At 32.4% G+C, this 143,247-nt stretch overlaps 2 protein-coding genes across 2 annotated transcripts; one reads left to right on the top strand and one right to left on the bottom strand.

The window, feature by feature from the left end:
- Positions 1-27,370: 27,370 nt before the first annotated feature.
- LOC136989662 (putative leucine-rich repeat-containing protein DDB_G0290503) lies at positions 27,371-130,815 on the bottom strand. The gene is made up of 22 exons (XM_067287885.1): positions 130,774-130,815; positions 127,892-127,984; positions 124,812-124,881; positions 122,400-122,590; positions 116,431-116,601; positions 111,456-111,783; positions 108,697-108,795; positions 103,360-103,429; positions 93,716-93,761; positions 93,268-93,338; positions 86,478-86,594; positions 85,407-85,500; positions 81,330-82,343; positions 70,878-70,965; positions 65,576-65,634; positions 61,151-61,244; positions 49,777-50,123; positions 49,274-49,365; positions 45,959-46,093; positions 41,692-41,770; positions 32,631-32,696; positions 27,371-27,767 (listed from the first exon to the last, which is right to left on the bottom strand). The coding sequence occupies exons 2-22, from the start codon at positions 127,940-127,942 to the stop codon at positions 27,708-27,710; spliced, it is 3,342 nt and encodes a 1,113-aa protein (XP_067143986.1). The 5' UTR covers positions 127,943-127,984; positions 130,774-130,815; the 3' UTR covers positions 27,371-27,707.
- Positions 130,816-132,051: 1,236 nt separating this feature from the next.
- LOC136989660 (uncharacterized) lies at positions 132,052-133,887 on the top strand. Its single transcript, XM_067287884.1, has one exon. It carries the CDS (start codon positions 132,052-132,054, stop codon positions 133,885-133,887), a length of 1,836 nt encoding a protein of 611 aa, XP_067143985.1.
- Positions 133,888-143,247: the final 9,360 nt, after the last annotated feature.

The following is a 143,247-nucleotide window of genomic DNA, read 5'->3' as shown; positions in this document are numbered from 1 at the left end:
ATATATATAAAAGCTGGCTTGAATGTGTCCATCGTTAGTATTTTTATATAAATTTTTTAAAATATATTAGCTTATTTTAAAAAATTTATGATTGTATATATCATAAATATACGATTAATTATAGTAATACGAATTTTTTTTCTTTTTAAAGACAAATGATAATACAGCAAATTATGTTTAATTTTTTTTCAGTATGTGGTATGAAATTCGCGACATTTCAATCTCTTTTGAACAGTTTATTTCATACGTTTGATTAGAAATTCTTTAAAATGTATAATATAAATTAACAGAATAAAATTTCTAAATATAATTTCTCTGTTCAAAATTATATTTAAATAAGTTAATAAGGCATTACTAATTTACCATAAATGAAAATTTATGAAATAACCCATCTTGATTTAATTACATGAAATACTACGTTTATTTGAGAAAATTAACAAGAATATTTAGTGTAAATCGTGCAAATCTTATTTAATTTACATCTGTATCCATAATCTTAATTCACGTTACAGTCAAAATTTAATCAATAAATATTAACATATTTAAAGTAAAACGAATATGAATTCATCAATCTGTAACGCGGTCCTAGATTGCCAATATGAAAGCGCATGTTTATAAGTAATAAGATAAAAGTGAATCATCACACGTATCATTAACTTAAGGAGAGGAAGGGCCTCTTATATGTTATAGCCTAGGGCCACAAGTATAAGTATACCAATTACTGTATTCAGGGCTGGCCCTGAATACAGTAGTCGTACCGAGTAAGGAGAGACTTAATGAATACAAAATAACATTATGTTATGAAGGCTTACAATATACTATTTAATTTTTTAATTCTTTCCAAATGAGAGTTAAACTCCAAAACCCTCGCGAGCACAGATTTCTCTCTATAGATGATTTGAAACGAAAAAAAAAATCTCGTATTTACATCAAATACACTATTCTTATTTGCAACACCATAAAAATCCGAACAGAGACAAAATTATCACATAACTATCAACAGAAAGAACTATGAAAAGATTTGAACGTTAACATTTTACGTTGCATGAAGGAATTGTGCTCTTAATTCCTCTCCGCGTTGTATACCGTTTTTTGCATATCTATCGTAGATCACTTAGGCTCATAATAAAAGCGTTCGGACGACGAGAACCAGATGAATCTAAATTACTGTCTATGAAAGTTTTTGAGCATATTCTGACTGGGATTTGGATCCCCAGGCGCTAGTGCAACGTCTTTTTCGTCTTGATCACCCGCCTGTCTTATAAGAGAATTAAAAAGAAAAAGAAAATACTGTAATGATAAAATTAGTAAAGTATAAAGATCAAAATGAAGTCTTCCAGAAATAAAATTTACAGTTTCGATTTTACATAAATAAATCAAGCTTTAAAATTAGTTTCGGTTCCACAGGGTAGCGATATAGAAAAGTGTCAAGCTTTCTCTTAAAGGGTCCTATTTAAGATGCGATCGCGCATAATGAGAGAATTTCTAGCTCTATACTTCCTGGATAGCAATTTTTAATTCATATACAGAAAATACGAGTCTTAAATAGTAAAAACAAAAGTGTTTTTGTTATTTAGAAGCATATTATTTTAATCTGCAACCTGATATTATTTAATTGAATAAAAATAGTTTTCCGTGTATAGTTTCAGACATATAAGAATTAAAATATGACATTTTAAGAAATCCTTTTAGAATAAATTCGTCTTTATATTGAAAAATATTATTAAAATGGTTTTTATTATAATTTTCAGAATATTTTAGTGATATAAATTCTAATACATCGAAAATAACCTATTTGGTATATTAAGAATTATAATACAATTTTAAAAATTCATGCAACGAGCTGATCAACTTTCTCTGAAAAAACTGTGTGGCACTATATTTTACAAAATTTTATTAAAAATACTTTTTATATTATTAATTTAATTATTATAAAATGACAAAAAGCTTTAATTTTGAAGGTAGAGATGATTTTTGTAAATAAAAACAATTCTAAATAGTAATAATGAGTTAAATCATTAAGTTCGATTCCTCTCGAGATATGACAAATGAATGCTTACCCCTTGTATTTAAAAACATAAATATTTTATCTGGATCGTTTGAATCGTTCTTGTATATTGTCAGGAATAATGATGAATAGCAATGGGAAAAGCAAAGCTTTTGAATTAAATTCCAGATTGAAAGTCCAAAATCACACGAGAGCACGATATAAGTTTTAATTCATTCCCACGTAAAAACAGATGATTATTCGGAAATCAGAATTCGGAGAAAGTCATAAGTGTAGTCGACGGAGAGTGGATTCGACTGTTAAGAATCGACAAACAAAGGGTTCCCGATTGTCCAGCTTTACGTGAATAAATTATGTTGTAAATTTTACAAGATTTTTCCTTAAAATTTAAAATATGGACAATTTTTGCGGGAGAATGTGTGCATTTACGTTCATTTGATGTTTTACTTATGATTAAACAAAATAAAATTAGAATTGTATTAACAAATCTAACTTTCTTTATTTTGTTCTTTAAAGTCACACCTCGTCCTATATGCGAGGTCGTCTCATATTCGAGTAAATACAGTAATTAATTGTTTTTAAGATATAAAAAATATCTTGAAAATAATTTAAATATTTAAATTATCTTTGAATTACGTAGAAATTTTCACAAATAAAAAAAATTTATTAAAGTTTGTTGGAAACTACTTACAACAAAACTGCCTTTGAATTGAGTTGAAAATTTAAAGAAAAAAAATGAACTTACATCAAAACCTCTAACTTAGAAGGTAATTTTTGTTATTTAAATAAAACAAAATACAAAATATTATTGTAAATTTTTATAATAAGATTTTAAAAAGCAAACATGGTCAATACTCCGATTACTCAATTTAATTCTTATTTTACTAAAGAAAAGTCCTGCTACAAAAAATGCCCTTTTCGATTCAACTGTTGTGTGTGGAATCGTCTTTAATGCATTCAAGAGGAAGACAGATGTTATGTGTTCTTTCACCTGTAGCCTGGAAGATTTCTAGTTCGTTTTCGAGATGCATCACAGTACTTCTTTTGCCGTCTAGTATTCTTGATTTGTCTATCTCGGCTGCTTTAATAGTGGCATCAAGCTTACAGTCCGATAATTTGACAGTTCATTTGACTTTAATAATCAGGTTTGTGAAGAAAAACTTCATACTTGCATACTTCGTACCCGTTTGTATCCTTGCCCAATTTGCACAACCTGGCAAAATGCAGTTATTGAAGCTACTGGGCATGGTTAAAAATTAAGACAGAATAAGCACAATAATTCCAGATATTACAGGTTCTGACGAGTAAAGAAATTCGGAGTCCTGCCACAAATAGGCTACATATTGATTATTGACCATCTGCGACATGCCATAACGAGCAAAAATTTAAAAAACTAATAAGCAGGCTTAAAATTAATAAATACAAATGTATTCTGACAGTTTATGAGTTAATTATACTTTCTATTTGCAAAATTTACTCAATTTTAACACAAAATAAGAAAAAAAGTGAACTTTTAAGAAATTAGTGGGATTTCCCAGGATGAGAAGAATTTGCCGAATTAAAAAAACAGCCAGGATCCCGGGATCCCGTTAGAGAAACACTAACACAAACCTTTGCAAAATTTCAGAAAAAGGCACAGGAGCTTCAAAGTAGGCGAATAAAATGTGCCCACCCCACACACAAACATACAGAAAAAATCCTCGATTTTTTGTTTTGACTCAAAGAAGCTGAAAACGTTTTGAATATCAAGATAATTAAATATTTGGTAGCATTAACAAGCAGAATTCAGAGATAAATTTAAATGGGGTATCAGTTTTCACTAATTATAATAATATAAACTTTATTTTAAAATAAAATACAGTATATCACGACAGTTATCAGTAGTCTCTAAAATAGAAAAGCATGTTTTTAGTCTTTCAAGAAAGTTATTTTTATAACATATAAAATGATTTATTTACCTAATCTGAAATTAAAAACAAAAAAAAAAGTTGAGATGATATAAATGCCAAGAAACATTTGATAAATGGAAACAAATTAATTTCTCTTAAAAGATGTTGATTATTTTAGAATTACAAATGTTATTTATTACAAAACTGAAAAGTCGAAGAATTTATGATGATGAATCATCTCGAAAAGATTATGTTCTTGTTTTTCTATTTTAAAATTTATCGTCGTAATGACGGATTGAGTAAACAAACACGAAACAACTAAAACAAATATCAATTAATTTATTGCTAAATCAAATTTGTGTAGCTATATATATATATATATATATATATATATTATATATATATATATATATATTTGAAACTTTAAAATGTTATTAATATAAATATTGTGGTTAAGTACACTTTAAATTAATAAGACAAATTTCTAATTTATATAATTAATTCAAACAATTTAATGGCCAAAATTTTACAATGTTATTTATAAAACTATGCTTCTATATATAGGGTGATCCACAAGTCGTTTTACCGATTAAAAATTAATTATTGTTTGTTTTGATAATCCGAAACCGTGTCGTAATTCTTCTTTGTTGCTTAAACACTATGTAGTGTATGTTACAGAAACAGAAACGGCGGACTTCATCCTACGAAGAGGAAATGCGTACGACCCAACATCGAGACATCAACTGAACTAAAAAGATGAAAAAATGCCAAGTGTACGAATTTATTACATTACATAGTGTTTAAGCAAATATATTTTTTGTTAAGTATTTGTATTTTTTTTTTAATTTTATGTAATGAAGTATAGAAAATAAAACTTTTTAAAATTAACAAGTATGAAAAAAAGGTCGCGTAAATGACCCCTGTTTTTCACTTCACAAGCACGAGAGCTTTCATGGAATATTAACATAATTATCTGGCGCTGGAATTTCTTCTGTGCTGACTTTGAAGTGCTGGATAGTTGGGGATTTATTGACATGCAACCGGTTCTTCATCTAACCCACTGTTTCCCAAAGTGGTTCCTATGGACCACCAAAGGGGTCCTTGAAACTGCTGATGGAGTCCGTGGCAAATTAAAATTAATTTGGGGGTGCGTGGACAACATCAGGAGGTCCACAAAAGATTTAATAAAAAGTAAAATGATTATGACCCATTTTCATCATTAAGAAAGTTAAAAATAAATAGTGATATATAAATTGATAGTCATTATTAAACTATACCATACCATAAAGAATAGATACATAAATAATAAATTTTATATTTTTGTAATGTAATTTATAACCCAACTAGAAATAAATTATACATTTTTTTGTTTACATTATATTATACCCATTTTTCAAAAATGGGCAAGCTTTAGCTACAAGCACACATGATAACATGAACACCCCAGGACATCTTCAATTAAACTTGAATTTATGACTATTTACAAAAATATAAAATTTTCGAGTCATTCTACTTCCTGTTTCACTCCACCACAGAAGTAACAGTGTATTGGCTTGAATAAACTTCAGTAGAACAAATGGTAAGTTATAAAAAAATTTCACACAGTTAAAATTGATCGCTGATCGATTGATTGAAGATGTCCTGGGGTGTTCATGTTATCATGTGTGCTTGTATGCAAATGAACTTCAGGATTACCCAAAACCGCCACCAGAGAGCCTGAACAAGTAATATATTGTGCTAAAGAGCAAGGTAGTTGTAATTGAAAGTTGTAATCATTGTTTTAATTTTAAAGGACGCCGAATCCTCAAATAAAAGGTCGGCGTTTCGATCAATTTTAACTGTGTGAAATTTTTTTATAACTTACCATTTGTTCTACTGAAGTTTATTCAAGCCAATACACTGTTACTTCTGTGGTGGAGTGAAACAGGAAGTAGAATGACTCGAAAATTTTATATTTTTGTAAATAGTCATAAATTCAAGTTTAAGCTTCAGCTAGTAATTTCATCAATAAATATTACTTTAAATATCAAAATGTTTTATTTATATTTTATTTTTGCATCGCCATTAACGATTCAATACATCAACGTTAATCTGTAATTTTGCTATTACATAGTTGTGTAGAGTTATTTCGCTTGGAAGTTCAAGGTCAGGTTTTTGTATGAGAAAGGGTCCATGGACATAATAAGTTTGGGAACCATTGATCTAACCCGAAATAAAAAGTCTGGTGCTGTTACATTGAGTGAGCACATGTATACTCTCTGCATATTTTTTTACTCTTTCTGCTCTGTGAGCACTAAGAGGCCTTGTTTAGCAAGCCCGTTATGGGTTCGGCCAGGCTCATAATGGGCGGCCGGTGGTGAGGGAAGGGGCCCGACACATCCGGACAAACCACTCCCCGAAAAATCCTTGGGGATTTATCGACCAGTCCGGACCCGGTGCGTACGGCTACGTGCTATCCGCATTAAAACAACGAAATTCTGTTTTTGGTAATAAAATTCAAGGAATTTTATGCTTTGCTTTGTCGTGAATTTTTCCTTAATAACTTTTCAAAATCTGAAACAAAACTTGAAAAATATTATAATAGCAAAAAAGTTATTACATTTTTAAATTGTAAAGTTACTTATGAGACTTATTTAAGTCATTTTGTCGTTATATAGTCTGAATGTTCAGTGTGGTATGTGTACCTCTGATGTTATTAGTAGTACGCCGAATACGTTCATATGGACATACAGTACGTACTGTACAACGGCGTACTTCACGTTTAAGTTTAATTCATATAAGACACAACAGTATTTTACATTTTAAAAATACTCTATTTTCTTTTCTATTAGAATACAGTCTTTTAATGTGCTCTCCTATTTTGGATGGCTTCACAGCATCGTTAGTAATTACAGTAGAGCGTCGATAAGTGGAATGGCCGGAAAGTGGAACGATTTTCAGTCGGACTGTGTCGTGCTGAATCGAATGTTTTTGATACTAAATTTACTTCTAAAGTATAATTTTCATGTTTTTTATATTCTTTAATATATTTATTTTGTTTGTACAAAATGCAGAAATAATTTTTAACGTTAGGCTTAAAATCGACGAAAATTCAACACGAAGCGACACGCAACGGAGAAAAATTTGAACATCGGACAGGTTAATGTATTTTTTCGTACAAAGTCGGAAACTGGAACAAATCATTAACTGGAAGGACCCCAGTCCCCAATTGGTTCCACTTATCGACGCTCTACTGTATTATTATTTTTTTTTTTCCACAGATGAGACATAGAGGCATTATATTACTTCCTGGCTTAAGAATAAACCCATATCCTTGGGAATACTGCTGGCACTTTCTTTTTGAAACTAACATGTTTGTTAAATTCCCCAAAAGCAAATAAAAATAATGAATCAATCACATCTGACAAATAAATATTATTTATGTCAATATATAAACTTAAAAGATTATTCGCACAAATTAATATATTTTTATAAACTGTATCTACCATAAATCAAATATAAAACTAATGTTTGTTTAAATTTTCGCCTTACTCGTTGCACTCTAAATTTACACTAGAACTCTTCACCGAAACAAAAGAGATAGCATGTGATGGTAATGTGAACAATGGATGGCCTAAAGGACCCGTATAACATTGTAAAACTTGCTAGCTGCGCAATAACACTCAACGAGGCTTCTGAACAATACGAAAGTGTTAAATGAATGTAGTTAAGCAAAAGATTTTAAAATTAAATATAATAATACAATATAAATCTTATTTAATCGATCCCAAGTTGACCACAATTAGTTCATCAACCCCCGAAAGACCCCGTTCCGATTAAATATGGAAGATTCACATAAACAGAGACAGACGAAGTCAAAGGAATACAGAAATTTCATTTTTTATGAATGTATTTATTTTATAAAGTTCTTTAAAAATTGAAAGAAGAAATAAATGTTTGCTTTAAAGATCTCGAAAACTCGGATTTGCCACCGTGGATTGTTGAGCCATTTAAATGTAGCATAACCGGAATAGATATTTGAGCAGGTTTCTTTTAGAAAATGGTATTAGTCCACTTTTGGGGAAAAATTAGTTACTGATAGTTTTAGTGAGGCATAGATGTCCTCTTTTTATATTTATAATAACAAAGTTATTGGTATACAATATCATCATAAATTAGTGAAAAGAATATACATTTGATATACACTACTGACTAAAAAATCCAAACACTTATGATACTTACTTTTTCTCTGTTAATTCCGTCTCCTTTCTCTTTGTTCATATGGCTGTTGATTCTTATTTGTCTTTACTTATTCGCCGTTGTCTTTCTCCGTGTTGCTATACTTAGTAGCTTCTTCATTCGGAAACTAGATCATTCACGTTTGATTCGGCTTCGGCGTATTCCATCTCGTCCATTCCCTCTGGTATATCAATACAAAAAGGCTTTTCTACAAAACGTGGCGGTGAACTGCTTTGAGATATTTTATTTATATTTTTAAACGAAAAAATTGAAGGAATAAGAAATTAAAGCAACCATTTTCAGTTTATTTACCTTCACGCAACTCGCGTGATGAAAAAATTAAAGCTGATCGGCTAACGATTTACAAGTGTTAAACTATAGAAATAACTTACACGCGAAAACATTTTCAATGATATTAATCCAATTAATGCAAGGATTTTGATAATTTGATTGAATGGAAGAAGGGGCGGCCCGAGCTAGGCAGTTACTTATAGCAAAAAAAATTTAGAGGCGCCACAGCCGGCATCAGTTATTTTAATTAGACATACTACAGATGTATAAATACACATAAAGATCTGTCGCTTATCAATGTGTAGATTATTCAATGTACAAGGAGTTTAGTAGTAAAAGAGGGCGCCAGAAACTGTTGAGCCTGCCCTGAATGGCGGAGTTGCATTTCTTATGGATACTATAGAGCAGGAATGGCAAACCTATGGCACTCGTGCCCAAAGTGGCACGTAAAGAAAAATCATCTGGCACGTAATGTATCGTGATTTCTGTCTTTTTCGATCATCCTTTCTGTTTATCACCTGATCATCTTTTTTTCAATCAGATTTTTTACATTTATTCGAATTAAAGCGTATTCGTTTAAATTATTTAAATATCATTATTCGAAGTCTAATACATTGCCACGCATTAACATCTTTAAAGCTAAGTATGCTTACAATAAGGCACGCGGACTCAAAAAGGTTCGCCATCCCTGCTATAGAGTACGAGCAGAAATGGTTCACTGCAAATAGCAAAAATGAACTATACATTATTCGAAAAAATAGCATGTACTGTACAATCATGTAAGATTTACGAAACACTTATCCCGAAAATGGATGGTTAAATCTTCAGTAAAAATCATAAACGTGCGCGTTTTACTTTTCTGGCTGTTATGTATAGGTAACAATGGAAAGTATTGAAATCGTGTCATATTTGACCTTCAGAGCTTTTTTTTTTACAAATATTCACGTTTTGAGACCTTTTAAACCCTCCAAAGGGCAAATCATTCTGTGTGTAGGCGTCTATTTCGTTCAATATCTCGGGGAAAAGATTAAGAAACGAAATTTGGCACGATAGATTGTGTATAAGGGATATTGATGCTAAATATTTGTGAAAGGTCGTGGAGGAGATATAGAGGATGGTCACGTGTCATATCTCGTAGGGTCGGACTTAATGATTTTACTTGTCAGCATTTAATTTTTTTCCATAAAACTCATCTTAACTCTTAAAATTAAGAGTTTTATCATAATTAGAAGTTTTTATAACAAAATCTCATAACAGATGGCGCCACAATTTCATTTATTTATTATGATTAATATTTTTCGATTTATGTTGGCCAAGTCTGTAGTAAGATGAGCGCTGTACTAATGCGCTTGTCTAACGCGCATTTCACAGAGCGCGTTAGTAGTCGGTTTTATTTCGGACGGGCATAAGTCGATATGAATCTCGTAGATTGTCACGCACTGCTTTTTATTGCGTACAGGTATTTAAAAAAAGACGACGTAAGCAATATTGGGCAAGTCCTTTTGTCTTTATAAAGTTCAAACGAAGTTTCTCACAGTTCTGATCCCTCACTAATTTGTACGATCATTTTACTTATATCAATGCGCATTTTTTAAAATACCGTACATCCTTTGGCAGGAACGACGATGACCTGGTACTTCCTTGAAATAATGATACCATATCCGTCTGACCGCTCCCATGTTTTTGCAATCCCTTGACGTCCGTCAATAGCGATGGACGTAAAATCACGCTCGTGACATTAGCCTCAAAATCTCATAACAGCCGTGAATATTACGCAATTCATTGCTAATTTTAATGATGTATTATCGGATAACTTTAATTTGATGCACTTGAATCCGACGCGTATATATCGTGGTTTCATCATCATTTAAGAGGTAAAGCATGCACGTGCATACAGATCAGACACTTAATCACGAATTTAACTATCAATGCCACAATAAATTTATTCAAATTTTGCATAATACATTACATAAAATTTTGATAGATCCAGTGTTTTCCACTAAACCAGCTCATTAACTCTTTCAAATGAAACAGGTGTAGTCACTGGCTTGCTTATCCAGCCACATTAAACCAGGCAACGCACCAAAGATTCATAGAACTTAATAAGTCGGCCAGCACACCTGCTGAGTTCGATTAGTTTGACATGAGGGACGACATTGATATATATGAAATTTTTTTTCACTCCTAAAATCGAACAGTTACTTTATATAGGGTGTTTGCTGGAACTGACAGTTCGGTTTGAGATGGAAATTATTGGTTTTACTATAATGTATGTAAATATATTGTTACATATATCTATTGGTTTTACTTATTTCAAAATCTGAATCTGTAATAATTACAATTTTGCACCAAATTAAACACGTTTTACAAAATTTAGTTTGTGAATTATTCGTGCAGAAAAATTAAATGTATTTTCCCAGTAAATTAATGTTTTAAAGCAAATTAAAAACATTTCCAAAAATTTTCATATTCTACATTTGATAGAAATCTGTTCAGATTCCATGTAGGATGAGATCAGTGATGCCTTATTATTTTCAAGACATTTTATTACTTAAGTGTGATCTGAAGAAATACAATAAAATAGAATGTGGCAGATAATTAAAAAGTAAAAATTAACCTTAGTAGTTAAAAACATTTACTTTACTTTTCAAATAAATTTTTATTTAGCATATTATTCAAAACAACAAAAGAAAAAAATAAAAAAAATTCAACTTTAATATAAATCAAGTTTATTTTTCACAGAAAAGTAATTATTCTACAGTGAATTACATTCTGTAAATGACTTCCTTCCTCCATCCTTGTATAATTAATCTAACTGAAAAGAAAATTGATAGATAATTAGAATAAAAACACACGCAAACTGATAAATACATATTTAAATAGAATCAAAAGTGTAATTCTAAAATTAGAACTAAACTGAATAATTTAGTATTTGTAACAACGCAATTGCAATTAAATTAAATATGCATATAATTTAATAGGTACAGTAAAAGACATTTCACTTATTACAATTTTAATATTAAATTGAAATTATTATTATTATTACTAAACTTTGATTGGAAATAAAATTGAAATTTTATTTTCAATAAGAAAGTAATAATCCTTGTATTAAGATTATAATAATATAGTTTTAATTGCTTAACTAATTTTAAAGTTAATATCGATGAATTGCTAAGAAAAAATTAAATATAAAAAGCAATTATAACTGAAATAATGTTTCAAATGAAAATTTAATATATAATTAAAAATGAAATATATTAATAAAATTATTAATATATTTCATTTTTACTGAATTGTATAACAGATTTATATATATAAATCAAGTCATTTCATATCTAAGCATGTAAATTTTTACATTAAAAATTACCTCATAAATAACCTAAACGTGCAATTTATTTAAATCACAACTATTAAAAAAACAATGACTATATATAGCATATAATGGAAATGTTTAGCATTTCAACTATTTACAATCAATAGAACTATAAAAAGCAATTGGTGGAATCATCCTATCTAATAAATGACTTCCAGTTATCCAACTATTTTAAGACAAATTGTTCTAAATATTTGGCAACGATAGATATATATTAGAAATATTTTCAATTTTATCCAGAAAATTTCAAGCTAATAAATTAATCTTTTTTAATTTATTTTAGCAATATAAATTGATACTAATTCTATACTATTCAGGCTTTATACAGTATAATTAGATTCAAATTGCCAGTTATCAAATTTTAATTTTCATCATAGAGAATTTAAAGTCAAAACTGGCTTAAAACAATTTTGAAATTTCTTTAAAACAAGTTTAATATTTCAACTCTAAATCTAATGTCTTCAATCTTTTATGTAACTATAACAGTGCTGAATAATGCATAAATTTTTGTACTAGAGAGAATTTGAGCAATAGTGTTCTCAACATGTAGGTCCAGAAATATTAGTGAAGGTCCTGAGTTTTCAGAAGGAAGTATATTAAAGAATGCTTCTCATAATATTTACCTTTATTGAAAACAGCCACTAAAGTTTAAATTTAATATACAGTATAAAATCCTTTAAATTAAAAATTTTTAATGTATAATTTTTTTTTCTTGAAAAACTTCTAAATTCTTTACAAGTTAAACTGCTCAATCTATACCAACTTCCAAAGATTAAAAAAATTAAGACAAAATCATCACCAAGAAATTTTATTAAAACATTAAAAGACATCTTCCGTATGCAATTTGCCTTTTTATGTATCACAAATTAATGCAGGGAGATACAGTGCGAGAAATGCCGATTAATTTCTAAAATTCCATAGCTAACTTAAACTAACAATAATAATAATAATAAATTTTTTATTAAACACTTATGTAAAAAATATTCTAAGAATTTTAAAGATAATAATAGTTAGTTATGGAAAGAGAATAATTATAAAATGTAACACAGGGGCCAATGTAGCAATTCACACATAAATGGAAAAATACTGTTCATTCTCAAGACAGACATGTGATTTTTACACATTTAGTATAAAAGTTGTTTTTGGTGAGAAAAGAACAGTATTGGATCACTTGATGCATCCTTTTACCAGTTCAAGGGTTGTAAGAAACAGATTTCATTTATTTTCTCCTTCATCAAATATTTCAGAAAGCAGATTACAAATGTTAATCCATGCATTTCTTATAATTTTTTACTTTGGTCATGAAATTCTATAGCCCATCATAAACTAGTTGGAAGTGATGTTGACTAAAATTAGCCTGACGATCATATGTTCAACCACTGACTCAACATCATATCCTTCAATGGAAAAAGTAGGCAGTTCCTACAACTCGTATATCAAAGATGGATTTTTTGGGCAACAATTGGAAGATGCTCATGTGTATTTGAAAGTTTATGAGAAAGGAATCATCAATCAGTTTTGATGATTGATGATCAGAAGAAAAAATCAGTTTTGAAAGGAATAAAAATAATTTGGACTACATTTTGAGGAATTCTGCTTCACTTTTTATAAAACCTATCCGGCAACCTGTGAGGTTCTCACCAGACATGTGTACCTGCAGTTTATTTATATTATCATCTACTACATAAAGCTGAAAAAATGAGCAGTCTCTTTCTTTGTGTCACAGTATGCCAAAAACGGCCACTAGGCACCCCTAGCTATTATTTAAATTAACAATATAAATTATTTTATATTTTTACAGTATAATATTCAGTATATTATTTTTATTTGTAATTTAGCATGCCCCGATACCTGCATAGGGCCTTTTGACTTGTTATTAATAATCACCAATTAACAAAAATAGCATTCTGTATATGTAGCTGTATTCCCTTTGCTTACTAAATTACATCAGTTACATGGCATTGCACATTGTACAGAAATATGTAAATCTCAGATAATTTGAAAAAGTTGCAATTATTTTGTCCCTTAAATTTCAAACTAATGAGGATATCCTGTAGCTATATTCTTGATATTTGGCACTACTATTAAGCATTAAATATTTTAACATTTTTTTTTTCTTTTAAAACAAACGGAACTGTTAGAGTAAGATTCATAATGACGACTAACAGGGCCAAGCTCATTCTTGCTACAACCCCAACAAAACACATCAGATGGTTGGAGCCTGTGCACATTTTTAAACCCAGTTTTACATCATGTGCATAAATTTTAAAGAGAAAATGGTTTTTCAATGGCCAAGCAAGAGTTAATTGACAACACGGTTTAGCCATTTGTTGAGTCCTGGTAGGGCAACTCTTTGAGCAGGCACAATGCTGTTTTAATAATTTTTCAAATTCTGATTCAAATTTTATTCCAAAAGCCATTAAGAAGAGCCATCGAGGAACTGTTACAAAACCTGATGAAAAACTTGGAAGGAGTTAAAAAGAAATTTGTTTTTGTTTGTTTCTTTATCTACACACCATAATCGGTTCAGAGTAAGCGATTAACTAGATCCTGGTGTGGTGAGTGGTTGTTTAGAACTGAAACATCTCAATCTCTCACAGAATTTAAATCTAATATATTCTGTGACAGATTACCTACTATCCAGGCCCTTAAGATAGCTTTAATAAGGCTCTCTTGGATACAACAGGAAGAGACACAATAAATTGACATTAACTATGTAAATTTCAGTTATATAAATCAATTAAAGCTCTTTTATTCATTATTTTTTTTACATTTGTATTTTAAAAAACTTCCATGTGTTTTAGTTTACAAAAGTACTAAATAAATAAATGCCACCTTTAACTATCCAGCAAATTGTTTAATAAATAAGAATAAAAACATTTTAAACCGTTTTTAACAGCCTTCTTTAGTTAACAAAAGAATACTAAAAATAGAACGCAAAGAATTAAATATGAAAAACATGAACTGCGCCTGTGTAAATACAATTAAGATGCGCATCAAGATTAACCATAAATAAATTAAATAATATATACTAAAAATAATATTAAAAAATAACAAAAGAAATAAATAAATATATAATAACAAATAGATAATAATAAAATCATGGCCGCAAAGAAATAACATTGGATAACTGTATGTTATTAATGTATGTTACTATAAAACGATTTCCATACAGTTGACAACATATCTGCATCTCTGTGATTAATGCATCCTGTTCTCAATTGCGCTTTATATATTTCTAATTTCTCGAGGTGCCCGATCGTTTGCTTTTTGGTGGTAGCTCTGATAATGGAAACCTGATCCCATAATACGTTAATTTCTTGTTGTTTGGCGAAAGATGCTAAAACTGTAGTGTCCGTGTTTCTACTAACGGAATATTTGTGTTCTTTTATCCTTTGCTCTAAACTTTGCCTAGTCGCTCCTACATAAACCAGATCTGATCCAAAACGATAGTCCTTTAATGGTATAGATAAATTCCTATACCATTAAAGGACTATCGTTTTGGATCAGATCTGGTTTATGTAGGAGCGACTAGGCAAAGTTTAGAGCAAAGGATAAAAGAACACAAATATTCCGTTAGTAGAAACACGGACACTACGGTTTTAGCATCTTTCGCCAAACAACAAGAAATTAACATATTATGGGATCAGGTTTCCATTATCAGAGCTACCACCAAAAAGCAAACGATCGGGCACCTCGAGAAATTAGAAATATATAAAGCGCAATTGAGAACAGGATGCATTAATCACAGAGATGCAGATATGTTGTCAACTGCATGGAAATCGTTTTATAGTAACATACGTTAATAACATATAGTTATCCAATGCTATTTCTTTGCGGCCATGTTTTTTATTATCTATTTGTTATATATGTTACCAGCAAAACCCGATTTTATGCCAAACTAGTTTAGAATTATTATTCAAGTATATTAATGGTTAAATATATTAATAATTAAAATGAAATTAAAAGGCAATCAATTAGATGAACAATATTTATTCAAACATAGTCTACTTAATTATAAAAAACGGGGTTAATGTTACCTTAGATATCGAAGGTGGCAGCTCATCTCCAATTCCAGCAATCAGAAGACAGGGAACAGTGGGGATGCATGTTCTAACCTAACCTATTCTAATAAATTACCATAATTATTAGCAACCAAATTATTAGAATAGGTTAGGTTAGGTTAGAACATGCGTCCCCACTGTTCCGTCTTCTGATTGCTGGAATTGGAGATGAGCCGCCATCTTTGATACCTAGGGTAACATTAACCAAAAACGGTATTAATTAGAAGTGACACAACACTTGTACAAAACTATAAAATAAATATAAGCTAATCAGTACTTATCAGTTTGTATTTTTTAAAATTAAGCCATGCACGTTTAAAGTTAATTAACTTTCGAAAATATTTTCAAAAATTCAAACGAAATAATAAAAATAACTTTTAAAATCAAACAAAAATTTAAAATAGACTTATCTGTGTTTATGATGAACTTAAATTAACCATTAATATACTTGAATAATAATTGTAAACTAGTCTGGCCTGACACGCTTACGCCAAACTAGTTTGGCCTAGGCAAAACTAGTTTGGCATAAAATCGGGTTTTGCCAGTAACATATATATATTTATTTCTTTTGTTACATTTTTTAATATTATTTTTACTATATATTATCTAATTTATTTATGGCTAATCTTGATGCGCATCTTAATTGTATTTACACAGGCGCAGTTCATGTTTTTCGTATTTAATTCTGTGTGTTCTATTTTTAGTATTCTTTTGTTAACTGAAGAAGGCTGTTAAAAACGGTTGAAAACGTTTTTATTCTTATTTATTAAACAATTTGCTGGATAGTTAAAGGTGGCATTTAGTTATTTAGTATATTATCTCCAGTAAGATTTAGTAGTATTATGTTTACAAAAGTGTCAATAACCAAACAATCAGTAAATCAACATAACAAAGGCTACCCGATTCAACATTCAATGTGAATGAGGCTAGATGTCTAAGTTTTTAACACTCATTGTGGAGTGGAAAATATTGAAATATCATCCAAAATGCTAAATTAGACCTTTCTTTTTGTTCTCGGGTTCTTCGGCTTAAGTCTAGTCAGTCCAATAGTTAATCTGCCACTGAATATATTACATTTCCATAAACAATTAAAAGTGAAATATAATTGCTTTCTTAGAGCTTAAACAGCTTTCATATTTATGTTCTTCCTAAGAACATTACAGTAAAAAGATGGTTAGCTATACAACAGAACAGATTAAAAATATGAAGTGTCTAAAAGATTACAACAATCAATCCTAAATTTTACATTTAGAATTGAATTGATAAACCAATTATAAAAGGAAATGTTAAGGTTTCTATAACTGAAATTACTTTTATTTGGAAATGCTAATTTCAAAAAATTAGAAGCAATTTCTAATTTCAGTTTAAAAAATCTTATATTTTATCATTGGTTTTAATTTAGGATTGATTATTGTTATATTTTCTTTTTACAAAAACTTTTTGTATTTTTAAATTATTCCATTGTCTAGCCAATTACATTCTTGAAATTGTGGCATCACTTGTTTAAAAGAACCAGAATGCAAATATTAAAATTTCTAAATTATATTATTATTGCTTTCTAGAAATGTATCGTAAGATAATTCATAATATTCTAATTTCGATATGAAATCTATTCCAGTGATAAATTAATATAACATTTAAAATTACTAATATGGTTAATGCTTACTTTTTTAAAGCCAATATCAGCAGCATATTGCCTGAAACATCTTCTGCAGATGTTAAGCCCATATTTACGAATTAAACCGTGATGATTTGCACAGACACGACTGAAAAAGAAGATAAAATTATTTTAAAGTAATAGTTCTGGTGATTTGAATGATTATTTTCAAATCAAATTGTTAATTACAAGTATACTAAAATATATTAAAATTATTAATACATGTGTCAGTGCATATAGGAGAGTACTGCTACTAATTAGTTACTAAAAAAAACCAAAATAATAATGGATTCCTTCACTCAAACACCTGCACCCATTAACAACACTAGTGTTAGTCAATATTAGTAGTCAGCTAATATTTTCTTTTTTCATTTTCTTATATATATGAACATATATAATTATATTATCAGCATTGATAAATTTCAACATACAGAGTTAAAAGTTGCAAATAGGAAACTTTAAAATTATAATTATTTGCAATAAACAACACAATTCAAAAATAAAACCAATCAAAAGCAATTAAAAAATAATCAGAATAAGTTTTTTTATGACAAAAATAAATGTGTACATACATACAAAATTGCAGTACAATCTTGGTAATCCAACATGAGATCAATAGTGTTAGATTACAATGATTGCTGGATTATTAGAAGAAGAATTCAAAGGTGGTTTTCATTTTAGAAAGAAAACATTTATTTGCATGATATTAGTAATTGTATTAATAAAAAAAAAGCAAAAGACTATAACACATGATTGATCTCTTTTTTTATAGTCTTTTAAAGTTCCCAAATTAATCATCAATCTTTTTCAAATGTCTTCTGCTGTTTTATCATCCAAGTGCACTGCCATTGCCAGTAATCAAACCACACTGCTATGTTGATGGATTCCCACTAAATTTAGTGGAAAATTTCAGGAAATTGATTTTTATATTTAAGCAGTTGTGTTATAAAATAGTACACTTTTTGAGCAGCACAATGAGCCAAATTATCTTTAATATTGTACCCAATTTAAAGCTTGATATGCCATATTTAGTAGAAAGTCATTCAAATACAGTGTGCACTGAAGTTTGAATTAGCAACAGTGCCAGTAATACCCAAGAAATACTAGTACAGTAGAGCACCCAATTGATTCATTTATCCAAATCAATTGGGGACTGGGGTTGTTCAGATAACTGATTTTACGGATAACCGATTATGTACGAAAAATATATTAACCTATCTGACGTTGAAATTTTTCTCCGTTGCGTGTCGCTTCGCGTTGAATTTTCGTCGATTTTAAGCCAAACAAAAATTTTTATAATAATAATTGAGGCTATCGTATCGTTAAAAATTATTTCTTTATTTTGTACAGACAAAATAAATATATTGAAAAATTAAATACACTATACTAATAATGTATTTTTTCATACTTTTCGGTTATCCGAACAACCCCAGTCCCCAATTAAGTCAGATAATCAATGCTCTACTGTATATCCATATGCATAAATAAAACCATTGTTTCATATAACTGTTTTATTCAGACATCCAATAAGACAGAAACATGAGTGCAAATCTCAGAATGAATTTCACTTTAACTATGTTGAAAATTTAAAAAAACATCTACTGTCTATCCAGGGGTTGCGACAAAATTTTACACAAGATGGGGGTCAGAAATGAAAATAGTTTGAGCACCACTGGTCTATACTATAAATCCCAACTGCCTCATTCAGTTTCATTTAAACCATAATATATTTCTCACTAAGTAAAGTGAATTTGAAGAAAGGATTAATTAACATGTAGACTGCCAACAAGTTAAAACTTGTAGGTGATTGCTTCTTCAATTAATAGCAATATTTTTATTTTAGTAAATGAAAATAGCAAATTCACCAATACCTTATTTGCCAAGAAAACCACATCTATGTTAAGTAAAGACTGTTGTTAATTAAAATTTCTGCCACGTATAAAAAGGGATTGGTGCAATTAATTTCACACATTAATCAAATCCCACATTAAGGCCGCGACTCCACTAGCCATAAAAGGGCCGTAAAACCCCTCACCGTAAAAGCTTTTAATCACGTGACCATGATATTTTACGACCTGCTCAGGCGTAAAATATCATGGTCACGTGATTAAAAGCTTTTACGGGTAAGGGGTTTTACGGCCCTTTTACGGCTAGTGGAGTCGCGGCCTAAGCAAGGGATTTGATTAATGTGCCTGTATTTCTTTGTCATGAAAAATATATATTTTTAAAATTTTAATTATTTAAAATGTAAGTACCAAAATGCAAACAGAATGTTGAAAGCATTTGAAAAAAAATAAGCAAAGAACATAAGTGTAAGCATATGTTTTGTCATATTTGTTCCATAAAATATTTAAAAAATGCCAAAAAATTTTTTTATAAATAAAAATCTCTGTTTCTGTAAGTTTGTAGTAATTAAGTTATCTACTATAATTAGTTTGAAGTGGTAAAGTTTTCCTTAACGTATTAAATTTACGACGAACAGACATTCCGTATACGCGTATTATGAACCTATTTGAATAAAAACTGCTGTAATTTATTTTAGATATGCTTCATTCTTGAAATTTATATTTGATAAAGAATTATCTATTACTAATAAATCAATTTCAACGTGAAATGCTTCGAAGAAAATTTGCTTTATAACATTTTGAAATTCGAGTTAATTTTTAATTAATATCTACAGTATTTTATAAAGCAATCGAATACCACTTATATACGACAAATAAAATATATAAATTGAAAAACTACGTTAAAATGTAAAAGCTTTTTAAATGATTGACCACGTGGACATTAGGCTTAAGGTTAAAAAATATCTCAATCATAAAACTAAATTATTACCAATATCTTGATCCTGGACCAAACTTTCTAGGATGAGAAAACCAAATATTCTGATGTCCCATGTTTAGATATAAGCTTTTAGTCAACGGAGTTTAAAAAAATTGACAATATAATCAGCAAAATGCTAGATATCACAATGAAAACCTTCTAACCTCCTCGGTTTCATAGAAAATAAGTGTTGCCAGCTTTACAGGAAAAGTAGTAATTTTTTGAAAAAGTAGCCAATTTTATCAGAAAGTAGCCCAATATAGATATTTATTTACAAATTGTCAAGAAATACAGATAATATGTTAATTACGGGTGTAGCTTACTTATTTTTTATTTATAAGATGTATTTCTTTGTTCTTTTTACCGCTGTTTCTTAACCTGAGGTGCGAAAAGCATTTCGAATTGTTTAAATATTGTATCATGAATTTTATTATCATTACGATTTAACATTGACCAACGAACTGATCCTAATTAACATTTAAAATAAACTTATGTAAAATTATAAATCTCTCGACCAGATTCTCATATTGTATATAATCAGGTGACCAGATTTTAACTTTGGCAAAGCGGGACAAAATTCACGGGGAGGGGGAGGGGTTGTCTTGTTAAAAAAAATTGTTCTAGAGCAACAAAATTTTATCATAACAAAACGCATAAATTGTATTGTATTTTTTAAAAAATTGTAACGTATGTAAAATTTACAAATATAATATATATATATATATATACAGGTATACCTCGAGTTACGTCGTTCTCGATTATACGTCGTTTGTCAAAAAAGTACATGGAAAAATAAAAATTAAGTTTAAGTCATTTTATTCGACTTTACATCCGTCCGCCACAAATATTGAAATCGTAATATCACTAGGAAAGCGTTAAAAGCACATAAAATCATATTAAAATATGTACATTTACTGTAAATGTTAATATAATCATCATAAATCCTAGAGAACAAAACATGAAAACATCTGTGTTTCTGTGTTATCGTCTTATTTAGCGGTTTTTAAGTGCTCATTATTGGCGTTTTCCACCGTAAATTCGACTTACGTCGCCTCTCCTGGAACCAATTATCGACGTAAGGCCAGGGCCGGATTTACCAATCCAGGGGCCCTGGGCACAAATTCGGTGGGGGTCCTCCCTTTAAGAGTAGGCAAATTTGATGATTTAGAAAGTTTACACAAAATACTGTACTTTCAATTAGATTTGAACTAGGAAGTTGTAAATTTCATTTAAAAAATAAGGTTATTGTAAACATACATATATTTTATAGCGTAAAACTAATTATTTTAATTTAACTGAAAAATACCTATGTGAAATTTTTTCCCGAAATTTTCCATGTTTCATAGGTTTTTTCCCCCGGGTTTGGTTTTCTCTGCCTGTTGCCCTCATGATTAGGCCACACTAGGCTGTCGCGGTAATAGAAAAAAATTATGTTTAAACATAATTTTTTTTTAGTTTTGTGGGGCCCTGGGCACAGGCCCCAAATGCCCTTATGTAAATTATATTTTACACATAATATTGCTTTTATAGTCTCAACACTTAATTGCGATTTGTGGGATGTCCACACTTTATTCACGATAGAAGAAACGCGTTCAGTTGTGACATTTATTCCTGGTAAGGACAGTGCGCATTCCACAATTTTTAATGCGTTATTGTATAGAACATAGTTTGTTTCAAAATGATGAAATATTTCTAGCCATTTGTTCTCTGTTGAGATTTTTGGTGATTCCAAACATTTAACCTTTTCCTTATCAATATATTGCTATCTGGAAAATGTTAATTTATGTGATCGAATGATTTTTGCACATCTTCCCAGTAGCGTAGCGTAGTGGGGCGGCAGGGGCGGCCCGCCCCGGGCGGCACTTTTAGGGGGCGGCAAAATTTCACAATAAATAATAATAATACAATACACCTGTACAATACACAATATGATGACTGTTCTTGCCGAAAAGTTCTTTAGAATTACTGTATATTTTAGTCTTTTAAATTGAGATACCTAAATAAAGGGGCGGCAAAATTTTCCTCCGCCCCGGGCGGCTGACACCCATGCTACGCCACTGCATCTTTCCAATTAAGTTCTTGTTTTAACATGACCCAATGAAAATGTTCAATACCATTGTAATGTCCCAGCAAAGAATGCCTATTGTCCACACACACAACCCTCAGGGTCACATTCCTCTTTTTTGTTCTAAAAGGATTGGTCCAGTGGCGTAGCGTGGGTGTCAGCCGCCCCCTTATTTAGGTATTATTATTATTTATTGTGAAATTTTGTCGCTCCCTTAAAGCGCCGCCCCTGCCACCCCACTACGCTACGCCACTGGATTGGTCACAACCTCCCAAGTAGGAAGGGTTGGGAAGGAAACTTCTACAAGGGACAGAATATATATCTAATATGGCGTAGAGCCACAATACAAAACGATCTTTACCAAATCTTAAACATAAGACGCAAGTTTGACACATAATTGACAAAAATTTAATCCTTTCAAAAAGTCGGGACTTTTTTAAAACGCCGCGGAACGCGGGACAAATTGTTAAAAATCGGGACTGTCCCGCCAGAAGCGGGACGTCTGGTCACTTTAGTATATAATCGTATTTATATATTAATATATCAAAATAAAAAATGTCTGTATAATCTGAATTTTGTGTAATATTTCATCGAAATGTGAAATATTTCGTACGAAATTAGTAAGGGCGCGTTTTTTTATGCAGCGAAAGTGTAGCGAAATGACGTCACGAGCAGCGTTGGCCATTTAGAAACGGGTTTCAGAGGAATAGCTGTAAAGCGCTTCTCGAGCGCTGCATAAAAAAACGCGTCCTAATTATCATTATGCAATATACAATTCGCTTGTGCCAACGATAGATCTGACACCTAGCGGTATTAGCGCGAACTACATAATGGCGGCTGCTATGGGTTTAAAGTACTGTAGTTTGTTAGGGTAAACACTTTCTATTCTATCTAGTATAGGCCATCATCAGGTTTAATATTATAAATGTTTCAAAATGCAACGTACCGTTTTCGAATATTTTGCATATTTAAAATTCAAAAAAATAATTTAACTTTAAAGTAAATTGAAAGAAGTGTGTATATTAAATAAATAAACAAACAAATAAAACATAGAAAACAAAGCTAAGTAGAAAGAAATGATTTAAAGGTTTTTAAGTGCCATTCTTTTCTCTATTATACATTTCCACACTGTTGGAAGCGCATTAGCATCCATAGCATTTAGGTGACGGTTTTTCATTTTACTTTTATAAATTTCCACCTTTTCCATCTCCAACGCAATGGATGGAGAGTGCACCGTTTAAATGACTTTAGCCTCTTCCCATTTTACAATCGTTCCTTCAGTCTGTGCCATAATTGATAATATTGTGTTGTTGTGTCGTTTGTCAACGTTGTATCAAATGCTCTTTTTCTTATAAAAACCGAGAATGATCTATAAAAGAGCACCTAATATCTGTAGCTTGCTACGGAACGATAAAGACAGCGTAAAAAAGGAAGGTAAAGCTGGGGTATATAAAATTCCATTTGAAAATCAACAGTTAGAAATCAAAAAAGATTATGTGGATATGACTAGAAGAAACCTGGCAGTACGTCTGCGAGAACATACATACAATTTTGACAAAGGACACAACACTATTAGCAATTATGGCACAGACTGAAGGAGCGATTGTAAAATGGGAAGAGGCTAATATACACACTTCTTTCAATTTATTTTGAAGTTAAATCACTTTTTTGAATTTTAAATATGCAAAATATTCGAAAACGGTACGTTCCATTTTGAAACATTTATAATATTAAACCTGACGATGGCCTATATTAGATAGAGTGAAAACATTTGTATAAAAGAATTTTAAGCTCAGCAAAATTAGCTGTGGTGAAACTGAAGTGAATTGTTTGCTGAGAAAGAGCTGGATAGATGTGAAGTTATCAGTTTTGGTATTTCCTCTCCTTCTGTAAGACATCTTTTTCAATCAGCACATATTCTAAAATGTCACAAAGTGCAATCATCGTGACTTAAACAACTACGAAATCAACTAAGATTAATGTCGGATACAAATACGAATAAAACGTTTTGACTACAGAGAGAAAAGTTATTAAAAAGACAACATACAAGTAACTCTCATATGTTGTCAAGCACGCTATACCCTTTGTGGCAGCCATTTTTGTCGACCCATACGCCACCTATATTTACTGGCACAAGCGAATTTTCAGCAATTTTTACATTGGAATTTTGATATTCCAATGTAAAAACTTATTTGTAGACTAGCCAATAGGCCTGGCATTGCTCGGGCAAAAGTAGGTACTCTAGGCAAAAGTAACGATTAAGATTATTACGTTATAGTAACAAAAGAAAAAAAGTAATTTCATCAACGAACTAACTATTTCTAAAGAAAGGTCAAATTTGAAAATCGAATGTTCTAATATTGTTCGATTTTCACGTGTTCTGATTATATTGTTCGATTTTCACGAAGTGTTCTGATTATATCGTTCGATTTTCACCAAATGTTCTAATGAAGAAAGGTCGAGAAAAAACCGAACTAATCTATATTACTCTTTTTTTTTTTTTTTTCCAGCACTCGTAAATCTTGCACGTTGCTTTCTCTTGTTCTCAATTGTTACTTAACACTTCCATTGTTACTTAACACTTTGGTATTTAAATTTGGTACCCTAACTGTGTACCAAATTTCAACTTTCAACTCCTAACCGTTTTAGCGAAAATAAGGATTATTATGTTATAGTCAACCTGAACTGTTTTCACAGAACGCAAAAATTGGATCCCCGTTTCCAGACTAATTACAGAATTTTTAAATGGGTCTAAAAATATGTTCGATTTGCCGCAAAAATGAAAAAAACTGCATCTGCATCTAGTGCCGTAACTAGGGCGGTGCTAGCAGTGCCCAGGCACAGGGCGCAGACCTGGGGGGGCATAGAAATGACCTGGATCAAGATTTGGGGCATAGTTACAGAAGCTCGCACCGGGCTCATTTGACATTTTTCATTGAGTGATGAGAAAGCGTCATTTAGGTGTCCGAGAACTAAACAGATGGATCATTCTCATGGGTAAAAGTTGACAGTCGCTAGGTAGTTGACAAAAAGGCAACAAACTATGATGTCATGACATAACATGGAAAATACAATGTAGGCCAATAAATCAGATACTCGCATATATCCATAGACAAAAGAGATCTTTCCAACATTGCATGAATTTGTGCATGCTTGTTTCAGTATCTAAAATAATAGAAAGAAATCCATTTAAGACAATTTAGCATAGCATAAAAATAATCACTGACTGTAAAAGATAAAAGCAATATTGCAGAAATTTATACAATAAAGTTAGCTTTATTTTGTTAGAGAGCATGTTCAAAATAACTGCCTTCAAGCATCAATGCAAAGAGGTAGATGGTTGAGCATGGTGTTAAATTACTGATTCCTGGTGTCACTGTTTCACAGGCCTCTCTTCTCCAGTTTGCCAACTTCAGGACTGATGGGTACACATCATACACTGATGCTCTTAGATAATCTTATGGGAAAACATCCAGAGAATTCAAGTCTGGAAAACCTGGTATACTTAGAACAGTGGCATGTTGTCTTATCCAGTGGTTGCCAAATCACTTTGAAGCACTTACACATCTGTCTGCACAGGTGTAACCAGGAAGGCTTGGGTTCCCTTCATAATGAGAAAGTTAATATGAATGTTAAATATAAGAAAAATAACTTAATTGCAGAATTAAATACTAGTAATTTATGTTTAATTATATAATTGATTATATAATAAAGTGTGGAGTGATTCATATTAAATTTTACCTTCGGTCTCTCCTACATTGGATCTGGTTACGCTACTGCTGAGACAGTTTAGAAATGAGGTGGATGTGCCATTGTGTTGGGACCAAATCTTCTGTAGTTGTATCAATTGCAAATCATAAAGCCATTTATCCATCATGTTTAGGATGTTCAGATATTGGTTACAATTCAGAATGATGTTGAGAAGCTGCTTGCCCTAAATTCCACACCAGACATTTAGGGTAAAATTCAATTGTGTCATATATGTTGTTTGCATTATGGAGCATGCTTCAGCCCCATGGTATACATTGTAATGCTCATACCAGTGGCGTAGCGTAGTGGGGGCGGCAGGGGCGGCCTGCCCCAAGCGGCACTTATAGAGGGAGGCAAAATTTCACAATAAATAATAATATCTTGTAAAATACCTAAATAAGGGGGCGGCGAAATTTTCCTCTGCCCTGGGCGGCTGACACCCATGCTACGCCACTGGCTCATACACTCCATTCTGGGAAAACAGTGCCTCATCAGTCCATAAAATGTGCTGAAGGGATTATGGTTTGTCATGCTGTAAATTTAACATCATGTTGTACTAAACTGCTGTGTGGCATCCTCTATATATACTAGTTGCAGATAGTGAAATGGGTGCATGTCATGGTAAAAATATCTGGTGTGTTTTTGTTTGTTGCAGTCCACAACCTAACTTAATATAACCATTGGTGAAATGACTGTTTTTGTCCCTAGACAGATGTTTAAGTGGACATCCTGTATATTTTTTGTTATATTATTTTCATATTTTTTGAATCGTGATGATTTTGTTTTTAACACAATATAATCTTTACAAGAGATTGAATAAAATAAAGAAATCCTATTGTAATTTTAAAGTGCATATTAACACATACTCCTATCATATCAACAAATCATCACATCATGAATCAGTTGCCCTCATTGGGTCTTGATCCATGACCTTTTAAATTCTGAGAGCTTTGGCAAATTCTATACAATTTTTCAGCATATTCTAATTATTTACTGATTATTAACAGTAACTGTCATGACTTTAATGGCCATTCCAGGGAACAAATTATGCAAAATTTCTATTTTTATTCCAGCAATTTTCTGCAGGTTATAAACACTAAAATATGTTATTTAAAATTTCACTTAATGTTTTTGAGTTGAACTGAAATAATATAGATGTAGTGTGAATTGCATTAAATTTTCACAATAAGAAATTTTTATTTATGCATTTATTTACAAATGACAAATTATTTATCATCTACATAAAAAATAATAATTTCAAACATACTGTTTTGTTTTTTTTACAAATTATTATAAACAACTTTTGTAAATATACATATTTTATATAATGTCTTCATTTTTAAATACAATTCAAATTAATGAAAATGCAAATTTACCACTCCTCATATTTCTGATGTGTGTTATCAAAATTAACAGTTTGTAAATAAAAAAGATATCTTTATAGATTTTAGAGTGTAGTTAAATAAAACATTCAACTTAAGTTATATACCTGATACAATAACTAACACAAACATTCTGTTTTTTGTCATTATCTTCATTTAGTCAATGGAAACAATATAAGGTCAACAGTTAAAACATTAAAGAAAATGACATTAGATGATGACTAAGTCGTTGTAGAACATTTTTCCCCTGGAAAAATAAATAGTAATTAAGAATATCATTAAACACCATGAAACAGATTGATCATATTGATACACTTCATTATTATTTTTCAATGGTCAATTAATAAAACTAATATAAATTAACTTCTTTAAATATTATTTAAGTAGATATTTAATTTAAATAAAACTTTATTTTAAGTTAAAAAAGTTATTTAACTTATTATATTCAAATTAACTCCCTATCATGTTTACAAAATACAAAAAATTATTTGTCAAGTTGCTTGCATATATTGTTGTATTACAATAATAATAATTAGTTGAATAATAATAAATTTATTTAAATTAAAAATATAGTTAAAAATATTGAAACATAAAATTAATGAAATAAAAATTTTATTACATCAACAAATCATACTTAAAAAAATCCAGAAACAAACAGTCTTCCTGATTGTTATGAGATTAGTAATACAAACATTTTTATAATAAAATTATTATAAAATGGCAAAGATTTTAATTTTGAGCATAGACATGATTTTATAGAAAAAGTATAAATTGTAATAATAAATAAAATCTTCATTAAGTCCAACTCCTCTCAAGATAAAACACATGGCCCAATTCCTTGATCTTTGTATGTATTTAACAACCAAAACTTAATAGCATCAATGCCCCTTATATACAAGGCACCTTGCCAAATTTTGTTTCTTAATCTTTACTCCATTTACCAGCTCAAACATATTGCATCATGACTTCATTAATAAGTATCCACAATGCATTCTGGCATTTTCATATTGCCAGATCTCATTTTAGTTGATTATTAAAAAAATATTGACAAAAATTTCACTTTGTAATCTTACCAAATATGCCTAAACAGATACACATTTTTGAAAGTGCCACATGAAATTCCGATTGTGGCTGGATTTGAAAATTCAGAACATGCTGTGGTTGATTTTTTTGCTCAATGAGTGCTTTCTGTCTTTGAGCCTAACATATATGTGAGAACCAAAAGTAGGAACAACCTCATCTCACTGGGGATGGCCATTATTAATCATTGAAAGATGAGAATGTATCAATACTTCAACTTTCTCAGGCTATTGTCAAGATCTCCTGACACCAGTTTGGATAAAACTATCTCACATTCTAACTTGCAATTAGACTTTTCCAAAAGGAAAGGAATATTAAAACTTTCCGGAATTTGAGGGGGGTCTAATTTGAAACATGAGCTGATGATGAAGTTAGGCATAAACAAATCGAATGAGATAATAATTAAAAGATATATTTATTAAGAAAAATCATCATCCTCTATATACAATTAATATGAAAAATTATCTAAATGATTAAACATAATAAAAATGAAACTAAGATTCTTCCTTTTGGAAGAAGGAACTCAAACTAGCCTCATTAACTAACTTTAACTGTTGAGAGAGAGATCCAGATAATGATTTATGTAAACTCTCTTAAGAGAGTTTACATAAATCATTATCTGGATGTCTTCCATGTGAGAGATGCATTGATGTGTCCCATGTGGCATGATGCCATAATTTGTATATAGTTTATAGGTTTATATTATAATTTTTTTTCTTTCTTTCCTCAATCTTTTTCATACCTATCAACTTCTATTGTTCTCTAATTTCTTTGTTCCCCAAAATTCGAGAACTTTCTACCCACATGTAATTCCCAAAGGAGTGGGAGGCGAACAATGGGTAGAAGGAGGCCCTAGGGTGATCTGAAGGGAGACAGAGCCATTTTTTGGGTAGATGCCAGAGAGATCAAATGGATCAAGGAGAGACTCTTGGTCATTTTGTTAGTAGAAGACAAGAGTACAGAAGCTCGGTGTTAAAGCCAGGAATAGGATAAGGAGACAATATAGTAGGAGTCTTCAAGATGTTTCGCAGAAGGAACATCTAAAAAGAAAATTCGAGGAGAGGTGCAGACACTGCCTGAAAGTGGAGTAATGATCTAGCGAGACAAAGGAAGTTAAGTCAACCTGAACCACTGAGGGAACATTCAAAACAATCAGGTACGCCTATCCTATCTCTCTTCCTCCTTCATCTATCTATGTCTATCTTCTATCATTTTTATATAAGTAGGTTAAGGTAAATTTAAAGAAAATGCGGCCTGCACTTGCATAACTTCAAACCCAATATATTGGATAACTCCAGGCGTCTAAAGGATTGTAACAAAGATTTTTATGAATTGGATTGTATATATTTGTGTCATGAAAAACCTTTTTTTTTGGGGGGGACTTGCCTCTGAGTTGGATCCTGTATCATTCTAAAAAATCTTATGTTCGTACTCAATAATAAAGTTTTGTTCTTTGCATTATATCCTGTCGTCGTTCGAGTAATCCCAAACATCACACCCAAGAGGAATTCACATAATTAAATATCTAGATTCCTTACGTTATAACTTGCCTCTTAAAAGATCAAGCAAGCTGAGCTAGGTTTAAGTTGATTAAACTGTACTGAATTAGTTGGCTTAACTTAGCTTGGCCCAACTGACATTTGGAGGTGACCTATCACCTTTTATATGAAAATTTCATCTAATCAGATTATTTGAAATAAACCCTCCATACTTTTGATGTGTGACGGAAGTCAGGTGGTCTTATGGATAGTGTGTGAGAAATCCCACACTATTGCTTTTGGAGAAACTGTGTCATTTTCCTCCATCAAAACAGTAAGTTCCTTTTTTAACTTCATATAATTGTTACAAACAGATAAAATTTCTATCAATTATGTTTAATAAAATATTTTAACAAAATTTGTTAAAGTTAATCTCTCAGCTCCAGATTCTCACACATACATAGCCAGAAAAGTAAAATTGTAATATCATAACCATTGTATTTAATAAATTTGTCATCATATTCTAAGTAAACAATTTGCAAATGCACAATTTTTTGATGATGATATTTATCAACTTTAAAAATTTAAAGCATGTTTTGTGTGGAATAATTCAACCAGGTATTCCAATGGAATTCATAATAATGATCAGATCATGCAGTATAGTATAATTATTTCATTAATAGAAATGGTTAATGTGAGCCCAGGTATACAAAATGGCGGCGCTTCCGGTAACCTCCATGGCAAGTGTTTTTAGAAAAGAAATGTAGATGGCGCAGATAGTAATGATGCCTGCGTATGCAAATATCCATAAAAAAATTCCGTTCAGGAAACATGAGGAATAATGTGAATTTCGAATTTTGCTTACGATGTAGATGGATTATGCACGTTGTTAATTTTTTAAAAGTGTCTGTGTTTTTTTAAAGTTTGTACAATTTACTCGAAGTCTCAAGTTATCAAGGAAGAAAGTTTGTCAATGGTAATTAACATGTTAAATGTGTCCTTAATGTGTTTAATGCGTGTTAAATGTCATAAAAGTGTATTAAAGGTGTGTTAGCATTGTGTAGGTGAGATAAAAATTTTGTAAAGGGTTTATATATGGTTCAAATTTGCGTTTAAAGTGTGTAAATGTGTTAAATGTGTTTAAAGGTGTGCAAATGTGTGTTAAATGTGTTAAATTTGTCATAACCAAGGATATGTAATAGTGATTTCCGACTCGAAAGACAACGTGAACGACACATGGAAGGTTAGGTGGCCGTGGATCGCAGGTGCCAACCTCTATGGAGACGCTGCCTATCGTAGATAAAAAGGCGAGAGATGTGAATCGTAAGACTGCAGTTCTTAAGAGGAGTAAAATTTATGTACAATACAGGCAAATTTTGTTCAAACCACTGATGTATAGAATCTCGTAATTCACTTCGTCCATGCATCGATTAGTAGTATGATGACTTTTTTATTTTTCGTTTCTGGTCCAAGAGTAGGAAAAGTAACCAAAAGCAGGGAAAAAAGTAAGTAGCAAATTTATGTTTTAAAAATGTTTTAGTTTTAAAAAAGTTTAAATATAGGCGCGTTTAGGTTATTGTCGACGGTTGCCATCTTGTTTGCACATTTGCATGTGCATACAATGGCACCAAAAGCGCCACCGAAGCGCCACCGGAAGCGCCACCATTTTGTATATCTAGGCTCACATTAACCATAGAAATATATTTTCACTTTCCCAGCTTTTATGCATACATAAGAAAAAGTATTGGAACTTTCCATGGTATGTATTTGCGTGTGTTGGCATCTATTTCATTTAATATCTTAGAACGGGGGTAAAGATTAAGAAGCAAAATTTGGCATGGAAGCTTGTGTATAAGGGGCATTGATGCTATTAAATTCTGATGGATAAAGGTTGAGGGAATGGGAGATAGAAGGGAGTCATAGGTCAGTCATACCAAGAGTGGTCAGATTTAATGAAGATTTCACCTGTTATTAATATTTATAATTTTTTTATAAAACTCATCACTACTTTCAAAATTAAGTTTTTTGCCATTTCATAATAATTACTAATACAAATTTTTTTAAAATAAAATCTTGTAACAACTGGGAAATTTATAAAAATCTTTGCTGGATGTTTTTCATATCTTACATAGCAATTTGATGGAAAAAACAGAAATTAAAACAATGATATGAAAATAATATCCATGATATTCACGTAAATTTATTTCTCCAAATTCCTCAATACAGCTAAGCTATTTGTTTGTTTTGAGATCAAGATGTACAAATTTTGATACAAGATGTTAAATCCTAGTATTTTTGGTCTTTCCAGCTGATTTTCAGGGTTAACATGATGACAGAAAATGCAACTCTGATTCTTCAAGTCATATTTTCTGTCATTATTGTCTTGAAATTCTGAGGATTGGGTTTAATAAAATGTTTTACATCTTGATCTCCAAAAATGCAGATATCTATTTGTGTATATGATATTGTTTCAGCATAAATTACCTTATTGTAAAATTTATAAAATAAATTTATGTAAACTGAGAATCAACTATAGTATTATTTTGTCTTACCATTTCTTTAAAACATTCATCTTTTGCTAGTTCCACTTTTTGTATATATTTTATAGCAGCTTTCTTCTGAAAATTATAAAATAAATATAAGTCCTATAAAATATATATCTTTTCTTTTAGAATTAAAACTCACTTAAATTTTAAAAATATACACAATGTCTAGTAAATAACTAGCATATGGTTGTATTCCTAGTACATCTGCTTTAGCTAAACTGCTGGAGATAACTAAATAATTTTCACTTTTAAAGAAAACAGTTCCTTTATGCTTTCTGTTTTGAAGTCTCTCAATATACTGTTGCTGGATAAGCTCATTGTATAATGTCATGATTACTGATACCAGTCATTTTTTTTTTTTTTTATGGGAGAACTCACAAAATTGATTCATGTATTTGGGATCTTCAACTTCTTTTCGTGAGTAAGTGTATTATCATAGATTTAAGAGGAGACCAATAAACAACTTTTTAACTTATAAGGTTTTATACATTTCATAAACTTTAAACAGTGCAAAGTAAGTGCAACAACTACCGTATTTTACGGACTATAAGATGCACTTTTTTCTTCGAAAAATTGCCTCCAAAATTCAAGTGCGTCTTATAGTCCGTAGCGTCTTATAGGTATTTTTTTTAAAAAAATTGCTTAAAAATTAAGGTGTGTCTTATAGTCTGTAGCATCTTATAGTCCGTAAAATATGGTACATTTTTTATTTAGAGTTCAGGAACTAGTAAATCAAATTGTCTCTAAGGTGCATAGTAGCAGGTTGCTACTATGCACCTTAGAGACATGCTCTAGCAGGTTGCTCTGCATCTCCACTACTATGGGAGTGTGCAGCTGTTTGTAGGCATTTAAAAACGACGGTGAAAGAAAGAAAGATGGCGGCGCCTGTGCTATTGATAGTATCGTGATGGAGGAATCTATAATTCTAAAATATGAGCTTTTAAAGACAAAAGTATGAGGAATTGTGAAATTTAACCATAAAATGGATATTTGTTGAAAGAGCATTCAAAATAGCCATGAAAAAAATTAAAATGCTGGCTACCATTCGAAAAAAATTCGAAAAGACACTTACATCACCGTGTGCACTAACTTGCACTTTCGCAACTTCTAAATTTTCATTCATAGAACGACATAATGGACCCGGAAACAAAACTATCTGAGCCATGAAGGATGCCATATTGCTTTCCACTGTAAACTACTGCTATGAGTGGCTGTTTTTGCTGTTCAATGGCACGCACTACGACCAGAATTTAGGAACGCATTCCGCAGGAATTTTTAAACAGATTTCGCTTGCACAAAGTTATGCGGAAAAATAAAAGAATGCACCCTAAGTGTATATACTTGAGTTTTTGAAAGTACTAAAAGAAATGTTTCAAATGTACAGTACATTCAGCAAAGTTGGATAATCACTGGGATCTTAAAGTGGAAGTTGCTTATCTATTTTCCTCTGGTAATTTGAACTATACAAAGTTTCCTCTATTTCTGTCAAGTGATAATTCAATGAGTGATAAGAAGACTTTATTTAATCAGTGAGCACAGTGTTCATTTTTCTTGGCTACTTCTTTTATAATAAAAAGAAAAAATATGACAAGGCAACCTCTGTCACACAGCAGAAAAGTAAATTTTTTTCTTGTAAGCAAATGCACACACGTCAGTCATGTCATTTTCTCATGAAGTCCATGTTTAAAGTTATTTATTTCAATAAAAAATAATAAGTTATGGGCCCAGTCCATGTGAAGATAAGAAAAGTACAGTTTTGAATGAAAGAGACCGTTTTGGTGGACCTCTGAAGTTATAATTGGTTGAATATGTGGGAATGAGGATGAACAGAAAGAAAATGGCTGTCAGTGGGGATTACAAGGGAATGTAAATAAGCTTGAAGGGCCTGAAGACTAGGCAAAATGAAAATGGCATGCTTCTATGGTGTTGCATTCATACGGATTACAAGATATTATTAATGGTAAGTGTGTGAAGATAAGTGTGAAATGATTTACAAGATATGATTTTATATACTAAATATCTTTATTTTGTGTGAAGTAAAACAGGTTTTTGGGATGGTTTTTGGGTTTTCTCTGTCCCAGTACAAATGAATAATATGAGCCATACTGCAATTATTATAACAGGTTGTTACAAATTCTACACACATGACACACTAAATTCCCATCCCCGAAATATTTGTAACACATATAATATTAACTACGACTACACGCTTATAACTAACTACAACTAAGTGAGGAAGAAAAAAAATTCAGAAACGAATGATAGAATAGAGGAAAGCAGGTACCAAATACTTGTGATGAACTTGGGGTGGTAGATCTTCAGAACATTTTAGCTTTCTAGGAGTTGTTAGATAGTTCTTACCCTTTTCCAGTTTGCTACAATGGTGATTGTAGAGCTCAATAATCTTTCTTGATTGAATTTATCTTGATTCTTTCATCCAACTTTATCTTCACTCTGTGCTGCCAAAATGCACCAGATAATTTCTTTTTCTGTCCTGTCTCGTCAGAGTCTCAGCCAAGAATGACCATTGTTCACACACACACACACAGCCCTCAGGGCCACATTCATATCTTTTGTTCCAAAGGGATTAGCCACCACCACCCAAGAAGAAAGGGTTGAGAAGAAGGTTTCTAGAAGAGATAAACAATAGACAAAGGAAAGAAAGGAACTATACAAAATTAATATAAATACATATATACAATATGACGAAACACCACAGTGTGTATGTCTTGAGTTACCAACAGATGAACAAAAGGCAACATAACTGAGTGGCAGAAAGACAATATGCAAGCAGCAAGTTTGATAGCAAGTACTCTAAGTAAACCAATTGGTGAGCTTGTGTTGACATGTAACAACATAAAGAAAATTTTGAATAAATTACACACACGATTTGAGCACAGCAGTAGCAATGTTTGAACATGTTAATTGGTTATTCAAAAGGGTAAAATCAATGGTATTGGTAATATATCTAAAAAATCTTTTGTAAACTCTAAAAATAAAACTTATTTTCAAATTAAAATTCAAATAAAACTACTCTTTTATATCTGATTTCAAGTGATTTAACTAGCGTGCAAATAATTAACGAAAAGATACTATACTTCAACCAAAAACTTCTTATTTATTAAATTCTTAACTCCCAAATGCATTTCATGCAGAGTAGTTTTACTTGAATTTTAATCTGAAAATAATTTTTATTTTTAGAGTTTACAAAAGATTTTTTTACATGTTAATTGGGTTAAACAGGATGAGAAAGAGGACATTAGTACACATGTTGCCAAATTGCAAAAGTTATTTGTGGATTTAAATGATGAATTAACAAAACACGAAGAAAATACTTTGTCTGAAAGAATATTAAATGGCCAAATTTTATCTATGTAGGCTGTTTTTTTTTTCCACCCTCCAATGATCCATAAAAAAAGACAAATGTAAATAACAAAATGAATTTATTACCAAAAGTTAGGTACAAACATAATTACTTTTCAACATAATCACCATGAAGAGTGAGGCATTTATCATAACTGTGGATGAGCCTTTCCCTCCCCTCTTCACAGAATGTTGCTGCCAGTGAATTGAGATGGGCCCTAACATCGTTTTGAAGATCGTCATTAGTCTTGAACCTCTGTCCTCCTAGCCACTTTTTCTGTTCCGGAAAGAGGTGGAAGTTGCTCAGCGCTAAATCAAGGCTGTATGCTGGGTGTTTAAAAGTAGTGAAGATTTCCATCTTTCAGACTTCCACTCAGCTTGGAACTTTTTAATGTGTGAAGACTTCCACCTCTTTCCTGAACTGAAAACATGGCTAGAAGGGCAGAGATTTGAGACTAATGATGATCTTCAAAACAACGTTGTTAAGGGCATCTTAATTCACTGGCAGCAACATTCTATGAAGAGGGGATAGAAAAGCTCATCCACAGATATGACAAATGCCTCAATCTTCATGGTTATTATGTCAAAAAGTAACCATGTTTATACCTAAAACATATATAAAAAATTAAATTTAAAACAATGGGGTTGGTTGTATATATACATCAAGAAGTATAATTCTAAAAATACACCATTTTTACAACAATTTAACAAGTAAATAAAACACTCATTCTATTCAACTTTGAGAGATTTACGACAGACTTACTAACAATCAAGAAATAAACATTTATTTTACCTTTTTTTCAGAATCCATATGTATTTTGCCTTTTATTGCAATCAAATGAAAGAGAGCTATGAATGCAAGCCATTCACGAAAAAATGGAATCTCTAAAACAAAACGATACATGAAGGTTAGTCAAACGTCCGAAGGATGCACAAGTTTTGAAAAATCATTGGCTTCTGTGCAAGAATACTAAAAGTGATGGAAACATTCGCTTCAAAGCTCATTAGTTGCAAAAGGTTATGTCCAAAAGCTAGGAATTGACTATGAGGAAGCATTTAGTCCTGTTGTACATTATGATACCACTTGGACCTTGTTAGCAGTAACAGCTGCAAAGAATATGCAATTGGAACAGTTCCTTTCCTGAATGGCATACTTGAAGAGAAAGTGTATTTGGAACAACCAGAAGGTTTCGACAATGGTGCCAGTCGGGTATGTCTCCTGAAAAAAGTCTGTATGGGCTTAAGCAAGCACTATGTTGCTGGAATAAACAATGCATCAGATTTATGAAAGCAAGTTTTCAAAACAGTATTGCAGATCCTTGTCTTTTTTATAGAAGCCAGAATAAAAAATAGACTCTACATCACAATTCTGCAACAAAATTTGATGACAAGCAACAAAAATTGATGACAAGGTCTCTCAACAATTTTCTTGGAATGAAAATAAACAATATGAAGATGGATCAATTACAGTAAGTCAAGAAAATTACACAAAAAGAATATTAAAAAAATTCCAAATGGCTGAATCAAATGCAGTCTCAACCCACTGGTTGTGAAGAAAGTGATCTCGATGAGGCAGTGTTGTCTGATATACCCTATTGTGAGGCAATGGGCTGTCTCATGTATGTTGCAACAGCATCTCATCCAAATATCGCTTTTGCAGTGAATAAGGCTGCTTGAGCTACAGAGAAACCAACTGTTCAAAATTGAAATGAGTAAGAAGTATATTTTAGTACTTGAAAGGTACTATGAACTGGGGCATCATTTATAATAAAGAAGAAGAACTGAAAGTCTACAGTGATTCTGACTTTGCTGGTGACAAGAAGACAAGACATTCAACAACTGGAATCATTGCGAAATTCTCGGGTGGAGCTATATCATGGACTAGCCAATTACAAAAAGTAGTGGCAACTTCCACAATTGAAGCAGAGATTATTTCAGCAAGTGAAGAAGCAAAAGAATTAATTTAGCTACAACATCTATTGTCTGAATTGATTGAAATACCAGAGCAGAGCAGTCTCCAATGCTTTATATTAATAATGCAAGTGCCATAAACCTAGCAAAGAATCCGGAATTTCATCAACAGTCCAAACATATCGAGGTTCGACATTTTTGTGTATGTGAAAGATTTTTAAATGGTGAACTCAAATTGGAACACATCAACAGAAAGAACCAGTTAGATGATCTGTTGACAAAGCCACTTGAACCTGTTCAATTTGATTTGCTAAGAAAAAAGATTGGTATATGGAGGTTGTACAGTCAGCAGTTCTTGGCAACGAACTGCTGACCATCTTGCCAAACAAGCTGCAAAGTCTTCAGTCACTAGTACTTTCAGTTTCATTCCTATCTTGTACCCTGTACATCAATAATCATGTCAAGAAGCAAATCTTCATTCTCTGGCAAGACAGCTGGGACCATGACACCACTGGTAGGCTCACCTACACTTTCATCCCCAAGGTTGACACTACTGCCACTTTTACCCTAGTTACACCCTCACTCAGCTACTTACAAGACATGGCAACTTTAAGCAATACTTGCATAGATTTAACCTTGGAGACAATCCACAATGCGACTGTGGTATTCAGGAGGACCAAACACTTTACTTAGTTTTTTCCTGCAATAGGTACAATCACATTAGGGATAGTTTAATGAGAGCTGCTATTCTTGAAGGGTACAACTGGCCTTGCAACCCCGCACCAACTCATTCACATGCATACAATGTTCCGTCATCTACTCACATTCATATACATTAGTGGGGCTCTTGAGAGCACTCACTCCAGGGGCACGGATGGCAAATAGCTTTCCCTTGCTATGTTTCAACTGTCGGTATATAGCTGCCTTTCAACTTTGTATTTTAATTCTTATTTTCCATCTTCTTTTCAGTCTACATTTGGTTAGTTTAAGTTAGTCCTAATTGTAAGTTAGATTAGAGACTGTTAAGTTAAGTTAGGTTAAATTAGATTAGAGTTTGTTAGCTTTAGTCATCTGGTTAGGTTTATCCTAGATTATGGTAGGTTAGTTTAGTTTAGTGAGTAAGTTAATGTTTAAAAAAAATAAAATAAATACACAAATAAAATAATAAATAAAATAAAAAAAGAATTTGGGGTCTTGCTCGTTTGTCTTGTCTAGTTTGTCATTGTGTTCATTTGTTTTTTGCACTGCTGTCTAGCTGTTAAGTAGTATTAAGATTCTTGCTTGCATTCAGTTTTATTAGTATTAAGTAGATAAAAATCTTCCTAGTAACAGCCACTTGGCACTAACCACTTAGCTATTTGTGATGGCACTCAATTATTGGTGTTTGCTACATTAAGGTTTTCTTTTAGACCCTTTGGGGGGACTACGGCCTTGCAGCCTAAAAACTGCAAGCCAACATCAAACATAGAGGTACAGTAGCCATGCGTACACTGTTCAGAAAGATCCTACCTTTCTGTACTGTCTACCTCCTCTCCCTCCTTCCCTCCCCTTTCCCTTACCCTCTTTCTGCCGGCTAAACACCTAGTGTACAGCCAATGTCTTTCTTTTATGTGTGTATATGGAGGTTGTAAACATGTAATCATTAAGCAAATCTTATTTTTTCTTTCGGAGGAAGTGTTACAATAAAAAGAAAAAATATGACAAGGCACCCATTGTTGTGCAGCAGAAAAGTAAACGTTTTTTCTTGTAAACGAATGCACGCAAGTCACTCATGTCGTTTTCGCATGAAGTCCACGTGTAAAGTCATTTATTTCAATAAAAGGTAAACATTTCAATACAGTAGACCCCCTAGAACACGGGTTCATATAACACGGATTCATATAACACAACGAAAAAATTGCAATCGTGTTCGTATAACACACTAAAAGACACACATATAACACAGTAAAACATCATTGCCGACTTGTGTCGCGACAGGATTGGTCAAGTCTAGACCAATAGCGGATATTGTACAAACCGTTCAGTTTAAACGAGCAGCGGACCTACTAAAAAACCATTTATTATTTAATGATAATAAAAATTATATTTATATTAACGATGTTTCCAAAGTTCAGCGAATTTTTCGCAGAAAAATGACTTATCAGGAAACACGCGCCCGCCATTCAACAAGCCACTCCACAACGAAAACAAACTTAAGCAATGGCATTGTCGAACAGTGCACACTCGGTAAGTAATCCTACAATTTTTTGTTTATAGCATAGTTTATATGGATTATTCCCAAAACATTATACGTGATTTGGAAATGTCGAGTCAAATTAGTCTAGAATCGATTAATTTTATGGAAGAAAACCTTTCAAATAGCCGTAGCCCCTAAACTGCACAAGTGCTGGGCTGTGATTGGCACATGTATTTAAGTGACTCGTACAACATGGATTCATATAACACGGAACATATCTACCGTGTTATGGGGGGGTCTACTGTAATTTAAACTCTGTGCGTTAGGTCCTGGAAGTTTCATGGACAGAGACTTGTCTGGAGATTTGGATGCTGTAATTATTTAGTTTTTTTTTCTATTTGACTCAAATTTTCCAAAGATATTTACTTGGACACATCCTACAAACCTTTATTGTGGACAGTCAATTCATTTCCCATTTTGAGTGGACCCTTAAACTGTCACTGAATGTCATATTTTTATTCATTTACAGTTGATGTCAAAATAGACAATAAAATACAGAGGTAATCTGGAATTGATCAAAGAAAGAAAGATGAGAGGGGATTGATTACATTCATTGTTTCAACATGATTAATAGAGTTTGATAATGGACACTTAATTTTCATTGTTCGTAGTCTCTTTTAATGTGAAATAACTCTTTTTATGCTAAACAACCTTTTTTTTTTTTAATTACTTTTCTGGCTGTTATAAATAACAGAGGAAAAGTATGGCAATGTGGCAAAAAATGCCAATGACATATAATTCCATAAATATTACTTGAAATGAAAAAATTTTTAACTTGTGTATAGCAATGACATTCTTTATAAAAAAAAAAAATAAAACAGCATATTTGGTGCAACTTTTTGTTTCAATGACTTTATATATATAAATAAAAAAATTGAGTATCAATAAATGATCACAAACAAAACCTTTTGAACTTTAACATAGTTTCCAAATGTTTTCGACCTTCACCAAGTCCTGCCGCAGGTATTAAAATAAAATAACTTGCAAAAATTGGAACATTTTTATTCATTTACAGTTGATGTCAAAATAGACAATAAATTTTAGATAGCAAACAAAGTTATTTTAACCAATAAAGTATCACAATGATATTTTACATAGGTAAACTAAACATAAAAATACATTAACATTTATTTATATAATATAAATATAACTTCCAGATTATATGAAAGTGATAGCAACAAAGTGCATATTTTTAATTTTCTTTAAATTCTAAATTCACTAATATATCACATTCAAATCTTGGATCAGTACTTTCCATATAAAAAAAAAATCAAAAACTCATGAGGCATGGAAAATGTCAATTAAGACAAGAACACATCTAGTCCTTTAAATAACAATTTTCAGTGAAATATTTTGTAGAAAAAAATAGAAGACTGTTATGTTTAATAAGATTTCATTTATTAATTTCATGGAGAAATCAAAGAAAACAAGATAATGAATTACTTATATTACTGGGTTAAAAATGTAAAAAAACTAAATATTAAATAATATTAATTTCTGCAAATTATTTGAAATTTTTGGTAAACATATTATTGAAAAATATTTAAATTCACTTACTTGAATTCTAATTAACCTAGCTTCTAGAACTGCTTCTGTTTCTTGAAACATGAATATTGCTTGTTCAAATTGTTTTAATCTATTAAAATATAAATTTAAAATAAAATTACTATAAACTTATTAAAGTATTTCTGTATATTTTAGAAACATAAATATCATAATAGACAATCATGACAAACATGAACATAGATTATAATAATTTTTAATAAAGAAAGCTACTCTCTGGAAAAGAAGCATTAATAAATATAGTGAACATATTATGTACACTAAGCTGATAACCAAACAAGTGAATAGCTATAAGTGAAACAAACTGACCTAAAAAAATGATTAACTATAGAATTTCATTAGAATTTAAAAGTTAGACCTGTATTAAATTATTCCATAATAAATACATTGAAAAAAAATTTATTTAAACATATTTGAAAAAAGAGTAACTTAGAAGTAAATTGGTGCATAAGAATACATTTTATAGCATCATCCTCAGGGCCGGATTTACCAATCCAGGGGCCCTGGGCCCAAATTTGGTGGGGGTCCCCCTTTAATAGTAGGCAAATTTGATGATTTAGAAAGTTTACACAAAATACTGTACTTTCAATTAGATTTAAACTAGGAAGTTGTAAATTTCATTTAAAAATAAGGTTATTGTAAACATACATATATTTTATAGCGTAAAACTAATTATTTTAATTTAACTGAAAAATACCTATGTGAAATTTTTTCCCGAAATTTTCTGATGTTTCATAGGTTTTTTCTCAGGTTTGGTTTTCTCTGCCTGTTGCCCTCATGATTAGGCCACACTAGGCTGTCGCGGTAATAGAAAAAAAATTATGTTTAAACATAATTTTTTTTTGTTTTGTGGGGGCCCCTATTTTGTGGAGGGCCTGGGCACAGGCCCCAAATGCCCTTATGTAAATCCGGCCCTGATCATCCTTATCAGTTTCTCAAATTATTTTATATGGTAAAAAATCAAAATTATAATTTAAGCAATGTGCCAAAAATTTTAGATTGTTGGGACAGATTCCTTGCCCCAGTTTGGGATACTGTATAACATTAGTTGGAATCTGAAAGTGATAGCAACGAAGTGCTATCACTTTCAAAGTGCAAAGTGCTATCACTGAAACAAGAGTTGGAATCTGAAAGAATCCTGTATATTGCTAATCAAAAAATAAATAACTCACAAGTTGACAGGCTACAAATATTTTATATATTTCAAGTATACCAAAAATAGATCTATTTCAAGGCAAGGTCCACCCCTTGAAATAGGTCTATTTTTGGTACAGGTACAAGTATTGTATGGTCTGTGACAGCATATTGTAAACTAGTCGATCAATGATATCTCTCAAAACAATCTAATGCATCAGTTTGCACTTTGCCTGTCAGAAAATGCTTAAATTTTATTTCTTCAATGCAGTATCTCAACATTTCTAAAATGGCATATTTGTTAAACTTGAAAACTTGTATATTTCTTTTGTTAACATTTCTTTACAAGAATTTATAGTTTTTCCAATATTGCAACCAATCTAGAAATTTATTTATAAGTATGTATTTTTCATCAGTTAAAACACTTGTAAGTGGCACTTAATACTTCTCTTATACCATATTTTCATAAATTAACGACTGGCATGCTGGTTAAACTGCAACTAAAAACAAAATAAAAATGTCACTCTATGAAACTTAGCCTACTGTATATTTTATCTTGCTTTTGTCCTACATCTGACATCTTTGCATGCCAGAAAAATGCAGATGTTGCATTTATCCTGTAATGTACCAAACAATCAAAACTAAGTCTGAAAAAGTGATGTTACACAAAATATATATTAGATATAAGTTTAGTTATAAGTTTTCTTTCCTCTTTGTTCTTTCTTTTATTTTTTCAAGTTTTCTATTAACATTCCTTCCTGTGGGTGGGGTAACCCTTTCCACAAACCAGGTTAACAAAGGGAAGTGAAGGCCCTGAGGCTACTAGAATGACAAGAAGGTTCATTTTTGGGTCGGACTCTTGATGAAGGTAGATGTGCAAAAGTTATACTCCTGCTCTTCGTCTAGAAGGACAAAGGGAGACAAAGGTGGCCTGCAGAAAGAGAAAGGACCCTGCTAATGTAAAGAGAGAGAGAGACAAGTCCCTCGGAGAATCTTCGAGGAGATCCGAAAAAAATCAGCAAGAAATGTTTTAGAGTGGTTCCCCACAAGAAGAGCATCAATACCAAACAGAGAACCTGGGGTATTCCTTATAACCTCCTCTATCATACTAAAACTTCTTGTTGTTCTTCCTTTCCTTTTTAGTTTATAATTTAGTGTAAGTTATTCATAAGATTACAAGTCCATCTTTTCTTATTTGTCACGAGTGCATTCTTTTATTCTGTATTCGTTTGATTCCTTGCCCCAGTTTGGGATATTGTATAACATTAAGAGTTGACTAAGAGTTGTATAACATTGAGAGTTGGAATCTGAAAGAATCCTGTATATTGCTAATCAAAAAGCAAATAATTGTTGTTATTTGCATTTTGTACTGCCTCTCGTGGACTATTGTACACTCACGTGACTATCACAGTAATAAATATTTTAAATATTCAAAACAACAAGTCAAATCAATTATGTACAAGAAAAAAAGAAAAAAAAAAATTTTTTTCCCCAACTCAGGATGTACAGCTAATTAAATCTCAACCAGTACCAACTAAATTCAAAAACAAAGAATACATCTTTTTTACGAGTTAAGCACTTAGCTGTCACCAAAACTGATGCTAGACAATTTGGTCCAAAGGTCCAATCGCGTTAACACACTCTCAATATCGCTTTTGGGAGCTACACCTTGCCATTGAATGGGTATCTTCATCTTTTATCTGACTTACAAAATGTAACGTTGCACTCTCCACTCTCCTATTTACATATTTGAGCATTATGAGATTAATCATATATGAAAGTGAACATTCATTTGTAATTTTGACTTTAGTTTATTTTTGGGGTTTTTGGAGTTTTCCACCCTTAAAAACAAAGTGTCCCCAAAAAGAAAATAATAATAACTAAAAATAATGCCAAAAACATAAAATAATAATTGGACTTCAACTTCTTATATTCCTTTAAACAAAATGTGTTGTTTACCCTGCTCTTGAATGTTTTTGGCTTGCCAGAAGAGATAATTACATATGGTAATTTACTCTTTCTTTGTTGACCTGCATAGATGTTCTCTTTGTTTGCAAAATCTCTTATCTTACATACTTATAAAATACTTTCTTATCTTGGAAATGTACAGTTTTTAATAAAAACCAAAAACTGCATGTCAAAGTTGCTGCAATCTGATCTCACCAACAGTTAAGACTACAATAAGAATAAAAATGTCTGTGAATATGGAATCAGGAAACCCTATAAACATTGAATTTATTGAAAAACTGATGAATTTATTCAATAAAATTCAAATTAATTCATCTGTAAAATTAATTTTTACGTTTTATCCTTTAATATACAAAATAAAAGCTTAAAAACAATTAAAATGAGAAATTTGAGTTTTACATCTTAAAATGAGTGTTTTAATCATTGTATTCACTTTAAACCATCTCATTTTTATTATTTTCATCAAAGTCAGCAACCAATTTTACATATAAATATACAATATTTCAGATGGTTGCTATACTTCACTTCATGTTGTAGCTACAGTAGCACCTAACTATGTCATAAAAATGTGTATTAAAAATGCATAGAACTCGATTTTGCCAAACAAAGCACAGTTTCAGACTACATTTGGCCTCTACTTTCATGGATGTATTGATTTCTTGATGGGTGGAACAGAACTTTTTTCTTCTATAGTGTTATTAAATAATGAATTAAAAGTTAAATTTTAAATTCTATAAAAAATTATACAATTTATGATATTAATATTACTGTTAGGTCAATTTTAAATTACATACAAGAATATTAGACTTGAAATGAATTTTCTTAATAATAAATTAGTGATAAATATTAAGATAATCAATTAAAATTTTTTCAAAATAAACAACTGTAAACTGTAATTAAAAATTTTTTGTATAAATTATTTTTTCATATCTTTTAAATATTAATTATAAATATATAAAATTAAAATATATTTGAATAAATTTTTTATATTAAAAAAAAATTTGTTGTATTAATTATCAATGAATAATGCCAAATTTTTAGTTCAACAATCATATAGTAATCTTGTGATCAACATAACTACTGTAATGCAAACATATTAAAATTAATGAAATTAAACTTTAAGAAATGATTATATTGAATATATGAAAGTTTAACTAACTTTTCACGAAATGAAAGTCTTTGTAATCTGCATTGTTTAACAGATAAAACACTTGTTAAATGCATTTTAGAAAAATCATCTTCTATTTCAACAATTTGAGTTCTTAAGTTTTGAATACATGAAATCAATTCCTTCCTATTAAAATACATATCTTGTTATTAGTAATTTTAAAATATTGACAAAGTAAATATCAATTACATTCATATTCAGAAATTGTAAAAGATCTTAATATACTGTAAAATCAAAAACTTAAAGAGAAAATAATAAATAAACATTCATAATAATTTATCAAAATATTTGATAAAGAAAGATTCTAAACTTAAAGAAATGATTAACAATTCCTTTAAAACTTTAAGTATTAAAAATGGATGCAAGACTTGAACTTTATTTATTTATTTAAAAGATAGTTTAAATGTATATTACATCTTTTGATTACTTTTCATTTATGTAAGGGAAAAACTATGTTAAAACCTAAATTCTATTTTATTGGAGCATTTCTGTCCAAAATTTTAGCAACGATTCAATTCAATGAATAGCTACTTGTGATTTTGTACAGAATTTGTTACAGTTATCCAAAAGTGCTTGAGAAACAATTATTAATTTAAATGTATGCACTCCAGTAAAGCAGAATGTGGGTTTTATTAGAAAAATTGGAGTTTGTTTACTATAAAAATTATATTTTAAGAAAAAAACAATATAGTGAGATTTTTATTATAATACTTTGAAATGTCAAAAAATTATTATTAATGAAGAAAGTAATAAAAAAAATAACACTTTTATATAAATACATGTATATTGTACAGAGTGTCAGTAGTAGTAAGACAATTAAATAATTATCTCAAATAACCAATTGGTAGAGACATACAAGGCTTATCAAACTGTAATGGAGCCAGGTGATTGAGATCATATCAGGAAAATAGGATAATGTTTGAAGTGCTTTAATATAAAAACATTACTTTTACTGTGAAAGAAGTTTTTTCCATGAATTAGATATCAATTAGTCTTTAAGCAATTTTCTATCTCATGTTGAACCTTTGTCAATGCATGCTTGGAACTATGTTTGAGTACTGTAGAGCATTTCAAACACTGTCTACTACTTCTGAGACACATTTTATATACTATATGTATGTTTTTAACAATTCAATAATAATGTTCTTCTTCTAAAAAGAAAGCTATCTTTCAGTATGACATAACTTGCAGTTTTTCTTAACTCACATCTTTAACATATGTATGCTGTCCTATATTTAAATTCTAACCAATATGAAATATTGCACTGTATGTAGATAAGTGGGTAATTTTTTAAATGTACAATCCATAATACTACTATTCATAGCAATAAAACAAGAGAAGAAAATAAAATTTTCAATATTGTTTTCGTTTTTATAAATAAATTATTAGATTTATAAAGCCTTCAAAATATATTAAATAATATTCATAATATGATGTTCAATATTACCAATATTTTATTAACTTATTAATAAATAAAATAGTGAATAAATTATCAAAACATATTCTAAAGATACTGTGGTCTGAAGACCACGTGTTCTGTTGCCTAACCGGCTCGTAACCAACCCCTTGGGTGGTTCATAATGTAACGGAGGGACAGGCTCTCATAGCGTAAAAGCTTCCTGTTGTAAAAGTTAATGGGAAGAGGGGAGATATGTCGTCCAAAGATCACGTGTTCTATTGCGTAACCAGTTCTTTGGGTGGGCCGCAGGGTAAAGAAAGGATGGGCCACGTTTTCGATGACAATGGAAAAAAAACCCGGATCAAGGAGGAAGAGAAGGAGATTGCGCATGCTCAACGGAAGAAGAAGAACTTTTTTGGAAGAAAGAAAGAAAGTGAGGACATGTAGACGATAGAGTCGTGAGATTGTTTTTTTTTGATAAGCCTTGTATGTCTCTACCAATTGGTTACTTGAGATAATTATATAATTTAATTTATTAGAGGCAAGATGCTTACAATAGGACAATGTTTGAAGTGCTTTAATATTAAAAACATTACTTTTACTGTGAAAGAAGTTTTTTCCATGAATTAGATATCAATTGGTCTTTAAACAATTTTCTATCTCATGTTGAACCTTTGTCAATGTCAATGCATGCTTGGAACTATGTTTGAGTACTGTAGAGTGTTTGAGTACTGTGGATTCCTTTGCTTTTGTGTCTGTTATAGCAGAGGGACAGTGTGGTGATACACCAATATATTTTGTATATTTTTTAGTTATATATATATAACTAAAAAATATACAAAATATATTAAATATACAAAATATAATATAATATAATATATATACAAAATATATATATATATATATATATATATATATGTTTTTTCTATCCTTCCTTCTTTCTTTGTTCTGTATTCCTTTGTCTATACTTTCTGGAACTTTCCTCCAAGTGTGGGTGGTCGGTGACCTAATTAGGGACAAAGATTAAGAAAAAGCCCAGAGGGCAAGTGAGAGAGGAGTGAGCCACTTTTGGTTTTGGACCTTGAAGGAGGAGGACGGTCAGAGAGGTCTCCAGGTCAGTGTTGCTTCGACTGAAAGAGTCACGAAGAGCACGTATGAAAGAAGTAGCGTTAATAAGGACATTGGTAGGCCAAAGATAAAAGACATTTTTTTGTATCGATTCTCGCATGCGATCTGTCCCCGAAAAAAAAGAGGAAGAATCCCAAGACGAAGTCATCCAGCAGCCGCCACCTCGATCTCCAACTCGAGTACCCATTCCTTCCGAAAAATATATTTCTGTTTCTCCATTCTAATCTATTTTTTTTCTCTTCCTTTCCTTTTTAGATATAAGTAGGTTTAAGTTAGAAATTAAGTATCTTTTTGTATCGCAAACGTTCTTGCTCGACTGTGAACCGAAATAGGTGTTGTTTTGTTCTTTTGTTGGAAGTAAGGAACCAGGAGGTCGGAATCAACAAGAACCTTTCCTGTATATGTTCACAAATAATAAAATAAAGCAACGTCTTATTTGTTTTATATACCTGTCTCTTTGTGAAAAAATTCGACTCTCACCACGTGCTTACGACAACAACAGTAGTGATTAGAAGGACTAAAATAAACTATAAGTTCCTTGCACTGGAGTCATGGAGTGTGTGATTTATTTCTGTTTCTTTTTGTTTTGTTCCTGCACGGAGAATACTCCCAAGATCAAGTACTTCCTCACAATACTGTATACATATTTGGAAATAAATAAATTCCAAGAAAAAAATGACAAATTACAAATCAACTAAGTTAATAATATACTATATTTTTATTTATAATTATTAATATTACAAAAATAATGAGCATAAAAAGAGAAGTTGTTTACTTACGAAAATAAGGTAGAGTACTTATGAATTGTATTTATATATTTTCTTGATAGTTCTTCAACTTTTTCAATTAATTTTTGAGGTATAACAAAATTCTAAAATATTTAAAACATATATATTTACTTACTCAGCATCTGTAACTCAGCATCTATCATTCATATAAATTAAATATCTCAAATATAAAAGTTTTGTTAATTATGTAAAAAGAAATTAGTTTTAATTAAAATTTATTAAAATATTTAAATTTTTCTTAGAAATTGAAAATATTGATGCATTTTGTTATCATAATATTCACAGATGATATATCTTTACATCACAACAATAACTATATAGTAAAAATATATGATTTGTACATCCTTCTTATTCATAAAATTGATCTTATTTTGTTTTTACATACATAAATCAGAATTCTATAAGAAAATCATTTTAATAAAAATCTACAACTGTGAATTATGCCACAGAATTGAAACAAAAGCTATAAATTTTATTTTAATAAACTAACTTACCTCTGAAGAATATACAGTATTTGGGTAACAATCAAACGTATTTGATAGTCCCTGATTGTCACCAAAATCCAAGCTTTTATTCAATTCCTTCCTTGAAACATCAGAATAAACTTTCTTATGTTGTCTCTCTAAAGACAACATACGATCAAAATTAGAACTATTCTGTTCAAAAGGGTTAAATTTGTTCATATTTGAATACTGATCAATATTTAAATGTTGATCAACTTTGACTGTGCTTGAATCAGATGATGGACTAATCAGGTTATTCATATTGTTGTCATCATCAAGACAAATGGTTTCTGATAGAGGATCTTTTTCACTTGCAGGAATTATTTCTGAATCAATATCTTAAAAAGATTAGAAAAAATATATATATGTAAATAAATTAGATATTATGATCTATATTTAGATATTAATATATAAATAATAATAGACATCTATTATTTTTTAATGTTTAAGTGAAATCTGAATCAGAAATAATCACTAGTATTTCTGTAATAATAATAAAATTAATTCTATATAAATAATAGATAAAATTAAACATTCATTCATGCATTGAGTGGTTGATATTTTAACAGATAAGAATCATCCAAAATATAAATGATTGTGGTGTTCTGCCATATTGTATATATAAATTTATATTAATTTTGTATAGTTTCCTTTCTTTCCTTTGTCTACTGTTTATCCCTTCTAGAATTCTAGAAATTTCCTTCTCAATCCTTTCTTCTTGGGTGGTGGTGGCTAATCCCTTTGGAACAAAAGATACAAATGTGGCCCTGGGGCTGTGTGTATGAACAACAGTCATTCTTGGCGGAACTCCAACGAGACAAGATGGAAGAAAAAATTATCTGGTGCATTTCGGCAGTGCAGAGTGAAGACAAAGTCGGATGAAAGAATAAAAAAAAATTCAATTGAGAAAGATTACTGAGCACCACGATCACCATCGTAGTGAACTGGAAAAAGATAAGAACTATCCAACAACTCCTAGACACTAAAACATTCTGTAGATCCACCACCCTGAGATCATCACAAGTATTTGGGTACCTCCTTTCCTCTATCCTCTATTCTATCATTCATTTCTGAATTTTTATTTCTTCCTCTCTTACTTGTAATTAGTTGTAGTTAGTTATAAGTGTGTAGTCATAGTTTATATTATATGTGTTACAAATATATCGAGAATGGGAATTAAGTGTGTTGTAAGTTAAGAATTTGTAACAACCTGTTATAATAATTGTAGTACAGCTCATATTATTCATTTGTACTGGGACAGAGAATAGCTGGCATCCCAAAAGACCTGTTTTACTTCACGTGAAATAAAGATATTTATTACACTGGACGACAAAAAAAATAACGCACCAGGAAGGACTTGTTGGATTTGAACAAAAATTGGTATGTGACATTGTCATAGCTAGACAGGTATATGATTGCAACCATAAAGCAAAAACATACTTTATTGTGCAGTAATGTTCAATACAGTGCAGGCACTAATATCCCGTTGGGCCGCCTCTAGTGCGGATATAAGCTGTGATACACCCCGGCATGGAGGCATAAAGGTTCCATATAATGTTCTGTGGCATATCTGTCCACACGTGATGCAACTGGGACTCAAGATGCGTCAGATCCCGCGGCTGTCACAGCTGATGTCCCAGGTAGTCCCACACATGTTCGATTAATGATAAATCTGGAGACCGTGCAGGCCAAGGAAGTGTGGCAATGTTATGTAGGCATGCTTGGGAGACCGCTGCAGTGTGTGGCTGGGCATTATTCTGCTGGAATATGCCTGTCGGAAGCCCTGCCATGAGGGGCAACACATGTGGCCGGAGGTTGTATTGCACATATCGTTGGGCTGTGAGGGTAGTACGCATGACAACTAGAGGTGTCCTACTGTCGTATGTTACGGCTCCCCACACCATAACACCAGGGGTTGGGCCTGTGTGCCGCTCCACAGTATAGGCTGAGTTGACGCCTTGACCAGTGGGCCACCATACCCTAACACAGCCATCGTGAGCCCCAAACAAAAGCAGGATTCGTCACTGAAGACAATATGCTGCCAGTCGGTAGCTGTCCATGATTGTCGTGCAAGACAGCACTGCAGATGGAGGCGTTGGTGGGTGGCTGTTAATGGTAGAACACATACTGGCCGTTGGGAGACCAATCCGCCTTCTACTAAGCGCCTGGAAATGGTGCAGCTGGATACACGTTTTGTAAGGCAGGTGCCACTGCTGCATGAATGGTAGACGACAAAGCTGTAGGCGCTATCCGTGCTTGACGTACAATGAGATGATCCTCCCACCTGGTGGTCTGTCGATAGCGTCCGGAGCCTGTTTGCCATTCATGCGTTCCCCTACATCCCCACTGCTCATAACACATCCTAACAGTTCCATCAGAATAGTTCAGATGGCAGCCAATCCGGCGATACGACCATTCTCCTCCTCTCAATCCAACGATGCGACCTCTCTCAAACTCACTTAACTGAGTGTAAGGCCGTCGAATGTGTCATAGAGGCATGTCTGTCACTCAACAAAGTCACAACCATCAACACAAGCGCAGGACATATGCACAAGTCGTCACAGTGTACACCTTTATACCAGACAGAGGAAGCACTTTTCTACCCTCTGGTGGCGATACAACACAAGAACCTGATCCCAAAAGCTAATCATTTACATATCTAGCTATGATGATGCAACATACCAATTTTTATTCAAATCCAACAAGTCCTTCATGGTGTGTTATTTTTTTTGTCGTCCAGTGTATATAAAATCGTATCTTGTAAATCATTTCGCATGTATCATCACATGATCCTATGTCATACTTACATTTTTTATATTTTAAATGATTCTTATTTATTAATCTTCTTGTTTCTTTGAATAGAATCTTCTTTCAAAGAAAACATGTATACCAAGCTAAAAAACTATTTGACTCCAATTAAAATTTGAATCCAGCTAATTTTTAAAATAATCTTATAATAATAAATTAATATCAAATTATGCTCATTTATCTTCTATTTAGTATTTTTGAAAACACATTTAGAATTTCTGCACAATACATTTCTGCTTGTTTTCTCAAAGAACAGACATTTTTAATTATACATAGAAAAAATAATGATATATTCATAATTCAATCTTATGTTGTTATTTTTCAACTATCACTTGAATTTTTGCTGCATTCCAATAATTTATTTAATAACATGTATTACTATTTCAAATTTTGAAGAGATTTTGTATAAATTAGGATTTATACAAAATTAAACAACAAGCCTATTAAAATTATCATTGAATATATCAAAAACACAGTGGAAGTTCTGTGTTTTAATGTAACACCAAAAATATTCTGAAGCTATCACCAACTGAGTAATTAAGAAAGTGCATACAACCAGGGCCGGATTATCGAATAGGCAAAGTAGGCAAATGTCTAGGGCCCGTAATTCGGAGGGGCCCGGCTTCAGTAGCCATTACCTAAAAAAAAAAAAGGTCAACAGCCATCCGTGCGTCAGAAGTAATCTCCGCCACGAGATCTCTCGCACCATCTAGAAATATTCCTGGGTGACACCACGATATCCGCACCGGGTGTCACCCATGCTAGCTACACTAATGTCACATTATATAAGATTTGTTTAGAAGCAACTTATTTAAATGGGGCCCCAATTTAAATTTTGTCTAGGGCCCGCTAGAGGCTTAATCCGGCGCTGCATACAACAAAATATTAAAGATTCCCTGAAAACTGATATTTCAAATCCATTATCACACAAATGCCTTTACTATATTTGTCGATTTTACTATTTTAATTTGCATTTATTATTGTTATTTTATTTCATTTTTCATTCTTACCCAATGTGAGTGCTAGTTTTAATAATTGCTGCAAAATATGGATGCACAAAGCATAATCAACTCCAAAAACACCTAAGTCAAGTTACAAAAACAAATTAACTGAAGATGCATGTATTTTAAATTTGTTTTTGTTCCACATAACATATGTGGAGATTTAAACTGTAATTAAACATTGAATTTAACTGCATATGTGCTGCGATGTCAACATGAGTTGAAAGGGATGTGTGCAAAACAAACAGCCATGTTGTAGCTCCAGGGAGACAGAGAGATGTACAAGTGTTCAGTTTGTGTTTAATAAAGAGTTATCCATGTTATCTGGTCAGTTGAGTCATTTATAATACATTCCATTTTACTGTTTAATCTTAAAAACCTGGGGATAGCCTTTGAACAAGATAAAAAATGTAAGTTCAGCTAATAAATTGTTTTTGTAACTGGACTTGTAAAGACAAAGAAAATAGAGTATATCATCCCAAGATAACTAAGCATCCCTTATCAAAAGACAAAGGAGGAGCAATTTTATGTAAGTTTGGAAACAGGGAAATTATCATCATTCACCCAGCTGACCCTCACCTCTAAAACTAGATGGAGAAAAGTATCAAATTGGTTAGATATAGGTCCAACCTTCAAAAATGGACTGAAATACTAATCCTAAAAAGAGAACCTCTGCAGCATTCATCCTAGCTTAGCATCAGATATATAGGCTGTCCCTTGGGCTCTCTTCTCTGAAGTGCTAGTCTCCCAATCCTCGAAAAGAATCTGAACTCACCATCTGACTTCTGTCTGCCATCCCAAAGTATAACTATTCTTCATTATTGTGACTGGAAGGTCGGCACCTCTTTAGTGCCTTGTCAGGACCAACACCACCGTGTCCCGATTAACGCAGAAGCCAAGACAGCGTATTGATTTGGAAACGCAAGCAGCTACATGCACAGGCGATCGTATCTAGAATGGAGATGGGTTAAGGAACAGCATACCAGAAGTGAATTACTCGGATACCAAGTTAACAACTAATAATGATTTAATTTCAAAGACAACATGATACACTTTACAATTTCACTACAGTTTTGTTATGCCTTGACTTCAAGGGATTTTTAAACAAAAGTGGTCACGAGAGAGAGAGAGATTACATGAGATTCGCATGGTGATAAATATCTTAGGGTGATGATGTTCAAAAATAGTCTGATGCTCTTTGCTGGGAGGTGTAGCAGTGTATCTTAGTCCCCTGAGATAGAGTTCATCTTCAAAATATGTACCCATAGATGAGGAAGTATCTGCAAGAACTAGGTATATCCATTGGCACTGAATTAGGCACTAGATAAGGGATGATATTCCGTTGAGGGACTGGCAATGACTGCCTAAACTTGCATTTTCTGGATATATTGACTTGGAGAAATCGAGATAGCAGGTCGAAAGGTCATGAGAAGGCTCACTTTTACTGCTGAAAACTTAACAAATGATTTACTCCCAAGTATAAAAGTTGATGTTACCACATTAAATTGTTTTATTTGTAGTCCATTTCTCACATTATTCATGAAGTGAGCCCATCCCAGAGCTAATGTCATAGATCTTGCATAAGGTAAATCTGTATTAGTAGTAAACCTGTATTCATAGATATGACATAGTTATAGTCTAGATTTAACCTATAGTAGTGAATATTGTTTTTATTATACAATGCAGTGTCTGGCTCTAGTTGTTTTCAACTAGTTATGTTGTTGTCTATCAACCATAACAATATGATAACAATTATATATTACAAATTATGTAAATTCTACAAATTGTCATCCAAATTAATTAATATGCTACATACAACTATACACTTATTAAATAAAATTATATTGTATAATTCTCAGATGACTTTCTATACAATGGCAATGTACTATGTCTTATTGTTATTGTTTTAGCAAATGGTAAGTTAATCTAATTACAAAAATATTTTTTAAATACAAAGTTAGATTCATAAATATTACAAAACAGACATCAATTTCAATAATAAATTTTTCTGACAAATCTCATTCATATCATATCTAATGACATCCTTAGTTAAGGTAAATGTTAACTCAAAAATAACTGAATCACACAATATATTCTGAAGTGACTTTCTTTTTATAACTCTTTCTGTCCTCCTGGTACTAAGAGAGCCTTTTTCCATCCCTACTGCTGGTTTGGTCAGATCCACAATGAGGATGGTGAAGGAGGAGTTGGACACATCTGGGGCAATCTGCCCACAAAAAATGCCAAGATTGCTGCAGGATATTGTAGTAAAGAAGAAAAGAACCACTATAAAACAAAATCTCTAAAAGACTTTTTAAAGAAAGTTTAAAACAATAACATGTATTACAAAATTAATTGTTTCTGTTACCTTTTATAATTTAACTTTAATGTACGACAAATCATTCATATTAAAATGTAACTCTAATGATAATACATATTTTCATTTTTAAAAAACTATTGCACATGTTAACTGTATAATAAATGATGTTCTTATACATGATTAAATTCATTAAGAATAAAAAGACCCTTAAAGTAATATCATATTGTTAAATTTCTTTCCTGTCATTACCTGTGCGTGTAGCAATGATTTGTATTATGTAACCTTTGTATTATTTTTTCTTATATAAATAAACGGCCATGATGTGGCGCCTCTAGGGAGCCCGCCACTGTTCGGTTTGGTATAACTTTGCAACGGACCAACGTAGTCGTGTACGATTTTTTAAACTTATTTGTAAGGTATCCTGCTCACTATCTGCGAACACATAACTTGCAACAGTGATAAATTTAACAGGTTATGGGCCCAGACACAGGTATTTACTGAGTGAATAGTGAGACAGAGTTTTATTTTACGTAACGGGTTTATTTAGCGTACGTGTACAAGAACAAAGACAAGATGGCCGACAGTGTGAAAACGGTTATCACGAAGTTGAACAGGAGTAATTATCCGGCTTGGAGGTTTAAAATGGAGCTGCTACTTATTGACAGTGACTTATGGGATGTTGTATGCAATCCACCACCTGAGCCACAGACGAATGAATGGAAACTAAAAGATGGAAAAGCAAGAAGTAAAATCGGACTCATGGTAGAAGATTCGCAATTACAGCTCATCAAAAAGGCAAAAACTTCAAAGGAAATGTGGGAATCGTTAGAAAAACATCATCGAAGATCAACACTTACACAAAAAGTAAGTCTGTATAAGAAATTATTTCACTTAAAGTATGAAGAGGGGCAGGATATGGAAAGACATTTAAATAGTATAGAGGATTTAGTAGATGAGTTAACCGCTTCGGGAGAACAAATGAGTGACAGACTCATGGGAATTCTTATGTTGGGAAGTTTGCCTGATAGTTATAATACATTAACGACTGCCCTTGAGGCAAGAGCAGATACGGACCTCACTCTTGGATTCGTAAAGATTAAGATCATGGAAGAGTATGAGAAGCAATCAAGAGGATCGATTGGACATACCATGAATACGGATGAAGCCACGGCTTTGAAAACAATGGTCCGTAAACAGAAAACCGGATGTTACTATTGTGGGGGTCCCCATTTGAAAAGAGATTGTCCTGAATTGGGCAGAGGAAAGAAAAAGAAAGAATACAAAGTAAAATTAACTGAAGTCCAGGAAGAGTATGATCCGTTGGACAATGATGAAACATACGAATGCCACTCTGCATGTGTGAGCGCACAAAATATGCCATTAAGTATGAAACAATGCCTTGCTGTGAAGACTACAAGGGATTGGTATGTTGATTCAGCAGCAACAGCTGACATGACAAACAACAGGAACTTCTTCAGAAAGTTGAACAACAACAACCGTGAAATTGTTCGTGTGGCTGATGGAAGAGAAGTGCCTGCAAGCGGAGTTGGACATGGTGAACTAGTTTGTAATGAAGATAGTTCAAATGGCAAGTTAAAATTAGATAATGTGTTATATGTACCACAATTAAATGGGAATTTATTGTCGGTCTTAAAAATGATGCAAAGAGGTTATGATGTGTATTTCGACAGCAAAACAATGCAGTGCTACATAAAACGAGATGGCAAGACACATGCAAAGGCTGAGCTTCGGGGATCACTATTTGTGTTGAGCCAACACAATGCTTTACAAGTATTATCCATGCCCAAGAAACAGTGCGTACATCTGTGGCACTTGAGGTGTGGCCACCGTGATCCATCTGTAATGCGTTATATGGCTGCCGAAAGTGTCGAGGGTATGAAAATTAATGAGTGCGAGTGCACTGTGGGATGCGAAAGTTGCATGAAAAATAAAACGCCGCGGAAACCATTTCCAAAAGAATCGATGAATAGTAGTAGTACAAAGCTTGAGCTCTTGCACAGTGACTTGTGTGGACCCATGCAAGTGAGAACCCCTGGTGGAAATAGATATTACATAACGATTATAGATGATTATACTGGTTATACCAAAGTTTATCTGTTGAAGCACAAGACCGAGGCTAATGTAAAAATAAAGGAATATGTAAATTATGTTGAAACACAAATGGGATGCAAGGTGAAAAAGTTCCGATCTGATAGAGGAACTGAGTACATGAATGAAGACCTGCGTAAATTTTTCAAAGAACATGGTATTAAAATTCAGACCACAGCACCAGATTGCCCTCAACAGAATGGCAAGGCAGAACGGAAAAATCGCTCTCTTTGTGAGATGGTAAGAACAATGCTGCATGATGCAGAATTAGGAAAATGCTACTGGAGTGAGGCATTCATGATGGCAAATCATATCCAGAACAGATTACCATCAAAAAAGGATCCAATCACACCATATGAGAAATGGCAAGGTAAGAAGCCAAATATTGAGTACTTCCGCCGTTTTGGATGTATTGCTTACACAAGAGTTCCTTTTGGAGTAAGAAAGAAACTGGATGTAAAGGCAACTGAAACAAGATTTGTGGGATATGAAAGTGGCAGCAAAGCTTATCGATTGCTGGATATCGTAACCAAGAAAATTAAGATAAGTCGTGACGTTGTCTTCATAGAAGGAGATCCACATGACAACATGGGCTCGACCAACAATTCATCCCTCCCACATTACCACAGTGAAGATAACAGCAAAAGCGAAGTGGAAGTTAACCTAAATGAAAAAGCCATCTTTAACAAGCAATCTGAGGAAAATCTGCCACTCCGTCGCTCTACGAGAAACAACAAAGGTCGTCACCCAGACAGATTGATTGAAGCAATGCCAAGTACGGTTGTTTCTGAACCGAAAACCTACGATGAAGCCGTCAACGGAAAAGATGCGAATGAGTGGATAAAGGCAATGGATGCGGAAATTTGTGCACTCGAGAAAAATGGAACATGGTTGTTGGCTAATCCACCACCAGAAGCAAATGTTGTTGGAAGCAAATGGATATATAAAATTAAACGTGATCCACATGGTAAACTGACAAGATACAAAGCCCATCTGGTGGCACAAGGCTTCAGTCAAAAATACGGGAAGATTATGACCAGGTATTTGCTCCAGTGGCAAAGCCAACAACCCTTAGGATCTTGCTCACTTTAGCAGCTAAACGTAAAATGCATGTGAATCACTATGACATTAAGACAGCTTTCTTGAATGGCGACCTACACCATACAGTATACATGCAGCAACCTAAAGGCTATGACACAGAGGAACCGAGCAAAGTTTGCAAGCTTGTGAAAAACCTTTATGGATTGAAACAGGGAGCTACTGAGTGGAACAGAAAATTGCATGAAGTACTGACTGAATGCGGTTTTGCGCAGAGCATAAATGACCCCTGTCTGTACACCGGAAAAAGATGCTATGCAACAATGTACATCATTGTACATGTTGATGATGTAATTGCAGCATCAACCTCCAAAGAAGCGTTAGATTGGCTTGAAGTGGAAACTAACAAATATTTCCACATGAAAAACCTCGGAAATATCGATCATTACCTCGGAATCAAATTTGATCGAGATGGTGATGGAATATTCCATCTAAATCAAAAACATTTTATAACTGACAAACTAGTAGAATTTGGACTCCAAGATGCAAAAACCAGCAAGATTCCCCTTGATCCTGGATATTTCAAAATTAAAGAGAGGGGACCAAGGATGGAAAGTAACAAACTGTACCTCAAGGGTATAGGTAGTTTACTGTACCTTGCAACTAACACACGCCCAGATATATTGGCAGCAGTTTCCATCCTCGCCCAGTGTACTAAGAAACCAAGAGCAGCTGACTGGAATGAGGTGAAGAGGGTGTTTCGATATCTGAAGGGAACAGCTGATTGGAAACTGAAATTGGGTGAGAAGAGCAACACTAGAACCACACTAGAATGTTTCGTCGACTCAGACTGGGCAGGTGATAACACAGATCGAAAGTCGCATATGGGGTATGTCTTTAAATATCAAGACAGTCCTGTATCCTGGTACAGTAAAAAGCAAAGTAATGTGACACTGTCCTCGACTGAAGCTGAGTATGTTGCACTTTGTGAAGCCGCTCAGGAGGCTACTTGGCTGAAGCGAGTGTTTCTGGACCTCGGGGAAGCCGTCGATAAGAAAGTAACTATGTACGAGGATAACCAAAGTTGTATGAAAGTGGCAGAGAATGATCGTGTGAGTCAACGTACGAAGCATATTGATGTCAAATATCACTTTGTAAGAAATGAAGTGAAGAATGGGAATGTATGTATTATGTACTGCCCTATCAAGGAAATGGTAGCAGACATTTTAACAAAACCACTGTGTACTGGAAAACATGTTAAATGTGCTAGACAACTTGGACTCGATGACTGTAAGCAAAATTGGACAAATCATTGAGGGGGAGTGTTAAATTTCTTTCCTGTCATTACCTGTGCGTGTAGCAATGATTTGTAATTATGTAACCTTTGTATTATTTTTTCTTATATAAATAAACGGCCATGATGTGGCGCCTCTAGGGAGCCCGCCACTGTTTGGTTTGGTATAACTTTGCAACGGACCAACGTAGTCGTGTACGATTTTTTAAACTTATTTGTAAGGTATCCTGCTCACTATCTGCGAACACATAACTTGCAACAGTGATAAATTTAACACATATAAATCTTTTATATTCATAATTTTTAATTTGAAATGGCTGTGGTCATCCATTATGGCATGTGGTCATCCATGGCTGTGGTCATGGCTCTGGTCATTTTTCATTTCAGTTATCTGAGATAGCATTGGTCCAGATTACCTCAGAAAATCATGGTTCTACTGTATATAAGGGCATTGCCAGGGGGGATGGCAGAGGGGCAGCTGCCCTCCCCTAGAAATTTGAAAAAATTATTTAAATGCTAAGTTTTAATTAAAATAATCTTCTTAGACTTCTTGTAAGTTAAAAAAATGTTTTAATTAAGATATTTATTTTTTGGTACATAGTAAATGATTAAAACTTTATGAATCGTTTTTATTTTACCTACATACAATTCATATCCTCTATCAATTTACATCATCTTGCCCCCCTGGCCGGCATTGTCCTTGACCGTATATATCCTTTAATAAATCATGTTCTAATAATATTTCTATCCTTATCATTACTAACTAATTAAAAATGATATATCTAATAAAATTACCATTTTCATAATTATTTATATTTGACATTTCATTTGATAAAGGTTTTTCCATCACTGAATGATCTTCCACAGGAGAAGACGATGAATGAAGAGACTAAAAAAATTAATTATTATAAATAAAAATGCTCATTTTATAGTAATATTCTAAATACACATTTATATTTTCAAAAATTTTTAAAATTTTTTAGTTACTTAAAAATTTTATAATCAACTGTTCTAATCTTATAGTATGTAGAATTTAAACAAATAATAATCTCTGCACACAAAGCTAGAACTAATTTAAAATCGTAGGCACAAAAAACCTTTCACACTCTGTTTCTAGCAAACAAATTAATGAGCACAAACGTTTTCGGCCGTTTTAAAAGGCCTTCTTCAGGTGCACTGAGGACGGTTGGAAAGTCAGATAGCCAATGTTTACGTGACGTCATTGTTTATGAGGGGTTTCCTCTTACAAGTGACGTCTTAGCAGAGAAGGTTTAAACGAAATTGACCTTGGAAAATATTTTAAAATTAGCCAAGATGCGTGAACTATTGTCGAAGATATGCGAATCGTCAGAGGCGGAAAAAAGGAAATAGAAAGAAAAAGGAAAAAGAAACCTGATAAATTTAGAAACTGCACGAGAGAACGAAACGGACAAGGAGATGGTGGACCGGCCTATTTAATTAAGGGGGTTATCGAGGAGTGACCGCCAGGCAGGGGAAAGCAAATCTGCATCCCTGCTGTTAATGCAGTTTCCTTTGAGGGATTCAGTAAAGATTTCTATAGCTTCGATTGTTCTAAGTTTGCTAGAGTCAAGAATAGGAACGGTTATCCTAGCATCTTCCCATTCGGCCATTATACTGGGTTCGCTTGCGTACTGGGCTAGGGTGGAATTAAATTTTTTGTTGCGCACGTCGTACCTATGCTCAGCTATCCTTTTGGTAAGCGATCTGTTGGTTGAGCCTATGTAGGTTAATTTATTGCTTGGCTTAACTCTATTGTCCACCAGCGGAACAGAGTAGACCCCTGGAATCCTGGCTTCGCTGCATTTATCCTTGTTATTTGTTAGAAGCTTATAAATCGAAGGGCTGCGCTTGTACGTAAGACCAACTTTGGCTTTTTTGGATAAGATTTTATACGCTTGGCTCAACCTAGGGTCGAAATCAACAACAACTTGCTTACTTCGCAGGTTACGAGGACTGGAACTAACGGCTTTGTTAACAACGCGATCATGTATTCTCTGGGCCAGCACATCTATAAATTTACCGTTGTAACCGTGGGCTACGGCGATGCGTTTGATGTGCTGGATTTCACGAAACGCGTCATTAGTGTTAGAGCAATGGGTATAGGCCCTACGGATCAGGGCCCGGTAGGCGGAAATTTTATAGGTAAAGGGGTCGTTCGAGGCTGAGGGGATGAAGAAAGGTAGAAGATTAGGCTTATGGAATACACTAGTGGTTATACAACCGCGGTCTAGGAAAATACTGAGGTCAAGGAAATGGGCCAACCTATCATCCTGCTGATCAAGCTTTAACTTAAGCCCAAACGGATTGTTATTAACAGTCTGCAGCAGCTTACCAACGTCCGGTTCGGATCTCCAGATAATAAGAATATCATCAACATACCGCGTGTAGAGTACAATGTCTGCATTGAAGGTTTGTAGGACTTCGCTATCTAATTTTCTAACCACTAACTCACAGAGGTCTCCAGACAGGGGGCTACCCATTGGGACCCCTCTTCTTTGAAGGTAGATTCGCTGGTTGAAGGTGAAAAAGGAGTTGTAGCATACTAGGTGGGCCAGCTCCAAAATCTGCTTGTGGTGCTTAGGTCCGGGCGGAACGGCTTGGAAGAGGAAGTCTCTAAGGGCACAGAAGCACGGCTCCAATTTAATGGACGGATACATAGCTTCATAGTCTAACACTGTGATAAATTCTTGCCCGGTTAAAGCAATGCCTTGTAATTTAGAGACGAGTTCACCCGCGTTTGAAGCGGTGTAGCTATATTCTTTCAAATAAGCTCTGAGGAGCTCATGCAGACCCCTTTCAAGGGGGAGTGTTGGGGATCTTGACTTGTCCACGATCGGCCGTATTTGTTTGCCTGGTTTATGGGCTTTAGCATAGCCAAAAAGCCTTGGTACCTCGGGAGACCGCATTGTTGCATTTCCTAGGCGTAGGTGTTTAGCTAGAGGTGAACGGGTAAATCTAACAACTCTATTCTGGAGCTTGTCTAAGAAACTTTCCGCAATATTTTGGCATTCCGTAGACCTGATATATTCCTCGAGAAGCTGAACGTACATATGCTTCTTCATAAGAACGACGTTTCTGCTTTTATCCGCCCTAGTAAGGGTGATATCGTTAGCTTGTAACCATTTCTTACTCTTATCTACGCTTGCCCAGAAAACCTTGTCTCTGTCGTCAACCTCTTTAATTCTTCTGCTGAGCGCTGTATTCCATCTAAAGAACTCTTTATGTTGAGCTGTAACGGGCAGTAGAAGTTTCTCGATATTCGGAACGATAGTATAGGCTGAGATTTTCGAAGGTTTTGGAGCGAACATAGGCCCAAATCGAAAGGCTTGAACCAACTCTTCCGGAGGTTTAATATTGTCCCAGCATATGAGGGGACATTCCAGCTTGTTTTTGCGCGTTAGACTATGAAGCTATGTATCCGTCCATTAAATTGGAGCCGTGCTTCTGTGCCCTTAGAGACTTCCTCTTCCAAGCCGTTCCGCCCGGACCTAAGCACCACAAGCAGATTTTGGAGCTGGCCCACCTAGTATGCTACAACTCCTTTTTCACCTTCAACCAGCGAATCTACCTTCAAAGAAGAGGGGTCCCAATGGGTAGCCCCCTGTCTGGAGACCTCTGTGAGTTAGTGGTTAGAAAATTAGATAGCGAAGTCCTACAAACCTTCAATGCAGACATTGTACTCTACACGCGGTATGTTGATGATATTCTTATTATCTGGAGATCCGAACCGGACGTTGGTAAGCTGCTGCAGACTGTTAATAACAATCCGTTTGGGCTTAAGTTAAAGCTTGATCAGCAGGATGATAGGTTGGCCCATTTCCTTGACCTCAGTATTTTCCTAGACCGCGGTTGTATAACCACTAGTGTATTCCATAAGCCTAATCTTCTACCTTTCTTCATCCCCTCAGCCTCGAACGACCCCTTTACCTATAAAATTTCCGCCTACCGGGCCCTGATCCGTAGGGCCTATACCCATTGCTCTAACACTAATGACGCGTTTCGTGAAATCCAGCACATCAAACGCATCGCCGTAGCCCACGGTTACAACGGTAAATTTATAGATGTGCTGGCCCAGAGAATACATGATCGCGTTGTTAACAAAGCCGTTAGTTCCAGTCCTCGTAACCTGCGAAGTAAGCAAGTTGTTGTTGATTTCGACCCTAGGTTGAGCCAAGCGTATAAAATCTTATCCAAAAAAGCCAAAGTTGGTCTTACGTACAAGCGCAGCCCTTCGATTTATAAGCTTCTAACAAATAACAAGGATAAATGCAGCGAAGCCAGGATTCCAGGGGTCTACTCTGTTCCGCTGGTGGACAATAGAGTTAAGCCAAGCAATAAATTAACCTACATAGGCTCAACCAACAGATCGCTTACCAAAAGGATAGCTGAGCATAGGTACGACGTGCGCAACAAAAAATTTAATTCCACCCTAGCCCAGTACGCAAGCGAACCCAGTATAATGGCCGAATGGGAAGATGCTAGGATAACCGTTCCTATTCTTGACTCTAGCAAACTTAGAACAATCGAAGCTATAGAAATCTTTACTGAATCCCTCAAAGGAAACTGCATTAACAGCAGGGATGCAGATTTGCTTTCCCCTGCCTGGCGGTCACTCCTCGATAACCCCCTTAATTAAATAGGCCGGTCCACCATCTCCTTGTCCGTTTCGTTCTCTCGTGCAGTTTCTAAATTTATCAGGTTTCTTTTTCCTTTTTCTTTCTATTTCCTTTTTTCCGCCTCTCACGATTCGCATATCTTCGACAATAGTTCACGCATCTTGGCTAATCTTAAAATATTTTCCAAGGTCAATTTCGTTTAAACCTTCTCTGCTAAGACGTCACTTGTAAGAGGAAACCCCTCATAAACAATGACGTCACGTAAACATTGGCTATCCGACTTTCCAACCGTCCTCAGTGCACCTGAAGAAGGCCTTTTAAAACGGCCGAAAACGTTTGTGCTCATTAATTTGTTTGCTAGAAACAGAGTGTGAAAGGTTTTTTGTGCCTACGATTTTAAACAAATAATACAATTAAAATAAAAACAAAATTCTAGAGAAACTTCTAAAAAAACACAAGTTCATACATAATCTTTAATTATAATGAAAAAGAGATGGATGAAAATAAGCAATTAGATAGATGTTAAAAAACTTATTTACAGATTATTAAATAAATGTAAGAGTATATTGAGGAAATTACTTACATTTAAAAACTGTTGTAATCTTAAAGTCATGAACTGTTTTTCTTCTTGATTATAAACTTCTAATAAAATAGTCAAATCATTTATTATTATGTTATTATTTGTCTATTATTTTTAAAATTAATAAATAAACATATACAGATAACTCCAGTGTAACATAAAGGATGCATTCCAGCTGATTAATACAGAAATCCATTTAGTATGAAACTAGAAAATTTTTTATTTGCTTAATCAAGAATTTCTATTAAATATATCAATAGATATATTTAATTCTTTATACCTCATAACAAATATATAATTTAACATATACACTAAAATAAAGATAAATGCAAGAAATTCAAATTAAAGAAAGAAAACAATTACAATATAAAATGTGAAACTATAATAAAAATAAATAATAGTAATATAAAGTAATCATTAGTAAAATGTGATACATAACACATAAAGTAATCAATAGTAATATAAAGTAATCATTAGTAAAATGTGAGATAATAAAAATAAATAATAGTAATATAAAGTAATCATTTACACTATGTTTTTATCTAATGCAGCTTTAATATACAGTACATAATTCAATCTTCAACAATTTACTGAGTAACAATCTATAGGAACCGAGCATCAAATTTATGGATGCTTATTGCAACCCAGATTCCCTGATTTATCCCTCCCATCAACAATTGGCACCTTTAGTGACTCAGAGATCACTGTGCTGTTCCACTGGACATTAACATGCTCCTTTCCTTTTCCATGCTTGATTTTGATATCATAATTTTGCAGAGCTAATACACACCTTGTTGGTTTTGCACTGTGTGGAGTACTTAATGTTAAAATATTTTAATGGGTTATAGTCTAAACCAGGGCTTCTTAAACTTTTTTTATTCACGACCCCATTTATGATTGTGATATTTTTCTGCGACCCCCCAAAAAAATATAAAATAAAGATATATAAATATTTTGTGATGATTTATTGATAAGGTAACAATATATATACATATGAAAAAATATAGTTTTAGAATTTGTTTAAAAACATACAAAAATATAAAATTAAAAATTGCACAAAAAGTTGTAAAATTGTATTTATTATAGTTACAAAAATTATATACCCTATTTTTCATCAAAACTGCATTTTTTGCAATAACATAAATAAAAGAGAATATTGGGCAAAATATATCGTTGCTGGTATATATTCAAGCCCAGGCATTTTGGCAGTCTTAGTTTGTTTTAATATATTTGAGCGCAGCCACTAAATGGTTAAGTATACAAAAATTAAAGTAAAATTGTTTTTTAATGAGATGGATGTGCTTGCTTTTTTACTGTATAACAAACTAAATCTTGGTGCAATGTTTGACACAAAGTGCAACTCACAAAACCTATGACACAAAGTGCACCATTTTCAAACTCTCACAAATTATTTTCAATATTTTGCATTAAAATCTCGCAACCCCAAGATTTCGCTAAGCGACCCCAAATGGGGTCGTGACCCATAGTTTAAGAAGCCCTGGTCTAAACTAATGAATTTCCATAGATCCAATGCTGAAATTTCTTTAAATCCCATATCACAATGTAAGCCTCTTTTTCTAAGGTTGTCCACCTAAGTTCTATCCCATTTACAGGGTGACAATAATTAACCCGTACAAAGTTTGTAGCAATGATGCACCTGAACTTTTTTACTGTCACCAATTTACATACTATTGTTTAATTCTCCATGATTTCCTGCCCATGTAGATGTACTTTCGATGTAATAAGAGTTAGTTCTTTATTTTTTTAATGGTGTCGAACAAATGTTGTGCAATTTTGGAGCTATTCCGGCAAGGAAAGCATCAATCTGAAATTGTTCGTCTGCTCGGTGTTTCAAAAATGACAGTCTCAGATGCAGTTTGGCGATTCAAGTAGCTTGGCCACAATGGTGACCGTTCCGGACACGGAAGAAAGTGCACTGTCAACACGTCTAGGAACCGCAAGATCATCACAAAGCGAGTTGACTGACATGCGAAGGTCTCCATGAGAAAAATTGCTCGTGAGATCAGAATCAATCGCAAATCGGTGTGGTTAATGGCGAAAAAGGAACTCGTACTCAAGCCCTACAAGTTCCAAAAAGTTCAGCTCCTCACCGATGAAAACAAGTGCGTGAGACTCCAAAGATCCCGTTAACTCAAGCGTCGGGCCGCAGGTCGACAATGGGAGTGCATTCTCTTCACAGACGAGAAGCTTTTCTCTGTACAATCATCAAAACGACAGGAACTGGTCTGCGGGGGCTCCTGGACGCTCAGCCATCATCGAACATCACAAAATCCAATGTCAGTCATGGTTTGGGGCGGAATTTGTGCAAGTGGCAAGACACCCCTTGTTTTTGTCGATCAAGGGGCCAAAATCAATCAAGATGTGTACCACCATGACATTCTCGAGGCTGTGGTACTTCTATGGGCTCAGCAGCATTTTGGCAGTGCGAAATGGACGTTTCAGCAGGACTTGGTGCCGACACATAGGGCGAAGAAGACTCAGGAGTGTGCAAGGCTCATTTTCCCGATTTCATCTCGTCTGCGGAATGGCCACCGTACTCGCTGAATCTGAACCCAATGGACTACAGTGTGTGGTCCATTTTGGAGGCCAGGGTCTGTTCTAAGCGCCATGAAAGTTTGGAGTCGCTGAAGCAATCCTTGCGCTGGGAGCGAGACAAACTGTCTCCAGAAGAGTGCGGCCCATCGCTGAGAATTTCAAAACGCGTTTGGGGCTCTGCATCAAAGCAAAAGGGAGCCACTTTGAAACTGGCTGAATATCTGATTAATACGTAAAGTATTGTCACTGTTATATGCTGTTGTTTTGCTAATTTTCATTTCTTTAATAAATTTACGATACAAAAAACTTGTACGGGTTAATTATTGTCACCCTGTAATTTATGGCTGGTGAAAGCTATTGGTGTCTCTTCCACATCTAGAGTTACCTGGGCCAGACAAGTTCTTACTGAATGTTTCAATGCATTTGAGAATAAGGTAAACAGTTAATCAACCTACAGGGCAAAAAGTAACAGGATTCTTGTAACTGTTCTTTTAATTCCACAAAAGCTCAACAATACTCCCACCATTTGGTGTTCAGAGCATGTCACAAGATAGTGTTGACTAAGGGGGATGTGAGTTCAGCATGTTTTGGAATGTAGTCCCAATAGATTTCTGGAGATATGTATCTTCAGAAAACTATGCATCTGTTTATTTGTTTTAACTTTTTCCAGCTTTACTAACTAATAAGGTTCTGGACTGTTTCTCCAAACCTACTATATGACCTAAATACCAGATATAGATATAGAGCTTTGCAATTTGACTTTTCTTCTTTCATCTGAGAAGATGGCTACATTATTTATGTAGGCCCTGGCATATCCCTGATGCAGACTCACTATTTTGGTCATAATGTGCTAAAACATAGCAATTGTGTTTATACATCCAAATGGCACCACTTTATACTTATATATAATGTGATGTGTAAAAAAGGATTTCATGTACTGGCAGCCTGGATCAAAAGGTATATGCCAATATCCACATCTCTATTCAAAAGACATTATATATTTTTCATGAGACACCTTCAGAATAAGCTCTGCTGGAGAGTCAGTGGGTAATGAATGGAAACAGTACCTAAGTTTAGATTATGAAGATCTACACACAGTCATGTGTCTCTTTCTGTTTTTAGTAATGCATACTATGGGGTGAACAAACTCAGAGAAACTTTTCACTATGAGAATTTAAAATTTATTTTGTATACTAGTACTTTCTATATATTAACAGGACTTATTATACTGGAAATTATGGATGCAGATATTTAGTCTGTACAGATCAAAAATAATTTTTTTGATCTGTTAAGACTAAATATCTGCATCCATAATTTCCAGTATAATAAGTCCTGTTAATATATAGAAAGTACTAGTATACAAAATAAATTTTAAATAGAGTTAAAAAGGACACAAAGGCATAATAATTAAATTTTCACTATGAGATTTATATCCAGTAATTCTTAAATGATTTGATCTATTTTTGCCTGTAATGTCATTGGAATCCTGTTGTGTGCTACCTGCTTAGATGCCATCCCTTCTGAAATGTTATTCTGTGGGGAGAGTCTTAGCAATACTAGAACTCATATCAAAAAAATATCTTTAAATTGTGTTAATAGTTCAATAATTTCCAATTGCTGGTTTGTAGTTAAATGTTGCATTTTATCTTTTCTGTTTTTGCTCAGAATCATCAGGACTGCTACCACTTCTTCTGAATTCATCACCTTTAAATACTATACCTATGGCATCCATCTGGACACTATACTTTTACCTCTTATTGGCATATACTCATTTGCTAAATCCATTCTAGAATCTAACCTTATATCATCCTTCCCTCATCTTTTCTTCTAGGTCCCAAGTCAATTAAAAACTCAATAAAATATTTACAAAAAATAAAATTATTTAGAATCTAGAAAAATTTGAAATTAAAAAATGAAAAAACTTCTATAAAGTAACAAATTTTGAACACAGTCTTTGAACAATCTTCATTTTGAAAATAAAACTATTTTTTCAAGCAGTTTAATGTTTATATTCAATTACAGTGGAGAGTTGTTTATCCGAACCCCGGTTATCCGAATCATCGGTTATCCGAACGCTTTCCAGTCGGACTGTGTCATGCTGCATCGAACGTTTTTGATACTAGATTTACTTCTAAAGTATAATTTTCATGTTTTTATATTCTTCAATATATTTATTTTGTTTGTACAAAATAAAGAAATAATTTTTAACAATACAATAGCCTCAATTATTATTATAAAAATTTTCGTTAGGCTTAAAATCGACGAAAATTCAACACGAAGCAACACGCAACGAAGAAAAATTCAACATGAAGCGACACAGCAATGGAGAAAAATTTGAACATCGGACAGGTTATATATTTTTTCGTGCATAATCGGTTATCCGAACAAATCACTTATCCGAACAACCCCAGTCCCCAATTGATTCGGATTAACGACTCTCTACTGTAGTTATTGATCTGAAAATATACTAAAATATAAAAAAACTTACGATTAAAATATTTCTTGCATTTTAAATAATTTTTGTATTGAAATAAATGAAGTAAACCTCAAAGTATAAATCTTACATCTATATATTTGTAATCCATAGTCAACAGTCAAAAAGAGTCAGAAGTTAATCAATTAGCATTCATTTTAAAAATTTATTAACTTCTGACTCTTAAAAATTATGAATAAGTCTACTTATTAATAAATTTTTAATAATTAAATATTATAATTCATTAAATTAAATTTATTATATTAAAAAAGTTACCTTCTTTGTTTACAGAATAAAGTTCAACTGGGGATACATATTCCAAAGTTTTATTTAAGTTTCTAAAAGATCCAGCATTATTTGATACCTTTTTCATATAAAAAAATATATATATATTAAATCTTAATATAACTTTTTGGTAAAGATTCTCATCCATTTCCTTATTTACTTAAATAATATATATAAATAAATTATTCATCATAATAAATAGGTAAGAAAATTAGAACACAAAAACCTAGTTCTCTCTCTATAGTAGATAAATTTCATAAATTTAGTTTTTGTGCTATATTGATATTGATTTGTTTTATACTATTTTATTTTTTATGTTAGCATCATCATTATATTACTAATTATTATTATCATCAAAAGAATACAGATTTTCTGATAAAAATAATCAGATCTTTCTACATCCAATAAAACATTACATTTATCATATGACAACTGGATTTTGTACTAAGACTTTCAGCATTCTTTTTATACATGTAGATAATATCAACAGTAAACATTTTTCTAATTTAACTTTTTTGTATCGTAAATAGTAATGGAGGATTTAATAGAATACTCATTAAGAAACAAACTTACAATGAGTAAGAGTGCATTTAATTAATGCATCAAAACACACAAAGTGTCACTAGTATTTTTATGATTGGCTCCAAACTGACTAATGAGTGTTTGAATGCCTCAAAATGTGTCTAAAAAATAAAGAAGGAAGTGTATATATTGCTGCTTCTTTTAAGTTTTTTCAACTTGGATAGTATAATCAACTAGTTAATTCAATTTCTCTTGACTTTGTTTTAAGATAGAATTGTTCCCCTAGGATTATAGTCTGGTTCTGTCTCTGGGTTCAGCAAATATCTGCAACATTAATGAATAGTAAGAAGGGAAATTCACCAAGTCATTGTCATAGTATAATTCTTATCAGAGATAAAATGCACTAAACATCTATCAATGAATAATAATATGTAATATCATATAAATCAGCGTTTCTCAAAGTGGGCGATAATGCCCCCTTGTGGGCAGTGAGTTAATCTAGGGGGGCGTGGAGGCAGGGTACTGAACAGTGATCAAAGGTAAAAGTTCCCTTTCCTCTGTCAAACGGATAGCCGACTTCCAGGGGCAATCAGTTAATTGCACGTCAGTGATGGTCTAGGGCAGTGGTTCTTAACCTTTTTTATACTCGCCGCCCACCAAATATTTCATAATTTTTTTGTGACCCCCATTTTTTAATAATAATTTATATTTGATAATTTGATAATTTATCTATAATAAATTGATTTTTTTATTATTGCTTTATTTTTTATATAATAAATGTAAATCATAACTTTATTATTTCATTATCTATTTAAATAACATTCAAACTTCACAATTAAACATGAAAACTCATTAATTTTTAACAGAAAATAAAATAAGAAACATGTCGATAAATCGATCCAATGTCGATGCTAAAACTAAACTAAAACTAAAACGCCCACTTGTCGTAAGGATTTTGCATATCTTTTGCAAAAATATTTAAATTTTCAAAGCCTACTATTTTTCCTAATTATTTTTAAAATTCCAAGCATTAATAGTTTCTTAAAATTGCTTTGGAATAAAAGAAGTAAATACTGCGGTGTAAGTAGCATATTTACATTTATTTCTTCTGTACTAACAAAGTTGTATGTAGGAAGAAATACAAAATAAATAAATAAAAACTAAATAGGAAAACTTTATCTTTCTTATTTCACTTTTCAATACAATATTCGGATTATACATCAATTTTCTTTTTATTATATTCTGAAGGAAATTTTGCATAATTTGGCGGCCCCCGGCAAACTTCTTACGGACCCCCAGGGGCCGCGGCCCCCTGTTAAGAATCACTGGTCTAGAGTCCATTCGTATTCATTTGTTCGATAAGCCAGTAAAAACTGTAGACTTCTCTAAATGTATTTTTAATATCACAATTACATTCTGAATCGCTAGCCACGATATAAGGGCTAAAATTAAAAATAAATTATAAAAACTTACTCGGTGAAATAAAATGTGCGGTGGATATACATACCTGGTACAATGTATTGTTCGATTGTATTAATATACTTTTAAATAAAATTATAATTAAAATATAGCTTTGTAAAGAAACGTACATAAAAATAACATAAAATATTCTTTACTTTTTAAATCTTAAAACAATCCACTTAGTCAAATATCTTGATACGAGTAGCTAATGGATGGAACTAGTGACTGTCCAAGTAGGTGTGTAGTGAGTGTGTGCGTGCCAAATCCCGAGGGTGCCGATACCGGTCAATGTCAAATGCCTCTTTTGTCGCATCACTAGTATATCTCAAAGGACGCCACAGGGCTGTTGTAAATTTTAAACGTTTCTCACCGTAGCTGTAAAAATCTAACTATGTTAAACTTAATAGCCATTCGTTTTCTAACTAATTCGTTTTAATACCAGATGTACACGGAAATCAGTTTCCCACTGTACTGAGCGAGTGATTGGTTCTGTTAAGCTTTTGTTGAAGTAAAATTCTGGCTCTTTCAACAGGGTTTTATTTATGTCCCCATTCCCTACTCTCTTAATTATTTAGTCACTTCTTAAGTAGAAATAAGTTGAAACCAGTTACTTTGTACCTGAATATCTGTAGTCTTGGGAAAACAGTGGAAAGACAAATTTTTATGACAACGGATGTATAAATCGTAAATTTAAGGAAAATAAATTCTAGAGCTTTTTTTTGTACCATTGTATGTACTGTACGTCTCATTCATTAAATTTGGTTGTAAATGATGCTGCCAAAGTAACAGTTAATTTTTAACACTGTACTAGAATTGTACACGTTTTTTCTGCATCCCCTTACAGATGAGACATACTAAATCGTAATATCACCGGTTTAACATCGAAATCCGTAAGTAATATAAGATGGGAGAGCGGAATAAACGCAGAATAAATATATCAAATATTTTAATGGAGTTTTTTTAAACTCCTGTCAACTATACAGAACTATCATAAAAACGTGCCAGTAAACTCCTATCGGTTGGGTTGTTATAAATCTACTCTAGGGTGGGCAACCCTTTTTATAACATGGGCCAGAATAAATTTTACGTTTTTTTCCGCGCCGTAGTAGTTAATTGACGCCTTCTTGTGACTCGTAATTTTTTTAGTCTGCAAATATGAAATAAATATATAAAAAGTTAATTACTACATTTATTTCTCTTATCGTTTTCGAAAATTACAAAGAATTGGAAAAATAACTATTAATTAGTTATTTTTCCAATTTAATAATCTATTAAAGATCTCGCGGGCCGGATAGAAACTTTTCGCCAGCCGTAGCTGGCCCGCGGGTTGCCCGCCGTTGATCTAGTCTGCTCGTGATTCACATAATCGAGCGAGGGTGGCCGAATATCTAGCAGGCGGCTAACAGCCCACAACCGCTCCGGGATATAAAGTCGCGTACTCTTTACGCGTGTGTCGCTTCTACCAGCTAAACCGTGACGTTTGTGCTATGTAAAGCGCATGCGCCAATGCCTATAATCTGGCTGCTTGGAAGTTGACAGGCAGGCGGATAACAGCCCACAACCGCTCCGGGATATAAAGCTGTACTCTTTACGAGTGTGTCGCTTCTACCAGCTAAACCGGGTGAGGTTGGTGCACTGTAAACCGCATGTGCTAATGCCTATATAATCTGGCTGATTGGAGACTGACCCGGTTTCGACATTCCTTCCGCCACCGAATTATTTGAATATACAATAGCAATCTTATCGTTTTTTTTTTTTTTTTTCACATGTAGTATAGAAATTTGTAAAAGATACATAATGCAGTTATAATAAAATATTAATTTTAATTAATTCAAAGTACGTTAAAATATGAAAATTTATATTTTATAAAATTCAAGGGAAGGTCATTGGAAGGTGGAATCGGCGCTTCCATCGCTTCCAATGACGGCACGCCACTGGTGGGCAGTGAGTTAATCTAGGGGGGCGTGGAGGCAGGGTACTGAACAGTGATCAAAGGTAAAAGTTCCCTTTCCTCTGTCAAACGGATAAGAGGAAACGTTGCGTTTAATGGTTTCCAGATGTCGAGAACAATGTACGGCAAGGGCACAAAGTGTGAGATTCATAGAAAAGTTTTCCTAAGAATACTTGTTCATATCTTTTAGTTACTTATAGTTGGGTTATTCTGATAAAAGACACTCCAAACTGGAAGACAAAGAGAGAAAGGAGTGAGAAACACGTGGCAGTATTGCCAGTATGCAGACTACAATGGCGCACCCTGGTGGTGGAACCCGACATAACAAAAAAATTAAATATTTTCCTTTAACACTCCTCCTAAATTTTTACATTTTTGTTACACTCATTACAAACAAGACACAAAGAAAAAACTAGGAGACAGGTCCAGAGTGCATAGGAGCGATTTCATTTAAATTTGCAGACTCCTATGCAATTTCTAAAGTACTCAAATTTAATCCGAGATAGTGGTTTTGTAAATATATCACCCAACTGTTCGTTGCTGTCTATGTGCTCTACCGTTATTTCTGTTCCTATCTTTTCCTTCACAAAATGGTATTTAACGTCAATATGTTTGGTTCGTTTAGAAGCTTTCTTATCATCTTTAGTAATCATGTGAATTGCACTGTTGTTGTCAACATACATTATTGTAGGTTCCTTACTTAGCATTTTTAGTTCTAATCCGAATTTTCTCATAAACAGCATTTCTCTAATAGCTTCGCTGGCAGAAACGTACTCTGCTTCAGCAGTGGATAATGCAACAGTTCTCTGTTTTCTGGAGTGCCACGATACTGCTCCTCCTGAATACATTAGTAAGTATCCTGATGTGGAACGTCTATCCTCCAAGTTTCCAGCAAAGTCTGCATCACTATAAAGAGCTAGTTTTTCATTGCCATTGTATAAGATTCCATAATCAGTAGTTCCTCTTAAGTATCTTAAAATTCTCTTAGCTTGAATCCAGTGATGGTGTTTTGGATTTTCTACATGTCTACTTAGGTAATTTACAGCAAACGTTATATCCGGTCTACTAATAGTGGACAAATATAGGAGGCCACCTATTAGTTCTCTGTATGGCATACCTTTAGCTTCCTTTGTGTCAGCTGTTTCATCCTTTGATTGTTCAATTGGAGTAAAGGTAGGGTTTGATTCATCCATATTGAACAAACTAAGTAGTTTTTCAATGTATTGGGACTGGCAGATAAAGATAGAACCGTTGGTGTGTTGTTCTATTTCCATTCCAAGATATCTGTTGACTTTTCCCCATGTTATCTCAAATTTTCTGTTTAATTCTTCCATCAATTCTTTCATTGTTTTAAGGTTGTCACCAATCACTAATCCATCATCAACATATAGGACAACTACTACTTCAGGTTTCATATTCACAAATACACATGGATCTGATTCTGTAGCTATAAACTTCTTAGATTTAAGGAATTCCGAGAATTTTTCATTCCATTTTCTGGGGGCTTGTTTCAAGCCATATAGACTTTTCTTTAGCAAGTATACTTTGTTTGCTTGACTTGACTTAATAAATCCTTCAGGCTGTGTTATGTAGATTTCCTCCTCTAGGTCACCGTGCAGAAAGGCGGTTTTCACATCAAATTGAAGTAGCTGTCGTTTTTCTTTTGCTGCAAAGGCCAATAAAAATCTGATTGAATCATATTGCGCTACAGGGGAGTAAGTTTCTGTGTAATCGATTCCTTGTTTTTGTTGAAATCCACGCACTACTAAGCGAGCTTTGTACTTCTCGACTGAGCCATCTTTCCTGTATTTAGTGCGAAATACCCATTTGGTTGTTAGAGATCTTTGACCTTCAGGGAGGTCTACTAAGATCCAAGTATTATTTTTATTTAAGGCATTTATTTCCTCTTCCATTGCCTTCTTCCACTTTGGTTGAGTTAAGGCTTCTGAAGCAGATATCTGTTCACAATCTGCAATCATTGCATGATGATCGTACCTTGATGGCAGTTTAATTTCATTCTTACTTCTTAAGTTGTACGTTTTGTTTTTTGTTTGACTTTCTCTATTTTCCTGTTCCGTTTCTTCACATGCTTCTTCTAAAGCTGATTCAGATTCTTCTTCTTCAGTATCGCTTTTAACAAAGATTGAGTTTTCTTCATTAAGATCTAGAGTTACGCTCTCTTCAGTTGGTATTTTATCTGACTGTGAATTTCCAGTTTGTTTTTCATCATTAAATTCCACATCACGAACGATCTGGACATCATCATCTTCGGGAAAGTAGATTCTGAAGCCTTTGGTGTTATATCCATAGCCCACAAACAAACCTTTTTTACTCTTAGCGTCCCACTTTAAACGCTTTTCCTTAGGTACATGGACATGTGCAGTCTCTCCAAACACACGTAATTGACTTATATCTATACTTTTGTTATACCATACTTCATATGGTGTTTTTCCTTCAACACTACTCCTTCCGGTTAGATTTATAACATGTACAGCTGTGTTTACAGCTTCTGCCCAAAGTGACTTGGATAATCCTCTTGCATGGATCATTGTTCTAGCTGCTTCAACGATTGTTCGCATTTCTCTTTCTATTCTGCCGTTTTGTTGTGGTGAGTATTTACAGGATAACTGATGAACAATTCCTTCTTCTTCTTCGGTTTCTTTGATTAAACGGTTAACTTCTTCTTTACCATTGTCTGTCCTTATTATCTTGACTTTGTAGTTTAAGTTATTTTTGATGTATTTGATGCATTTTCGGATTCTATCTTTGGCTTCATTCTTTCCTTTTAAGAAGTATACAATTCTGAAGTGACTTAGGTCATCTTTTACAAGCAGGAAATAGCGAGCTCCTCCTACAGATTCTGCCTCCATAGGTCCACATAGATCGATGTGTAATAATTCACCTGGTGCTTTTGCTCTTGAAGTACTTAACTTGAAGGGAATTCGATGTTGTTTTCCCTTCATACAGGATTCACAGAAGAAGTCAGGGTCATCTTCGTACTCTATTCCACATTTCTTTAAAATTTCTCGAACTCGTTTAATGTTTTGATGAGCTAATCGTTCATGGAATTTTCTTATGTTTTCCTTCTTCCTGTGTGTTCCAACGAAAGCTGTGTTTTTCAGGTATTTTTCAAAATGCATATAGTATAGCTTTTCTTTCTTTGTTCCGATAGCAAACACTTCATTGTCTCGAACAAGTCTACAACCTCTTTTGTTGTAAATCATACTGAAGCCTCTGTCTGATGCTGAGCTGATTGAGAATAGATTAAACTTCAGATCTGGAACGTATAGGACGTTGTTGAGACTTGATAAAATGTTTGATTTGCCATTGTTAGCTAAAAGTTCGACTTTGCCTGATCCATAAGCTTTAAGATATGATCCGTCACCAATCTTTATCAACTTTGGTTTATCAAATTCTGAATAACTAAGGAACCATTCTTTCTTTGCGCACATGTGATCGCTGGCTCCACTGTCTGCAATCCACGAGTTTTCACTTGGTGCTACCTCCGCCATATTCACACCGATGAATGCTGCTTTCCTTCTATCATTCTTTCTTGTTGTCCTCTTTTCTTTTTCTTTTTGTAGTCTAGCTGGACACTGAGCTATGAAATGACCAATTTTATCACAAAAATGGCATGGAAATCTCTTATTGCTCGACCTGGCTTTGGTATTGTAGATTTTATGAGATGGAAGTGCAACATTGTCCAGTTTTTCTTTGTTGGAGTTATTCTCTGTGAGTCTACTCTCTTCAAGAAGCAGTCTGGATGTTAGATTGTGCAAAGTACGTTCTTTTTCAACGACAGATTCCCAGGCAGTTACAAAGTGTGCATATTCAGGTGGCAGGGAAGAAATTATTTTAGTCATAAGCATGGTTTCAGAGATCTCATCATCTTGCGCCTTCAATTTTGCTACAATATTCTCTAAATCAGAGATATGCGTTCCTAGTCCTTTGGCTTGAAATTCGTAGTCAAAGAATTCCTTTTGTAAAAGATACTTTCCGATAGATGATTTGGGTTCAAATAGACTAGTCAATTTCTTCCACATTTCAGATGCTGTTTTACAACTTATTAGATGGGACAAAACTCTGTCTTCTACAAGAGATACAATAACATCTTGCACTCTTTCGTCTAGTCTCAATCTTTCTTTGTCTGTCGGTGTTTCACGCAACACGTCTATCCATCCTTTGGACCGCATGTGAACTTCTACTCTAAACTTCCATAAGTTCCAGTTTTCAGCACCGTTCAGTTTAGCAATAGTAAAATTATTACTTACAGATTCCATTTTCAGTAAGACGGCTTGATCAATAAAGTTCAGATACTTAATTCTTCAATTAAAAATGACTTGTTCTGACGTGGCCTGGGCCCATAACCTGATAAAAGACACTCCAAACTGGAAGACAAAGAGAGAAAGGAGTGAGAAACACGTGGCAGTATTGCCAGTATGCAGACTACAATGGCGCACCCTGGTGGTGGAACCCGACATAACAAAAAATTAAATATTTTCCTTTAACAGCGTTGGGTATAACTTTATGGAACAAAGGGGGTGGTGGATCGAAAAAGTTTGAGAATCACCAATATAAATGAAAGTAACTCACCCCATCCGGAACAATTAACCAATTGAACTGACATCACACAATCAAGAAAAAAATAAAAAAACATATTGTACTGTACATTTGATCTATATTATATTTATTATGTTGATTTATGTATAACAGATTCATCCTCTGAAAACAAATTGGATACTGATGTGAGGGCCGGACTGAACAGAAATGAAAAAAAACTTTTCATTTTTTCCCCTCTTTCACAATTTTTGTCAGTCTTATGACCGAAGGATAATTACATTTCTTTCCCCAAAGTCGTTTCCTTTCCCAAGGGAACTCATCGAATGTGTCACAGGGAACTAAGTGCTAAATTTCATGATTGGGGTAAAAAGATAACATGATTCAAGGGATAAAAGGGGAGAGACTCAAGGACCAGGGGGTCAAGCATCTGAGCAACAAGCAACGGTGTGTTGGCCAAGAAAAAACTGTCCGTCGAATCTCAAGCAACCCTCCAAAGACAACCTGCCAGGAACCGGAACCAGTCTACCCAATCACCCGACGATTTAAAAGAATCTCTCCTCTTTTTGATCTGCTGATCTGTCCAAGGAATCGAAGAGGTATGATAAAGAATTAATGTAAACACTCTCTTGGACTGCCCTATGTGTATTAGGAAGCAGGGAGCCAAGTCGGAACAATTCTCGATGTTAGAATTTGTAATCATCGCTTATGTTGTCTAATAAATTTTGGTTTCATTGTTAAATGGTGTCATTTACTCATATATCACCATTACCTTACCGACGACCTCACCCACCTCCTCCGCTTGATCTGACAAAAATAATCCCAACCCTTAGGGACCATTAAACAGCCATTCTCTGACTAGTGGGCAGGTTTCACTGACCTGTTTGCCAACAAAAAGAGGTATGACTCCATCATACCTCCTGGGCTACCCACACTAGAAAATAAAGAATAATAAAATTGCCTGCAAATTTAATTTTCTCATACTTTCTATGTTACAAGGTAAACTACACTAGAAACTCAAACAGCTAATCTGAAGCAAAAAAAAAAAACAAGATGAATAAAATAAATTATAAAATATTGTAAAATAGTTATAATAATTGAGTATTGAACACAAGACTGTGTTATTTATTAAACACTTGGCTTTTTCTACCTTTATTTAGTTGACTAAATAAAGATGACTAAATAAATAAATCAACTAAATAAAGGTGGAAAAAGCCAAGTGTTTAATAAATAACACAGTCTTGTGTTCAATACTCAATACACAGTAAAACACTGTTTCAAAAACAGATAAACTATAGTTATAATAATGATAAAAAAGAAGCAAGTTGTTTTAAGTTAATTTTTTTAGTCAGACAATATTTTTTGTCACACTTTTACTCTACCTTCTGCCAAAAATTTTTTCTGCATGTAACAGTTCAATGATTTTTAATTAATTGCTGTGTCTTAAATCTAATTTAAAAGTTAAAAATTATTTAATATATTATACTATATTTTAGAAAATTTTACAAAAAGAAAATAATTTATCAAAAAAATGACTTATAATTATGGGTAGAATTTTACTTAGGTATTCCCTATGGTGGCAAACCTTTAAGACTATGACGTTTAATTATTTAGCCCATGCAACTATGCCAGCTTTGAGTAGTCCACTTGACTGTTTGTGGGGTACCTGATGTTATATAGTTTTAAGGGATCTAGGGGCTCGCCCTCACCTGACACTGAGGTACAAGTGATAGTGAGCACCAAAGTGCATGTCTACATGCAAAGCATGTAGAATAGGTGGTAGACTAATACATGTTAAAAACTGACTTTCAGAGATGAATATCACATGAAGGGTCAACGATTCTGGGATTGGTAAAACTCCTCATTCAGAGGAAGCAACCAGAAGTATTGCCATAGGGCTCCATAAGTAAAAATTCACCTAATTATGATTTAAATTTGATAAACAAACTTACTTCTGGTGAAACCAATAATTTTGAATCATCTTTACTACTTTCTGATTCATCCAATGTATTTTCTAAATCTATAAGAATAGGACTACCATGGATTAAATGAGAAGAAATATTTTCTACTTCACAAGTTTCTCTTAATCTTTCAATGTCATCAAACTTTGATTTTTGTATATTATTTTGCCAAGATTCTTTATTATTTAAGATTTTAGACACATTATATTCAGATCTTTTTTCCAAATTTTCATTTAAAAATGAATTAATTTCTGTTTCATTTATGTTGTTATTTCTTTCATTAGGAAAACCATTTATGGATTTTGATAATGTTGGCACAGGTTTTAATGAACTTAATATTCTTGTTTGATTATTTTCTTTTGTTGATAAACAAACATTTTGCATATCATTTATTTCTAAATGATCATCATTTGGCTCATCCACCATTTCTGAAATTACAGGATTTAAATTATCAATATAGCTGTTTATATTTTCAGTCATAGAAGCATTTTTAGAATCATTTTCATAACTTCTTGTCATATTTTCATTTGATAATAAAATGTTCCTATTTTTATTTACATTTATTTTCAATTCACTGAAAGTTTCATTAATCGATTCTGGTAATTTAGGTTCATAGTTAGGTATATTAGATATTTCTTCCTGGTTATTTTTTTCATCATGTGATAAAGATGCATTTGTTTCATTTATTTCAGAGTCATTGTCATTTAGATGCATATTCAATTCTGAAATGTTTTTATATGCATTTAAACTTTTGATTGTATCATTAGATATATTTCTCTTTTTTATTTCTTCATCAATATGAGAAGCATTAAAATTTTTATTTCTTTCAATTATTAGTAGTGTGTTATCAATTTCAGACCAGTCTGAATCTTTTTTCGTTTGTTTAATTTTTAAGGACGAATATCGTTTTCTTTTATTTTTCTTATTTTCAATAACAGTCTCATTCAACATCTTTGACAAATCATAAGGCGATGAATCTTCTATATTCAAGTTCATACTTTTAGCCTGTAACAACAAACATATTTTTAAGAGTTTTTCTTAATTGTATTTAGTTAATATTAATTTTATATATGTGAATCTAAGAGTACAAAAAACTCTAACTTATCATCAATAAGGTCTTGACATTAAGTGAAACAACATAATGAAACCAAGTTTATCAAGGGTTAAATGATATAAAGAGTTAAGTTACTATTACATTCCCAGTCACAAAAAACATCACTACACTTCTAAATAAAAGACCCAAAATTCCTCTATGATAAGTATATTTATTTTAATCGTCTAATGTAATGGATTAAAATAAATATACTTATCATATTTTATACTTATACAGTAGAGCGTCGATAAGTGGAACCAATTGGGGACTGGGGTCCTTCCAGTTAATGATTTGTTCCAGTTTCCGACTTTGTACGAAAAAATACATTAACCTGTCCAATGTTCAAATTTTTCTCCGTTGCGTATCGCTTCCTGTTGAATTTTTCTCCGTTGCGTGTCGCTTCGTGTTGAATTTTCGTCGATTTTAAGCCTAATGAAAATTTTTATAATAATCATCGAGGCTATCGTATCGTTAAAAATTATTTCTGCATTTTGTACAAACAAAATAAATATATTAAAGAATATAAAAAACATGAAAATTATACTTTAGAAGTAAATTTAGTATCAAAAACATTCGATTCAGCACGACACAGTCCGACTGAAAATCGTTCCACTTTCCGGCCATTCCACTTACCGACGTTCCACTTATCGATGCTCTACTGTATATACTTAATAAAGCTTTACTTATCATTTTTAAGAACAACATAAATTTGAATTAATGAAAACAAGTAATAAGTAATTACTTGTTAACAATTAACAAGTATAATTATTTATCCAATTTTGGGAATCGAGAAATGACTGCCAGGGCCATCAAGAGTTTGTATGGGATTTGGGGGGGGTGTAAAGTAAGCCTTTTGCCATTTTCTTGAATAAATGAAATGTATAGCACATTTCTTTATTAATAAAAAGCAGTCTTAAAGATTTTATTTTCCATTATTAAAAATAACATTAATTTAGAAGGGTAGAAACCACTACATCCACTAATTTTTCTGCAGACCTGAGTGAAAATTCCTAGATCCCCACTTGATGGCCCTGATGATGATTATGGTGGTAGTAGATGTATGGGGAGAGAGACTAAATCCTCATTATCTACAGTGAAACCTCAGTTTTCATTGACTTCGGTTATCGTCAGTTTCGGTTTTCGTCAATTTTTTTCGTGAAAAATTTGTCTCGGTTTTCGGCGATTGTCTCAGATTTCGTCAGTGTGCCCACATGACCTCACTGAAATCAGTGGGTGACTCATGTTCTCCTCTGCAGTATGGTGTTGTTTCTCATTGTGCAAGCATTAACCCACACATCTAGCAAAACAATTCGATTGCTTTCATTTTCTGTTTGTCGTGGTGGCTCGTGTCTCGTTAGGATTGGTTGAATCTGGACCAATAGTGATCATTCCATACAATCCCTTAGATTTGAATGAATGGCAGACTTGACAGAGCTACAGACGAGCGGGGACGCTGATTGGAGGACCGCCGGCCACTTGTGCGCATATATAAAAACAGTTTAGGCAGGAAAATGGAAGCGGTTTTCGTCTGGTTAAAGAGAAGGCATCATCTCGCCACAACAGGGCGTGATTCCCAAAAGTGTTAGTGCATCGTAAGGTGTTTTTTTAACGAAATTATATGTGATACAAACAATTAGCAATCATCGGCACTTTGGTTTCAGTCACAATTTTTCGCACATCAAGTTTAGTAACTTGACTCTGTTAGCTCCATCATGGGACCAAAGGAAGTTTCCAGAGCCAGCAGGCCTTTGAAGAAGATGGCGAGGAACATGATTGAATTGAAAAAGGAAATCATAGAAAAATATGAGAGCGGCATTAAGATTGCTGAAATCAGCTGCATGTATGAGAAGTTGCCATCCACAATAAGTTCCATTGTGTCGAAAAAGGAAGCGATAAAGAAGGCTAATGTAACAAAAGGCGTAAATGTACTAATGAAACAGAGATCGCAAACAATTGAAAATGTTGAACAGTTATTATTAATTTGGATCAAACAAAAGCAGTTAGATGACGATTCTGTTTCGGAGACAATGTCGAATAGCATTTAACAATAATTGTGATCGTTGATTCCAACACTATGAAAGATGGTGAGGAGTGCTCACCATCTTTCATACATGAAGAAGAGTCTTCAGAAAGATAAATACCATGTTAAATGTTCATTTATTTATTATATTAGTCTTATATATTCATTTTATGTTCATTTCTTATTGTTTTTAGTATTAAACGCTATATTCATTCTCTAAAACGTGTGTTTTTTGTGCGTATTTTGAAGTCTCTAGAACGAATTAATCAGATTTACATTGATTCCTATTGAAAAATTTGTCTCGGTTTTCGTCGGTTTCGAATTTCGTCGATTGTTTTCGGACAAATTATCGACAAAACCCGAGGTATCACTGTATCTATCTCTGGTAAAGAATAAATTTTTCAAAGGTAAAATTTAAGGAGTATCTCCTACTATAATACAACTCAAAAAACAAACAACTGGTGATTCCAATAAACTGTAGAGGATTCATTTAATTTAATATTTAATGAAGTCTTACATGTTGTTAATATGGATTTACATTATTTGTAAAAAGTAAAAGTATAATAAATGCAAATTATATTAACCAAATTTCAAGAAAAAATTCAATTATTATTATTCTTAAATTATGTTTATAACATTTGGCATTTGTTTCCTACTTCATAGAATCATTTATTTATTCTATGAAGTAGGAAATAATTATTTTACTATTTATAAAAAAAAATTCAACAATAATAATTGTAAATGATTACAAGTACAGACAAATATAGATGAGCAAGCAAGAACTAATGTGATCTATAAGTTTAAGCGTATAGACTGATCAAAATATATTCATATGTAATATTGAATTTATTTAAATCATTAATAAACTTATTGGTTAGAAATTAACATATCTGTAAAGGTTATTTTAATTGAATTTTTATATTATAAAATTTTATCATTTACTTTCTTATATTACCTTTTTAGTTCTCTTCTTAGTCCTAGGCTGTTTGATACTCTCTCTTTCTGAACTGCTTGTTGTTTGCACAATACATTTTTTCCTCAATTTTTTCCTATAATATTAATTTTTTAATTAATTTATTAAACTATAAAATAAAATTATTAAAGAAATATTACATTGTATTTATAGATTTATTGCATACAAAGTTACATTATACAGTATATATAACAATTATAATACATAACACATGTAATATTAGATTTACTGCAATGCATAAATTATATATAACAAATGTGCTTTAAATGTGTGTTTTGCATTCAGTTGTGTTGTTAGTATCAAGTTTAATCTACTAATTATATTCTTTTGTTAGCTTTTGTTTTATTTGTGTATGTTCTGTGAGTTAGATCTGTTGAAATCCTAAATATTTATAGATTTCACCTTCATCATTGGATTCAATGATGCCATCATTTTTAAGTACAGAATCATCTTTCTTCAGGATTCCTTTTCTTATGTGAAGCATTCTGTATTTGTTCAGGCCAAATTACATTTTAATGTCAGTGGAGTAGTTATGTATAACTTCTAATGATCTAGCTATCTTGTGTGGATGTATAGAGTTTTATGTTGTCCATGTACATACAGTGATAATATATATTTTGTTGCTTTGTTGCATTTGGTGTTCTGATAAACTGTGTAACTAATTAATAGCTTTTTCCCCAAAATTTTTCATCAGATATATCTATTTCATATAAAATTTATAGTTCATTTATATGTAAAGATAAAGTAAAAACATGTTGTTCTAACTGTGATTGATTTTCTGAAAAACTATATAACAGAGGCTTCGTAACTCACAACTTATGAGAAAACAGTATTTGATAAGTAATTCAAGAAAATAAAAATTTACATCAAACAAATTTCACAATTTATATTAAATGGAAGAGATATTTTAACTATTATTTAATCAATCAAATATAAAATTAATGTTTACACACTGATCTGAAATAAACTCATTTCATTAAAATTTTTTAGAGGAAAATTATATTAAATATTCTATTAGATCAATGAAAAATAATGTAAAAATTTTACACATACTTTTTACTGTATGTTTTCTTTGGTGTTTGAAAATTATGCTTTTTTTTTTTCATCCAGCTAACATCACTACTGGTATCAGTTTCAGTGGCAACTTTATGTATGTTTCTTTTACTATCACTATCAAATAAAATTAAATAACAAGTCAAACTAAAATATTTTTAAAAGCATTAAATTAAAATTTTAAAATTTATTTTATTAAATATTATTTTTAAAATAATAATGCAAATAAAGGTATCCAAAAAAAACCAACAAAATCTAAAATAATAAAAACTTTATGTCATTTATATGTTATATGATAATGATCATTCAATAATCTTAATCAAATTTTTAGTCTATTTCTATTTTTCTTCCTACTGTTATATATAAATATAAAGTTCAAATTAAAGTTTTCAATTCTGTTTCATATAAATCTTATATTGTATAAATTGAAATTTTTACAGGCTTTTAAATTAGTAAATTTAGAAATGTGAGATCAAGGAGTTAAGTAATTAATTAAGTATAACATGGAGAAATTTTTTTTTATGATTTATGATATTTATCAATATCTGGTCGTTGACATGTGAGAACATAGAAATTTAAACAATTTCTCAGTGTGAATCTAACAAGTCAAATTCCCACCGCCCTAATTGACCCATTAATGACATATTTGGAGTGTCATCCCTAGAAAACATAAGGTCACCTGATCTAATTCCCACACTAGATGGGGATATAATGGCCGCATACTGATCTTTGGAGCAATCATTCACCAAGAAGTGTCTTTTACATTGTGAATAGTGACACTGTGATGTATCATCCAGATCAGTGGTCTGCAACCTTTCTGACCTCACAAACCACTAAACTCACAATTTTGAATCTTGCAGACCATTCTCGTGAATTTTTTTAAACAATACAAAATCTGTAGTAATTTAATCATAAAAGTTTAATTTTACTATATTAATATCTAAATTTGCTTGTTTAATTATAACAAATTAATGGAAGCCTAAAGTTCATTGCTGCTTGTTTGAAATAAGTTTATGGATTCTTAGCACTTTTCCATGAAGGATGACAATTGCACTCCTAATATTGTTTATTGTTCATTATTTATTGATAACAGTCACTTTGTATCTGGTTTTAATTTGAATAAAAAAACTCTCAAAAAGTGAAAAAAGCAACTAAGCATTTTGCATTTCTTTCATAATACATCACATAAAGTCAGTTGATCAATGTCCCAAGATAGTGTACATAGAATTGTAAACTCTCTCTTGGTCAACCTAGACTTAAGCAGATAGTCCCCCGTAATTGTTCGAGAACAAGCTGGATTTTGTATAACTGATATATGTTAGGACTAACGTATCGATCATAGTACCAGATGTTATGTTACATATGCCTGTATATAACCCAGTGTCTTTGGTTATTGTATGCTTTAATTTAGTTCATTAAATTGTTGTTTATTTGTTAACTTGATCCCATGTGGACTTCCTTAGAAAATGGAACCTATCAATGAACTCATCACACCGTCCCACTCACTGTTAGATAACACCCTACTACTAAATTCTAACCCTTTAAAAGCCGTCCAGTAAAACTTGAGCAGAACTTACCTTCCTGATGTCGGAAAAAGGGTTTAGAACATTACTCTTTAACTCCCAGCATCTTGCAAAAATAAGGTGGTCCACATTCATCTTGTTCACAAATATTAGTTTCAGTTGCTGTTAGTCATAGTTCGACCAATTTTTTTCTGGAAATGGTTAATTTCAAATTTTTTTATTACAGCAAGTCAAATGAAAATGAGTCAATGTGTTTTATTCACAAATTGTTACTTGTAAATTAAAAGTAATGATTGCTAACATTGAGGCATTAATTCCATTGGATAATGAGTCAGGTAATTCCATTCTTATAGAAATTCTATGGTCTCTACTTCAAGAAATCTGTCTTCCTCTATCACCTTCATATTTGAGGCAAAATTACACCCTTCAGGTGTTTAAATTCTGATCACAAGAAAGTTACATTGTGAAAGATCCAGACTGTAGGGTGTGTGCTACAGAATTTTCCTTTTGAAGTTCTCAAGCTTGTCACAAGTCACATTAGCAGTGTGCAGTCTCACATTGTCATGCAAGAGGATCAAACTATCTGACAACAAGCTTTGCATTTATTCTTGATTGCTATGAACAGCTATTGTAAGTTTTTATCCTACAGTCTAGATCCTTCATTGCAATTTTTGTGGATTTGGTGAGTTATTGAATAAACACCTGAAAATGTTGCAATTCTGCCTCAGATGCAGAGGTGCAGGAAGTGGTCACAGATTTCTTGAAGCAGAAACCAAATGACTTCTACAAACATGAAATTGAACTAATGCCTCAATGCTGGTGATCATTATTTTTAAGTTACGGGTAACAGTTTATAAATAAATCACATTAGTTCAAATTCATTTTACTTGTCATAATTTAAAAAAATTGAAATTAATCATTTCCAGAAAAAGAAAAAACTAGATCTATGACTAGCAGCAACTGAAACTAATTGTGAACAGATGAATGTGAACCACCGTTAAATTTACTAATTTAAAAGCTTGTAAAAATTTCAATTTATACAATACAAAATTAATAATTTAAAAGTTTTATCTGTGTACTCATTTTTAAATCTTTATTTTAAAGCTTAGAAATGCTATAGAAAAATCTTGTCCAAGGACACCATCTACTTCTGCCAGATTCATTGTCATATTATTATTTAGTCTAAAATTTTAAAACCATGTTTTAAAAATAAAATTCTCATAACAACTTAATAATAATAATAATAACTCTCCCGTGGTCACCACCTGGTCATGGTGGGAGAGCCCAGTAATTTTACTGATCCATAGGGCAATGCAGGCTGGAACATAAGCTCCTGGTAGGGACATCCATGCCAGTAAGGTATACGGGGAGAAATGAAGCTAAGAGTGACCACACCCACATTCTGTGGAGATATTTGTTATGGTAATAACCAGATCAAAGTGTGATACCGACTTGGACATCACCCAGGTTAACAAGGTCCGCGTTCGTGGGTTAGGCAGAGGCTCACGTTCGAAAAATAGGCCACAGTCTCCCTTGGTTACCGGTGGCAAAAGCAGCACCGGCCCAAGCATGGCTACTACAATGCCCTCAGCAGATGTGAGGAACCAACCCAGCCTTGGTGTTTCTGTGGCAATGCATCCACAGACCACAAAGGCTGGAAAACCACGCCAACAGATGAAATGGACAGTAGAAATGAACGAGTTTATCATCCGTACTTACTAAACCATCACAAAATTCGAAACAAACATGACAGTATACAGACAACAACTACACCATGAATTCACACAACAGTATCCTCATCTCACTGTCACCAAACAAAGGGTTGTTGATCAAAAAAGAACAATTATACACAACAACCTTATTCCACAAACAACACTTGAACTTATCAAACAACAGGTTGCTGATCAAATACATCAACAGACAGAAACATCTAACATTAATGAAGATCATGTAACCTGTCAGGATAATCCAGCAACAAGCATTGATAATAACACACATACAACAATTACCACAAATGATACTACAGACGCTTCCTCATCCATCACTGATAACATAGACATGGATTTAGTTAATATGCTCTCACTTATATTTCAGGAAACACTCACTAAATATACAGGCACAGATCCCACACAACAACCACGAATACCAAAAATCAACACGTCAAAAGAAGTAGGAAAAACACTAAATTATGTAAACACTCACTTACTACCGCACTACATTCATTCAATTTCTACACTTGCAGACATTCATACATTAGTTTATGCTGGGGAAGTCACAGCTGTGACACACCATGGACTGAAAGTACAATCACAGACAAATACACAGAAAACACAATTCTATCACATGCCTGCCTGGCAGAGAAGAATAAAAACACAAATAAATGACATTAGACAGCAATTAAACAGACTGACACAATACACTAAAAATAACATAACACCCAAATTAAGGAAACAGCTCAAAAACATTTTCAAGAAAATAAAAACACACACAAAACATGAACATCACAACACATGCATCACAGAATACATTGATACACTAAAACAAAAACTTGCTGCCAAAGCACGTAGACTCAAACGATACAAAACATGTACACTGCAAAAACAACAAAATAAATTATTTACAAACAATGAAAAACTCTTTTACAGACAAATTAATAACAATGCAAACACTGATACACAGCACAGTGGCACACCAACAGAAAAACAACTCACAACATATTGGTCTTCTCTTTGGTCCAGTGCTGTCATGCATAATGCTGATGCAGGCTGGATCGAGGAGGAGAACAGAAACTTGCACAACATACCAACTATGCCCTGTGCTGAAATAAACATACACGATTTCCAATACACTATTAACAGAACACACAACTGGAAGACACCTGGTGTAGACAACATTCACAATTTCTGGTACAAAAAGTTTACATCACTGCACCAGGAACTAGCTAAACACCTAACACACATCATCATCAATCTACAAGACATGCCAAATTTTCTTACTCAGGGCATCACCTACATGAAACCTAAAAACAACAATACCACGGACCCCACACGATACAGACCAATTACATGTCTTCCAACACTCTACAAATTATTGACATCCTGTATCGCAAACAAAATATACAAACATGTTGAAGAACATGACATTCTTATGGAACAACAAAAAGGTTGCCATAGAAACCACAGGGGATGCAAAGAACAGTTACTCATAGATTCAGTCATTCTACGGCAAGCACACAAACAACACAGAAACATACACATTGCATATATAGACTACAGAAAAGCATTCGACAGTGTTCCACACAGTTGGCTGCTACATATCCTACACATGTACAAAATACATCCATCACTCATTGCATTCTTTCAAAACACTATGCAGCACTGGAGAACAACACTACATCTCAGGGTTAATAACACTTCCATACAAACAAACCAAATTTTTATTAGGCGAGGAATTTTTCAAGGAGATTCCTTGAGTCCTCTCTGGTTCTGCTTAGCCCTGAACCCATTATCCAACATGTTAAACAACACGCAATATGGTTACAATATTAGACACAAAAAAACAACACAGTATACACTGTCACATCTCATGTACATGGATGACATAAAACTTTATGCATCCACACAAAACCAACTTCATCAACTCCTACAAATCACACATTCATACACCAAGGACATACAAATGGAATTTGGCCTAGATAAATGCAAAACACTTCACATAGAAAAAGGAATCCTGAAGAAAGAAGATTTTGCACTTGGAAATGGAGATGTTATTGAATCCATGGAAGAGGGCGAGTTCTACAAGTATTTAGGATTCCAACAGGCCAAACTAACAGAACATACACAAATAAAACAAAGATTAATTAAAGAATACCAAAGTAGGTTAAATGCTATTCTCAGAACACAGTTAAATGCAAAACATATAGTTAAAGCAATAAACACATATGTCATCCCAGTACTCACATATTCTTTTGGAGTTATACATTGGACTCACACTGATCTTAAGCAACTCCAAAGGAAAACAAGAACAACACTTACTAAGCATAAACAACGTCATCCTAAATCCGCCACAGAAAGATTAACCCTTCCACGTAAAGATGGCAGACGTGGCCTGATTGACATAGTTAACCTTCACTACAAACAAATACAGTCACTGCAAGAGTTTTTCTACAAAAAACAAGAAACATCACAATTACATAAAGCAGTAACTCTAGCAGACTCAAATAACACACCATTAAACTTACACTCACATCATATGGACACAACACAACATATAAAAAGCATAGACACCATTAAGCAATCGTGGGCTCGAAAGGCACTCCATGGCAGGCATCCTTATGATCTGGCCCAGGATTTTGTTGACAAAACTGCGTCAAACAGCTGGTTAGCTCGGGGATGCCTCTTTGGAGAGACAGAAGGATTCATGATTGCCATACTGGATCAGGTAAAAACTACAGAAAACACATACTCAAAGAGTGTTGTACACTCACAAATGACACATGCAGAAAATGTCACATCATGCCAGAAACTATACAACACATCACTTCTAGTTGCAAGTTCTTGGCACAGACAGATTATCTACACAGACATAATCAAGTAGCAAATATAATACATCACGAGCTTGCAAAGAAACACAAATTATTAGACATCCACGAGCCATACTACAAGTACATTCCACAGACAGTATTGGAAAACAACACGCACAAAATGTACTACGACAGAGCCATAATCACAGATAAAACAATTTACCACAACAGACCAGACATCACACTCATTGACAAACACAATAAAATCACATACATTATAGACATATCCATTCCAAACACTCACAATATACAAAACGCATGCACTGAAAAAATTAGCAAGTACACAGAACTCGCCCAGGAAATAAGGCATCTGTGGAGGATGGATAGGGTGCTTATTGTACCTGTTGTTCTCTCCTCTACAGGTGTCACACTACACACACTGCACAAAAGCCTGGGCTCATTACAATTGAATAGAAACACATACATCACACTACAGAAGGCCACTATATTGAATACATGTCATATTGTGAGAAAATTCCTGAATACAGACACACACACTGATACACTTCTTTAATTTCTGTTTTGGTTACTATGCCTTGACTTTGGTCCGGCATAGTACACAGCCACCGATGTTAACCGAGTATATCTCACTTAACCCAACATAATAATAATAATAATAATAATAATAAATTCATTAAAAAACAAAATACAGTACATTAACCTTCCAGAAAATTTATTTTCATACATGCTACTTTTAATTGAACCATTTGATTTTCTTTTTCTAGTTGCTAATACCTTCTTCCCTTTTCTTGTTGACTACAATTAAAATTTGAAAAATTAAAAAAAATTAGTCAATCTTTTCAAATGATTATTAAGATGAAAGTATTAATATTGATTCATTCAACAAAATTTTTTAAAAATGTAAAATAATGTAAACTAATAGTTTGAACTATTTGTATATTTGTATATACATAATTTTATAGTATTCAATATATGAATTTATCAGAATACTGACTATAATAATAGTTGTGATAGGCAAAGATACAAAGATGTGGCATTAATAAGAGATTATTATTTAAAAATATCATTTTAAGTTTTAAATAAAATTATAATGTTGTTAATGAAAAATATTTTACAGATATTTAGTTTAAATACAATTTCATTTTAATATAGGGATTATTTAAACAACTTACATTCAATTTGCTTGTACTAGATGGTGAATTTTTGTTATTTTGTTCACTGAAATTAGACAAAAAAAAACATTGGTCAGCCATAGATAATGTTCTGTCTAATTAAGTATGCTTAATAAAGAAACTAGAATCATAACCTATTAAAGACTTTAAAAATATAATAATTGGCAAGAGAAGTTACATATCCAGAAATACTACAAAAAGTTGACATACAGCTATATTGTCTTATCAGGTATGTAAATAACTGCATGCCAGGAAATGTCATCAGACTGTCTTAAAATTGCAGTGTACCTGTTGTTTGGAGTTTTACAAATACCAGGAATGCCTGTACAATGCAGCCAAAGATTTTATACACAGCTGATAAAATTTGAGAAAGGTCACATATTCAGCTGAGAGAAGCAGGATAGCCCATTTTGTCAAATTTCCTGCCATATGAGCCTTTGATGTAATAATTAATTGAGAACAGTGAATACATGAATGCCCACATATGTTTGATGGATAGGCATTGGATGCCCGGATAGGTGATCATCTAATCTTCAGACAAACATTAATATCTGTAATGACATCTTTGACAGCTGCTGCTTTTCTGCCTTTTAAATACAACTGCTAAATATTAGCAATGTCATGTACAGCCTACAGCTGCTAATTATTTTGAGGATAGAGAAGCAATTATCTCTCTGGGGCATCTTCAATTTACACATAAGCTACAACGTGGCTGTCCACAGGGGTCTGTTTGTGGGCCCGTTCTGGGATATTTTATTCGATAACTTCTTCCGTACTGATTTTGGCTACCAATGTCGTGTCTATGCATATGCAGACAATGCCTTTTTGGTTTTCCCTGCTCCATCAAGAAACTACATAGAAAGGGCAGCTACTGACATTCTTAAGAAAGTGTACAACTGGGGTATGAGTAATAAACTCAGTTTTAACATGGCAAAAACTAAGGGAATCGTTTTCTCCTCTCTGGGCACCTCCGATCTTTACAGACGTGTACCTTGTATCAGGTTTCGTAATGAATCGATAAAGGTTGTCAGTCATCTCACTTTCCTTGGGGTTGTGATTGATCATAAACTCTCCTGGAAACAGCATATAAAACACATTACTAGTCGAAGTAACTTGACCTTCAATGGTCTTTTAAGGGTCGCTAGATGTAATTGGGGCCTCGGTTTTGAGGCAACTAATGCCATATATGATTGCCTGTTTTTACCAACCATTTCATATGCATCTGCTGTTTGGAGCGCTGCTGCCTCTCAATCTCATAACCATCGGCTTCTAAGGTCTGCACAACGGATTGCCTTATTACGACTTACCAGGTGCTATTCCACTGTTTCAAATGCAGCCCTCCCTATGGTGGCTGGGAAGCTTCCCATCCTACAGTTTCTCCAATTCAATAGCAAATGTTTCTGTATCTCTAGGGGCAGGGATGTTGATATTAATGGAACCATCTTTAATGCCACCATGTTTGAATTGGACAGGCCTGTATCTACACTCCCACATCCTGCTTTAAGGAAGGGACTCTCTCCTCGCGTTACCTCTACAGAGATTGAAGCTTTTACAGATGGATCCAAATCGATGGATGGCACGGCAAGTGCCTTTGTGATCTTTCAGGCCAGTGAAGAGGTCTACAATGATTCCTTTGCTCTACACCCGGAATGCTCTGTCTTCCAAGCTGAGATCTTTGCTGTGCTGATGGCAATCAACTGGTGCAACACTAACTTTGTGAACAAACTGATAAACATCTTCACAGACAGTGCTGCAACTGTTGCTGTTTTGGGGAATAAAGATAACACTCGCCCTGTTGCGAATGACATCTTTGCTGCAGCTTCTACGTCTTTTAACAAGTATGCCATCAATTGGATCAAAGAACACAGCGGCATTACGGGTAATGAACGGGCTGACTTTCTGGCACGAAACGTAATGCCTAATCCTGATACCCCTCCTGCCTACAATCTCATTCCTAAGGACTTAAATACCTTATCTGGGACAATGCCTTGGAGACCTGGCAACTGGATTGGGACAAGATCCCAGAACAACACATAACAAGATGTTTTATCCCAAAGGTCAAGGAATGTATTCACAGCAAATGGATTCAACCCACACATGATTTAGTCCAATTTTTGACTGAACACGGGCGCTTTCGTGCTTACCTGAAAAGGTTTCACCATTCTAATTCTGACTGCTGTCAGCTCTGTGGGGTGCGGGACGGTGTCATGCACTATTTATACAACTGTCCTATGCTGGATGACATTAGGCATGAGTGCATGCAGCATGCCAATATAAGCACTATAGACTGGCCAGTAAAGCCTGATTTTTTCTACAAAACAACAGCAACTTTAACTTGTTAAAGAAATTTGTTGCACTCTACTCCATTAGATGTTGGATCTATTGACCTGCTCTCTTGTGATCTGATTCACTCTAGCCTTGATGCCAATGTTTTTACATGCCTTGCTCTGCTATTACAGCATTTAGACTTCGATGTACAGTAATTTTATTTTAGTTATAGTGCACTTTTATTGTTTAATCATTTATTTAATTTTTATTCTTTTTTATTTTAATTCATTTATGTTATTTATTTTATTTCCCTTTTCTCTGCCATTTTATTGTATCCCTTGTATGACTAACAGCATGTATCTACTATGTACTTTTTGTATTTCTGCCTGGCTGTGCTCAGCGGTGCCAGAGAATAAAGATTATTTGACTGACTGACTGTGGCCTGTGATGTAAACGTTGATATATATTTTTTAAGACCTTTATTTTTTTTATAGTTATTATACATAAATTTACAATACACACACGCAATATAGACTGTCTTTCTTTTATTACATAACTTTCAAATTACTTAGCAACCTAAGCCTAGGGATAAAATGACAAAAAAAATTTCAATGCGGCTCTATAAGGGACAATGAATTGTAATGTGGCCTTCATGAACAAAAAGGTTTCCCACCCCTGGGATAGATTAATATATTTTTTTGTACATAATCGGTTATTTGAAAAAATCAGTTATCCGAACAACCCCAGTCCCCAATTGATTCGGATAAACGATGCTCTACTGTACTTCCTTTGTTGATACATGGTACAGTTTTCTTATGGTTCTGACCTCCTACCAGTTTAAAATTGTGGTGATTTCTATAACCGCGAACGAATCAAAAACAGGGCGAGGCAAAGGCAACAAGAACATTTATTAACTCACATACATCCGACTTGGATCTTACACGAAAAGGACGCCTCCTATCGTGAACAATTGACAAACGGAAGTGTACATTGACCAGACAATAAACAAAGACTTAGCTTGTATATACGTAACTCGATCCCGAATGGTTCTTTGACGGTCGGACACACAAAATAAGCGGATAGCGACTGACTAAAGCGCGGTTTACAATGACTAATATGATTAACCTTAACACTCCTCCTTAATCATATTACAGCGTAACTTTTCGAATATTACACGATTCAAAGGTTTTGTTAATATGTCAGCAAGCTGATCGACGCTTTTAATATGTTGCAGTTCAACAGTCGTGCCAATATGCTGCTGAATAAATTTTCTCTGAATCTCAATATGCTTTTTACCCTTAGTTATCTTTCCTTGGTGAGCGTTTTTAAGCATGTGAATTGCCGACTGATTGTCGACAAATAACGGGGTGGGTTTATCATTCTTTAATAATCTCAGTTCAATTCCTATTCTTCGTACCCAGCAGATATCGTCGATAGATGAAACTGCTGCACGGTACTCGGCCTCAGCTGTTGAGTTCGCCACGAGACGCTGCTTTCTTGAATACCATACAATTGGACCTCCTCTCATGATAAGAACTCCACTTGTGGAATGTAGACTATTGGCGTCTCCTCCGTAATCCGCATCTGTATATGCTATCAATTTCGGATCTCGGTTAAAAAATATTCCAAAATGTGTAGTTCCTCTTAAATACTGAAAAATTCTTTTAATCATCTTCCAGTGACTTTTCATGGGTCGATTACTGAATCTGCTCAGATAATTGACGGCGTAGCTTATATCTGGGCGGGAAATTGTTGCTAAATAAAGTAAGCTTCCGACGGCTTCGAGGTAACGATTTTGTTTTTCTAGTGTCTGGTCATTGACAAGATTTTCAGAATTCGTTTTCATTCCTGGCTCTATCGGTGTATTCACGGCGTTCACTTGATCATACCCAAATCGTTTTAATATTCGTTCTGTGTAATCAGGTTGACTCACAAAAATTCCCTCAGACGACACTTTGATCTTCATACCTAAGTATGTCATGTGTGATTGTAAAGTCCTTTTATAAGTAATTTCAAACTTGTCATTCAGTAACTTCAGAATCTTGAAAATGTCCTTCTCATTTTGGGCGGCAATGAACCCGTCGTCTACAACTAATATTATTATCACACTTCTGTCGTTGTTATAATAAACGCACGGATCGTCGTCGGTATTAGCGAATCCTATCGTGAGAAAAAAGTCGGAAATTTCGTCGTTCCAGTCTTTGGCGGCTTGCTTTAAACCGTACAGACTCTTTTCAAGCTTGCAAACTTTTTCTGTCCCATCAGAGAATCCTTCCGGCTGGTTCATATATATCTCTTCTTTGAGATTGGCATGTAGGTAAGCTGTCTTGACATCAAAAACTGTTACTTTCATTTTACTGGATGCTGCGTGACTGAGCACGAGTCTGATAGATGCATGTCTGGCTACGGGACTGAAGGTGTCTGAGTAATCGATGCCTTGTCTTTGTTCGAATCCTCTCACAACAAGTCTGGCTTTCATCCTGCCGTCCTGCTTACGACGTAACACCCATCTGCATGTAAGAGGTTTTGCATATTTTGGAGGTTCCACCAAGCTCCAAGTCTTCAGTTTGATCAGGCTGTCGTACTCGTTCTGCATAGCCTTATACCATTCTCTGTCCTTCAAAGCCTCCTTAACTGAAATATCCTCGGTTTCTCCTATCATGGCATAGTTGTGAATGAGTCCCATCTCATAATCGTTGAATCTGGTTGGAGCCTTTAGTTTTCGGCGATCTCGTAAACTTCGTTGAGTTTCCTCTGGCGGTTCTGGTCTTTCATCGGTTTCTTCTAGAGTGATGTATCGTGAATGATTCTGTGAACATCTATCATCCGAATCCTCCACGGTTTCGTCCTCAGTTTCAGGCTCTTCTATCTTCTCTCCTGTTCCTTTTTCTTTCATGCAGGTCTCGACTTCGGCAGTGCTTCCTTTAGTTTCAGACTTTTCATTGAAAATCACATTGTCAGAGCAGACGACCTCCTTTTCATCTGGTAAGTAGATTCTATAACAGGGTGAATCGAGATCATATCCGACGAAGATTCCTTTCATAGACTTTCTCTCCATCTTTCTCCTTTTATGATCTTCAATCAACACATAACATTCACAGCCAAAGCTTTTTAATTTTGAGATGTTTACCATACGTCCAAACCAAAGTTCGGCAGGACTTTTGTCATCTACAGAGCTCTTTCCTGTTTGATTAATGGTGAATACAGCGTAGTTAATAGCTTCAGCCCAAAGATTCTCGCTTAAATTTCTGGCATGTAAAACAGATCGAGCTGACTCTACTATGGTGCGCATCTCCCTTTCTATTCGTCCATTCTGCTGCGGTGTATATGTGTTTGTTCTGGTATGTAAAACTCCAAGCTCCTCCAATAACTCTCTGGTAGTCGAATTTTTGATTTCTGTCCCGTTGTCAGACCTTAGGCTTTTCACTTTTCTTCCAAATTGATTTTCAACTAGTTTCATGTATTTATCCAATGCTGCAGGGGCTTCGTCCTTGGTTCGTAAAAAATAAACAGTTCTAAAATGAGAAAAGTCGTCCTTGAATAAGAGAAAATATCTTGCCTTTCCCAGAGATAAGGTATCCATTTCACCTAAGTCAACATGTATCAGATCCAATACTTCCTTCGCTACCTTGTTATTTCTTGGGTGAGAGATATGATGTTGTTTGCCGTAGACACAGCCAATACAAACGTTGTTGTCCCAGTCATCAATATATCTTATATTGTTTCTGTCCAAAATACTCTTGCAATACTTCACATTCTGATGTGCCAGTCTTTCGTGCCATACTTTGATTGAGTTGGCCATCATGCACATTCCTGTGACCTCTCTGCGGAACATCATTTGATATAATCCTTCGAGTCGTTGTGCTACTGCTATTTGCTCCTTTCCATCGGCCGTTTCGATAACTGATGTGTTGGCATTGGCAGTCTGAATAAACCCTTTATCCAACATTTGGGTAACCGAAAATAGATTGAATGATATATTAGGAACATATAAAACGTCTTTCACGGTTGCTGGATACCATTCCCTTCCATTAAAGGCCTCGAGTTCGACGTCACCTACTCCGATTCCATTGATTTCTGTGTTGTTCCCGAGTATCACTTTCGTATGCTCCTCCAGTGCTTTGTAATTTGTCAGCCATTCCTTCCTGAAGGTCATGTGCTGTGTGGCAGCACTATCTTGATACCAAATATCCTGTCGGTTTCGTCTTGAGTTCTTGTCATTTATTTTCGTAGACGTCAATCCTACAGTGACAAGAGCTCGTCGTTGTCCTTTGGTCTTATCTCCTTTGTCTGATTCGTCTGACTTCTCATTTTTACATTCCCTTGCAAAATGGCCCTTTTGATTGCAGTTGTTACAATTGTAGGTTTTCCTGCAGTATTCAAAATATTTCTGACACGGCTTATTCTTGCAATATTTCTTTATATGTCCCTTTTGTCCACATCTAAAACATTCGACTCCTGAATTTTTCTGCTGACTTCTGTCCTTGTTACCTTGCGTTTTCTGTTTTGAAATGAGGGCATTCTGTGCGATTGGTTCCTTCTTGTCGTCTTCCTTCAGTCTGTCTTCTTCCAGTCGAAGTCGCTCAATTAAAGTGTCGATGTTCTTGTCCGTTGGATTAGCGTTATCCCATGACGTCCTGAAGTGATGTAGTTTCGGCGGCAGTATTCCGAGCATTCTTGTTATAATCCAGCTTTCCTTAATTGTTTCTCCTTCAGCTTTTAAGTCTTCTGCATATTGTTGAACTGATAAGCAATTCTCCACTACAGACTTACTTGAATCATACTTATAATTAAAAAAATTTCTCTGTAGTCCTTCAATTGTGAGATCGGACCTTTTACCATACAAAGTTTCTAATTTGTGTATCATACTATACGCAGAGGTGCAATTTGCAATTTTCTTTGCGATATTACTGCTCACATTTAAACCTATACAAGTTTGAGCGTCTAAATCCTTTTTAATCCACGCTGCGACATCTGCCGCATTATTCGCATCTTCAGGTTTAAGAATGATTCCGTTCGCAACGTCGTACAAGTCCTTCGATCTCAACGTAAGATTTAGCTTAAACTTCCATGAGATATAATTAATATTTCCCTGCGAGTCTTCTGACAAAGTTTCCATTTGAGATTTCACGATATCCATATTGACAGAGAGCACTGACGAGGTTGACCGACGAATGAAGCTCGTCAAAGATGGCGATTGCGGACGATGAACGAAGATGTGGCTGACACGTGTCTCGACGCAACTTGCGGTTCTCAATTTATGCAATTTCCTTTCTTTCAGACAAATTCGACTGTTGAGATTCGTTCACGGGACCTGGGCCCATAACCTGTGGTGATTTCCTATAACCGCGAACGAATCAAAAACAGGGCGAGGCAAAGGCAACAAGAACATTTATTAACTCACATACATCCGACTTGGATCTTACACGAAAAGGACGCCTCCTATCGTGAACAATTGACAAACGGAAGTGTACATTGACCAGACAATAAACAAAGACTTAGCTTGTATATACGTAACTCGATCCCGAATGGTTCTTTGACGGTCGGACACACAATCAATTGATTCGGATAAACGATGCTCTACTGTACTTGCTTTGTTGATACATGGTACAGTTTTCTTATGGTTCTGACCTCCTACCAGTTTAAAATGTAATTAAAGACTTATCCCACACATTTTGTTTAAAATGTTGTATTGATGTAAATATAAACTTTTTTTACAAACAGCCAGAAAAATGTTTATAGTATGTATGCATCTTTCAATACTAGGTTGGGCATTAAAACCAAAAGACATTTAACTAGGATATCATTAACTGAGAAGAGATTTGCAGAATAAACCTGTATGTAGAATTTGTCAACATATCTGGAAAAAATTTTTGTTTTTTTTATAATGAATATTGCAACTTCCTGATTTTTATGTATATATTTACAATGTATTTATGTTGTATTAATATAGTTCTGGAATGTATCCTGACTCTGAAAAAAGTACCAGTGTAGCATTCCAGCCTCAATATACATTATCTATGGCCCACCATTGTCATAATCCCATCCTCTCAATTGTTTTAATTTATCCATTCAACCATTTGTGTCATGATACTCTTGCTCTGTTTTAGTATATCTAAAAATGATCCATTAAATGAGTTGGAAATGTTAGCAAGTTTCAAACTTCTAAAATAATGCTATTGGTATTATATCTACATTATATTTTTAAAACATGTGGGTTTTTCAAAAAGTTCTTGAACTTTTTGAATAGTGCGCCTCCAGTTGGTTATTTTTTAATCCACTTGGAGGCATTATGTCCGGAGAAACATCTTCAGTAACCTCCTTTCAATATGTTTGTTGATATCTTGTTTTGGTGATTAGTTATGGCCGTTTATGTGAAGGGATGTTTGTGGGGTTCAGCGAAAAATCAGATCCGTGGAAATGAGCTGTTTGAAGGAGCAGTGTTGTTCTGTAAAATTCTATGTGAAACTTGGGAAATCCTTCACTTAAACTTTTGAGTTGATTACCAAGGCTTATGGTGGGGGTGGGTGAAACATCCCCCGCCCCAAAAAAGCTCGACAAGTTCACTCAAATGTTAAGGTAATGTTGACTTTTTTCAATGCAAAGGGGGTTGTGCATCATGAATACCCTACCTACATGCCACACAGTCAACACAGAGTACTACCTGGGGGTTATGAAATGCCTAAGAAACAGAATCTGGCGAAAATGGCCCAAACTTTGGAGGAGTGGCGAGAGGTTTTTTCACCACAACCATGCTGTCCCTCAGAACTCATGAATTTTTGGCCAAAAACAAAACTACTGTGTTACCCCACCTGCCCTACTCACTTGACCTGGCCCCATGCGACTTCCTCCTGTTCCCCAAACTAAAAAACATGCTCAAAGGAAAAAGATTTGCCACCATTCCAGAGATAGAAAAAAAAAAAGACAGAGAAGCTTATGAGCATTCCAGAAAAAGTGTTCCAGGACTGTTTCAAAAAGTGGAAACACTGTATCGGAACAGTGTTATGTTGGGGAGGAGCCTACTTTGAAGGGGACCCTGACAAATAAATTATAAGTGAAGTATTTTTTTATAATAAATAAAGTTTGGAAACTTTTTGAACATAATACTCATAATACTTTGTTAAAAATAGATTTAATATAAATAAAATAAAAATGACTGGAGTATGAGAAATACTATAGAGACTTTTTTTATGATGTAAACTAATATGTATCTTTGTACATATTAGCCCAGGATTTTTCAATAATGAAAATAATATGTATCTTGTAGAAAAATACACATCAATTTTGTCATATATGATCAAGATATTAAGTTTTGGTGTAAAAAATTACTTTATACTTTAATTTAAACTGAAATATTATTTGCAAAAAGATCTTACCTTATGGTTTTATCATCATCATATTCATCATCATCTACTGTAACAAGATTTTGCTGAATTTGGTTTGTATCTTTAATAAAATTGAATAAAACATTTTTGAAATCAGAAAAAAACACAATTAAATATATATTACTCAAAGCTCAACTTTCTCAAAAACATCTAAAATAAATAAAATGCTAATGTCAATATACCGTATATTTCCGCAGATAAGATGACCTTCAGATAAGACAAGGTATAAATTTTTGGCAAAGTTTTATAGTTTTAGCATATATCTGTCTTATAAGACAACCCCCAAACTATCAATGGCCTATGAATTTAGTTTAGATCAGTGATCATCATCTGGATAATAATACTGTGTAGCGTATACAGAATTATGTCCTATTCGTAATTTTTGAATGAACAAATTTTATTTTCTGCCTTGCTATGTTGCAAACGTTTGCACTGATTCAGGCATTCAGGTAATGACCTTGACTATTCACAAAAACATTGTATGGGTTATTCTATTTTGTGGACATGCCCTACTCTCTACTAGTAAATAATTACGGTTTGTCCATTTTTTTATAATGGTTTTAATTTATGTAAATTTCAATCTAATTTTTTTATATCTGTCCTATAGACGCCCCAGATTTTGGGGGCCTTTTTTTATGATTCAACTATCGTCTTATCCGTGGAAATATACAGTAAATGATAATGTTAATTTGTGATTATATAATACTGGTATGGTAACATTTGTCATGAAGTGACAACTAACATTATTTTTTTTTTATGTCATATCAAACTAAAATAATAAAAATATCATATTTTATGTAAATTCTACATATGAGGGACAGCCAAAAAGTTCCCAGAATTTAACTACAGTTAGAAAATGCAATAGTGTCTAAGATAAGGTTATACATTGCTGTGGTGGGAAGCTCCACATGTCTATTTGCAGTGTGATAATGCTCGTGCAAAGTTTAGACTTGCACAGTCATTACTGTAGCATCTTTGTTGGGCATAGCTGTTTATCATTCAGTGCAATGTCACAGTTCAAGTAGTATGCAAACATCAAGTTCATGTGCAAATTGGGAAAAACTGCTGCAGAGACACTGTCAGCCCTGCAGCAGGTTTACAGTGATAAGGCACTAAAGAAATTCACAGTTTATGATTGGTTTGGACAGTTTAAAAACAGACAGGAAATGTTGGAGGATGATGAACGCAGCAGGAGACCTTCAACATCCAGAAGTAAAGAAAATATTGAAAAAGTTTGAGAACTGATTAAAAATGTTTGAAGAATAACCATCGCTGAGTTGGAGCAAGAAGTTGGTATCTCTCACAGATCCATTCATGCAATTCTTTCCAAGGATTTGAAGATGACATGTGTCAGTGCAAAATTTCTCCCAAGGCTGCTGAACCCTGATCAGATGGAATGTGGCATGCTGGTTGCTGCAGAGACATTTGAGAAAAGCACGCAAGACCCAAAGTTTCTCACACAGATCATCATTGATGACGAGTCATGGGTGTTCACTGTTAAAATGAAGGTGTTTCTCAAATAACTAAAGATAGTATATGAACAAAGAAAACTTTAATTGTACTATTAAGATAATGCACAGGTTCATATACCACATGCCAGGCAGTCTCGATTCCGACACACAACACTTGTAATATTAATTATTAGTACTAGAAACAGATAATCATCAAACCATACCACACAACAAAAATCTATAGGATTGGCAAAAAAGTCTCAACACTGACCATGTTGTATAACATGTATATAATAACATAAAATAATCTAAAACTAAAACCTATAACTAATCATATTACTAAAGAATAGGATAGAGGATAGGACAGATTGAGGGAATAGAGAAATGGGTACCCAATGTTCTGTATCTGAATTCTTAAAGTGGTCACTTGTGTGTGGATCTTTCTTTGATGTCAGAAATCAGGGGTTACTGTTCTTGTCACTTCAGAACTGCTCGGTTCTAATATTCACATTTTTGTTCCTTAGATCGTCCAATGGCTTCTCAATAGCTCTCTCCTTGGTAGTTTACGTCCCTTGCCTATTCCACACAGTGCCAAAACATACCGGAATAGCTGACACTCGCATCTGTCTCTTCCATGGCTCAAACCCCAACTGTCCTCACTCCCTCTCTATTGCCCTCCAGGCTACATACCCTTCTATTGTTTCACAAGGTTCACTATGCCCATATAAGGAAAATGAAGTTTGAATAAGGAAATACCAGAAAAAAAGAATAGAACAAAAGAGGAAAACTACGAAAAAGAAATAGAAATAATAAAAAAATATAAAATATGTGCACATAACTACAAAATACATATGGTGCACAGCCACATCACCTATGACCCAGAGATGAAGATGCAGTCAACAGAATGGCACACACAATCATCTCCCCATCCAAAGAAATCATGCCTTGTCAGATCCATGCAAAAAGTGATGCTCATTGCATTGTTCAACATGGAGGGTTTAGTGCATCATGAGTTCATACCTCCTGAACAGTGTTACTGATCATTTCTATATGGAAGTTTTGAAGAGATTGCATGATGGAGTGTGGAGGAAGTGGCCTGACAAGTGGCATGGACAGTGGTTTCTCCATCATGACAACGTACTGAGTCACACTTCGCTTGTTGTGCAGCAATTCCTCACCAACAAAAGCATTCCTGTCATCACCCAGTCACCTTACTCTCTAGATCTTGCTCCCAGTGACTTTTGGCTGTTCCCTACTCAACATGGGCCTCAAAGGGACACGTTTCACAAGCAGGAAGGACATCATATCAAATACAACAGCTCAGCTCTGGAAAATTCCAAAGGAAGCATTTCACACCTGCTTTCAACTGTGGCAGGATTGATGGAACAAGTGTGTCTGTGCCGGAGGGGCCTAGTTTGAAGTTGATTAGAACTATGTTGCCATATCTCGTGCCACTATAGTGCAGTATCATAATTCTTGGAACTTTTTGACTGCCCCTCGTAAAATCAGGTTATATATAGTGTTGTAATATAAACAATAAATTATATAATTTTTATTCATTTAAAATTGTAAATGAAAAATTTAAAGAAAAATAATGTATTTATTTAACTTTTGTAAGAACTTTTGAGCTTATAATTTTTTATCAGTTTTTGAATATTGAGTTTAAATATCTAGAGGAACCCTACATATTTAAATTTAAACTCAATAAAACTTGTTATTTTTGACAGTTCACATTAGAAGTTTACAAACTTGTAAAAGAGGTGTGAATACTAGGGATAACTAACCTTCAAACTTATCACTTATAATCTTACAACTTTTATTCAATGGACATGTGGATTTATTGTAAATTATTTATGATAAACATGTTTAAGGATCAGTGAGCGTATTATATGTGAAAAGTCAAAATGTCATAAGTTGATAAGTTGTCCATGTCCAGTTTAATATACAACATCTGACTGAAAAGTATTGAGGCTAAATTTATATTGTGCATTATGGCAACCTCGTAAAATTTGCTTATACAACAGTCAATTGTGTAATCCTTCCTGAATATTTGGTACAAGTTTTAACCTTCTCTTGTCAACATAATGGGTATTATTAAAGATTTAGTGTGCATAAGTTTTTAGTAGTGGTTACAAAAAAATGGAGAAAAGTATCGAACAATGATATTCAATGAAATTTTACACAAAATTGATGATGCATTAAAACTGTATATGATGGTGAAGTTGTCATGTATTAACTGGCATAAAATATTTTTAGAAGGGCAAGAATTGGAGGAGGATTAGTCAAGATCAGGACATCCTTTAACTTTAACTTTTGGTAATAATGTTCAACGTGTATGGACTGTCATTCTTCTACATCAACAAATGATAGAAGTCATCATTTTGTAACCATTGAGAACATCTAAAATCCTGAAACCAATGTTGTACAACAACTTGATGAAAATGATTTCCAGAGTTGCTATGAGGCATGGAAAAAAGATGGTAACATTGATCTTGTGTGTCTTGTATATTAATTGATTGTACTGCCAGGAATAAAGTCTATCATATAGCCAGCATTGCAAGTCTTTAATGTTATGAAAAAATCTTGCAAAAAGTTTTAAGATTTTTACAAATTTAAATACAGGGTTTGTCCATTAAGTATCCAGACTGATTTTTTCCTGTTAATGGGAAGGAATGGAGGACGATTTCTATAGGCAGGTTTAGTGGTGGGGGAGTTGGGTCAAATAAACTATGAGACCCAACTCAGTTGTCACTGAGCTTTTGGAGTGTGTAAATTGCACCTGAAGTAAAAGTGTGTTTAGTGCTCACATCATGAGTCAAGATGCAGAAAACCATCAAGCAGTGTTTTGCCATCAAATTTTGCACTTAATTGAACAAATCTACTACTGAGACTTTGGATATGATCCGTGAGGCTTACAAGGATGAAGCCATGTCCAGAACGCATGCTTTTGAGTGGCATAAAAAATTCAAAGATGGCTGGCAGATGTTGAAGACGAACAATAAGCTGGATGTCCGACGGTGACCTGAACTGATAAAAATGTGACCAAAGTGCAAGAACTTTTCAGGATTAGGATCTGCCATGTCCAAAAGCTGGATGCTCCATCACAACAATGAGCCCAGTCACACATTGTGAGAAAAGCACTGGCCAAACATAATGTGTCAATGCTGCCTATAGGGTAGTTGACACCCTAAAGTCCAGATGTGGCTCCCTCTGACTTCTTTTTGTTCTTATGTATCAAAGGAGCCTGAAATGACATTGTTTCAGGATGATTGAGGTGGTCCAAGTGGCTTTGACGGGGTACCTAAACAGCCTTGTGGTTGCCACCCTCAAGGAAGCATATGAAAACTGGAAAAAGCATTGGCAGCAATGTAATGATGCAGGAGGGTCATATTTTAAAGATTATTAGCTCACTGTACATATATCTTCAATAAATTTCTTTTTTATGACTTTAGTCCCAATACTTATTGGACAAACCCTGTATATCATGGATACATTGCTTAACATTCCATAAGGGATGTTAAGCAATATTGACTGTATTGTAATAATACATTTTTTGTTATAATAATTGTACTTACATACCATAATTACATACCTACATAAAACTGTACAAAGTGTGTGTACTGAATCCATTGATATAGTCACTAATCCATCTATTTCTTTAATCCATTACACCTTCAGTTCCGACTCCTGATGAATTAGTGAAGTTTTACTATAATGTGGATTTAATTATGTTTAATTATCACACTAATATTACTTTGATAAAATAGGCAGATTAAATGATACATTAAGAGAAGATTAAGAAAATTAAAAGCACACACTTTGCACAGTTTTATATACATAATTATGAATATATATTTTATATTGTAATTTTACTTACTGTTATCACATGAAGAAATTTTGACAATAATAGGAACTTTTAATTTTTTATTTTGATTATTCTGCTGTTTTGTTTTTGATGATGATTTTCTTGAAGATGCTTAATAAAATTTAAAATTATAAGAAGCAATTAATATATGATTTTTTCTGTTTGAATATTTAAAATGATATGAATTATTGAAATCTGATACTTCTATCATATTATAAGAAATTTATTTATTTTAATCAAGAACAAATTAAGCTAATAATTAACAAGATGTGATAATTATATCAACAGTTAGTAATCCTTAGATTTCAGGAATCTATGCTTTAAAGTTTAACATTTTTATTAATAGATAATCTGAATTAATTTCATTACAAATAAACATAAAAAGCATTTACAGAAGATAAACAAATTAAAGAAAGAAAGAAATACTTAAAATTATATTTTATAAGTTAGAAGCTATATTTATAAAATCTATATAATGACTACTATTAAAATTCAACCAAAAATAAAAGCAAATTACAAAAATGTATGAATCCTAATAAGTAATAAAATTTTCAGAAACAAGGACATCAGCTATTTTAAGAACTAAAACTTTTAATGTATTAACTGTTGACTTAGATATGTTTGTATGTTGGCAACTGAATTTGTATTTTCTAATTTTATCTAATGCTAAATTTATATTATTTCTACATAAAAAGATTTTATTTTTCAGTAATATCACTATAACTTCTTTTTATGTAAAATCTTTCTTATCTTAAGAAACATATGAAATCTTATTAATAATAATAACAGTACTTTATTTTTTCAGTGAAAAAACAAGCATCTTTTATAACAGACAAACTATTCGTTTTCCTAAATATTTCTAGGATAGTTACTATCCCCAAAATAGTTAAGTATCAGAATTTGTCATAAAAATCATGAAATTAATTGTTATTAAAATTGTATAACTGAAAAATATAACAGAAGTGTTTACAATGGAGAAAATATTTAATGTATAATTGCAAAAAACATACAACTGAGAAATGTATGAACAGGATTCAATCATATAACATTGCATTTATTTTTAAAGAGAATTCTGCTAAATATTTTTTTATATCATGTTCATAGAATGTTGGCATATGAATACAATAGTTAATATCAAAGAACTAACTAAAATCTAAATGTATCTTTTCAGATCATAATCTTACAGAAGATATAAATAAAATACAGTAGAGCATCGTTTATCTGAAAGCCGATTAACCGAAAGCTTTCCAGTCAGACTGTGTCATGCTGAATCGAACATTTTTGATACTAGATTAACTTCTAAAGTATAATTTTATTTGTTTTTATATTTTTCAATATATTTATTTTGTTTGTACAAAATAAAGAAATAATTTTTAACAATACAATAGACAAGATTATTATTATAAAAATTTTTGTTAGGTGATGAAAATTCAACGCAAAGTGCACGCAACGGAAGAAAAATTTCAACATGAGATAGATTAATATATTTTTTATACATAATCAATTACTGAAAAATAAGTTATCTGAACAACCCCAGTACCCAATTGATTCAGATAAACGATGCTCTACTGTAAAACTAAATAAATTTATTCTGAAAAACTATTTGTTTGGAATGTGTAGTACATTTTAAAGTTCAGTTTATTTGAATTCAGCATTCTAAGATTTAAATTTAAAATCTCTTTGATTTTACATAAAAATAGTAAATGAATAAAATAAAATTTTAGAAAATTTACCCTAAATTTAATTTCTTTGATGATTTTCAATAATGTTTATATGTTAAGTTTGTTATACTCATTTTGTCATGACTGCAATTTATACTTAAAAATAAATTAATTTTTGCCATAAGATTAAATTATTGTTAATATAAATTTTAACTGTTAAGTTACAGTGTAAAATTGTCAAAAATAATATAAAATTACAGATACTCAGAAAATTATTTTATTTTTGTTAAATTCAACTAAATTAAAATCATGTATATTACTATACTTAAAATGATTATATTATATGTTTTACTTTTATTTTTAGTAACAATCAAAATCTCTCCATTTTTTTTATATCTTCAATTGTTTTATTGCTCATAGAATTCATTTAAAAAAATTTTTTTTCAGCATTTTATTTATCTTTTGATTGTGTGCATATCTGATATTCATTGTCTATTCAGTATCATTTATTAAAGCTTTTAATTCCAAAACTACAGTTATCATCATCATTTTATTCTACAGTAGATACTAAAACCAAAAGTTAAAATTCTAAATTGAGTTTTCATTTAATGTAGTCTGAACTATTGATGGAATTTTTTATTGTTAAGTGTTATTATTTTATTGTTAATCAATCACTTCTTTTACGTAACTGTATTTAACACATGTCATTGGTGCATAATGTCACAAATAGCAATATTTTTACAAATATAGCTCAATTTGAAATATCTTTAATTGTAAAAATTATCAATTATTAACAATTTAATGTCCCAAACTTAATGTAATAAAAATAAAAATTAAATATAATTATACATAAAATTTGTCTTGCTATCTCAGAAGATTGGTTGTTAGAAATACAAGATATCTAAGAGAATTCCTTCTTATATAAATAATTATAGCTTAAATGTATTTTGTCTATATTTGTATCTTGTCATTAGTTAAGATATTACATTTATAAAATTAGAACAACAAACAAAAAAAAATTTTTTTAATTACTCTATAATTATATAAACTAAAATTATTATTAGTTATGCTTCAATTGCTGAATTAAAAATTATGGAAAAAATTACTTACTTTCAGATCTTTTAGTTAAATTTTCCTTCAAAGTTTCAGAATTTTGTTTATTTTGATTATTTTTGATTTGCTCTGTTTCTAAATCATTGTCTTCTAAAATTTTTTCAAAATCAAAATTTAATTTTGAAGTTCTTAATTCATCTGACTGACTTTTAAATAAAGGTTTCTCTTTATCTTTATTTATACAAGATATTGGTAATATGTTCTTTGTTACAGATGATTTCATTTTATCTCTATTAACTGCATTCCTTTTGTTTTTGAAATTTGTTAATGATGATTCAACTTTAAATTCTTTGTTTTCATTACTTTTAAATTGAAAATTCTGTTCCTGAAATAAACTTTTCATTATTGATTGATACTAATTTAAAAAATATAATTATATATTCTTATGTATAACTATTTCAATTATAAATTTTTAACAAAAATAAAAAATTAACTTTAACAGAAATTTTGGAATTTAAATATCAATTGAAATAATTTTAAATTTTTTCATTATATAACAATTTATAGCATTTTTACAAAATCATGGATTTAAATATTATTCTGAATATGAATTTTTTCATAGAATTGTTCTTTAAGTAATGGAATTGTAGTTACTGGTTATGGAACTGTACTTATTCTTTATTATTAAATAAATATAATTTAAATTAATTAATAAAAATAAATTTATTTTTTTTAAATGGAACTTATTACTAAAAGGTGATTTTATTTGTTTTTGTTTGATTGGATCTCTTAAAATATTGTCCTAATAATTTATGTTATCAATTCTTCAAAATTTATTTCATAAATATTTACAATGACCTACTTTAATTTAAATTCAATATTAAGATGAAATTATTTTAATACTTTCAAGTTCATATGGTTATTTTCAGATTTGTTGTAGTAATTGTTTCAATTCAAATGAAATTATTACAAAGAATTGCTTTTAGCCCTTGGTATAATTAAATTAATTAAATATCTACTAATGTGGAGTAGATAATAATAAGGACTTATTGATTTTTAATGTACACCCCTTTTGATTTGTGGCTGTGCGCCATATGTATTTTGTAGTTATATGCATGTACAGTCAAACCTGTTTTTATGCAGGGGATAGGGACCGCATTAAAAAAAACGCATTAAAAAAAATTGCACGAAACTTCACGAATGGCTGTAAAAAATAGTTTTCGCAACACAATTAAAAAAATATTTTTTTTATGCGGTCAACAGGGACCGCATAAAAAAAGTCTCACATAGAAAATAACTCAAAGCCGTACGAAATAGAATTTATTGACAGCAGATGTCAGCACTTGACTGCATCGTCTGGTCTATCGTCTGTTTTACATATTTTTGTCCAGGTGGTGTTTTGTTGACTTAAAAAGTAAATTATTTCATTTTTTGCATATTCATGCAATAATATTACTATAATAAGTGCATTTATGCTATAATAAGTTTATTTAGCTATAATAAGTCAACGTGAGACATGACGAATCGCACGAGACTAGTCGCCAACTATACCGCACAAATAAAAAATCGCACAAAAAAACCGCATAAATTAAAAATTCGCATTAAAAAAATCGCACAAATAAAAATCGCACATAAAAAGAGCGCATAAAAACAGGTTTGACTGTATTTTATATTTTATTATTACAGTAGAGCATTGATTATCCAACTCAATTGGGAACTGAGGTTGGTCAGATAACTGAAAAAACAGATAACCGAAAAGTATGAAAAAATACATTATTAGTATAGTGTATTAGTATATTTGTATATCCCATGTAATAAGCATATTAGTATATCACTATTAACCTACTTCGCATTGAATTTTTATCAATGTTAAGCCTAACAAAATTTTTTAAAAATAATAATCATCGTTAAATTATTTCTTTATTTTGCACAAAATAAATACAGAAATAAAGAAAAAATAGAAAATTAAGTCTGGTTTAAATACTGGCCTCCTTTTCATGGTTGAGCCAGTGTTTCCAGCTAAAACACACAAAAATTTAACAAAAATATTATTAAAGTAGCCAAGACATAGCCAAATATTGTAGTTCCACATCACTAGCGGACATTTGAACTTGCCAACTAGAACGCGGTTGGTTAACCAATGTGACGGTTGATTGGGGGTCAGATAATCGATGCTCTACTGTATTTCTATTTCTCTTTTATAGCTTTCCTCTTTTGTTCTATTGTCTATCTTTTCTGGAATTTTCTTATTCAAACTTCATTTCCTTTTATGGGCATAGTGAACCTTGTGAAACAATAGAAGGGTATGTAGCCTGGAGGGCAATAGAGAGGGAGTGAAGACAGTTGGGGTTTGAGCCGTGGAAGAGACAGATACGAGTGTCAGCTATTCCAGTATGTTTTGGCACCATGCGGAATAGGCAAGGGATGTAAACTACCGAGGAGAGAGCTATTGAGAAGCCATCGGACGATCTAAGGAACAAAAACGTGAATATTAGAACCAAGTAATTAATACAAATACAGAACATTGGGTACCCATTTCTCTATTCTCTCAATCTGTCCTATCCTCTATCCTATTCTTTAGTAATATAATTAGTTATAGGTTTTAGTTTTAGATTATTTTACATTGTTGTATATGTGTTATACAACGTTGTCAGTGTTGAGATTTTTTCGCAAATCCTATAGATTTTGTCGCATGGTATGTTTCGATGGTTATCTGTATATACTATAATAATAGTACTAATAATTAATATTACAAGTGTTGTGTGTCAGAATCAAGACTGCCTGGCATCTGGTATATGAACCTGTGCATTATCTTAATAATACAATTAAAGTTTTCTTTGTTCATATACTATCTTTGGTTATTTGTGAAAAACCTTCATTTTAACAGTTTTATTAAATGAATTACATTGATACCTTAGTGCTTGTACTTATTATCATTAGTGTGATAAGTCCTTATTATCATGTAACCCACATTAGTAGATATTTAATTAATTCAATTCAAATCATTACAGTTTAAATTTAAAATCAAAATTGCTACAGCAATCATCTTGTTTTCAATTCTTTTTTTATCATTAAAATTATAATATATAGTTAATACAACCAAATTATAAATTATTGAAAAAAAATTATTTAATATCAAACTGCATTTTAAAACCAAAATTGTAGCTGAGTTTAATGTAATTACTGTAATTTGATTTTTAAACTAGACTGGATTGATATTAAAAAGTTCAAAGTATCAATAAAACATCTCTCTCTGATTTAAAGTTTTTGATTTTAGGTTATTTTTGCTTTGAATAAAATTTTATAGCTTGATCATTTTCACTGTATGTTATAATTATTCATATAATTGTTAAAAAATTAATAATTAAAAATAAATATCGATGGGTGATTCTAACTATTTGTTTATTTTTGGTTCAAATCAATTTGCAACTTCTAAAAATTAGTATATGAAATTAAAATTATTAATATAAATCATTATATTTTTTATTTTTGAATTTGTTTAAAATGTTGAATTTGTTGAATCATAATTAATATTTAGCTGATATTTTGGTGTTTATGTTTAAAGGCAAAGATCTTTATCAGAGTATACTTTCTAGAGATTTTCATTTCTAACAAAAATTTAATTGTGAAATAAACATGGATGAATCTAGAGTGAAGGTGATAGTCCCGATTGCCCTCTAACAGGAGATTCATTACTTTTTTAAAGTGATGTCACATTTTAATATTTTATCATTACTTTTCAATTTTAATTACATTTTTATGTTGTTTAAATTTATTCAATTTATTTTAAGTAATTATTTTAAAACTATAAAACTCCTAGATCCTCCTTTGGCAAGAAATATGGCATTATTTTTAAAATACACCTTGATATGTTTAAATCTTAATTTCCATGAGACAAATGAGACAAAAAATACAAAATTTTTATAATCATTCTTCATTCATATTTTAAATCCATATACAATATGTATAAACAGTGCTCAAATGACAACAAGTTCATAAAAATATGTTTGAATATGTACAGCAGCCAGAATTTCAAACCAATAAGTCAGTATATTGAAATTCAAGTTCGGCAATGATATCACCAGCCTAATGTTTTCAAAATTTTGCTTGCACATAAAACTAAATGACTCCTTTTAAAATTTGATAGATAAAAATATTACATCTGTAAATTAAAAAATTTAAGATATAATTTTCCTCTAATAAAATAACATTTTATATTTCTTGCTTGCATATCTGAATTCATTAATTTTGAAACAAATAAAAGAAATATAAAAAATCCTTGTCAATTCTAACTTGAATAGTTTGAAATCCCATTTGTTCGTAACTGTACTATTTGTCCCAGCCAAGGATATAGAGATAACATTTTTGAATGTCACCTTACCCATGAACTACCCTATTTTCTCTTTTCTCATAAAATATGGCTGGGTTTTGGGATTACAAGATTGGGTTATAAGTAGAAGATTAAGATATTTGTAGGATTCTAGGCAGCTAGATTTGAGCTACTTACTACTTTCTGGACCACTTCAAAAATAATTTGGACTATATTTTGAGGAATTCTGCTTTACTTTTTATAAAACCTATGAGACAACCTGTAAAGTTCTCACCGTACACTTGCTGTTTACCTGCAGTTTATTTATATTATTATTAATTATTAATTAATAAAAATAGTATTCTGTATTTGTAGCCATATTCCACTTTCTTAACAAATTACATCAATTACATGGCATTTGGCATATTGTACAGAAATGCAAATCTTAGATAATTTGAAACTTGATAATTCACCTCTTGAATTTTGAACTAACAAGGATTTCAATTATAACTGATATGTATATAAATTCATTATATTAAAATCCATCTAGAAGAAATTTGAACATTAGTTAATTATTATTAATTAAATTATTTATTATTAATCTAGTTTGAGAACTGAGAAATTTCAGAAAAAAATCTCTCATTTTTCAAACCAATTTATTTGTATTTTATAGATATTAGAAAATATATTTAGTTAAAACAAATTTTCAAAATTTGGTCTTACCTTCTCAATTTTAATTCTTTCTAAAAGCAAGACTGGTGACAAAACAACAGAGCTCTTTTGTAATGTTCTGCTTTCTAATCCTATACTCTCTTCATTCTTAGTCTTTTCCATTTGAAACAATGTACTTTCAGCTGAATTCAGCTCATATTGAGAATTATTTACTATTTCACCCTATTTATTTTAATTAAACAATTAATAAAATTAATTTTTTATTAAAAAATAAATATTATAATAATTTATGTTTTATAATTTTACTTTAAAATTTTAAGTTTATTAATGCATCAATATTACTTAAAAAATGACGATATAAAATCAAAATGATTTCTGATAGTTTTATGTTATTTTTTAATTTTCATAATAATATTACAGTTCATGTAGTTCTTCTAGCTTGTAAAGACCAGTTACACTAATATTGGTTTAAACAGCTTTAGTAATTGATTTATTATTTATTATTAAATATTCTAGTGAAAAGCAAATGATGACCATTGCAAATTGCCTCAGATACAAAGCATATTTTTCAAAGAAAGTTTTAGTAATGCAAAGATGGTTCAAAAGATTTTTTTTATAATGCAGTCATAAAACCAAAGGTTTAACAGTCAGATGACTGAGGCAATTAAGGCTTCATCCTATTGCTCTGAGAACCTGAAGTTGAATCTGGGTAAACACTTCACCAAAATATTTCATAGGCTGTCTATTCTGGATATGTTGGGTCTCATCTTCCTCCTCCTTTCCATTGCCATTGTTGGCTTGTCTAAACTCTTCACAGACATGAATAAAAGCTCTCAGTTCCCACAGGATGGGGAGAGGGGAAGAGAGGGAATGGAGTCAAAATTTTCAAATGTCTTAATAAATTTTTACTGGCATTCAAAATATTCTCCCTGAACAAGTATGCAGCATTGTAACTTGATGAGCCAACTATTAAAATTCTTACGTCATTCGATGGTTGTAGTCTACCATTATAAAAAACAACCACTCAAAAACTGGGTAAACTTGATACAAGGCTACAAAAAAACCAAATTACTAGCAAAAAACATAGTACTTTCCAATTTTTTCTGCTGGTTATATAGTTTTTGTAGCTTTGTACTACCATTATAAATTTATAACTTTCTTAATGTTGTGAATCCTTGAAAATGGCTTTCCAACAAGCTATTTTGATTGTTTCAAAAAATCTAAAAAGTCACATAGTAATCGAGAAAAACATTTCTGTAGTTTTTTCCTGTTGAAAGTATATCTTGGCTTTCAATATTTTGTGTGGACAAATTTTGTAAGAAACATCATAACTCTGAGGTTTCTGTTCTTGGCCACCATTCCTTGAATTCTTTAACAAGCTTAGATAAAATGTTGTTCATATAGCAGCTTCAAGTGGACGTTGTCTTAGGAATCATATCAATAGTCAACAGTCATTTTGAACTAAAAACAATTGTAAGCAATCTTTTTCAAGATTTGAAATGTTAAGAGTTTAAAGATTTTAAAGATGTAGTTCATAATTCTCTAGGAAGTTCATCTTTGGCAAACCAAATGCAGTTGTCAGCTTATCTGAGAGTTATATAATAATAAAACCAACTCACCCTCAGTAACATTAGTTGAAGTTACCTTGAATTATTCGGTTGAAATAAATAAATGTTTGCAAGATTTCACAATATTTCACCAAATTTGTTGTTTTTCCCTATGCAAACAACCTTCCAATACTGAAAGTTCAATCACTGATTGCTGCTTTGTACAAAACAAGGGAGATAAGTTCATGTTTAAACTTAACTGTTATGCAATGATGCAACACAAAAAACAGACCTTTTATATACAGATTAGATTCTTGTGAATACTGAATAATGATGATCAGTATTTCTACCTTTACATTTTGCATATTGCTGCAGTAAGAGACTTACCTTATTTGTCAATCAACTCTCATATTAAATTTAAAAGTCATATTATATGACTAAAAATTACCTAATTGAGTTTAACTGAAAAGAAATGGAATAAGACCCCCAAGGTTACTTAGTTCTCTTATTCAATTTTTGATTTCCTTAAATAGGTTTTATGCAATAAAGGACTCCCATAAAACAAACACACATTTTCCATTATTCTTTGCTAATTTATTAACATATTTCATAAATGGTACTAATTTTCAACATGGTGGTTTCCATGTGAAATGTATTCAGCTTTATATATGAAGGGGTTTTTTTTTATTAAAACAATATACATTCTTCTAACAGTGAGGATGAAATTAGAAGGAAATGGGAAACTAAAGAAATGAAAATGCTGTGTCATAATTCAAGTTTTTGGAAAAATAATGAAAGAAAGCATCAAAAACTTATAAAAACTTTATGTTGCTTGTGTCAGAAGGAAGGTTCCTAAAAAAGAAATTTAAGCAAATTACAGTTTGTTGTAAAAAGAAATGCTTCAATTTATTAAGAACTCCTGCTACATTCCAAAATCTATGAAAGATAAATGCCTGCTTAGAAGAGCAAGAGTGCAGGTTTCATGAAATTTTGAAACAGATAATAAATCAAAGCAAAACATAATATTGTCCCAAACACTCATATAAATGAACCAGCATAGAACAGTTTGCAAAACTAAACAATGAGAAATAAACTACGCATACTAGCTGTGAACCTCCAGGAGGCAAGAAGAAGTTGTGCCTCACTTTCTGGCAACAGGTCGTGGACCTGTCCACTGGTCAGGGGATGGCTAGGTTATGGTTTTATGAGCCTGAGGAGTCGGGACTCTTTTATTAGGCAAGTGGAGGGAGAGGGGGGTTGATGACAAGGCATAGGTGACAGACGAGTAATGACACCATTTAACAATAAAGAAAAAGATTTATTAAAATCAACAAAATAGACACCTACAATTCTAACTACGGGGAATTCCTACCTAGGTACCTAGCTCTCATATACACATAGGGAGCCAAGAGAGAGTTTACAGTAATCTATGATCATATCTCTTGGAAGATCTCTGAGGATAATTTCGGAGTTAAGGCACACTCATCTGGAGGTGTCCCAGTTCGGGCTTTAGGTATCCCCTGGCGGCACTAGAAAAAAATTCGTGACTGTGAGGATGAATAATCTGAGGCTCAGCAACATGTATGCTCGACTCTGCTAACCAACGACTCTCCCCCGAGGAAGGGAAAGAAGCGGCTTTTATAACTTTGCTGTGGGAAGATATATCACGAGACCAATTGTTGAAGATTAAAGTTGTTGTCGGGAATAAAACAATTGAAAGATTCAGACGGTAAGTGTAAACTTTACATCATTACTGCGTGAGAATGTTTTCTTTTCAATAGGAAGAGTTATAAAATTCCCACAAACTCTGTGGTTCGTTTCATGAGTCATTAGGGAAGATAATTTAGAAAAATGGATAAAATTCAGGATTTCACACTAGCTATTAGAAAGCAAACTGAAAATTATAGTTTGTGGGGACATGTTTTGTGAATGGAGCTCAAAAGAAAACAGCTCGGGAGATGACATGTAGATGGAATAATGTAATAGTACTAAAGAGTAATAAAACCACACATAGTTAGTTCTAAGTAAGCTGGGAGACAGCTAGAGATATGAATAATACAAATCAGTAGAACAATTGTCATAATAATGAATTAAGCCAATAGACATCTTTAATAACACAAAAATTTGGTGTGTCTTTCTTGTTCATAATTAAAGAAAAATATATAAAAGAAAAAGGCAACTTTGCTTTTATGAATACAGTTTTATGCTTTATGGAAAATGGAACCTAACTGAAAATAGTTTATTGAATAAATAAAAATCTTTTTGTTAATATATATAAATAGTAATAATAATAAACAACAGCTTCTTTATTCCTCTTAAAATAAATAAATTACAAGTTTTCATCAATTTCTGAAAAATTAATTTTTCACCTAGACACCTTTCTCCATTCAATGCTTCAATTAAAGAAAAAAATAGTTTTAAAAAAGTAATATTGTTTATTAATCAGTTATATTTGATAATATTTTACACCAATAAAAAATATTAACATTTGATTAAAAATAGAAAAACTGAATCAAATCTAATTGTTGGAACATGAAGCAATTCACGTTCATAAAATTTTTTCTATGTTATTTTTAACATTTATATCTAAGCATGTTCTAAAAACTGTTAGTAAATTAAAATGTTCTGGATATGAATGAACTCAATCTTGGTTAATTCAATTTTGAATTATGTACTTTTAATCAAATATTAGCTAATGTCTAAAAATAAATGCAATTTTTCTGAAAAGCATTGGTCAAATACTGGTATTCATTTATATTATAGTTTAATTTTTAAAACTAGTGTAGGGATTGCAAAAATGCATAAAAATGGTGAATAATTATAAAGTTCCAAAGTCAGGAAATTTCGAAGAGCAACTCGGGTCAGGAACAAGTGTTGGTGATGTAAACCAGATACGAAAGAAACTTTCCTAAAACTTATCTCAAAACAAACGCGACATGATAATGAACGACCGAGAGGATGTCAACCAAAAGAGAGGGAGCTTGGTCCAGGTGCTTGCGTATGAGTGTCAGAAACAAGAAACAAGAAACAAAGGGGGGTAAATGGCCACAGAGACGTCTGGCAGACCGCTTGGGGACAAATCATCAGAGAAAGGGCCATAACGGCAGAAAATACCAGCACGAACTTCAAAGGCTCTGTCAACACCTCTCGGAACTCTCCCGACCCATATCGATCTCAAGTTTCGCATAGAAACAAAGAAATGACCAATCGGGGTAAGGAAGAGGATGATCAGGACCAATCAAAAGGGTGAGATTTTGGGGGGAGAAATCTTATAAAACTCCCAAGTTGCAAGGTCAAGGAGTTCGCTCCTCCTTCGGTCATTCTTGGAAAAAGTGTGGTAGTTCTCCTCTGGACCAGTGTCACCTCACAGATGCCAGGACCTACGTTTGCCAGCTGACCACACCATCCAAGCCCCCCCCGTCCAGTGCAGCAGACCTTTGGTCATCCAAGCCCCAGGCATGCATCTTCAAAACACAGACTGCAGCTGACCACAGACAACCCAAAACCATTGTCACAAAGTTGATCTGGATCACATTGTGTAACAGTATTATGTAAGTTAACTTAGTTGTTAGAATAAACGGTTTTGTGTAAGAGACTTGTCATCTTTGTCTCCTACTGCCACCACCTACATACGATTTCAACCCTAGGTTTTCCTGACGCGTGATTAACTGTTTTCCCCTGGAAGTCAGCCACCTTACACTAATTACTGAAATTTCAGCTTAAATTTGATCAAAAACTTTGCCACAAAAGCTTTTGTAACTTTTCTTCACTTCTTATATTTCAACATTTATTGCAGAGGAACCATAATTATCTCAGACAAACTTGTAAGTAAATATACTACTAGTATTAAATACTACCTTGTTGTACAGGCGAATAAATTTTGTAATATATGTTATTGTTTTAAACTTTCTTTTATGAATTACAATATTCTCTTATATTTTATTTCACACAAGAACGTTTAACAATAACAACATATATTACAAAATTTATTTATTTCTCTTACTTTTTATCATATAACTTCAATACCCTTTATCATTTAACCATTCATAGTAAAATATAACTACAATAACATGCATTTATATTCTTAAAACTATTGTATTATTATTAGCTGTACAATAAATGATGTAAAATTGTTGTTCTTATATAATTAAATTCACTAAGGAATAAAAATAGGCTTCAAAATGATACCATAGACTTTTTTTATATTAGTAAATTTTAATTCAAAATTGCTGTGCCCATCTGTTTTAGCTAAGTTTTTCAGTTATCCAAGGTACATCAGTCCATATTACCTTGGATAATCAGAGTTCTGCTGTATATTAAAATTAAACTGTCTTGAAGTGTATGAACACAGTTTAATTTTCATATAATTCATATATATTGACGTGCATCTATAATAATTTTTTTCAAAATTTATTTTTGAAAGAATAAAATTAGAAAAAAATGTGATGGGTGTAAATACTTTTGTTTTCTTACCACATATGCTTCAGTAAAAATCTGAGCTATGTAAGAATGAATATTCAAATTTTCTTGAAAGTACAAGCTAACAGAATCATCATCTAATCCAGGCAAAGATGGAACATGAGGTGATGTTGCAGTACATAATAGCTGAATACATGAATGATTTAACTTTATCAGTAGTTTCTGGCAATGATTCTGTAAACCAACTGAAAGAGATCAATTTTTATTAGGAAAAATGAAATTAAATTATAAATTATTCTAAATGAAACTCTTTTAATATCTTTTAAGAATAAATGTATGTCTATTGAACTAAAATATTTCATTGGTATTATATCTCATTTGAATTCAAAATTCCTGGTTACAGAAGCAACCTTTGAGTAGTTAAAAACTTTTAATATGAATGATGTTTTCAGCTGTATAAACAGCTATCTTCAGGTCCCAAACTTTAAACAAAACTTAAAACACAGATTCTAGAATGCACGCATGCATGTGCAGTTATAAAATTAGTAATTGAACAATATCAAAATACAGTAGAGAGTCGTTAATCCGAATCAATTAGGGACTGGGGTTGTTTGGATTAGTGATTTGTTCGGATAACCAATTATGTACGAAAAAATATATTAACCTGTCCGACGTTCAAATTTTTCTTTGTTGCATGTCGCTTCGTGTTGAATTTTTCTCCATTGCGTGTCGCTTCGTGTTGAATTTTCGTTGATTTTAAGCCTAACAAAAATTTTTATAATAATAATCGAGGCTATTGTATCATTAAAAATTATTTCTTTATTTTGTACAAGCAAAATAAATATATTAAAGAATATAAAAACATGAAAATTATACTTTAGAAGTAAATCTAGTATCAAAAACGTTCGATTCAGCACGACACAGTCCGACTGAAAATCGTTCGGATAACCGGCGATTCAGATTACCGGGGTTCGGATTAACGACTCTACTGTAATTAAGAAATTACAACTAACAATAATTAGACTGTAATTTTCAGATTCCAGACCTGTAAGGAGATGAAGTCAATTGTTATCTTATGTTTTGAGCAAAATGAGCATTATTATTATTTTCTTTTTGGGGATGTTTTATTATGTTTTAAGGATAGAAATTCTCAAAATCCCAAAAATGAGCTAAATTCAAAATTAAAAATAAACATTTATTTGCATATGTGATGATCCCATAACCTCAGAAATATGTAAACAGGCTAGTGTAAGCCAGATAAAACATGTGACACCCATTCAATAGTAAGGTGTAGTTCCCAAAAGCAACCTTGAGTGTGCGTGAAGGCCAAATTAGACCAAATTGCCTGATATTATTTTTGGTGACAGCTAAGTGTTAATTATATAATTCTAAGATTGAATATTTTTATACAAATTTTGATTGTTATAAATCTTTGGTATTTCATAATTTTCTTTTCTATCCTCAAAAACAGAATTTCCTGACAAAAAGCCCAAATCACTTAAACTGGTCCTCTGTTGTTAAATTCTTAAATCTGTTGTTTATGTTTTGCATTCAGTAATTTCAATGAACTATAGAGCAATGTCAGTGGGAGCATAAGCTTCCAGAAGAACCACCCAGGCCAGTAAGGTTTATGGAAAGAAATAAAGCAAAGAGTGATCCAAAAGCAGCATGTGACCCAGAATGAATGGCTGCTTAACAGTCTCTCTTCCAATATCAGGGTATTTTTGCACAGATGTCATATATTATACAAATGTCTCAAAACATTAGGGTTTCACAACAGCATATATATCTACTCTATATATTAAACACATGTCACAGTCAAGAAATTGTTAAACACAGATACATACACAAAAAGCATGTAAAAAAATTTGTTTTCTGTAGTTACTGCCTTAACTTTGTTGCAGCATAGCACTAAACACTGGTACATATGCTGTATAGGATGACTCTGACATTAAACATGTCTTTTTAATGTCAGAGTCAATAAAACCAGAATTTTCACTAATTATAGCCTTACTTATTTGCCATGCTTAATGTTATCAGCCAAATATCATCATCACTATAACTGAATCAAAGTAATTAAAATTAATGGATTCTACTATATACTATAATAATTTTCCTTTTGGTATGATGTCAATTTCTCAAAAACATGTTCAAAATTTGTATCATACTGAGATCAAACTAAAAAATATAGCATAAAATTCACTTAAACAATGTGTTAATATATAACGCAAAAAGAAAGATTCTACTCTATAACAACTTGGAAATTTTCAAGAATGTAGATTAACCTTCAGAAAATTTAGTAACAGATTTATGTTTACTACAATTAAGTGATAATCATTTATAGACAAGATATTCTAGAAATATTTTATATAAGTTATATTAAGTTTTTAATAAATTACATTTTAAAATTATTTTGTACAAAATACCTATTAAAGCTAGGTACTTATTAAACTACTAAGTAAATACCTATTAAGCTACATTCTGATACACTTTCATAATTTAAAATAATCGTTTCCCAAAGACTTTCCTCCTCTATCTGAAAAAAACTTTTATAAATATATCATTTATAAAAATGCATATATAACTTAATATGAAATATAATAAAATTTTAAGTATCAAAATTATTATATAAATAAAAAAAAATTATATATAAAGTTCACCTATATCTACTTTAAAGTAATCAATCAAAATAGATTTTGAATATTTCTGCTGTTCTTTTTTTGTTTGACAAATATCAAAGATCTTTCCAATAAATTCTCTTCTTACAAACTTTAAAAATAATTTATTTCATTTTTTTATTTTTTGTTTTACAATAATTTATTATTATAAACAAAATGCATTGAATAATTAATTTATCATCATTTTAATCTGTCCTACAACTAGAAGCATTTACAAATCATAATCATGGTACCAAGGTTTATGCAGTGTCTTTTAGATTCATAAATAACTGCTTCTTATGGAAACCAAAACCTTTATTTTACAAAAAAGTATTTTCAGCCCATCTTCAGGTTTTTATTACAACTATTATACAAACTTCTCTATATTTTACTATATTCCATATATTTTATTTCTTTATATTCTATTCTAGGTACACACTGCTCAATAGCAAGGTGGAAACTTCAGCTATTTATATGAGCTTAATTCACATTAGGCATAGGAAGTACAAAAGACACTACTAACACTATTGCATTTATTCTGACAGGAGGGTAGCTTTACACAGGATTGTGAAGTCTGATAGCTGCTTAAAACTCATCCATCTCATACACCACATCCTCAGACACTTAGACAACAACATTAGAGTAGATTTCCAATGAGTCCAGGATCATGCGGGGGTATATCTACTTGTTTGGCAAGAGTCAGCAGACTCGGCAATGAGACCACTGACGGTCTTGCCAAACAAGCTGCAAAGTCTTCAGTCACTAGTACTTTCAGTTTCACTCCTACCTTGTATCCTGTACTTCAATAATCATGTCAAGAAGCAAATCTTCATTCTCTGGCAAGACAGCTGGGACCATGACACCACTGGTAGGCTCACCTAAACTTTCATCCCCAAGGTTGACACTACTGCCACTTTTACCCTAGTTACACCCTCACTCAGCTACTTACAAGACATGGCAACTTTAAGCAATACTTGCATAGATTTAACCTTGGAGACAATCCACAATGCGACTTTGGTATTCAGGAAGACCAAACACTTTACTTAGTTTTTTGCTGCAATAGGTACAATCACATTAGGGATAGTTTAATGAGAGCTGCTATTCTTGAAGGGTACAACTGGCCTGCAACCCGCACCAACTCATTCACATGCATACAATGTTCCATCATCTACTCACATTCATATACATTAGTGGGGCTGTTGAGAGCACTCACTCTAGGGGCACGGATGGCAATTAGCTTTCCCTTGCTATGTTTCAACTGTCGGTATATAGCTGCCTTTCAACTTTGTATTTTAATTCTTATTTTCCATCTTCTTTTCAGTCTAAATTTAGTTAGTTTAAGTTAGTCCTAACTGTAAATTAGATTAGGGACTGTTAGGTTATGATAAGTTAGGTTAAATTAGATTAGAGTTTGTTAGCTTTAGTCGTCTGGTTAGGTTTGTCCTAGATTATGGTAGGTTAGTTTAGTTAGTGAGTAAGTTAATGTTTAAAAAAAATAAAATAAATACACAAATAAAATAATAAATAAAATAAAAAAAGAATTTGGGGTCTTGCCCGTTTGTCTTGTCTAGTTTGTCATTGTGTTCATTTGTTTTTTGTGCTGTTGTCTAGCTGTTACGTAGTATTAAGATTCGTGCTTGCATTCGGTTTTATTAGTATTAAGTAGATAAAAGTCTTCCTAGTAACAGCCACTTGGCACTAACCACTTAGCTATTTGTGATGGCACTCAATTATTGGTGTTTGCTACATTAAGGTTTTCTTTTAGACCCTTTGTGGGGACTATGGCCTTGCAGCATAAAAACTGCACACCAACATCAAACAGAAGTACAGTAGCCATACATACACTGTTCAGAAGGATTCTACCTTTCTCTACTGTCTCTCCTCCTTCCCCTCCCTTTTCCCTTACCCTCTTTCTGCCAGCTAAACACCTCGTGTACGGCCAATGTCTTTCGTATATGTATGTATGTATATTATATATATTGTATCTTCTTGATATTCTCTATATATGCCTTTTAAAACATATTACCTTAATACATTTTAGAAGGCAATTTAGGAAAAGGAGACCATAATAAACTTCATAAAAGATTTTGTTATATTTTATTATATGTAAAATATAAAGAAGCTTGTATAATACTTTTAATAAAACCCGAAGACAGCCCAGATAGGACTGAAAACATTTTTTTCAGTAAAATACAGGTTTGATTTCCATAAGAAGCAGTTATTTATGAATCAAAGATTTATATATTTTTTCTGAATAAATTAATAAAGTATAATTATATAATTAGTTTGTATTTTTCTAATTTAATCAATAATCACTCAATCAAAACATAAATAAATCTGTTTACTAACTTAAAATCATTAATAATACAACATGTTCAAAACAAAATCTCTCAATATACACATATTTCAAATTTTATTTATTTTACAAAATATCCTTATAATGCATTTTATAAATTAAAAATAAATAAGCTTTCTTCTTGTAAATTTATTTATTTTTTAAATACATAAAAACTAAAATGGAATCATTCATTTTAGTTTTTATATACTTAAAATATTATGTAATTTGCCTTTACAATGTAATGCAATACAATAAACAAAACATTAAAAATATTATAATTTTAAAATCACAAAATAGCGATTAAAAATTATATATTTTTAAAAACCTTTTTTTAAAAATATATAATTTTTTTTAGTTTAAAGAAATTTTTCTATTGAAAAACAATGTTATTTCTTTATGATTATTTTGCTTATTAGTCTAGAATGACTAAGTATTATAAATAAATTAATATTTCCAGTTATATTCCCTCTTATAAATGTAAATATTTTCTACTTGGAATAAGAATTTTATTTAGAAGACAAAGCATACAACTACACTATGTATTTACTTACCTGTTCCTCAGATATCTCTGCACAATAAAATGATAAACATTTACTATCCATATTAAAATCTACCCATAGTTCTGAACCACGAGGTTTCTTAACCTGAAATAATAAGTAACTAACTCTCAGATCAAATAATGCATATTATCCTTCAACTAATAATTTAATTAATTTCAAATGTATGATCAACATCAATTTCACTCAATTAATAATTATACTAAATAATTCACACACTGATATCTTAAATATACTAATACTAAAAATATTGGATTAATTTAATTCAAAAATTAAAAAATAAAAATATAAAATTTAAAATATTACCTTAAAATGTTTTTAAATTTCATCAAAAAGTATTGTGTGAATTTTTTAAATATAAAACAACACATGAAAAAGTGTTGTTATGAATGTTTCTAGTTTTGAATTCAAATTCAAAAATAGAAACATTCAAAATTCTAATACATCAGAGACACAAGGAACACTAACACAAGAAAAAAAAATTTTTCCAGAACTCTTCCCAAAGAAGGTCATAGACATGGACTGAAAACATTTGTAATAACTTTCAAAATAAGTGCAAAGCATAAATAAGGTTGGTACTTTTATTTATTTATTCTATTTTTGTAAAATATCATATATACATTTTTGTTCTTTAATACACCTAATAGTGTGAGCAAGCTGATTAAGAGGGGGGAATTAGTTAATTCCATATCAGGAATGGTCTAGGGTCAGTTTGCATGTGGGTGGTGGTGATGGAGACATTGAATACACATGCCTTTACAATTAACACGATTTATTTATACGTAAAAGTGGCTTACAATGTTTCTTGGAATACACCAGTTTTTGAACACAGGTTATCTACACGAGAGTTCCTTCTGGTGGGATGAGAATACGTTGACAATATGGTATTGGCGTCTTGGTTTCTCTCGAATGGTGTTGTGGCATTGACTGTAGTCCCAAGGCAAGTATGAAGAGATGTTCGTCAGGTTGATAAAAGTGGATTAGAGACCAGTCAAGCACTGGGGACGTGTAATACATAAAGGAAAGAGCAAAACAAAGATGGTTTTGCTGTCTCCATAAGATGACACGTGATTTACTAATTGCAAATTGGGAGAGAGACTGTGTCTCTGACACTGTCTAAGTTGACACTTGGTGTCTTGATTATCTGAGTGCTTTGACTAATCAAATGCTTTGCATCCTTGAAGATCAGGGATTATTATTTCAATCTCCATTCCCAATCAACCATTCCGATTGGTTGATTTTTCCCATCCACTCTTTCTGAATGATCCTTCCTTCATTGCTAAGCATAACAGGACCCTGACTTGAATCACGAGAGAGGTTGAACTTGGAGCTGAATTCGATCTCCCAACCAGTGATGATCAATCTTGGGACTGCATTCTTTCTACAATTTACAACTCGGCATTGCATTTTAACAAGCAGAATTCTGTGTCTAACATTTCTTTTTCTAAAACAAATAAAAATTTCACAAATTTGGTGACAGTTAGGACCCGTCTGGAACCTCACAATAGCATGACCTATGCACTTCAGTCTGACAAAAATGTTATGATCTAATGATGTATAAAAATAAACTGATTGAATGATGCAATACTTGAAAACCTTACTTGAACTAATAAATTACTTTTTGTCAACTCTCTTTCGTCCTTTTATCTCATTTGCTCACATTAATGATAATTTTTTTTATTTTATTTTATTAAATTTTTAAATCATGTCAAAGTTTTTTTTTTGACTATGTTATTTCAAAATCGTGTAAAAAAAATGTTAGGTGTAATTGTTCTTTGCATCCCATTTGGTTTCTATGACAGCTTTATTGTTGTTCAGTGGGAATGTTGTGTTGTTCTATGTGATGATATATTTTGTTTGCAATACATGAAGTATTTTGTAGAATGTTGGAAGGCATGCAATTTTTCTGTATTGTGTAATCTTTGATAATTGTCATTTCTAGGTTTCATGTAAGTAATGCTCTGTGTAAGAAATTTTGGCATGTCTTTTGGATTGTTGATTGTGTGTGTGAAATGTTTGTCTAGTTCCTGGTGCAGAGATGTAAACTTTTTGTGAATGTTGTCTGGTGTCTTCCAACTGTGTTCTTTGTACTACATTTTGGATGTCATATATGTTTATATACAAGGCATAATTGGAGTCTCATGCATATTTTCTTGTTAATTTTTGATCTGGCACTCGGTTTTTGTGTGTGATTGAATTGGACTGAATAGCAGACCAGTAGTCTGTATGTTATTTTTCTGTTGGTGTGCCACTGTGCAATGAATGTGCAGTGTTTTGGCATGTAGATTCTGTATAAAAGTGCCTCATTTTGTAAATAATTTATTTTGTTGTTTTTTGTAGCATTTAGGCTTTGTATTATTTCAGTCTTTGCAACTTAGTGTTAGTTTTTGTTTGAAAGTGTCAATGTATTTCTGTATGTGCATATTGTGTTTTTCACATTGTGTGTGTTAGTTTTCATCACAGTTGTGATGGATATTATTGTATATTAGTAGTGTATTCATACTGAAGGTGGGCCTCAAAAACTTTTCTGCAAACTTTAGTCTCCTGCTTGCACAGTCTCTTTTTTTTATTGAAAAAGAGACTGTGCAAGCATGCTGAAATAATCCAAAATACATTCAGGATAATGGCTAGGCACACTAGACATAATACACAGTTAAATCTTCAAGCATTTTTATGATATAAAAAAGCAATCACAGATGTAATTTTTTGGTGATAGTTCTTTTTTGGCCATTAAAACTATCTTTTGAAAGAGTGATTTTTGTGTTAATGAAATTTTTAATTTAATCTTCATAACTGCATTTCTTCTAATTAAATAAATAAATTCCAATTTATCACTAATTATTCTCAATATTTAATATTAAAGATATACTACTCACCTCTATGTTACCAAGAATAATTGAATTAGCAATGACAGAATAAACCCTATACAAATAATTTTGAAATTTAAATTCTGCATAAATATAAAATAAACAAAAAATTTAACTGTAAACAAAATCTCATATTTTATTATTCTAATATAAAAATAAGAATGATAATGAATAATAACTAAGAATAAACAAAATCTTGATTTCTAATTATAATATTGAACTAATAACCATCAGATAATATCAAATTATGAAAGAAAGAAAATATATATTATAAGAAGCTATAAATTAAAATATATTTTAACAAAGTTTGAAAACATTTCATTTTCTATTCCTAAAAAAAAAAAATTTAAATGTTTTGATTCTTAAGAATACATACATATTCTAAAAATCAAAATACTTTAAATTATGATTGATTTAAACTGAAATTTGATGACTCTATGTAAAGTATAAATTATGAAAAACCTATTTGAAATAACATGCAAATTTAAATTAATAAAATATTTCAAATTTCAGTACACAATCCTCTATATACCAATTCAATACAAAGGAATCTGTTCTATTTTAAATTTTTGGGTATTTATATTTCATTTAATTTAATTTTAAAACTGATAACAATAGCCATAAATAAATAATCAATCATGTAAAAAAAATGTTATGCTGTGTGATATACTGTATCACTGTACATATTTTGTCTTGTAATTGTATTTTTACTTGTTCAACAATTGCAATGCAGATGCCCAGTAATCCCACACTTCCCTTCAATCTTTCCCTCCCTACTTACTATCACTTCCTCTTCTAATTTCAATTTCATCACTACTAATTTCTTAGAGGTAAAGTCTGTGCACATACAGACAACCTCTCTACTCTTTTAATGTAATGTAATGTAGGTGAGACTGTTTGATTATTTAATTTTGATTTACTAAAATGTTACTTTCAATGTTATCAAATATAACAGTAAAAGTGCTCAGCAAGTAAACCACTATAATACAACACCTTAATTTTGCTGAGAATTAGATATTTTAATCACAAACGCTTTCAACCTGATTAACAGGCCATCTTCAGGTCTACAAAAAACGATAATGGAACAGAAACGTTCCATGTATAGAATATAAATATTTAAATCAAAATTTTTAGAACAAAAATTTAAAAAATATACAATAGAGACGGAATAAAATATAAAATTAAAATATACAAGAGAATAAATAAAAATAAACTAAAAAATATAATATACATAATAAATCTTCCCATAACTGATTCTAGCATGAGTTTTCAGTGAATTTTTTAATCATGTATTTCCACGCCGACGACAGGCTCTCAGCATCTCTCGCATTCAAACATCCTTTCCGTAAAGAATTCTTTAGATGGAAGACTGTCATCAGTAACCGCCCAAAGAAAAAAGCAACTAATATTAGCAATAGAGACATATGGCTTACGAAGGAGTGGTTAAGAACGAATGATCTAGTGTTGACCAAAGCGGACAAAACTAAACATTTGGTTGTCATGAAGAGGCATACATATAACAGGGAATTACATACTTACATCAGGAAGACTGAATGTGAAGTGGTTGACGACAAAATGATTGGATCTCTGGACAGAAGGGTCAAAAAGATGGAACGCTCAAGTCTCGCGGCCGTTTTGCCTTTTCTGAAGAAATGTCACAACCCAAATTCAGGAGCTCCAAGATTGTTTGCGTTTGCTAAGACGCACAAAACTGGAAATGAATTAAGACCAGTAGTAGAGAAATGTAGGGGGCCCACCTTTATCTTAGAAAAAAGGCTACATGAATATTTATCCTCACAGATAGAAGACGATAGACTGGTGGCAAAAGACCCTCTTGTCGTAGTGAAAGAAATGCAAAATATTTCGTTAATGGAGGACGAAGTTGCGACCATTTTAGATTATGAAAGTATGTATCCTTCAGTAAGGATTGAGTCATGTGTGAAGGCATTATTGGATTTCATGTACAACAACAACCCTCAGTTGCTTAGTTACACCCAAGACCTAGAAGAACTCGCTAGCCTGGTATGTTATCAATCTTGTTTTACATTTTGTGGTCGAATTTACAGGCAGAAAAGAGGGGTTCCGATGGGAAGTCCCCTCTCTGGAATTCTTTGCGAGTTGGTAGTTAGAAGGTTGGAAAGAGAAGCTCTACAAAATTTTAAGGAAGATATCATACATTTCATCAGATATGTGGATGACGTTTTTATATTATGGAGAAACAGTAGCAGGATACATGAATTTTTGAATAAAATCAATAATAACAAAGATGGTCTTAGATTAAAGTTAGAGCAAAAAAGTTCCATGAGTGTGCACTTCTTAGACATTAATATAAAGTTCATGGGAGATCATTTGTCCACAAGCGTATATGTTAAACCTACTCACACCCCGCTATATATACCAGCACAGTCCATGGATCCATATCGATATAAAATGGCTGCGTTTCAAACTTTGATAAGAAGAGCCTATTTGTATTGTGATAGAATCGGTGACAGAAATAAAGAAATTGAAAGAATATTGCAAGTAGCTCAGACCCTAGGCTACAAGAAAAGCACCATGGTAGGATTACTCAAAAAATATGAAAAGAACAATGAGAAACAAGGATTAAATACGGATCACAATAGACGCTTGAAGTTTACATATAACAGTAATTTGAGCAGTATTATGAAAGAAGTGGCTAATAAGAAACAAGCAAGAATGATTTTAAAAAGAGCCCCAAATTTATATAAGATATTGAGAAATGATAAGGATAGAATAAAGACAGAAGAGAAACCAGGGGTCTATAAAGTTCCTTATGAAAACATCCAGCTAGATGTTAAGAAAGACTACATCGGCGTCACCAACAGGAGCTTAGGGGTAAGGCTAAAAGAACATCGGTATAACGTAAAAAAAGGATCCAATACCACGGTTTTGTCACAAATGTCGCAAGTCCAAGGTTCGATAGTAAAATGGGACGAGGCAACGATTATAAAACCGGTATCTTCCCCCACTTTATCAATGACAGCGGAGAAGATTGAAATATATAGGAGTAGGCTACGGGAAGGATGTTTGAATGCGAGAGATGCTGAGAGCCTGTCGTCGGCGTGGAAATACATGATTAAAAAATTCACTGAAAACTCATGCTAGAATCAGTTATGGGAAGATTTATTATGTATATTATATTTTTTAGTTTATTTTTATTTATTCTCTTGTATATTTTAATTTTATATTTTATTCCGTCTCTATTGTATATTTTTTAAATTTTTGTTCTAAAAATTTTGATTTAAATATTTATATTCTATACATGGAACGTTTCTGTTCCATTATCGTTTTTTGTAGACCTGAAGATGGCCTGTTAATCAGGTTGAAAGCGTTTGTGATTAAAATATCTAATTCTCAGCAAAATTAAGGTGTTGTATTATAGTTATCAAATATGTTACCCCTCCTCCTGAAAATTAATTTATGTACAAAGTATTTAAATTAAATTAAGTTTAAGTTTAAAATTAATTTGCATTTGTAAAATTAAAAAAAACTTTAATTTGTTACATTTTAAATTTACTTGCCTCCTGTTATCACCCTGATTTTCATTAAGTAGTATAAGAAATTTTCTACAATCCTAAAAATAAAAATTGTTAATCAAATATAAAAGTAACATTAATTTTAAAATTATTAATAGATGAATGTAAATTTTAAAATTTCATTATTTTGCTTGTATGTGTGTGTTGTGTGTGTGTGTGTGTGTGTGTGTGTGTGTGTGTGTGTAGTCATTAATAAATATGTTAAATTTAAAGGTCAAATCATTTTTAAATTCTATACAAAAATATTTAAACTGCTAATCAAAATATCCAAAATGGTTCAATAAAGTTTTAATATGATTTTAATTTTAACATTTGCCCAAGCACTAGATATCTCTGTTAATAATTTCATAAAAAAGGACCAGAAAAGCTAATTCAGAGAGCCTACATTTTCCCTATTTGGAAAATACCAGGGGAAAAAAATTAAACAACATTGGTATATTGTAAGAAAATTACTAAATAACAAATATGAAACATCAAACATGTCTGAAAACTACACACAGATAACAGAAGCAACTATTCAATAATTGCTTCTGTTATTGCAAAATAAATTTTTACTTTATGCATCTTTATATATACTTGTTTTGACATATTTTACAAAAAGGTTAAAAATTTCTCTTAAATGATGGAAGTAATTCTTAGCAGAGCATTCTGTAACAAAACAACTTAAACTAATATATTTTAGAAGACAATAATTATAATTCAAAGAAACATTAAAAATAAATGAGAAATAATATAAATAAGATGTTTTTGTTGTAAAAGTCAAAGAATCTGTTAGAAATCAATTAATGTCAAAATCAGTGATTTAATGTAGGTATATTGAATGTTATTTGAATTATGTAACTGTCCCTGAGCAACAGGGCTTTTCCCTTTTGCTAATACAGACTGATAATTAATAATAATTAATATAATAAGATTTTTTAAACACTTCTAAATAATTTTTTAAATATTCATATATCATTAGCTTTATGCTGCAATAGATAAAGCAAATTACCAGTATTTGGATGAAAGACACCAATTAAATGGTAACAAACCATCAATTAGTCAATTTTATCAAGTTGCACTTCATCATTTAGATCACATGTTCTTAACAATTATCTTATTAATTTACTATTCCCAAAAGGAAAAAAACTAAATGTGAAGTTAAATGAATGTTTTCAATGGCAGATTGACCTGTAGACAATGACATTACACAATTGTTTGCTAAAATGAACTTTATGATTATTTCAAAGAAATCTGTATACTTTTGTAAATTTTTCCATGGAATTTGGTCATAGAGAAGTATATAAATAAAAAAACATTTTTGAAGAAACATTAAAGAGGAAAGACAAAATTCAATGACATTGTGAATCCAAACACACATCTGCACACAGATGAAAGTGCAACAAACAAACAAAATTTCCATTTTATATACAAGATTTAATTAAATTTTTAGAGTATTTTCAGATAGAATAATGCTTTTAAAATTTAAGAGTAAAAAGATATTTGTTTTCATCTTGAAGAGTTTGCTAAAAATTAATTTTATATAGCTTTAGTGATTACAGTAACAGAAAATAAATGTACTGTAGAATAAAAAAAATAACTCAATACAATTGTTGTTACTTCTGTTTTTGAAAATGAATAATATAGATATATCAGAATCTAGCTATTTAGTAATTATAGCTTTGAAGTTAGATAATAAAAGATAAATATACGTTTCTGAATTATCAGTTGAAATATTAATTTTGTAAGTTTAATTCATTAAATGAATCATTTGCTGTTTAATCTTTAGAAATTAATTGTAAACTCAGATTTCATCCCTATATAAAATATATTATTTTTTATAACACACTAATAATGAAATTTCTGTGATATAACTACTTATGCAGTTCAATATATCTTAAATAATACTATAAGCTAAACCATCTATTCTTTAAATTAATATGGTTTCATAAAAAAAATTCTATTGGTATATTCAAACTTTAACTCCCATACTCTCAGTACATTCTATATTTCTATAAGCCAAAGAAGTTTTGAAGGAATTTGTAAGAATTGTAAGAATTCTGAATTATCAGAATTCAAAATTTTACAATCTCAAAACTTTGTTTCTTCCACTTCAGGTTTTCAAGAGTCTATTGTATAAAAAACATTATTTTAAAAATTGTTATAAGTTATAACCCAAATATAAGTCTCCCTTGCCTTTCGCAGTCCAACTTTTTTTGTCAGGATTAGGTCACCTAAGACAATCAGGGGTAACACCCCTTATAAAATAAAATCTTTGATTCCATTGTTGATACTCAAATATTAACTATTTTAAGTGTATTTTATATTATATATATATATTTTAAAAAATTATTTAATTATAAACTTTATTAACATACCACTTCAAACTGCAGTAAATTAAATGACATAAATACAGAATATATGTTTTTATTTGGAAACCATTCTTTTGCCCAATTATTTCTGTTAGATGCATCAGTACATCTAAAAATACATTCCAAGATAACAGCTTGTGCTTCAAAATCTAGACAAACAAAAAGAAGACATAATAATTTTTTAAAAAATAATCTAATATAAATATCTTTGCTAATACTAAAAAAATCCAGTAATGAGTTGCTTAACATTCCTGGCAACATTTGGTGGTGCCATCTGTTGTTATATTTTATTAAAAACTTTTTATATTTTTAACTATTATGAAATGGCAAAAAACTTAATTTTGAGTGTAAAGATGGGTTTTATAAAAAATTGTAAATGCTAATAACAAGTAAAATCATCATTAAGTTTGACCTTACTCAAGGTGTGACACCTTGATGATTCCCTTTATCTCCCCACCCCCTCAACCTTTAATCACCAAAATTCAATAGCATCAATCCCTCAAATAAACAAACTTCTATGCAAAATTTCAGAAATTTTCAACAAAAGCACAGGAGTTATTAAGCTTCAAGCAGCATAAACAAAATCATGCCCTACACACATACTAATATCCATACATATGTGGCTGTACGCCTTTATTTATGTATAGTTTTTAGTTTAATTTATATTCTATTTCTATAAATCTATCCTTCTTTCCAATTTTCTTTGTCCCATTGTCTCGAACTTCCGAGAACTCGGACTTACCCGTAGCCCACCAGGAGGTAGGGGAAAACAATAGACGACGACGAGCCTGGAGGGAAAAGGAACGTTCCACTAAACATTCTTTGGCCGGACACGAACGAGGAAAGACGTGTGGTTGCGAACCTCGAGAGTGAGAAATTGGCAAGCTCTGCGGAACAGGGCCAAAAGGAACAGATCGAGAAAAGAATCCGATCACTGGAAGAAACTGTCATTGTACGAGAGAAACTGGAGAGTGGAAGAAACCGTCATTGTACGAGCATACGAGCATTATAGGTCGAGACAAAGATCTGCGTCCAACAACAGCCAAGGAATTGGGTACCCATCTATCCTATAATTCTTCTTACTTCCCTTTTTTTCTTCTATCCCTTCCTATTAGTTTAAGTCCGATTTAAATTCGCGCGTGCGTTAGTTAAGTAAGATTGTTGGGCGGCATTTGTAACGTACTGTACTACGCGGATTACGGTTACGATACGAACACCGAGGAACAACGGGAATCCATAAAGAAATTGTACTGTCTATTTCCAACACGAAATTAAATTTATTTTAATTGATCAACACGTGTACGTGTTTTTCTTTCGCGTCGTACTTTTAACACATACATAAATTATCCCCAAATTTTTTTGCATTTTTCAATGTTTCAAGGTCCCAGGTCAGCCAGCAGTTTGATGCAGTTTTGTCAACATGATCCTAACATCATGGAATGTCTATTGTGAAGTACTTCCAAGCCCAAGGCTGCCTAATGGTATCTGTATTAGATCATAATCTGTATGGCGCAACTGTATGAAAAAAAAATCAACCTTTTTGTGGAGAATTTAGAATGGTATTTGTTGTTTTGTTAGCATTATTCATGCTTCTTTTTGAATTGCTTACTTCTTTGGGTTCAATGTATAATATAACTCCAAATAAATCTGTGAGTACTGAGACCATGTATGTTGTGTGTTTATTGCTTTAAATACAGTAGAGCATTGATCATCTGAAACAATTCAGGACTGGGATTTTTCGGATAACTGATAATGTACCAAAAAATATATTAACCTATCCCATGTTGAAATTTTTCTCAGTTGCATGTCACTTCATGTTGAATTTTCATTGATGTTAAGCCTAACAAAAATTTTTTTAAAATAACAATCATGGCTATTGTATCTTTATAAATTATTTCTTTATTTTGCACAAACAAAATAAATATATTGAAAAATATAAAAACAAAAGACATTTTATATTTTGGAAGTTAATCTAGTGTCAAAAACGTTCCAATTCTGCATGACACACAGTCCTCAGAAAAACATCACACAAAACAAGCAAAACTCACCACTCATGATGGGAAAAAAGCCTCATTCAAATACTGGTGCGTCCTTAAGTACCCTCTCATGGTCGTGCCAGTGCTGCCAGCTAAAACATGCACACCAACAAAAATTTGAATTTGCCGACTGGAACACTTTCAGTTGATTGGTATTCAGATAATTGATGCTTTACTGTATATGTTTTGCATTCAGCTGTGTTGTTTGTATTGAGTTTAATTTCTTGCTGTATTCCATTGGTAGTCTCTGATTTACTTATGAATGTTCTGTGAGTTTGACCTACTGAAATTCTAAATATCTGTAGACTTTGTCCTCATAAATGGATTCATTGTTGTCTTCACTTTCAAGTAAATAATCATCCTTCTTCTAGATCCTTTTTTCTATATGAAGTGTTTTGCATTTGTCCAAACTAGGCCAAACTCCATTTGTACAGTAATCAGTTAACTTTTAATAAGTGATTTAGTTGTGCTTATGTTAATGTGTAGAGTTTTATGCTATTCATGTACTTGAGGTTGCATTGTTTTGTTGTTTTATGTATTCACATTGTATATTGTTTAACCTATTGAACAGTGGGTTTAACTCTCTAAATATGAGATTGGCCAAAATTGCCTTAATCCATTTAAGACAAAGTTGGCTGAAGGAAAAGTTGTTTGACTGGTTTTGCTATACAAATTCCCCTTGTAGTCTGATTGGTAAAAACAATTTCATCTCCAGGTACATAGAAAAAAGAAGTTTTCAGAGCTCAAGGAGTTAAAGTTGCAGAACCAGAGTAGACTTAATATTCTTGAAAAATGCCTTGCTAAATGCATATTTCATTTGTTTTGATGTGTGTTATGAAGTTTGAGGTGTAGTGTTGTTTTCCAACACTACATTGCATTTTAGAAAAGTGTTACATAACTATGAATGTGGGATGCTGCTAAATGCTTTTCTATACTCTATATATGCTATATATAGGTTTCTGTCTTGTGTTCTTGCCATAGAATAACTGAGACTATGAATAACCATTCTTTGCATCCCAGATGGTTTCTATGATAGCCTTATTGTTATTCAAGGAGAATATTGTGTTGTTCTATATATTGCTATATTTTGTTTGTGATGCATGAAATAAATATTTTGTAGAGTGTAGGAAAGCATATGATTTGTCTGTATTGTGTAGGATCTTTGGTCTTGTTGTGTTTGGATATGATGCCCTGTGTAAGAAATTTTGGCATGTCTTGTGGATTGTTGATTGTGTGTAAAATATTTGACTAGTTCCTGGTGCAGCAATGTAATTTTTTGTATCAGAAATTTTTTGTATTAGATGTCTTCCAACTGTGTTCCTTGTATTGCATGTTAGATGTCATGTATGTTTATTTCAATGCAGGACATGATTGGAGTCTCATGCATGTTTTCTTGTTCCTTTTTGATCCATCATGCTGTGTTTTTGTGTGTGACAAAAATGAACTGAAGAGCAGGCCAATAATCTATGTTCTTTTTCTTGTTAATATGCCATTGTGCTGCGTTGTGTAGATTATATATAAATTTATATATATACACACCAGTGGCGTGCAGTCATTGGAAGCGATGGAAGCACCGCTTCCACCTTCCAATGACCTTCCCTTGTAGTTTCTAAAATATAAATTTTCATATTTTAACGTACTTTGAATTAATTAAAATTAATATTTTATTATAACTGCATTATGTATCTTATTACAATTTTCTATACTACATGTGTAAAAAATGATAAGATTGCTATTGTATATTCGAATATCAGTGGCGAAATGGAAGCGCTTACCAGACAGCTTTCACAGTGAGAACAACTGAACGGTGTAAAGGAGCCAGAGGGCATTGGCGCATGCGCTTTACAGAGCACCAATCTCAGCCAGTTTAGCTGGTGAAAACTACACACATGTAATGCTTCCAACGATTCTATCCCTTAGCCACTGGGTAGGGAGCTATCTGACTAAGTCAATTGTTTAAGATTTAAAAAGTAAAGAGTATTCAATGTTATTTTTATGTACTGTACGTTTTTTTGCAAAGTTATATTTAATCATAATTTTCTTTTAATTTATACTGTAATTATATTGACAGATTTTCAGACATAAAATCTTTAGAATTTTTATCACTTTTAGATGTAAATAATTTTAATATTATGTAAAACAACTTTTCCAAGTGTGTTTTAATTCTTTAAATTAAGTAAATTTTATGGGAAATTTTTTTATTTATCTAAATTACATAGTGAAACGCAATATTTATATTCGTGTCTGGACTATATTAACAAGTAACTCTTAGAAATGGAAAGTATTATAATTACTGTCGATCTGAACAAAGACGTACTAAAAGAATTATATGATTTAATATCATTAATTTTTACGATACCATCTACCAGTGGGTCTGTCGAGCGCACATTTTTAGCCACAAAGCAAATTCATACATTGGCCAGGAACACTTGAGTGGAGGAAAAATTGTAGTCGCTAGCGTTGCTTTAGATAGAAAAAGAGCTTTCAAATACATTGATGGAGTCGATGACCAGTGACTTTTATGATAAAGTAATTAATGACTTTGCAGAAAAAAATCGCCAAATAGAGCTAGTTTATAAAAAATTTAAAAAAACAAGTTTTTCGATCATTGTTTGTATTGTATCAATTTGTATTATGTATGTATTATTTGCATTTTAGAACTAAAATACATAAATTGTTTATTTTTGTCATTTCCAGTATTTGTTTAAAACTTGTATGGAAATGTCATGTACCAGACAGGTCTGACCCGTCATGAAAGACACGAATAAATGGTTAATTTAGAAAACAATTTATTAGTTTAAAAAAACATAGGTAAAAATCATTTGTAGTCGGACACCCATTGTTTATATCAAACTGCCAGGCAGGAACCATAAATCGCAGAAGGAAGTCGTCCTATGATCGGTGGAAGATTGAATTCATCTTCTATTTTGACTTTTCTTGCGCTCCAGGTAAGAGTCTCGTTATGTTTAGTAACCAGGGACCAACCACTCGAGAAGCGTGATTGAGAGAGAACAACCAATCAAATGGACGAAAGAAAGAACAGAGATTAATATAATCCCCGACAATCGAGGACACCTGGCACTCGGTTAACATTCTGAATAACTAAAACGCTGTGTGTCAATGTGCAAAAAAAAAAAAAAAAAAAAAATTTCTAGTCTATTGTGCCAACCTGTAACCTGTGCCACTTCAGACTTAGACCGTGTCTCCGACGCCAACAGAGGAAGTCTCCCTGTGCCCTACAGACTTGTCAACATCCCTGTCCCGGGGCCACCTTCGATCGACCATCAATGAACCACATGGACGCTCAGGATGTCCGAACGGCTGATTGTCCTAAAGTAAACTATTTTGTACATAGTATATGTTTATTTTATGTTTCTTTTTTGTCAATCTTTGTCAGATACATCTCTTCTGCCACCATGCACGTACGAATGGACCCTAGGCCATCACTGATGCTCAATTAACTGATTGCCCCTGGAAGTCGGCTTCTTACAGAAACACAGCTTCCCTATCATCAAATGTCACGGCACGCCACTGACACACACACACACACCACACACACAAAGGCTGTTTCTTTTTCTACCTCCAACAGTCCATAAAACAAAGACAAATGTAAATAACAAAATAAATTTATTACCAGAAGTTAGGTACAAACATGGTTACTTTTTGAGATAATCACCGTGAAGATTGAGGCATTTGTCCATGTCGAAAAGTAACCATGTTTTTAATATATATATATATATATATATATTATTATTATTATGTTGGGTTAAGTTAGATATACTCGGTTAACACCGGTGGCTAAGTACTATGCCGGACCAAAGTCAAGGCATAGTAACCAAAACAGAAATTAAAGAAGTGTATCAGTGTGTGTGTCTGTATTCAGGAATTTTCTCACAATATGACATGTATTCAATATAGTGGCCTTCTGTAGAGTGATGTATGTGTTTCTATTCAATTCTAATGTGCCCAGGCTTTTGTGTAGTGTGTGTGGTATGACACCTGTAGAGGAGAGAACTACAGGTACAATAAGCACCCCATCCATCCTCCACAGATGCCTTATTTCCTGGGCGAGTTCTGTGTACTTGCTAATTTTTTCAGTGCATGCGTTTTGTATATTGTGAGTGTTTGGAATGGATATGTCTATAATGTATGTGATTTTATTGTGTTTGTCAATGAGTGTGATGTCTGGTCTGTTGTGGTAAATTGTTTTATCTGTGATTATGGCTCTGTCGTAGTACATTTTGTGCGTGTCGTTTTCCAATACTGTCTGTGGAATGTATTTGTAGTATGGTTCGTGGATGTCTGCTAATTTGTGTTTCTTTGCAAGCTCTTGGTGTATTATATTTGCTACTTGGTTATGTCTGTGTAAATAATCTGTCTGTGCCAAGAGCTTGCAACCAGAGGTGATGTGTTGTATAGTTTCTGGCATGATGTGACATTTTCTGCATGTGTCATTTGTGAGTGTTGCATCTTTGAGTATGTGTTTTCTGTAGTTTTTAGTATTTATGACCTGATCCTGTATGGCAATCATGAATCCTTCCG

The sequence above is a fragment of the Centruroides vittatus genome, unplaced genomic scaffold (assembly GCF_030686945.1).
Source record: "Centruroides vittatus isolate TY-2023 unplaced genomic scaffold, ASM3068694v2 scaffold_752, whole genome shotgun sequence".
Lineage (NCBI taxonomy): Eukaryota > Metazoa > Arthropoda > Arachnida > Scorpiones > Buthidae > Centruroides > Centruroides vittatus.
This window is presented reverse-complemented; position numbering and strand designations above follow the sequence as displayed.

Excerpts from the sequence above, each read along its gene's own strand:
- LOC136989660 (XM_067287884.1), top strand. The coding sequence starts at position 132,052 with ATGTATTTCCACGCCGACGACAGGCTCTCAGCATCTCTCGCATTCAAA.
- LOC136989662 (XM_067287885.1), bottom strand. The coding sequence starts at position 127,942 with ATGGATAGTAAATGTTTATCATTTTATTGTGCAGAGATATCTGAGGAA. Across the intron at positions 103,430-108,696 it reads AATTTCTTCATGTGATAACA|ATACAAACCAAATTCAGCAA; the intron begins GTAAGTAAAATT and ends ATTTTATTAAAG. Across the intron at positions 85,501-86,477 it reads AAGAAAACATACAGTAAAAA|GAAAAAATTGAGGAAAAAAT; the intron begins GTATGTGTAAAA and ends TTAATATTATAG.